At 45.0% G+C, this 134,170-nt stretch overlaps 5 protein-coding genes and 2 long non-coding RNA genes across 13 annotated transcripts; all 7 read left to right on the plus strand.

The window, feature by feature from the left end:
• The first annotated feature begins 479 nt into the window (after nt 1-479).
• LOC118535563 (uncharacterized) lies at nt 480-20,778 on the plus strand. Of its 6 annotated transcripts, none has more exons than XM_078063047.1 (5): nt 480-909; nt 1,944-2,165; nt 2,505-2,631; nt 9,940-10,035; nt 13,683-20,778. In XM_078063047.1, exons 2-5 carry the CDS (start codon nt 2,130-2,132, stop codon nt 15,308-15,310), a joined length of 1,887 nt encoding a protein of 628 aa, XP_077919173.1. In that variant the 5' UTR covers nt 480-909; nt 1,944-2,129; the 3' UTR covers nt 15,311-20,778. The 6 variants fall into 6 exon arrangements, with proteins under 6 accessions (XP_077919173.1, XP_035947791.2, XP_035947790.2 ...); XM_036091897.2 differs by having other exon boundaries at nt 892-909; nt 1,982-2,165; XM_036091898.2 differs by lacking the exon at nt 1,944-2,165.
• Nucleotides 20,779-28,083: 7,305 nt separating this feature from the next.
• AURKC (aurora kinase C) lies at nt 28,084-33,940 on the plus strand. 2 transcript variants are annotated; one of them, XM_036091953.2, is made up of 7 exons: nt 28,084-28,212; nt 28,679-28,926; nt 31,183-31,374; nt 31,703-31,841; nt 32,573-32,721; nt 33,295-33,469; nt 33,646-33,940. In XM_036091953.2, exons 2-7 carry the CDS (start codon nt 28,751-28,753, stop codon nt 33,814-33,816), a joined length of 1,002 nt encoding a protein of 333 aa, XP_035947846.1. In that variant the 5' UTR covers nt 28,084-28,212; nt 28,679-28,750; the 3' UTR covers nt 33,817-33,940. The 2 variants fall into 2 exon arrangements, with proteins under 2 accessions (XP_035947846.1, XP_077919192.1); XM_078063066.1 differs by lacking the exon at nt 28,084-28,212 and having other exon boundaries at nt 28,507-28,926.
• A 4,230-nt stretch (nt 33,941-38,170) lies between these two features.
• LOC118535564 (uncharacterized) lies at nt 38,171-62,733 on the plus strand. Its single transcript, XM_036091901.2, is given in 5 exon segments — nt 38,171-38,252; nt 38,592-38,718; nt 42,761-42,856; nt 50,485-51,915; nt 51,918-62,733. Coding segments are annotated over 5 exon segments (1,803 nt in total). The 5' UTR covers nt 38,171-38,216; the 3' UTR covers nt 52,031-62,733.
• Nucleotides 62,734-76,764: 14,031 nt separating this feature from the next.
• On the plus strand, nt 76,765-94,270 carry LOC118535560 (uncharacterized). Its single transcript, XM_078063045.1, has 4 exons — nt 76,765-77,145; nt 79,423-79,549; nt 84,822-84,917; nt 90,481-94,270. Exons 1-4 carry the CDS (start codon nt 77,113-77,115, stop codon nt 92,319-92,321), a joined length of 2,097 nt encoding a protein of 698 aa, XP_077919171.1. The 5' UTR covers nt 76,765-77,112; the 3' UTR covers nt 92,322-94,270.
• LOC144380255 (uncharacterized) lies at nt 87,043-87,717 on the plus strand. The gene is made up of 2 exons (XR_013444244.1): nt 87,043-87,408; nt 87,523-87,717. It is a non-coding gene; the product is annotated as an uncharacterized LOC144380255 (long non-coding RNA).
• An 11,678-nt stretch (nt 94,271-105,948) lies between the features above and the next one.
• Nucleotides 105,949-109,393, plus strand: LOC118535594 (uncharacterized). The gene is made up of 3 exons (XR_013444241.1): nt 105,949-106,627; nt 108,604-108,725; nt 109,375-109,393. It is a non-coding gene; the product is annotated as an uncharacterized LOC118535594 (long non-coding RNA).
• A 9,844-nt stretch (nt 109,394-119,237) lies between these two features.
• On the plus strand, nt 119,238-127,668 carry ZNF304 (zinc finger protein 304). The gene is made up of 3 exons (XM_078063046.1): nt 119,238-119,665; nt 121,725-121,851; nt 123,678-127,668. Exons 1-3 carry the CDS (start codon nt 119,633-119,635, stop codon nt 125,498-125,500), a joined length of 1,983 nt encoding a protein of 660 aa, XP_077919172.1. The 5' UTR covers nt 119,238-119,632; the 3' UTR covers nt 125,501-127,668.
• Nucleotides 127,669-134,170: the final 6,502 nt, after the last annotated feature.

Below are 134,170 nucleotides of genomic sequence, written 5' to 3' on the forward strand. Positions count from 1 at the left end.
ACTCAGAAATTCATTCATTTTATGAAAAAGGCCTGGACCAAATAAGGCCCAAGAGAGCGTGCGATTTGTGAAAGCGGACTTCCGGTGTCGGTTTTTAAGCTACTTTTGTCTGCTCCCAGAGAAGAGGCTCGGGGGAGGTGGTTCCAAAAAGGGGAAGTCAGCAGGCCGCCTCGGGTCAAGGGCGAGTTCTGTGCCTTGGCGGACGCCTCCACGCTGACTGTCCCTGCCTCCCGAGCCTCAGTTTCCCCAGGGGCAGAAGGAAGGCTCTCGCTCCTGTCCCTTGGTCCTCTCGAGTCGCAAAGAAGCAGGGGGGGTGCTCGGTCGCTGCTGCTCCCTCCTCTCGGAGGAGGACTCCTGCCGAAGCCCCGCCTCGCGCGGTGGGACACCGAGGCGGGAAACCACAGTACCCAGAAGGCATCGGGGGCGGCGCTGGCCGCGGACAGCCCCGGAAAGGGGCGTTCCCTGGGGCTACGTGCGTGGGCGGGACTTCCGGGTGTTTCCCTGCCGTCGCCATTAGCCGCCGCCGTTCGCCCCGGGGCGGCGGTGACTTGCTGAGGGCTGGGCCGGCGCCGCACCTTGGCCCTTTCGTGGGGAACGAGCCGGGAGGGAGGAAAGAACTCACCTTCGCGTTTGTAGGGGCCGTGACCCCCTGGAGCGGGTGTGCCCCCCGGCCGCCCGCCGAGCCGCGGCCTCTGCGGCCGCCCTCATCCCCGCAGTCGCCAAGGGCGGCGCCCCGAGGCGTGTGCCTTTTCCTCGGGGGACGCTGCGGCCGGCCTGCCGCTGTCCGCCGAGGTCGTCGGGGCGCGCAGAGCAGAGGTGTGGCCAGCGGGCTGCGCGGCGCCCGCCGCTGCCAGCCTTGCTCACCCGCAGGGCCCCGTGATGGCGGCGCCGCCGACCGGCCAGGCCCAGGTCAGTGGACGCTGGTTTGGGATTGCTGCTTCTCTGCGAGGGAGCACACGGGCCCTGCAGGGCCGGCAGCTCCGACGTCCGCCGGGCGCGTCTCCGCGGTAGTGTGTGGGGGCGTCCGGCCTGGCGCGCCACCTGGTCGACCCCCAGTTCCGCAAGGTGTTTGGTCTCTGACTTCCACGAGGTGTGGGAAGAATCAGTGATGCTTCCGCCGGGCCTCCCGCCATTCTTACAGTGAACTCCACCCCCACCCTGCCCTGGGGTGGTCCACGCTGCCCCACCTGTCCTCCAACGGGTGACCTTGGGCCCCGGGCGGAGGCGGGGGAGCTTTTCAGACGGAGGTGCATGGACGAAAGCAAAGTGCGCTGGTGGTGTAGGGAGCCCACGAGGGCCTGCGAGGTTGCTGTGGTTCCTCCCGGCTGCTGAGTGCCTTTGGGGGGCGAGGTCCTGGGGTCGTTTGCGGGATGCGCCCCCAGCCCTCAGCCAGCACGCTTGGTGGCTGTTCGTGCTCCCTGGTCCTGAGGTATCCTGGCCTCGGGGATAAAGGTTGTCAGAGCTCAGGAAGGAAAAGGGGCTTATGGTTCACTGTGGCATCTCCCCCTAGTCTGGGAGACCCGTGCGGAACAAATCCGGGCCCTGCCACTTACCCAGGGAGGTGCCACCCCATCAGTGTGCCCTTCCTGTGTGGTTAGTGATGAGGGCACTGCTCCTCGGTCCATGTTCACAGAAGTATTTTGGGGGTGGATGGAAATGTATTTAACAGCAGAAACTGGGTAAGTGCCTCATAGCCTCCTTACTTGTAGTTACTCGGATTGTGGAGGAATGTCCAGTTGGCTCTTTTCAGCACTGTGTTAGAGTAATCTGTCTTAAAATCTCGCTTCTGGTTTGTAAAATGCAAGACTTTGCATGAATTGGTGGAGCTCCCTGAGCCTTTCACTGACGGTGCCATGAAGGTGATGAGATGTCATGGGCTGTGGAAGAAACAATGAAAATCCCAAAGCTCACTGAGCACTGAGTAATTTGTTTAAATCGCACAGCTGTTACTGGTGAAGTGGGAACTATTGTATTGATCCAGAACCCGAGGCTCAGAGAAATGAAGTGATGTCTTCAAGGTAACACAGCTGGCAAGTGTCGGGTTTCAAGAGTTTGGATGCAAGCCGCAGGAGACTGACTTAAGAACTGGGGACTTACAGTCCCTCTCACCAGGATGGGAAGCCCTCAGCATGGGGCAGGCAGCTAGCAGGACCAGTGAGGCTCAGGTACTGCTGTTGTTACCGATGCTGCTATTATCATGCTCACTCATTCCTCCGACGTCCCAGAGCCCTTGCTGTCTGCATCTCCCAGTCCTCGCGTCATTTCCATCGTCCTGTGTGACCTTGCGGTGGCTCCCACGGAGGAAGCTTCTCCCTTACACTACCGTAGTGCATCCGAAGCATTGCCCACCTGCCCCTTGAGCCCAGCACAGAGCTTGGCCCTCAGGAGGTACTTGGTGATTCGAGCCGTGATCACTCTGCATCTTTACCAGGGATGTAGGGATGAGCTCTGATCACATCCAACAGCCCCGAGGCCAACGCTGCTACCTCTGTTTGACTTTCCAGATATCTGTGACCTTCGATGACGTGGCCGTGACTTTTACCCAGGAGGAGTGGGGGCAGCTGGACCCGGCCCAGAGGACCCTGTACCAGGAGGTGATGCTGGAAAACTGTGGCCTTCTGGTGTCTCTGGGTGAGTCCTCCCCACTCCACCATGGGGGGACCTGCCACCTTCTTGTCAGAGCACCCTCTGGCTCCAGGCCTGGCTGGTCAAGAAGGCCTCTGGAGCCCCCCGCTCCACCCGCCCGCCTGCAGCTTCAGTCCTTTTCTAGACTCCTCTCTTTGGGCCTGCTCTCCTGTGTCCGTTTGGGCAAGAAACAGTTCCTCTTTGGCTCCTGGAAAGTAATGGAAGGAAAGGGGGCTGTTCTGCAGAGCCAGAGGGAGGGTTTCCAGCTGGGTCCTGTGAGGGACTGATAGAGGAACTGGGAACCACCACGATTATACCCTGGCTTCTGGTCTCTTGTCCCGGCTTCTCTCTCTGGCTCTCTCTGCTCATGTCACTGAATGAGGCAGAAAGGTTTTTTTCTGCCTCATCAAGTTGTGACAGGACTGGCCACCTGGCTCTGCTCTCTCTGGCCCCCAGATTCCTGGTCTCCGCGTCTTTGCGTGTTTATGTTGTTCCTCTTTGTCTGCTGCTGGGCTGTGTGGGGTGTCCTTGGGGCAGGAATGGCCACCCGAGCCAGTACTTCTCTGGACCTCTCACCCAGTGCCCAGCGCAGACTGGCCTCCGTCCGAGGTTCTTATTACACATTCCAGAGAGGGAGCTGACTGCGTGAGCCTGATTGGCTCAAGTGTCCTTAGCAGGGCTGTGAGTGATGGCATGTTCTCCAAGAAGAGAGTGAGTCAGGCAGGCCCCCGGGAGGCCTTTGCCTTCAGTGCCAGCAGGTATTGTCCCAAACGACATGATCTCGGTTATGGGGCTCCTTTGTGTCTGTGTGCCTTCGAGATTATCACTTGTTTCAAGGGCCAACATCCTCTGCCAGTACAAGAGAGAGGTTAGAGTAATACTTCACAGCAGTTGGGATTTGTACCCCCAGGAGACATTTGGCAGTGTTTGCAGCCACTTGGGGTTGTCTGGCCTTGGGTGTAGGTGGTCCTGGCATCTAGTGGTTAGAGTCCAAAGATGCCGTAAACATCCTTCGATGGACGAGACCGCCCTCCTCAGTGAAGGATTATCCCGCCTGCAGCATCCAGAGTGCCACGGTTGAGAAACACCAGCTTAGATGTTTCTCTGCTTGAGGAGAATGACCACGATGCCATTCAATTTGAGGGAAAGGAGGGCTATAAATCCAGAGCTTAGGATGAGACATGCCTGTTCTTAGAGAACTGGAATTATGTCTGTCAGTGAGAAGAGAAAAGGCAAAATTAGAAAAGTTGGCTAGATTAAATATTTCATAACAAAGTGTTTCAAAATAAAAAGTCCACTCTCTTTTCCTGCTGACCTCATCGGTCACCTTCAGTGCTTTCCCTGAGCTCACTGTGCTCTGGCTGTGCTGGGCTTCTAGTGACTTTCCCACGCGCAGCCCTGCCTCGGGCCTCTGCTTGCTGTTGTGTCTGCCTGGGGAGTGTTCTTGGGCATTTCAGCCTCTCACACGGTCACCCCTTCTGTGCATAATCACTGCCTCGCCAGCTGTGTCCTGACCAGCAGATCTCATGCAGGCCCCTCCCCCACCCCCTCACTTGTCTCATCATCCTGGTTATAACTCTCTATGCCAGTGGTTCTCATCCAGCGATGGTGTCGTCCCCGGAGACGCTGGTCAGTGTCTGGAGATATTTTTGGTTGTCACAGGTGGGGTGGAGGTGGGACAGGCCCCTAGTGGGTGGAGACCTGGAATGCTGCCAACACATCCTTACAATGCCCAGGACAGTTTCCTCCCTGTCTTCCCAATAAAGAATTATCTTGACCTAAATAATCATGCCCATGAACCCAAGTAATTATGCCAGATTGAGAAACCTTGTTTCAGAGAGTGTAGGAATACTTCATCAACGGACATTGAGAGACACCCTGACATAATCGTTTCCTGCCTTCTGATTGTTTTTGATGGCAAGTCTGGATTTAGTGCTGGATCTTAATATACTTTCTTCATTCCCCCCACCCTCCAATTGTTGGTACTTTTCCCTTTAAAACGGAGTAGCCTTGAGTTTATAGCCCTGAGTAGGGAGCATGAGGTCACTGGGACTTAACATCATTTTTATTTCATTGCTGAGTTTTCGTGGTGACCTGCCACCAAAGGAAGTGACTCTAGGTTTCCCATTTACCAGAGTGATGCAAGATTCTTTCTTTGAAGAAAATAAGAAAAATTAAACACGAGTCATGTTAAAAAGCAGTTCATAATCATCAGCACAGATGCCCTGAGCACTGACCAAGCAGGACTGTTCGGGCCTATTCATGCTCCACTCGTTTAAATTCCCACAGCATTCCCCCTCTATTAATTTGTACTTAAAAGATTTTAATTTATAGAGGTGACTTAGTGACAGACGACACAGGGAGGTGCTGTTGTATATTTTACATATCTATATGTGTGTATTTTTGTGTATATATACACATGCATACACTTGTACACACGTGCCTGTGTGTGTTGTAGTTGTGTGTAAAAGAAAAACTTTTCCTCTACTCAGCAACTTCTGATACTAAAATATTGTTTTCACACCATGCAGTTCTGACACTGACTACCTGGAGTTAGCACAGATCCCACAGGTTAAGGGCTCAGTCTCCTAGGGCAGCCCCTTGCCCTCCCACCCATCCACTTCAGATGCCAGTCCCAAGTCCAGGTTGTCACCTGTCCTGATCAACTGGTTGTAAATCAGAGATAGGACCCCTTCCTCAGAGTTGATAATTTGCTAGGGTGGCTCACAGAACTTAGGAAAGCACCTTACTTAGTATTACCTGTTTTAAATTCAGAAACCAGGGCGCCTGGGTGGCTCAGTCGTTAAGCGTCTGCCTTCGGCTCAGGTCATGATCCCAGGGTCCTGGGATCGAGTCCCACATCGGGCTCCCTGCTCAGCAGGGAGCCTGCTTCTCCCTCTCCCACTCCCCCTGCTTGTGTTCCTGCTGTCGCTGTCTCTCTCTCTGTCAAATAAATAAATAAAATCTTTAAAAAAAAATAAAATAAAAAATAAATTCAGAAACCACTAAATGGAAGAGATGCAAACAAGGTACGTAGGACAAGACACTGAGCTTCCATGCCCTCTAGGCTTGCCACCCTTCTAGCACCTCGTTGTGTTAACCAACCTGGAAACTCACTGAACGACTTTAGTTAGGGATTTTGTGAAAGCTTCATTACATAGGCATAATTGATGAAATCAGTGGCCGTTGGTGACTGAACTCAATCTCCAGCCCTTCTTGCCTCCACAGAGGTTAAGGGATGGAACCGAATGTTCCAGTGTTATTTTTTTTTTTTTTTTATATTTTATTTATTATTTGACAGAGAGAGAGACAGCGAGAGAGGGAACACAAGCAGGGGGAGTGGGAGAGGGAGAAGCAGGCTTCCCGCGGAGCAGGGAGACTGTTGCGGGGCTCGATCCCAGGACCCTGGGATCATGACCTGAGCCGAAGGCAGATGCTTAACGACTGAGCCACCCAGGCACCCCGAATGTTCCAGTGTTATAATCACATGATTCGTTACCCTTACCCTTCCTCCTTAGAAGTTTTTTAAAAGTCATCTCAGGAACATAATAGAATTCCTAATAGAAAGCAAAAAAGTTCCTGTGTCTAATTTCTGTCTTAAGAGAGGCAATCTATGGACATTTGCTGGGGTGAAGGTTTTAACATCAGGGGGTGGAGTCGTCTTCATTGTTGAGGTGCTGGTCTGGGACGATGTTGTCTGGGTGTGTGACTGGGGTATCCTTTGCAAGTGAGTGCCCACTCAGGTTGATGGGGTTTTTGCCATGCTTGGTTGAAACAGTGGTGTTAGTGTGGGGTGTAAGTAGGCCAAGAGGCCTTTTATTAAGGCAAGATAGAGACCTATTTAGGGGTTTATTTGTCACACTGGAATTTAAAAGGAGTTGTTTCAAGTGACCATTATGTCTTTTACTTAAACCAGTTACTTGGGGCATGTCTGGGCCATGAAAGCTCTGTTGAATGTCCCTTCCCAGAGCGTACGTAGCATTGCGTAATTTGAGAAGTGAAACGTGTGTCTATTACCAGTATTGTCTGCAACTCTGAAGGGAATAAGGGATGTCCTGGCAGTGCTTTGTATTGTGGCTGTATGTGCAGAGATGTGTGATTTTGACTTCTATTTGGAGTGTCTGTGAGACAAGAGGTTCTGAAGAGTTCTTTACCGCAAAGCAGACCATTTTTAGGCAATGGCCCAGCACTTTATTATGAATGTGGAGATGGGGCCATTTGTTAATCAGGGCATTTGGCGCTAAGATACCCCCCCCCCCCGAAGTTTGGCCAAGTAATGTTTCTTAGGTCCCATTTTTTATTTAGAACATTCTGGCTAAGGGATAGAAAGCAGCAACATTCCACTGAACTCCATCATGTATGATGGATAGCAGTGTCTTTCTAATAGTCCACAAACTCCCGTAACTGTTCACTCTGTTAATCTCAAGGGACTTTCCAGGTAGCCAGAGGGTCTGGGGGAGGGCTGGCCTCGTCCAGCACCGTAGCATCTGGCATGGGACTGAGGACAGGAGAAGCTCCCACCTCCTACAAGTGGAGTTATGCCAGAGGGTCCAGATGGGGTTCCATTCTGTCTTACAGTAAGAGTCCTCAGGAGCTGTGCTGAGCTTGTGCTGTTAACAGTATTTTGAATAGATCTTAGAGTCTTTGTTGGAGGGAATCCTTTGTTGGGCTGGTTTGTAACTAACAGCAGTAGTGAGATTAAATAAAATTTATAAATGAGGAATGTAGTCACCAGCCCCCAAATAATACTAAGTAGTAGTATTAGCTGAAACTGTCCCCACAATGGGACTAAAAGACTGGATTTATGTATCCATATGAATGTGTCGAATGAATTTCCTTGGACGAGGCTGTCATCAGTGTACCGTCATACCAGTGCTACTGGAGAAAGTGGGTGCAGTTAAGCTCTTGTGTGCAGAGGTTGTTTGCAGCGGCCAAGCTGTGGAGCCAGCCTCACAGGCAGCCTGGGAGAGAAGTGTTTACCTTCAGAATAAAGGCAGGCTGGCAGAGAAGCCGTGGAAACAGGCCCTGAACAGAACACGGTCCACCAGATCTGTAAGCCCAAGATCGTCGCCCGGTTGTTGATTGGATAACGTTATTAATTTATTTATATTGGATATTGGGTGTGTGGGTTGTGTGGATCAGCTCTGGCTGCCAGACTGTGTGGCTTAAACAACAGCTTTATTTTCATGGCATTCTGGAGGCTGGAAGTCCCAGACCTGAGGTGCCGGCAGACGGGTTTCTGATGATGAGCTCTTCCTGGCTGCTGCCTTCGTGCTGTGTCCTCACGTGGCCCTGCCTCTGGCTCGGAAAGGCCCCTTCATCCTCCTCTTTAAGGACACCAGTCCTCCCAGATTGGGGCCACATCCCCGCGACCTCATTTAACCTTAATTACCTCCTTACAGGCCCTATCTTCAGATGTGATCACATTGGGAATTTGGGCTAAGTAATGACATTTAGGGGCAGACACACTTGGTCCTTAGCAGGAACCCTAATGGATGGACCACCGCATTAAGATTGTAGTAACCCACCAGGAGGAGCCCTTTATTTTTCCCAGGGTTAAGAACAGATACAACTGGACTGTCAAATGGAGAAGCAGTAGGACAGTCATTCCTTTATTGATTAGCTGTTATATGAAGTTTTACTCCCTGGAGGCCCTTTTCCAGCTTCCATTGGGCCATGTTCACTATGTTAACTGGTGTTTGTGGGTCCCATTTTACCAAGTCAATTTGTGAGCATCCATGCCCAAAATGGGACATTTTAGGACAATGGATACTATGAATAGGGGAAATATAGGCAAGTCTACAGTTAAAGTGAGACATACGTATTTTTCCTCTGTATTTCGTTACTTTTTAAGTTTGGGTAGAGTAATATTTAAATTTAGTGTGATCTCCAGGTATCATTATGATTTGAGCCCTAGTATTAATTAAATGTATGAAGTTTTGTCATTTGGTGCATTTTAGCAAATTCTAAAGTTAACTCAGAACCTATATTGTAGAGTCAGAAAAACCAATCAGTGCCGTGTTATGTTTTGGTGATAAAATTTTTTTGGAGCATAAATTTTGTTATGCTGTGCATAATTATTATATATGACTTATTATATAAGTTTTTGGTATATAAATTTTGCATTTCCAATTGGGTCAAATTATAGACTGTGATTTAGTTATATACCGTGTCTTATTTAGTTATCTTTTATTTTCTCCCTCTGTATCTAGGGGTTTGTTACTATTTTAAATCAATTAATAGTTTAGAATGAGTTATGTTTTCTAGACCTGGTATTTGCTTGGTACATGAGTTTTAAAGCGCACCCCCCTCCTTTTTCTCTTGGGCTTTCAGCTTCCTAAAGCCCCATATAGCTGAAGGGGAGTCTTCCTCCCTTTTCCACTGCCCCATTACTGGGCCCTGTGCTGAGCGTGTAGCAGATATGAGCGAGATTTGCTTAGTGACAACTGATAATCTTGGGGTGTTGTTCAGGATCTGCCAGAGCAGCCTTCTGTGGGTCCTGGTGCCTCTGCCCTTGACTTCTCTATAGAGTCCTGTGTCTTTTTACCCTGCATCTGTGTTTGGCTACATATGACAGAGCAGCTCAGTCTTCACCCTGAAGGAAATTTATTATCTCACGTAATAAGAAGCTCAGAGGTGGGACTGAGTCCCGGGTGGGTGGGTGATAACCCAGCTGTGTGTTTCTTTACTTCCTCTCTGTGGTCTAGGTCTTTTAGGCAGGTTCCCTCACAAAAGTCCCGGGATGCCGCCAGACAACAGGAGCAGCAGATCCCCTCATTCAGCCATCCTGGAATAGAGCTTTCTAAAGTTGCGTACCTCTAACTATTGGTGATTGAGGAATGCCACTTGCAGGTTGGTAGAGACTGGTTTTTCAACCTTCCTTTGAAGCCGGAATCATCTGGAGAGGTTTTAAAATCTACCGATATCCAGGCCTCACCTGCAGAGATTGCGTTTCCATTGGATGTGAACCCGACATCCCAGGAGGTGTTGCTGCACGCGTGGTTGAGACTCACTTACTTGGATGGATTAGGAAACACTTTCTGGAAGGAGGGGGTCATATTCCCTGGGATTCTGTGTGCTGGCAGCCAAAGGGAATAGGTGCTGTCTACACGGCCAGCACTACTGTCTAAAGTCTTTAGATCCCAGCAGTGGTATTTGTGCCTGTTTCCAGGTGACAGGTTAGTATTTTGTTAGTGTGGATGGGAGTAGCTTCATTCCGAGGTCATATCCACATCCTGAAGTCCCAGACTAGATTGAGAGGCTTTCTTTCTTTTCACAGAAACCCTAGTGTCTTCTTTCTTTCTCTGTGAATAGGGTGTCCTGTTCCTAGACCTGAGCTGATCTACCAGCTGGAGCACGGGCAGGAGCTATGGATGGTGAAGAGAGACCTGTCACAAAGTGCCTATCCAGGTAGGAGCCAAGATGTGGGCAGGTGGGAGACCCTGCAGGCTCAAGACCAGGAGGAGACCACTGGCCCTGGTTCCCTGGGGAAGCTTCTTGTCTGGCCTCTCTGGGGGTTTGGAAGCCACGGAGCCCTTTGACCCGAAGTCAGCATGCCTGGCAGGGGACCCAGAATGTTGCTCACTCCTTCTACCTCCCAAGTTACAGTGAATGGTCCTGCCACCCAAGCAGGTTAGAGACTGGGTACAGCCTCAGAGAATTCCTCACATCTCCACCTCCCTCAGTCCCCACATCCGGCCATGCCCCAGTCCTGTGCATTTCACATCTTATACATCTCCTGAATCCCATCACTTGCACCACCTTCCTCAGACCCGTCCCCACGCTCCGTGCACGCCCCCATCATCTTTTCTCTGGGGGACGCTACTAGTCTCCTAACCGGCCTCTGCATCTGCTGGTGCCTGTAGTCAGCTCTGTATCCTGCATGAGCTACCCCAGGAGCTCAGACTTTGTTCCAGGTGGTTACCACTTCCCCAGCTGTGGGTGTCTCAGCATATGACCCCTGAGGTGTCAGCGGGTCTTTGCGTTGAAAGTAAAGTCCGCCTCCTCCATTGCTTGATCCTCGACCCTTCCGCACTCGCTCAGGCTCCGGTGTCCGCAGCTTCCCCTTCCAAGACCTAGCGGGAGAGGTCTTGCCCCTGGCCCTAGCCAGTTCCTGAACCAGAGTCTAGAGCACACCTTTTCAGGAAAATGTTTTCTTCATTCATATTCTGTTGTGTAATGTAACGTCATCCTTTCTCTACTCAACATAAAAATAGGCTCAAATTCCTTCCGTTGAAGAAAATCAATAAAAAGTTCCTGTCTCACATCGTATTCATCCACTCTGTGTACATTGTTATTCACACGTTTTGACTCCTACGTGGTGCTGCCAGGAGCAGTCCTGTCGGTCATCTTGCACATGGTCACGGTGTCTTTGGTGTTTCTTGGAGTGAAATTGCTGGTTTATAGGCTGTGCAGCCTTCCCAGCTTACTGGGTAATTGCCGTTGTGTTAAAGGACATGTGCCAATTTACACTTGCCCCGGGAAAGCGTGGAGGTTCCTTCGACCTATACTTTGCCCAATACTTGATACTCTAAGGCTCCTCAATCGTTGACAAAACTCTGTCCGATATTTGGTACTCTCAAGTATCAAGCTGACAAAACTGTATGTTATGTGGTCTTGGTTTGCTTTTCCCTCATTGCTGAGGAGCTTTAGCACCTGATCATATGATTATTGGTCAGCCTGTATTTTCCCCTTTGAAATGTCATTTCATGATAAATACCTATTTTTCTGTTAATTCATTTGCTTTTGATTTGTAGGGATTCTTTGTACATTCCTTACACTTAACCTTTCATCGATTATAGGTGCTGCAGATATAATTTTCTACTTTTCAATATTGTTTTTTCACTTATTTAAAGTATATTTTACAGAATAGAGGTTCTTATTTTAGTGTAATTTTCTTATATAATTAATGATTTTGTCTTGTATAAAAATCTTTATCCCCCAGCATCAAAAAGATATTTTTGTTTATTTTATCCTAAAAATGTTTAAACTTGGTATTTGACATTTAACTCTCCTTGATCTGAGGTAGGATTTGAAGATGGTGTGAGATAGGAATACAGTTTTTACATTCCCAGGGTGACACCAATTTTTCTAGCTCCACGTACTGTGTTTTCTCTCCTTTTACCACTGAGCTGTTCTGCCTCCTCTGCCATCCACTAGAGCTCCGTGTGTTTGTGTGTGTGTGTTTCCTGAGCGCTCTGTTCTTTTTCTGTTGCCCGTTTGTCTTCTCTCTGTGCCAGTACCACAGTGTCTGAGAGTCTGTAATTCCATCACAGTACTATTATCTGAGACGGTAGGTATCCTTCTCCTTATTCTTGCCTGTTTGATCTTCCCTACAAGTCCTACCATCAGACTCTGAAGTTCCTTGATGACCCAGTTGCCATTTTATAGGGAATTGTACTGAACTTTTTTATTCACTGGGGTAGAATTGTCAGTTTTATATTACTAAGTCCCCCCGCCCCGGGTTTGGTTGAGTAATGATGGACAGACAGGCTTCCCCACTGTGCAGAATTAGAGCGTTCCTGGGAAACTTTTCATTAGCCGAAATGGCATAAAGTGTAGAAGAAATTACCACTGATTTATATGGAAAATTTTTTGACCATTAATGTCTTCAAGTACAGTATTACCATTTTCTCATCTAGATCATGTGTATCTTGCGAGTCTTTTTACCAGACTGCTCCTCGGGCAAACCAGACACAGTATGTCCAGCCCAGTCCTGCTCACCTCCTGCCTTATGAGCCTTGTCCTGGCAGGCCTCACTGTCATCCCTGTCACAACCTTGGGAATCCTGTTTCCTCCTCTCCTACCTTTCCCTGGATCCTCATCAGTACCATCTTCATGCTCTTGGCCCCTTTGTACATTGTCTCCTAAGGCTACTGTGCCCTTTGTACTTTTTCTGTGGTAATTCCTATGATGCCAGTAGGACTCATATCATGGGCACCTCTTACTAGAAAACTCCCTTGGATCTCTTTCTGCACACAGTCAGCCATGCAAACTCAAGGCTAAGAACACAGAGCTCCTAAGACTGCCAAGCCTGCCCAAGTCATCTGAAACCACTGGAAGTTCAGAGATTTCCCAGAACTACCTTCAGGTTCAATGAGTTGATAGAAAGACTCAAAAAACTTCCTAAAAGCTGTTATACTATACTTTCAATCATGTTTGTTACAGACAAAGGTGCAACTTAGAAGAGGGGCCAGAGGTGTTCCAAATACAAAACTCCCGTGTCTTCAGTGACTTGTTACCTCCTGGCATCCTGTGTGATAGTAGGTGCATGGATATTGCCAACCCAGGAAATTGGCCAGAGCCTCAGTATTTTTATTGAGCCTTCATTACATAAGCATGATTGATTGAGTCATTGCCCATGGGACTCAGTCTCTAGCCCATTTTTCCTTTACAGAGGTCCAGCTGATACCTCGTGGCTCAAAGCCTCAGCTTTCTAATTATATGGTTGGTTTTTCTGATGCGGCCAGACCTTACCCTGAGTCATCTCTTTAGTATAAACTAGGGGCCCACGATAAGTTATGTGTTGTCATAAAGTATCAGGTGCATTCCTAGGCACCCACCATGAATGACAAAGACAGGTCTGTCACTCTGGAACTAAACAGCATTGAGAGGTTACTTCCTTGGAGCTGGACAAAGACCAGACTTCTTTTAGGGAAAGTTAATTTTGCATTACACGCTTTCTGTCTTCTATCAGGGCTCCATTAGGTGCCCTTTCCTAGTGCTAGTGCTCTTACAGCAACATCCTCACTTAGAGGGGGCCAAACATACAGCATTCTTACTAGTCTGTCCAGCCGCATCTAGTATGGAACTGTAGTGGTGTCTCCATTCCAGACCTCCGTCCCCTCACCTAACTTCTCCTGGGTCTCCCTTTCAAGGTGTCAACAGTCCAAGGCCCAGGGAAAAAAAAAGAAAATGCAGTCCTGAGATTCAGAGGTAATAAAACCTCACAGACACAGGCATTGTTTTCATCTTCATTTTTTTCACTGAAATGCTGATTTTGTTTTTTCTGTGTTGTCATTACTAACAGGTCTTTTTGTGTATTGGGTTTCTTTCAGGTGACAGGGGAAAACCCAAGACTACAGAACTTTCCCCTTGTGCACCAGCCCTGTCTGAGGGGGCCTTGTTCCAGGAACTAGGACAGGGAGACCCAGGGAATTTCCAGCTGGGCCAAACCAAGGATCAGAGTGGGCCATTAGAAATGCAGGAAGGACACTTGAGACCAGGGTTGGAACCCCAGAGGGAGAAGCTCTCTGAGAAAACAAGCCCTGAACATGATGGTTTAGGGACAGCTGATGGTATATGTTCGCAGATTGCACAGGAGCTGATCCATTCAGGAGGTGCTGCCCATGACCATGACTCGTGTGGATCAGGTAAAGATCCCATGATTCAGGAAGAGGAAAATACCTTTAAGTGCAACGAATGCGGGAAAACTTTTAACAAGAAGCACCTTCTTGCTGGACATGAAAAGATTCACTCTGGAGTGAAGCCCTATGAATGCACCGAGTGTGGGAAAACCTTTATTAAGAGCACACACCTCCTCCAGCACCACATGATCCACACGGGGGAGAGGCCCTACGAGTGCATGGAGTGTGGGAAGGCCTTCAACCGCAAGTCATACCTTACACAGCACCAGCGGATTCACAGTGGAGAGAAGCCTTATAAGTGCAACGAATGTGGGAAGGCCTTCACGCACCGCTCCAATTTCGTCTTGCATAAGAGGAGGCACACTGGAGAGAAATCCTTTGTGTGCAAAGAATGTGGGCAAGTCTTTCGACACAGGCCAGGATTCCTTCGACATCACATCATCCACAGTGGCGAGAATCCTTATGAATGCTTCGAGTGTGGCAAGGTCTTCAAACACAAGTCATACCTCGTGTGGCACCAGCAGACTCACACTGGGGAGAAGCCCTACGAGTGCAGTGAGTGTGGGAAAGCCTTCTGTGAGAGTGCAGCCCTCATTCACCACTACGTCATCCACACTGGGGAGAAGCCCTTTGAGTGCCTAGAGTGTGGGAAGGCCTTCAACCACAGGTCATACCTCAAGAGGCACCAGAGGATTCACACTGGGGAGAAGCCTTTTGTGTGCACTGAATGTGGAAGGGCCTTCACCCACTGCTCTACTTTCATCTTGCATAAAAGGGCCCACACTGGAGAAAAACCTTTTGAGTGCAAAGAATGTGGGAAAGCCTTTAGCACTAGGAAAGACCTCATTCGACACTTCAGCATCCACACTGGGGAGAAGCCCTTTGAGTGCTCAGAGTGTGGGAAGGCCTTCAACCGTCGGTCAGGGCTCACGAGGCACCAGCGGATTCACAGTGGAGAGAAGCCCTATGAATGCATGGAGTGTGGGAAATCCTTTTGCTGGAGCACAAACCTCATTCGACATGCCATTATCCACACTGGAGAGAAGCCCTATAAGTGTAGTGAGTGTGGAAAAGCCTTCAGTCGCAGCTCATCCCTCACTCAGCATCAGAGGATTCATACTGGGAGAAACCCTGTCAGTGTAACAGAAGTGGGAAGACCCTTCACGAGTGGGCAGTCCTCAGTCACCCTCCGAGAACTCCTTTTGGGGAAAGACTTCTTGAATGTAACCACTGAGGAAAACCTTTTGCCAGATAAAACATCTACTGTGGCATCTGATCGGACACACCAAAGAGAAACCCCCCAAGTATCTACGCTGTGAGAAAATCTTCCATCCCAGACCATCAGTAGTCACGTAGAGACGCATTTTAGAGATTGACTGAGCCCAGAGCCTTATTCTGCATCTGAGAATTCATCCGTGAGGGGGAGAGCAGTGTTTATTGTGCACGAAGTAAAACTCAGCTACATGTTTTTCCTTAGTTTACACTGCAGTGTTATCTCAGGAATTTTTATAAAAAGAGGGTGGAGATGTAGAAGAGCAAATGAAATGAAAAACTTTTGAGACTTCTCTGTCCAGCTTACAGCACTTTGTCATGGATTCCTTAGTTTACTTGGGGCCAGGGAGATGTTTCAGAGGCCGTGGGCCTTGACCTGTATGTGTCATGTATCTACATTCATTGCTGTCCAATGTCAGGAGGGTTAGACAGTTGAGGACAGGTTATTAAAGTGATAAATATACACATAAGAACACATTTTATTGTACCAGTTAAGACTCTAAAGCTTACATTTTTAGAAAACTGTTCTTTATTTGGTTTTAAACACCAAACAGACTTTTTCAGACTTGTTCTTGATCCGGTCTATTTACTTAATTTCTGTAGCTATATGGTAAACCTCAAAATTGGGTAAAGTGATTCCTCTGTATTCTTATTTAAATTGATTTAGCTTTCCTAATTCCTTTGACATTTCATATAAATCTTAGGATGCAGAGAAATCTTCCTTGCATTTTTATAGGAATTGGTTGAAATCTGTAGATCTGTTTGTTGAAAAGCAGCATCATGAACACCGTACATGGTATGCCAAGTCAGTTATTTAAGTAATTCTTGATATTTCACTACTGTTTTATAATTTTCAACCTAACAGGTTCTGTACATTTTTGTTAAGAGTTGTATCTAGGGTTTTTTGGGGTTTTTTTTGGAATGATCATAAATGGCATTGATTTTTACAGTTTCATTTTTCCATATGATCTTTAGTAGTATGCAGAAAGATAATTGTTTTTGGAGTGATTTTTTGGTATCCTGCAACCATGGTGAATTCACATTATTTGTAGACATTTCTTTGGGTAGAATCCTCAGGCTTTTCTGCAAAGACATGTCTGCTGCATATAGAGTTTTTTTCTTCTTTCCCATCTGTGTATCTTACTTTATCTCACTGCACTAGTTAGACTTCCAACTTGATGTTGAATAGTAGTAAGAAAGGATGCCCTTGACTGATTCCTCATATTAGGAGGAAAATGTTCAGGTTTTCATCAAGTGTGATTTTAGTTGAAGGTTTTTTGTTTTGTTTTTTAAGTTTTCTTATCAAGTTTAGAAAATTTCCATCTATTCTTAATTTGCTGAGTTTTTTTTTGTTATGAGTGTTAGAGTTTTTCAAATGCTTTGCCTCCATCAGTTGATGTGATCATCTGATTTTTCTTCTATAGCCTGTTGATATAATGTATTACATTGACTAGTTTTGAATATTGAACCAGCCTGGCATCCTTGGAATAAATCCCATTTGGTTGCAGAGTATGAATTTTTTATATATATATAATATATATTAAAACATTCCATTTGATTGTATTTTGTTGAGGTTTTCCTCTAATTTCTTGAATTCAGAATAATTTTGATGTTGGATATATTGGATAGTTTGAAGTTTGTCCTTTTCAAGGAATTGTTCCATTTCATCTAAATTTTCTAATTAGTTTATAGACTTGTTTATTTCCTTATTACTCTTTTAATGGGAGCAGGATCTGTACTTCTATCCCATTTGATTCCTGATTTGGGAAATATGTCCACTATCTTTGTCCATCTTCTTAGGCATTTATCAATTCTGATCATATTGGAAAATCAGTACTTTATTTCATTGATTTTTCTCTATTGCTATTCATAATTTCACTAATTTCCGTTCTGATCTTTTATATCTTCTACTTTGGTTGTATTTTGCTCTTTTTTCTTTTCTAATGTAAGCATTTAGTACTATAAAGTTTTCTCACAGCATGTGACAGCTTCATCCCGTAAGTTTTCATTACAGTTTATTCAGCTCTAATGTTTCTCAGTTTCTTTATAGAGACTTTAATGGGTTCATGGATTATGATTTAGTTTTCTAGTGTTTGGAGTACTTTTGTTATCTTTTGTTACTGATTTCTAGTTTGGTCTGTTTAAATTTATTGAAGTGTTTATGACCCAAGATACAGTCTATTTTATTGAATGTTCTAAAAGGCCTCCTGAAAAGAATGTTGTTCTGCTGTCATTGGGTGGAGTTTCTATAAATGTCCGCACAATCCTCTTGGTTGGTAGTAGTATTCAAATTTTCTATATCCTTACTGACTTTGTTTAGTATTTCTGTCAATTCCAGAGAGAGAGATGATGAAGTCCTGATGTAGAACTGTCCTGAAGTATAACTGTCTGTTCATCTTTTAAATTCTGTCGTTTTCTGGGGCGCCTTGGTGGCTCAGTTGGTTAAGCGTCTGCCTTCGGCTCAGGTCGTGATCCCAGGGTCCTGGGATGGAGCCCCACACCGGGTCTCTGCTCAGCGGGAAGCCTGCTTCTCCCTCTCCCTCTGCCCTGTGCCTGCCACTCTATTTGTGTGCTCTCTTGCTCTCTCAAATAAATAAATAAATAAAATCTTAAAAAAAATTAGATTATCATTTTCTGCTTCAGGTATTTTAAAGTTCTGTTGTCTGGTGCATTCCCATTTAGTATTGGTATGTTATCTTGGTGTGTTGACCCTTTCATTATGTGATGTCCCTTTTTGTCCCTGTTCATTTTCTTGCCTTTGAAGCATACTTTGAGTGATACTTAGTCCCTACTGCATTTTTTTTTTAAGATTTTATTTATTTGAGAGAAAGCACAAGCCGGGTGAAGGGCAGAGGGAGAAGCAGACTCCCTGCTGAACAGGGAGCCTGACGTGGGACTCGATCTTGGACTCTGGGATCATGACCTGAGCTGAAGGCAGACACTTAATAACCGACTGAGCCACCCAGGCGCCCCCCCTACTGCACGTTTTGATTAATGTTTGCATGGTTTATATTTTTCCATAATTTTATTTTCAACTTTATCTGTATCATTACATTTGAAGTAAGTTTCTTGTAACAGCATATAGTTGGGTCTTAACTTTTTGGTGGTAGATTTACATCACTTAGATTGAAAATAATTATTGGTATGTTAGGGCTTAAGTGTACCATTTTTTTTTTTTTTTTTTAATGATTTTATTTATTTATTTGACAGAGAGACACAGTGAGAGAGGGAACACAAGCAGGGGGAGTGGGAGAGGGAGAAGCGGGCTTCCCGCTGAGCAGGGAGCCCGATGCGGGGCTCGATCCCAGGACCCCGGGATCATGACCTGAGCCGAAGGCAGACGCTCAACCGACTGAGCCACCCAGGCGCCCCAAGTGTACCATTTTTTAATTTGTTTTTTGTTTGTGTTCCCTTTATATCGTCCATCTTGTTTTCTGGTTGTTTTTGTTATTTTGCTTTTCTGTTTTGTGTTGTTTTTTTGTTGTTTTTCCCTCCTGTGGGTTACTTCAACATTTTTTAGAATTCCATTTAGTATATCTATAATATTTTTGCGTGTTGTCTTAATTTCTGTATCTAGGTATTATACATACATAAGTTATCACAGTCTAGTATTATCAGCATTTTAGCACTTTGATGTATAGAAACCTTAATTCCATTAGGTTCCTTTACATTTTCCGTTTTAAATATAATTATTCTAAGTATTTTCTCTTTATACACTGAGCACCGATTTGGATGTTATAATTTGTGCCTGGGCTGTGAAAACATTTTTTACAAAACTCACGAAAAGTATGCTGTTTACCTCTGTTACCCATTGCATTGTTCTTTCTCCCTGCTCCCTCCCTCCTCCCTTTCTCCCTTCTTGAAGTCCTAGGCCTTCTGTTAACATTTCCCTTCTGTTTGGCAAATTTACTGTAGCCTTTCTTCTGGGGTGGGTCTGCTGTTGACAAAGGACTTTGTTTTCCTTCATCTAAAAGATTTTCTATGTCCCTTTCATTCCTGACATGTTTTTGTGGGAGAAAAGACTTGGGGTTTACAGTTCTTTTAGTACAAGAAGAACATGTTACTTCCCTGTCTCCTCCGTGGTTTCAGATGAAAAACCTACCGCCATTCAACCATTGTTCCCCTGCCTGTGCTGCATCCTTTCTGTCAAGTGCTTTTAAAGTGTTTTTGTGTATAGAATTCATCAGTTTGATTACGATGTGTCCTGGCATCGAATTTTTGGAGTTCTCCTGTTTAAGTTTGTTCACCTGTTTAAATCTGAAGATACAGGTCCTTTGCCAAATTTGGGGGATTTTCAATAATTATGTCTTCAAATAGCTTTTCAGCCCTACTCTTTCTTTTCTTTCAGGGACTCGAATTAAATGAGTTCTCAGATTTTTTGTTTATCCAGTCTGTTTTCTCTCTGTTACTCAGATTGATCAATTTCCATTGATCTTTTTTTTTTAAGATTTTATTTATTAGCACAAGCAGGGGGAGCAGGAGAGGGAGAAGTAGGCTCCCCATTGAGCAGGGAGCCCAAAGTGGGCCTTGATCCCAGGACCCCGGAATCATGACCTGGGCCACCCATGCACCCCTCCGTTGATCTTTCTTTGTGATCACTGATTCTCTTTTCTCTCATTTCCTCTCCTGCTGAGCTTATTCACTGAGTTTTCATTTTGGCTTCTTTTTTTTTTTAATTTCTCCTTGTTTCTTTTTTACATTTTCTATTTCCTTGCCTAGGTTATAATACCAAAGAAGGACTCTTATAAAACAGGCAAAACTATGTAGTCCAAAGTCAGGATTCTCTGGTGGTTTATCTTGATGCTGGAATAGAAATCCTAAAGTATCTGGAGAAATGGAAGTTCTTTTGTCCACAAATATTTCTAAAAATGGGTCTTAAAACTGAAGGTGATCTGCAGATTACTCAGGGTTCTAGTCTTCAGGGGAGATTTGTGTGTAAAGTTCCCCAGCTCTCTAAGCCTTGTTATAGCCCCAGAGGAGAAGGGGTCACTTCTCTTCAAGGATTACTCTTCTGTGGCTGGACACATACCCCCAACCCCCAATTTGTCTAGGACCTCTTTCCTGTATACCCTCCCTGCTTGGTCTTTAACTTCTCCCTCTTAATCCCCTTCTATCCTCTTAATCTATACAAGTGTTCAAGTCTCTAGTCTCACCCCCAGGCACTTTCTGCCCCACATGCCCAGTGAGCTGTGCCCTGCTCTCTTCTCATAGACATACCCTGGGTAACTGTTCTGTCCACTGTCTGTCCCCACCCCTCATGTCCCTTCACCCCACTGACAACTAAACGGTGGTCTCCACCACTGTCACCTGACTTAAGCAAGTCTCACAAAGTTCCCTCTTGTCCTCCCACCTTCTGCACTGCCCCTCCTCGACACACACAATCTGTTATTGGACCTATTTACTGCTGCCCACCTCTTTGACTTGAAGGTCGTTTCCTGGTTTCTGTGAGTCATGCCCTGCTCCTTCAGAGGATCTGTGTCTTCTTCCATCTATTAAACAGTGGTGCTTCTCAGAATGTCTGTTGCCCTTCCTTTCTCACTTGTGAGGTGTTCCATGAGTGAGTTAATTCCCCCCTCAAGGTATTTTATGCTCAGTGATGTACAGAGTTCCCCAAATCCTTTTCTCCAGGTTGAATGTTTCTCTCTCGTCATCCTTCCACACCTTACCAGTATTCATAGATACTGAGCGCGTCTGCATGTGTCATGTGGTCATGGCCATCACCATGAGGATGCACCCACGTAATAATGAGAGCAAGCAGACATGGTATGCTACCATGTTTCAGTCATTGTTTTGAATGTTTTATACACATCAACTCATCTTTTTGATAACTATGTGGTAGGTAATGTCATCCCTGTTTTACAGATCAGAAAAATAAGGCACAGAGCATCTGTCCAAGGTTTCATAATTGATTAGGAAGTATGGGATTTGGGATTGGAGGTCAGGTAGGCAGGCTGCGGAATCCATGCCCTTCCCACTTTACTGCCTTCCGTAGGGCAGGTCTGTGCAGCCCTTCAGAACAAATCACCATCATTTGTCTGCAAGTTACTTTTCTCATTTGACAACACATCTTGACATCCCTTTAGGTTGGGATAAACCAAGCTCACTCTAACGGCTGCATAATGTGTTGAAACTGCAGAAGGTACAGACAAGGGGTGAGGCGGCTGGGAGGCAGAGGTGGACTAAGGCCTGCATTTGGTTGTTGGCGTTGGTTTGAGGTGCCCACAATCTCAGCGAAGGTCACGGTCTTCTGCCTTGTTGCCCAGGTCAGACACTTTGCAGCCATTTTTCATCATCCCCACTTCCAGCCATTGTCCCATTATGTTCATTTTAACTTTTTCTCCCCTTACAGACTCAGTATATGTGTGTCTTAGTGAATGGCCACTCACAGCAGGGTGTTTTTTATTGTAATGTTGGGTCCCTCACAGAGTGTTACACAAAGCTGTTCATATGGTTGGCCCAGTACATGACGTGTTGACCTCAAAGAGAATCCACACAGGCTTGTATGGCCAGAGAGGTAAAAGTTTAGAAGTCACGATGAACGATTATGTCAGGAATCATCAAGATCATCCCCAGTTTCAGTGATTTACTAGGAAGACTCACAGGACTCCACATTTTGTCATACTCACTGGCTATGATTTATTATAGCAAAAGGATAGAAAGCGAACTCAGCCAAGGGAAGAGGTACAAGGACTGAAGAAGGCCAGACGACATCAGAGACAAGCTTGGAGAGTCCTGTGTCCGGGAAGTCAAGCAGGACATGCTTAATTTGAGCTCCATCAAGGAGTTACGACAATGATTTAAAAAGTCTACTAGGGAAGCTCCCTAGAAACTCTCGGTACCCAGGGTTTTTTGGAGGGGGGGTGGGGCTCTCCTAGCACGCACCAAGTTCTAGGTTTCCAGAAGGATAGTAGGCGTTCAATGTAAGCCCCATTGTTTATACCAGAAACTTGGGCACACTGAGACACTCATGTCCAGGTGTGGGCAAAACCTGCTGACCTCTAAGGTCTCAAACCCCAGCCAAGGGCAAACCTTGCAAGTTCAAAAGATAGGAGTTCTCCAGCCTGCTGTGTTATTTCCTTATACAGATGAAATGGTACTAAAAGGCTGATTAAATTTCTGTAACATAAAGCAAATACAGTTCCTACTGCAACAATTAAAGGAGTCATAACTTTGGAGGCTTCTATGAGCATAACCACTAACCCAAAAACCCCTAAGCCACAGTAGAACTTAGAAACTAGCCAGGATTTAATTTAGTAATGATAAGGTACAGGGAAATCTGGTGAGAAAGGACTTCTTCCAAATACTGATTGTGTGTGTGTACATGTCACTTAGGACTCTCTATATACACACATATGTATATATACACCAGATAGATGTATGTGTATTACGTGTGTGTGTGTGTGTGTGTGTGTGTGTATGGCTTCAAGTGGTCTGACTTGCAAACATCCCTGTTAATACCTTTGTCTATAAAGTGTCAAGGCCAGATTGATGTGTTTTCTATACTACACGTCAGCAATTTCTCATCTCTTTGTTCCTGCTGTTCATACTCTTAGCCTCTGGCTTTAACAAACAGAAAACCAAATATGTGCATCATTCAGTGCACCTAACTTGGGATTAGTGTGTTGTAGGCTTCATCAGCTTGACGGATCTGTCAGAGGGAGTGACTGGGAGGGAGTGGGAGCATTGGGCTCCAGCTGGGAGGGCTCTCTACAGAGACCTGATGCTGGAGGCCTGTGGGAATCTGGCCTCTGGGAGTATGCGCAGCTCCCTCTCTTCTCACACTTGGCCCACAGATGGCCTTTCCTGTCTCAGTTGTGCGATGCGGGGAGGACTCTGAAATGCTCAGTGATGTCATCCTTGAGTTTGGAGGGTTAACGACCTGTAATCAGCTTGCTCACAGGTAGGTTACACGTCTCAAGTGAATGGTCTGAGCTAAATTGTAAATGGGCAACTGGGTTTTGCCTTCCTTAGAGCACTGGAGTGTCAAGAGCATGGGCCCTCTAGTCAGACTGCCTGGTTATACTTCCTGGACTTGTTCTTAGTTGCTGGATGACCTTTTTTTTTTAAGTCCCTGCTTATTCTTCTATTTCTGTGTCAAGCAGGTGTTGTCATGGTGAAGTTTTCCCATGTGGGACCTTGCTGCTGTGCAATCCACTGCCCCCTCCCTGGTCCATCCAAACATCATCTGACACCTCAGCTTCTGCTTTTATCCTCCAGTCGATTCTCCACGCTGAAGCCAGAGATATGGCTCCTATTTGGTCATGGAGGGCTCACCCCGCCCCCTTTCCCTAAAATGTTTCATGACTTCCCTTCACTATTGGGATAAAAACCAAATCCTTAACATGGCCCATCCATGGGGCCTTACCTGGTGTGGGATGTGCCTAATTTACTTCCTTTTCTCTTGCACAACTCTGGTCTCTTTTTTCATTTGCTGTTTCCCTTTCCTTCACTTTCCCACCTGCTGTGGCCTCTTGCCTCCCCACACTGCCTAGTTAGTGCATGCTTAGCCCTCCCATCTCATCTCAAATGGCACGTCCTCAGGGAACCTTTACCAGCACACCATCTAGATCATAACCGTGTGTACATATGGTTCTTTCCTCCCCAAAACCACCTTCCTGCTGGATGGGTTGCTAGGAGGACTCGCTCGACTCAGATAACTGCTGTTATACTCACAGTTACTGTCTGTGACAGCGCAAGGACACAGGTCAAGGTCACCAAAGGGAAAAGGCACACGGTAAAAAGTCCAGGGGAAACTAAGCCAAGCTTCCAGGTGTTCCCTCCCAGTGCAGTCACACAGGGGCTTGCTTAACTCCTTTGGCAAAGACGTGTGACAATATGTTCAAGTATCGCCAATGAGGGAAAGTCACCCAAGCTTCGGTGTCCAGGGTCTCTTCCTGAGGCACGCAGTACCTTCGGGACTGACCGTGGATGCTCGGTGGGATCGCAGAAGGCAGACGTACGGTGTAGCTCAGAGCCTCAGGCGTACAAAACCCACCGTTCTCTGTGAGTCACACTGTTAGCATGAATTACCTGGTCAGACTGACGCAGCGGGGCCTGCGGATACAGGCCTAAAGTCACTCTTACCAGGCCGGATGTTCAAGGACTCAGGTTGTCTTCTTGGAGCTGGTCAGGGGCCAGTCCTTTGGGATGCGTAGCAGTTGAGCAGCCAAAGCCTGTTCAATGAGCACTTTCCTGCACAGTCCACCGTGCTGGCCCTCGGCTTAGGCTCCGTGACAGCAGAACAGTGATACCTGCTGAGCATCTCTATGTAGGAAAGCATTTCTGGGAAGGTGCACTTCAGTATCGTCAGCAATCTGCTTACCATATGAAGGAGGCAGTGTGGGGTATGGGTAGGTTAAAATAACAACAATCCATACTGTGAAACCGTTACATTCATATCCGTATTTCTCTAATTTGATAACTTGTCCCTTCTGATCAACTATTTGTATTTTGTGATAAACCACCGCCCTGTCACTACCTTAATTTAAATCCTCATCCTCACCCATCTGGAAAACAGCCTAACAGATCTTCCCTTTCCTTGCCCCTCCTATAGTTTAATTTCCACGCAATACCCAGACTGATCTTTTAATTCACGAATCAGATTACATTACCATTCAGCTCAAAACCCCCCAGGATGGTTGTCTATTTCACAGTGTACTAACTATATATTTTTAGTTTTCTGTGGTCTGGCATCTAGGGCCTTGCTGACTGGGGAGACACTGCCCCTCCCTGGACTAGGTTAACAACCCTTTCAGGACCTCACTTTTCATATGCAAACTAACCACCTCTCTCTGGCTCCTAAACTCCAGGAGGCAGCATTCCTCTACCCTAAAACTCCAGGGCCAGGTACCAGACAGGGAGTGATCCGTTTGTTCCAAAGTCCCTACATTGTATTCAAACAAGTCAATCCTAAACTGTTTACCTGTCTTGCCTTGCCTTTCCTGCAAAATACACAATAAATGTGCTGGGCCATGCTTTCTCCATCACAGCTGCTGCCTCCCCAGACTGTCTTGTATGGTATGCCTGATAGAATAAGACAGGTAGACTTGAGCTGGAGATAAGGGTGGTGATAAATAGGTTACACATTAGAAGCCTGGGGTCACACATACTGACTGGCTTCCAACACCCCAGGGCTGACAGACCAAGAGCCACAGGTGCAGAACCTGTGCTCTCGTCTCCCACCTCTGCATCGTTACAATAAATTTTCACTGCGGTTTTGTCCCCTCCCCCATGGGGGAAGGTTGCCAAGAGGGTTCTGGTACAAACTGGTAAGGTCAAAAATCCCCTCCTAACCAGTGGGAGGAGTCCCCCAGATGATTGGAAGTAGCCACCATGAGTCCACCCCCTCCATGGATCTCTGTAGCCTCAGGGCAGTTGTCACCTCGGCCTGCCTGCTCTCCCACCTTGACAGTGTACTGTCCTTAATAACTGCTTTGTGCGTGCTACCTTCCTTCTGGCTGTCTATCTAAGAGTGGATCCCCACGTAAATCATGGGGAATCCAAGAGCCAAGATTTCCATTCATACAATGCAGAATCTCCCATCGGTAGCATTCCCTGACTCTTATTTGTGGGGATCTGTGAGCATAAACTTCCTTCGTGACAATCACTTCCAGGTCCGCTGCCTTACGATTAAACAAATAACCGGTACATTTTAGAACACGTTCTGGAGCATATTACAGCCTCCTTACAAAGGCTGACAAGGTTCTACACAATTTGTCTCCATTTATCTAACTCCTCTCGTCCCACTTGAACCCCTGCAGTTGCAGCTCTAGACACACTAGCCTTCTTGCTTTTTCTCAGGCACCCCGTGCTCTCCCACCCCAGGAATGTCTTTCTCAAAAGACCTAGGAGCTATCTCTAGCATCCCTATCTCCCAATTTCTGTGGGAAAGTAGAGGCCTAATTTTGGGGCACCTTGCTCCAAGTCGCAAAACTGAAAATTAAGGGAAACCTCATTTAAAACAGAGCTGGATGGGGCGCCTGGGTGGCTCAGTCATTAAGCATCTGCCTTCGGCTCAGGTCATGACCCCAGGACCTGCTCGGCGGGAAGCCTGCTTCTCCCTCTCCCACTCCCCCTGCTTGTGTTCCCTCTCTCGCTGTGTCTCTCTCTGTCAAATAAATAAATAAAATTTTTAAAAATTAAATAAATAAAAATAAAACAGAGCTGGGAGGCAAGAAGGGAGACCTCTCACACAGCACCACTCCAAGTCAATCTCAGGAAGAACTGTCAATTATAGGCCCCATCAGGGAAATATGCGCGCTGCATTTCCCACCAGATCAACCATCCCTGCGACTCTGCCAATGAGAAACTGTCATCACCTTGAACTGTTGCTCTTCTCCAAAGGATTCTGCTCAAAACAACCGTCCCAACTTTCTCCTCCTCCATAAAATAACTTTCCTCTTTGTTGGATTTGCCTATGGTTTTACCATAGCTTGCATGTCTCTAATTGCAATTCTATGCTATTTCCAAATAAACCCATTTTTGCTGGTAAAATAACTTTTATTTTTAAGGTTAACACTACCTTCTACCCTCAGGTAGTAAGTTTGTTTTCCCTTATAGAAAGCCAATGTAGCAGCAGGTAGGCAGCCCAATTACTAGGTAAATTTAGGATAAACTGCATAACAAGTGGTGCTGTCATGTTTTCTTACTTGAGGACTAATTATTGTCCATGTTGAAAATATGTAATGGGAGGGGCGCCTGGGTGGCTCAGTCGTTAAGCGTCTGCCTTTGGCTCAGGTCATGATCCCAAGGTCCTGGGATCGAGCCCCGCATCGGGCTCCCTGCTCGCCGGGGAGCCTGCTTCTCCCTCTCCCACTCCCCCTGCTTGTGTTCCTTCTCTCGCCCTGTCTCTCTCTGTCAAATAAATAAATAAAAATCTTAAAAAAAAAAAAAAAAAAAGGAGGCTACCTCCGTTTAAAAAAAAAAAAAAGTGTAACGGGAGACACTGAGAAAGCCAGTATCTGCTTGGCTGTATGAAAGGGTATCTTTCTGACTTTGCCATCTCTTAGCGATTATCTGTGATACGGCGTCAAATTCTGGTTTAAGCCTTATTTGTAAAAAAACTTTTTTCTCTACTATCTTTGTGGAGAGGTTTTCTGGGTTGGGAGAAGATTTTTTCTTTCTAAATTCTATTTCTCCAACAATTTATATTGTTACCTGTCTAAAAGAATTCCATTTAAAACTTTTTGAAACTTCTGTATTTGCCAAATAGACATGTGGGTTGATTTTACTATTTGAGACCCCAAATGCAAACTGATTAAAGCGTCTGTGAAAATAAAAGGGAATTTCACTAGAACGGAGTCAGGAGGCCGGGGGTGGGGTAAGCTCTCACATGCTGCCTAGGGATGTCAATCAGACCCCGACAGAAGAATCCTCCACAGGAAAGAATCATCAATGACAGGCCCCAAGGAGAAAAGATGTGCACAGCCTTTCCTACACGCAGCAGACTTCAGCAGACCCCGGAAACAACCGATGGGAAGCTCTTACTCATCTGTTGCTTTTCTCCAATGGCCTTTGCTTCACAACTGCTCCCAAATTTCCTTCTCCATGAAATAGTGTTTGAGGGACTAGCCTATGGTTTTTGCTGTAGCTTCCTTGTCCCTCATTGTAATTCTCTGTTATTTCCAAATAAACCCCTTTTTTTGCTGGTCCAACAAATACACGGAGGCGTCATCGCGCCGGACGCGCCTGCAGTTCCAGGCCGGGGGAGGCCCCGGGGCTGTGCGGCGGAGCGGGGAGCGCGGGAGCTGCAGGACACTCGGCGAGGAGGCAGAGCTCGCGGGCGGCGGGGAGGGGCCCGACCGGGACACGACCTTCCGGCGGCGCGGGACGGCGCGCACGCGGTCTCCGACCTCGCAGGGCACCCCGGCGGCGTCCTGCGGGGGCTGCCTGTTCATTGCCACGTGCGCCATGTCAGCTCATTAGCGGAGTCGCGCGCTCCTGGATCTCTGTAGGTATCGCTCACTGAGACCCGCTCGCATCGCACCCTCTCGGCTGCCCTCCGCTCGTCCTCCCTTCCCTGAGGTTCCCTTCCTTCCCGAAGCCCCAGCTCCTGGCGTCCGCCCCGCCCCGCCCCAGCGACCCGCAGGTGCCTGCGCCCTGCAATCTCATTGGCTAAGCGTGTGCGGAAGCTCCCATTTCTGTCTCTTCTATTGGGCACGCTGCCTGCTCGCTCAGAAGTTCCAACCAATGGGAGTCAATCAGGAACTGCTGGCTCAGCCAATGAGGGCGGCGATAGGATAAAGGCCCCGGCGCAGGCGTGCCGGGATTGCCTCGGTCTCCGCGCGTCCGAGGCTGCGCGCGGCGCGGGAACCTCCCGGGGGCGTCGGTGCGGGCGCTGTCCCGAGGCGGCGAGGCCCAGGTCGGCACCCGAGGAGCGTCACCCTCAGTATCTCCTACCTCCACGCCTTTTCCAGGACATTTCCAAAGGGCCCAGGAAGGCCGTCCTGTCGCCATCGTCTCTTGTCGGGAGCCACCCAAACGCTGCGATGAAGTCGGGCGGCGTTGGGCCCGCCGGTGAAGGCGAGAGGAGCCGGGGCCGGAGAAAAGGTTGCGAAGGGCCGGTGTCCGTTGTTGGGGGTGGAGGGCGCACAGGAGGAAGCGCTGACCTCTGTCTGTCTCAGGTCGCTGCAGCAGGCCACGTGGAGCTCAGCATCCCGCCCGTGTGAGTGTGTCCGGCGCCGTCTCGGGAAGTGGGAGGGGGTGGGGAGAGAGGGGAGGAGCGAGCGGCACGTGTTCCGTGTCGGCCCGGGGACCGAGAGCTGACGACCAGACAGCCTGGCTGTGCTAGAAGGGCAAGGGGCAGAGGTGGGGCCGGGGAGAGGAAGGTGAGCGTTCACGAGGGGCAGAGGTGGGGCCGGGGAGAGGAAGGTGAGCGTTCACGAGGGGCAGAGGTGGGCTAGGGGAGAGGAAGGTGAGCGTTCACGAGGGGCCGAGGTGGGGCCGGGGAGAGGAAGGTGAGCGTTCACGAGGGGCAGAGGTGGGGCCGGGGAGAGGAAGGTGAGCGTTCACGAGGGGCAGAGGTGGGCTAGGGGAGAGGAAGGTGAGCGTTCACGAGGGGCAGAGGTGGGGCCGGGGAGAGGAAGGTGAGCGTTCACGAGGGGCAGAGGTGGGGCCGGGGAGAGGAAGGTGAGCGTTCACGAGGGGCAGAGGTGGGGCCGGGGAGAGGAAGGTGAGCGTTCACGAGGGGCAGAGGTGGGCTAGGGGAGAGGAAGGTGAGCGTTCACGAGGGGCAGAGGTGGGGCCGGGGAGAGGAAGGTGAGCGTTCACGAGGGGCAGAGGTGGGCTAGAGGAGAGGAAGGTGAGCGTTCACGAGGGGCAGAGGTGGGGCCGGGGAGAGGAAGGTGAGCGTTCACGAGGGGCAGAGGTGGGCTAGGGGAGAGGAAGGTGAGCGTTCACGAGGGGCCGAGGTGGGGCTGGGGAGAGGAAGGTGAGCGTTCACGAGGGGCAGAGGTGGGCTAGGGGAGAGGAAGGTGAGCGTTCACGAGGGGCAGAGGTGGGGCCGGGGAGAGGAAGGTGAGCGTTCACGAGGGGCAGAGGTGGGGCCGGGGAGAGGAAGGTGAGCGTTCACGAGGGGCAGAGGTGGGGCCGGGGAGAGGAAGGTGAGCGTTCACGAGGGGCAGAGGTGGGCTAGGGGAGAGGAAGGTGAGCGTTCACGAGGGGCAGAGGTGGGGCCGGGGAGAGGAAGGTGAGCGTTCACGAGGGGCAGAGGTGGGGCCGGGGAGAGGAAGGTGAGCGTTCACGAGGGGCAGAGGTGGGGCCGGGGAGAGGAAGGTGAGCGTTCACGAGGGGCAGAGGTGGGGCCGAGGAGAGGAAGGTGAGCGTTCACAAGGGGCAGAGGTGGGCTAGGGGAGAGGAAGGTGAGCATTCACGAGGGGCAGAGGTGGGCTAGGGGAGAGGAAGGTGAGCATTCACGAGGGGCAGAGGTGGGGCTAGGGGAGAGGAAGGTGAGCGTTCACGAGGGGCAGAGGTGGGGCCGGGGAGAGGAAGGTGAGCGTTCACGAGGGGCCGAGGTGGGGCCGGGGAGAGGAAGGTGAGCGTTCACGAGGGGCCGAGGTGGGGCTGGGGAGAGGAAGGTGAGCGTTCACGAGGGGCCGAGGTGGGCTAGGGGAGAGGAAGGTGAGCGTTCACGAGGGGCAGAGGTGGGCTAGGGGAGAGGAAGGTGAGCGTTCACGAGGGGCAGAGGTGGGCTAGGGGAGAGGAAGGTGAGCGTTCACGAGGGGCAGAGGTGGGCTAGGGGAGAGGAAGGTGAGCGTTCACGAGGGGCCGAGGTGGGCTAGGGGAGAGGAAGGTGAGCGTTCACGAGGGGCAGAGGTGGGCTAGGGGAGAGGAAGGTGAGCGTTCACGAGGGGCAGAGGTGGGGCCGGGGAGAGGAAGGTGAGCGTTCACGAGGGGCCGAGGTGGGCTAGGGGAGAGGAAGGTGAGCGTTCACGAGGGGCAGAGGTGGGCTAGGGGAGAGGAAGGTGAGCGTTCACGAGGGGCAGAGGTGGGGCCGGGGAGAGGAAGGTGAGCGTTCACGAGGGGCAGAGGTGGGGCCGGGGAGAGGAAGGTGAGCGTTCAGGAGGGGCAGAGGTGGGCTAGGGGAGAGGAAGGTGAGCATTCACAAGGGGCAGAGGTGGGGCTGGGGAGAGGAAGGTGAGCATTCACGAGGGGCAGAGGTGGGGCTGGGGAGAGGAAGGTGAGCATTCACAAGGGGCCGAGGTGGGCTAGGGGAGAGGAAGGTGAGCATTCACAAGGGGCAGAGGTGGGCTAGGGGAGAGGAAGGTGAGCATTCACAAGGGGCAGAGGTGGGGCCGGGGAGAGGAAGGTGAGCGTTCACAAGGGGCAGAGGTGGGGCCGGGGAGAGGAAGGTGAGCGTTCACAGTCCGACTGCCCTCCTCCCTCCTCCCAAACGGAGGCTCTCTTGTTCCTTTCCTCTCAGGCGGCGCCTCACAATTGATGACTTTGAAATCGGGCGTCCTCTGGGCAAGGGAAAATTTGGGAATGTGTACCTGGCTCGGCTCAAGGAAAGCCATTTCATCGTGGCCCTGAAAGTCCTCTTCAAGTCCCAGATAGAAAAGGAAGGACTGGAGCACCAGCTGCGCAGGGAGATTGAAATCCAGGCGCATCTACAGTAAGGACAGCCCGTGGAATCCGGCACTGGCTGCTTACTCTTCTGCCTTCTCTTCCATCGCTGGCGTCTGAGCCCAGCATCCCCCCCAAACTACCCTCACGTAGGCCACCCTGAAGATTTTTTTCTGCAGTTCATTCCACTTGCACCATGTAATCGTCCCTGTTGCAGACACCAAAACCCTGATGCCTGCTCCTGTTCTCACACATTCCGGTATCAGGCTGCTGTTACTCTGGTCCCATCACAGTTTGCCCTTTGTGTGACCAGGCACTTGTGATAGCATCAGGAGTTGGGTCTTATGAGTCTGACCCTTCCTCTGTCTCTTCTACAGACACCCCAATATCCTACGTCTCTACAACTATTTCCATGACGCACGCCGCGTGTACCTGATTCTGGAATATGCTCCAAGGGGTGAGCTCTACAAGGAGCTGCAAAAGAGCCACACATTAGATGAACAGCACACAGCCACGGTGAGGCGGGGGCCTGGGGGCTCTGAGGCCCATGAGTTTATTGTGGACTGGTGGGGAGGGGTCACTGCTTGTGGCTGTCATTATTGTCCAGGTTCTTTTTGTTTCTGAATTCTATACCTTTTATATAATGACACATACAGCCCATAACTTCACAGTTTGATACCCTAATTACCCCAGAATATTAATAATTAGTGTAAGCAAGACAATCTAACTCCACTACCTTATGCAGAGAAGCATCTTGAAGGCCTATGAAGGAGTTCACTGAGTAAGTGAGTGGAACTGGCTTATAGGAAGCAAGAGATTTCTAGAGGGCTCCAGATGGGGAATCAGAGCAACAATTATCCCAGCAGAAGCGCTGGGTCAGCTTGCTGTCAGAATGAGTGATCTTGCAATTTTCCTCCTGCTTTTGTATCATTTCTTCAGGCGTCAAATCCTGTGGGAGATCATCTGTTTAGCTCAGCATAGGTCCTGTGTCCAGCTACTTGCTGTTTTAAGGCAAAACGGAGGTTCTGTCCACTTTATCATCCATCCTATAAGACCACATAAAATGGGGAGAGGAATCCCTCCCCCACCAAAAATTGTGGTGCCACTAGGGAAGTAACAGGGTCGGTAAACAGGAAATAAAAGGAAATAAAAAGATTCCACTACAACTATAAAATGCATGAGTATTTTATCTCATATGAAATTGTGACGTGCTTCATTTCCTGATGGCTTTTTCTTTGCTCACTCAGATAATGGAGGAATTGGCAGATGCTCTGACCTACTGCCACGAGAAAAAGGTGATTCACAGGGATATTAAACCAGAGAACCTACTGCTGGGGTTCAGGGGTGAGGTGAAGATTGCAGACTTTGGCTGGTCTGTGCACACCCCATCTCTGAGGTAGGTAAAGTGGTGGTGGTGGCATGGGCCCTGGGTGCCACTTAGGAATGATCCAATTTAATTCATTCCATGTGTAAGACCCAGATACAAACTTGGTTTTGTATTTGAGTATTGCCTTTTTCATATGCATATATTTAATGTGCATTTGTAGATTGAAAGAATGTGGCTCAACCTTATCTTTTATCTTTTGATCTCTGTTAACATGTAACTTTCTCAGTAAGTTTCCATGTAAGTAAGAATCATTGCTCCATAACTCCAGGAATTTTACTTGGTCCCTCTTGATGCACCATCAGTTTCTTCAAAATCTCTATTGATGCCCAAAATATTCTGAAAACATCCTCGATCATGAGCCACATAGCTTTATGAATAATTCCAAAATATGGAATTGGTGGGTTCCAGTATTTGCCTTCCCTAAACCTTGATCCTTATTAAAACTTAGTGTTTCCAAACTCCCATGCTCAGGAGGGGACTGCTCGGACTTTTTAGGGTCTCCCATCTCACTGGAATATAGAAAAGGAGGGTTACCCTTGTTCTTGGCTTCTGCACAGTGCTCTCTTCCCTGCTGTCCTCTAGGAGAAAGACAATGTGTGGGACTCTGGACTACTTGCCCCCAGAAATGATTGAAAGGAGAACATACAATGAGAAGGTTGATCTGTGGTGCATTGGAGTGCTGTGCTATGAGCTGCTGGTGGGAAATCCACCCTTTGAGAGCCCTTCCCATGATGAGACCTACAGACGCATCCTCAAGGTAGGATGGCTACAGTCTGGGCACTCACTAGGGAGCCAGGCCTGCAGAGCCTGGGGTGCACACAAAGGTTGTCCAAAAAGATCCAGAACAGTGCTTTGAAGGGTCTTAAGGAATGGAGAAAGCACGCAGCACAGAAATTAACCATGTTCTTTTTTTTTCTTCTTTGGCCTCATCAGGTAGATGTAAGGTTTCCCCCATCATTACCTTTGGGGGCCCAGGACTTGATCTCCAAGCTTCTCAGATACGAGCCTTCGGAGCGGCTGCCCTTGGCCCAGATCCTGGAGCACCCCTGGGTCCGGGCCCACTCTCAGAGGGTGTTGCCTCCGTCTTTTCAGATGGCTTCTTGAGCCCTGTCTGCACCTGCTTTATTGTTTTTGTCCAGGGAGATCCCCTGGCTCTACTATCTTACCTGTCTTTTGTTTCTTCTAAGATGCAAGATGCTAATTAATAAAAGCTGAATCATTTTGTTCCGGTTCTTTATAGTTATTTGAGTATGTAGTTATGTGACTGGGTAGAATCTTTATTTCTTGTAGAAACTCTTTCCTATGAGAGCGTCCCAAGATGATGTCCCTCCTGGTCCCCAAGGATGGTGACTCTACTCACCTTGAAAACTAGTTACTACTTTGTGCAGACGACCACCCTGGTGGTGTACATCCTACCACCTATCACATTTCTTCTAGACTCAATTTACTATTCCCCACGTTTTCAGGAGTATGCCATTTGCAAACCAGGACTCTGATCAACCCAGAGGTCCACCCTCTTTATACTGACATCCAGCATGTCTCGGAGACAAAATGTTTCACTGCACATCAATGCCACTCAATTCTCAAATTAATTCACTAGCACCTCCGTGGTGTGTCATATTCTGATTGCATCAAATAAGTCATCCCTAATAATAAATGTAACATCGCGTCTTCTGAAATCACATCCTCCACTTTTAGCAATTTAGGGAACTCTCTTCCAACTTTTCCCCGTATCCTGTTACAGCTGCATGTGTCAGCTACTCCCTCCATCCATGATAAGCTGACTGCACCAGAATAAACATCTAGACACAGTTGGGAGCTTAAACATGCTTTCTGCTCATCACAGGCATTGCCTTCACCACTGTCTCCGAACTTAAAAATATTTTATATGGAGTTAATGTTACTCCACCATATTCTACATGGCTTCCACAATGTGAAATTTCCAGCACATGCAAGACCACATCTCTACATGTGACCAGATCCACTAATTAAATGTAAGTAACTCAGCTACTCCACTCTCCGACGGACAGCCCCATTATTGCAGATTTGTCATTTAAATGCTCCAGGACATTGGCTCATGGTTTTTCACCTGCACCTCCAGGGCCCGTATTTCTGTGCTTTCTAGCTTTGTCCTATCAGTGCTCTCGAATCAGTATTTCAATTAAACACCTGGAAATTCCTAATAAACTAACTGGTTTGTACATAGGAACCCTGCAATATTACTCAGTTTGGGTGCTGGATAAACTCACATCACCCGGCACATTTTTGGGGAGGTAGGTAAGCAGAGAAAAGACAACTAGGGCTTCCACGTTGACTATTAGAGGATATATGTCTAAATTATGAAAACTCTCAGACATGCTTTACAATAGGGATTTCAAAGTCCCCAATAGCTACATGGTTTTCCTCACCATTGATTCCGGACATTGTGCCGCCCATGACACAGAATATAAAAATCTTAACTTTGATATCTGACGTACATCCTACCCTCAAACCATTTAATTTAACCGTGTCAACCCCATGTGAAAAGAAGAATGTCTTTTCCAATTTGGTCAAATTACTATGCTCAATGGTGGATCACACTGTCCCTTGTGTGCTAATTAAGCCACATTTCTCCACAACCTCCTTTTATAAAAAGCATCTTCTTCTAGGAAATTAACTGCATCTTAATCCTTGATTCAGTCACTATGCTTTTCTCCACTTTTTAAAATTAAATTTTTTTTTAGTTTTTATTCAAATTCCAGCTAACATACAGTGTAATATTTGTTTCAGGTGTACAATATAGCGTTCAACACTTCCATACATAACCCAGTGCTCATCAGAAGTGCACTCCTTAGTCCCCATCACCTACTGAGCCCATCCCCCCATCCACCTCTCCTCTGGCAACCATCAGTTGTTCTCTATAGTGAAGAGTGTTTCTTAGTTTTCCTCTTTTTCTCCCCCCTATGATTGTTTGTTTTGGTTCTTAAATTCCACATCTGAGTGAAATCATACGGTATTTGTCTTTCTCTGACTTACTTTGCTTAGGATAATACACTCCAGCTCCATCCATGTCGTTACAAACGGCAAAATTTCATTCTTTCTCGTGGCTGAGTAACGTTCCATAAAATAAATCTCTTGGCATTTTCTGCATACTGTTTCCATTTTCATAACCGTATGTATTCTCAGTTCATGAGAAGTGAGATTTTATTCTCTCACTTTCATAGTCATGAGAAGAAAACAAAGTGAGTCACTGATGGTGACTTGTAAGATTTTGCCTAATATAATGCTGAGAGGAATGTCAGCATTGCTAACACGATTTTGTTGGCTTCTTGTCTGCAACTCCCTACTGCCGGGTTGGCTCGGGTTCGCCCCGTCCATTCCCTTCCCCATCCAGTCTCACTCCGTGTTGACCTGAGACAGCAGCGTCCGCTAACACTCCCGAATTTCCGTACCCAGCACGACCCCTCTGCGGCGCTCAGACACAGCTCCAAGTGCCCACGTGAAACAGACTCGAAACTGCCCGTGCTCCACATGGAGCCCCGGCCTCCCCCAGCCGCGCTCAGGGGCGGCCTCCGCACCTCAGGGGCTCGCACAGCGCTCCTCGCGCTCCCGGGGCCCACTCCGCGCGTCAAGGCCCCGCAGCACGTGGCGCTGGACCCCAGGAGGCCCAAGCGGGGCCGCGTGTGCGCGTGCGCCGCGTCGCAGCGGGCTTCCCGCGCCCGGGTCCCGGCGGTCACCTCACGGCTCTTCTCTCCAGGAAGATCGCCAGGAGGTGAGGCGCACGGGGGAAGTCACCAGCCGAGCCAAGAATCCGGTTACGGGACCTGGCACGTGCCCTGGCCCCGGGCGGAAGTCCCGCCTCCTGAGCCTCGACTTACCCGGGCATGAGAGGGACGGCCTCGCCCTTTCTCCTCGGTCCACCTCGCGTTGTGTTCGCTGTGAAGAGGCGGGTCTGACAGCGAGCTCTGGGCCTGATAAGTCTTTTAGGACGAGGAAGACCCGCTCCGGAACACGTTCTTCTGCGGCTCGTTTGTAGAGCAAAGACTACATTGCCCAGAAGGCTGTGCACCGGGCGTCCTCTCGGGTAGGGGCGGGGCTTCCGGTCTCCTGGTGGCGGACGTCACTCGTGTGCGACGGTTCCGTCCACGCCAGCTGTGGGGAGGGGATCGCTGTTCTGTGACCCGCCTCCAGTGAAGCTCTTGGAAAAAAGAGCTGGAAGAAGGCTCCCCCCTCACCTCCGCGCCTTTGAAGGAGCCGTGAGCCCCCCGGTGACCGGGGAGTGCGAAAGTCAGGCGAGGTCACCCGTCCCGGAGTAGGGGAGGGGTGGCGGTCGGCCGAGCCCGCGGGACTCGCCTGTGTCGCTGCCTCTCCGGGCCCCGCTGAGCACAGGGTCCCATGATGGCGGCGGCGTGGATGGACCCTGCGCAGGTGAGTGGACGATGTCTTGGGCATCGCTGCCTCTCCGCTGCGGAGAGGGCTCCCGGGCAGGCTGGAAGGCGAGAGAGGTGCTCGATTTCTCTTTGAGGTGTGTTTGTGTAAGACGAGTGGAGAAGGCTTGTCGCTTTCTTGATCTCCAGCCTTAGAACAGATTATACGGAGAGAGGCTGAGAATACAGATGATCTGACAATTGGCAGACCGTATTTAAAAGGAGAACTCTGACCCGAAACTTGGAGCTACCTGCCCAGGAAACTAATCCCTTATCTGCGGTTAGCACCCCGGGAAACCAGTCCGCTCTGTCCCATTTGGCCGGAAGCCAGATTACTAGCTCTGGTGACAGTCCAGGAAGCTCAACAGTGACTTCTCTAAGAGTCGGCCCCAGATAGCCAGGATTTGATTAGTAACTGATCCTCCCTAATTTTCCCCCCATTTTCAACATAAGGCCGATCAGAAAAAACCTATATCTGCACCCCTAACCAATCATATACGATGCTAGGTGAGTGCATGTCAGTTTTCATAATTTAGACGTATATCACCTGGTGGCCAATGTGGAGGCCCTAGTTGACTTTTCTGTGTTGATCTATCTGCCCAAAATGTGCCTGGTGATGTGAGTTTATCCAGCACCAGAACTGAGTAATATTGCAGGGTTCCTATGTATGAACCAGCTAGTTTATTAGGAATTTCCAGGTGTTTAATTGAAATACTAACTTGAGAGCCCTGATAGAGGGGACAAAGCTAGAAAGCACAGAGATGTGGGCACTGCAAGTGCCCATGAAAAACCATGAGCCAGTGACTTGGAGCATTTAAATGACAGATCTGCAGTAGTGGGGCCGTCTGTCGGAGAGTGGAGTAGCTGAGTTACTTATATGTAATTAGTGGGTTTGGTCACGTGCAGGGATGTGGTCCTGCATGTGTTGGACATTTCACATTGAGGAAACCATAGAATATGATGAAGGGAGTAACGTTAACAAGGCAAACTCCATAATGAAGTGTTTTTTTAAGTCAAAAGACAACATTAGTGGCAACTTAAGATGACTTAAGAACTGGGGACTTACAGTCCCTCTCACCAGGATGGGAAGCCCTCAGCATGGGGCAGGCAGCTAGCAGGACCAGTGAGGCTCAGGTACTGCTGTTGTTACCGATGCTGCTATTATCATGCTCACTCATTCCTCCGACGTCCCAGAGCCCTTGCTGTCTGCATCTCCCAGTCCTCGCGTCATTTCCATCGTCCTGTGTGACCTTGCGGTGGCTCCCACGGAGGAAGCTTCTCCCTTACACTACCGTAGTGCATCCGAAGCATTGCCCACCTGCCCCTTGAGCCCAGCACAGAGCTTGGCCCTCAGGAGGTACTTGGTGATTCGAGCCGTGATCACTCTGCATCTTTACCAGGGATGTAGGGATGAGCTCTGATCACATCCAACAGCCCCGAGGCCAACGCTGCTACCTCTGTTTGACTTTCCAGATATCTGTGACCTTCGATGACGTGGCCGTGACTTTTACCCAGGAGGAGTGGGGGCAGCTGGACCCGGCCCAGAGGACCCTGTACCAGGAGGTGATGCTGGAAAACTGTGGCCTTCTGGTGTCTCTGGGTGAGTCCTCCCCACTCCACCATGGGGGGACCTGCCACCTTCTTGTCAGAGCACCCTCTGGCTCCAGGCCTGGCTGGTCAAGAAGGCCTCTGGAGCCCCCCACTCCACCCGCCCGCCTGCAGCTTCAGTCCTTTTCTAGACTCCTCTCTTTGGGCCTGCTCTCCTGTGTCCGTTTGGGCAAGAAACAGTTCCTCTTTGGCTCCTGGAAAGTAATGGAAGGAAAGGGGGCTGTTCTGCAGAGCCAGAGGGAGGGTTTCCAGCTGGGTCCTGTGAGGGACTGATAGAGGAACTGGGAACCACCACGATTATACCCTGGCTTCTGGTCTCTTGTCCCGGCTTCTCTCTCTGGCTCTCTCTGCTCATGTCACTGAATGAGGCAGAAAGGTTTTTTTCTGCCTCATCAAGTTGTGACAGGACTGGCCACCTGGCCCTGCTCTCTCTGGCCCCCAGATTCCTGGTCTCCGCGTCTTTGCGTGTTTATGTTGTTCCTCTTTCTCTGTCTGCTGCTGGGCTGTGTGGGGTGTCCTTGGGGCAGGAATGGCCACCCGAGCCAGTACTTCTCTGGACCTCTCACCCAGTGCCCAGCGCAGACTGGCCTCCGTCCGAGGTTCTTATTTCACATTCCAGAGAGGGAGCTGACTGCGTGAGCCTGATTGGCTCAAGTGTCCTTAGCAGGGCTGTGAGTGATGGCATGTTCTCCAAGAAGAGAGTGAGTCAGGCAGGCCCCCGGGAGGCCTTTGCCTTCAGTGCCAGCAGGTATTGTCCCAAACGACATGATCTCGGTTATGGGGCTCCTTTGTGTCTGTGTGCCTTCGAGATTATCACTTGTTTCAAGGGCCAACATCCTCTGCCAGTACAAGAGAGAGGTTAGAGTAATACTTCTCAGCAGTTGGGATTTGTACCCCAGGAGACATTTGGCAGTGTTTGCAGCCACTTTGGGTTGTCTGGCCTTGGGTGTAGGTGGTCCTGGCATCTAGTGGTTAGAGTCCAAAGATGCCGTAAACATCCTTCGATGGACGAGACCGCCCTCCTCAGTGAAGGATTATCCCGCCTGCAGCATCCAGAGTGCCACGGTTGAGAAACACCAGCTTAGATGTTTCTCTGCTTGAGGAGAATGACCACGATGCCATTCAATTTGAGGGAAAGGAGGGCTATAAATCCAGAGCTTAGGATGAGACATGCCTGTTCTTAGAGAACTGGAATTATGTCTGTCAGTGAGAAGAGAAAAGGCAAAATTAGAAAAGTTGGCTAGATTAAATATTTCATAACAAAGTGTTTCAAAATAAAAAGTCCACTCTCTTTTCCTGCTGACCTCATCGGTCACCTTCAGTGCTTTCCCTGAGCTCACTGTGCTCTGGCTGTGCTGGGCTTCTAGTGACTTCCCCACGCGCAGCCCTGCCTCGGGCCTCTGCTTGCTATTGTGTCTGCCTGGGGAGTGTTCTTGGGCATTTCAGCCTCTCACACGGTCACCCCTTCTGTGCATAATCACTGCCTCGCCAGCTGTGTCCTGACCAGCAGATCTCATGCAGGCCCCTCCCCCACCCCCTCACTTGTCTCATCATCCTGGTTATAACTCTCTATGCCAGTGGTTCTCATCCAGCGATGGTGTCGTCCCTGGAGACGCTGGTCAGTGTCTGGAGATATTTTTGGTTGTCACAGGTGGGGTGGAGGTGGGACAGGCACCCAGTGGGTGGAGACCTGGAATGCTGCCAACACATCCTTACAATGCCCAGGACAGTTTCCTCCCTGTCTTCCCAACAAAGAATTATCTTGACCTAGGGGCGCCTGGGTGGCTCAGTCATTAAGCGTCTGCCTTCGGCTCCGGTCGTGATCCCAGGGTCGTGGGTTCAAGCCCCCCATCGGGCTCCCTGCTCAGCGGGAAGCCTGCTTCTCCCTCTCCCACTCCCCCTACTTGTGTTCCCTCTCTTGCTGTGTCTCTCTCTGTCAAATAAATAAACAAAATCTTAAAAAATATGTATATATTAAAAAGAATTATCTTGACCTAAATGTCAGTTGTATGGTGGTTGAGATACCCTGTTTTAGAGGGCGCATGGACACTTCATCAGCTGGCATGGAGGGACACCTGACATCATCACTGCATTATTTCTGCTCTTTCTTGTCTCCTGATTGTTGCTGAGGAAATATCTGGGTTTAGCGCTGAATCTTAACACCTCACCCCCTAATTGTTGCTAATTTCCCCTTTCAACAGAGTGAGCATGCAGCCCTGAGTAGGCAGCAGGAGCTCACTGGGAATTAAGATCATTTTGATTTCATTGCTGTGTCTTCAGGGTGACCTGCCATCAAGGCCAGTGATTCCGGTTTCCACTTACTAAAGTGATAATAGATTCCCTTGTTGAAGGAATCTAGGAAAAATAAAAGTGGGTCACTTTTAGGAAAAGTGATTAATAATAGTCACAGCCTGCTCAGGTCCTTGGAGCACTGTCCCAGGCACTCTTCCTGCTCCGCCCATATAATCTCATGGCCTCCCAGTGCTCAGGAAATCAGGAAGTCTCAGCCACTGTAGTGAGTCCCCCATACAGCTTAATTTACTCAGTATGGAACATACTTCATTTTTTTTTTAAGATTTTATTTATTTGACAGAGAGCAAGAGAGGGAACAAGCAGGGGGAGTGGGAGAGGGAGAAGCAGGCTTCCCGCTGAGCAGGAAGCCCGATGCGGGGCTCAATCCCAGGACCCTGAGATCATGACCTGAGCCGAAGGCAGACGCTTAACGCTTAGCCACCCAGGCGCCCCAGAACATACTTTGTTTTATGAAGCTGTTCTCTGGTTTGTTTTTTTCCTTGCAGTAAAAATCCTTTTTATGTTTAATGTTGTTGGCAGTGTGCAGTATTTGATGTTTCTGTAAATGTCTGTCTGGGACCATATCACTGTGTAGGATTCTCAATTTTATTATTTCTTAGTAGTTATGAAATGCTGAAGTCTGGAGTCCCTAAGTCTGTCCCTCCCCAGGCCCCTGTCCTCTGAGGATGAATCTTCATGCTCATGTCCCTACCTCACCACCACCGTCCACTTGGTCTGGGGCTGCTGTCCACACACAAGGGTGTTTGCTGTTTCCTCCTTAGTGTCGTGTTTAGGAGACAGGTCCAGAGCCAGATCCTTGATGTTCAGTCCTGGCTCTGCTCCTTAAAACTGTGGCTACGGGCAAGTTACCGAACCTGTCTGCCTGGGTGTGCTCACTGGTAAATCGGGGTAATATGTACTTTAGTATATACCTCCTGGGACTGTAGCGAGGATAAATGGGTGACTTATGAACAGGACGCAGAACAGTGCGTGGTGTGACCAGGTTATGTGCAGTCTAGCTGCTGAGAATTTCGCTGCCACCACTGTTGTTTCTCTCATCATGATCTTCATCATCCTTATGGATGGTGGGCTCAGCTCCTCTGGAACAATGATGTGTAGTTTTGTGGTAAAACAGCATAGAGAGCTAGACCTGGGTTTGCATTTTGGCTCAGCAGTTCACCAGTTCTTTGCTCTCTGGCAGATCACATTATCTGCCCGAGCCTTGGTTTCTTCATCTACAAAGTGGTGCTGATTGCAGTATGTACTTGCTGAAGGTGCTGTGAGGAAATCCTAAGATAGAATCCTCATTTTGTCTATGGCCCATAGGAAGAACAATACAAAATTGTGCTTAGGATCTAGAAAAAGAGCTAGATCAGTGAAGACAAATACCTTCTTTTGAATGAATAAGTCAGTATTTTAAGGGTGTAAGTTGTAATTTATTTCAATTTTGAAATGATATAATGCATTTAAGTTGCTTGACACAGTCCCTTATGATTATGGTTATTTATGATTACAGTTTGTATTTATATTATGGTATTTATGACTGTATATATTGTTTTTTTACTTACTGTGAGGAAAATAACTCCCTGGCAGTATGGCATGCCTTTCGTTTCTGGGTTTGCATGTTAGCATTTTGTGTGGATGGGAGCAGTTCTTTCCAAGATCTTGTTTACAGACTAGATTGAAGGATTTTATTTTTTTCACAAAATATCCTAGTGTCTTCTTTCTTTTTCTGTGAACAGGGTGTCCTGTTCCTAGACCTGAGCTGATCTACCAGCTGGAGCACGGGCAAGAGCTGTGGACAGTGAAGAGAGACCTGTCTCAAAACACCTATCCAGGTAGGAGCCAAGATGTGGGCAGGTGGGAGACCCTGCAGGCTCGAGACCAGGAGGAGACCACTGGCCCTGGTTCCCTGGGGAAGCTTCTTGTTCTGGCCTCTCTGGGGGTTTGGAAGCCACGGAGCCCTTTGACCCGAAGTCAGCATGCCTGGCAGGGGACCCAGAATGTTGCTCACTCCTTCCACCTCCCAAGTTTCAGTGAATGGTCCTGCCACCCAAACAGGTTAGAGACTGAGTACAGCCTCAGAGAATTCCTCACACCTCCTAACCTCCTAACACCTCCACACCTCCTCACACCTCCACACTTCATAACACACACACAAAAAATAACAGAAGGAATATACAAGGAATCCCTGCAAATCAAAAAGAAAATGCAAACCAGTTAAGAGAAAAATAGGTATTTATCATGAAATGACATTTCAAAGGAGAAAATACAGACTGACCAATAATCATATGGTCAGGTGCTAAAGGTCCTCAGTCCCCACATCCGGCCATGCCCCAGTCCTGTGCATTTCACATCTTGTACATCTCCTGAATCCATCACTTGCACCACCTTCCTCAGACCCGTCCCCACGCTCCGTGCACGCCCCCATCATCTTTTCTCTGGGGGACGCTACTAGTCTCCTAACCGGCCTCTGCATCTGCTGGTGCCTCTAGTCAGCTCTGTATCCTGCATGAGCTACCCCAGGAGCTCAGACTTTGTTCCAGGTGGTTACCACTTCCCCAGCTGTGGGTGTCTCAGCATATGACCCCTGAGGTGTCAGCGGGTCTTTGCGTTGAAAGTAAAGTCCGCCTCCTCCATTGCTTGATCCTCGACCCTTCCGCACTCGTTCAGGCTCCGGTGTCCGCAGCTTCCCCTTCCAAGTCCTAGCGGGAGAGGTCTTGCCCCTGGCCCTAGCCAGTTCCTGAACCAGAGTCTAGAGCACACCTTTTCAGGAAAATGTTTTCTTCATTCATATTCTGTTGTGTAATGTAACGTCATCCTTTCTCTACTCAACATAAAAATAGGCTCAAATTCCTTCCGTAGAAGAAAATCAATAAAAAGTTCCTGTCTCACATCGTATTCATCCACTCTGTGTGCATTGTTATTCACACGTTTTGACTCCTACGTGGTGCTGCCAGGAGCAGGCCTGTGTCGGTCATCTTGCACATGGTCACGGTGTCTTTGGTGTTTCTTGGAGTGAAATTGCTGGTTTATAGGCTGTGCAGCCTTCCCAGCTTACTGGGTAATTGCCGTTGTGTTAAAGGACATGTGCCAATTTACACTTGCCCCGGGAAAGCGTGGAGGTTCCTTCGACCTATACTTTGCCCAATACTTGATACTCTAAGGCTCCTCAATCGTTGACAAAACTCTGTCCGATATTTGGTACTCTCAAGTATCAAGCTGACAAAACTGTATGTTATGTGGTCTTGGTTTGCTTTTCCCTCATTGCTGAGGAGCTTTAGCACCTGATCATATGATTATTGGTCAGCCTGTATTTTCTCCTTTGAAATGTCATTTCATGATAAATACCTATTTTTCTCTTAACTGATTTGCATTTTCTTTTTGATTTGTAGGGATTCTTTGTATATTCCTTCTGTTATTTTTTGTGTGTGTTAAAATATTCATAGCATAAAACTTAACATTTTATCCATTTTTAAGTGTACAGTTGAGTGATATTAAATACATTCATAATGCCGTGCAACTATCACCACCATCCATCTCCAAAGCTCTTCATTGTGTAAGATTGAAACTCTCTACCTATTACACAGTAACCCCCCCATCTCTCTGCCCCACGCCCTGGCAACTGCAATTTTACTTTCTGTGTCTATGATTTTGACTATTCTAAGTACTTCATATTAGTGGAATGATGCAGTATTTGTGTGTGTGTCTTTATGACTGGCTTGTTTCACTTAGCATAATGTCCTCAAGGTTTATCCATGTGGTAGCATGTGTCAAAATTTCCTTCCTTTTTAAGGAGGTTAATATTCCACATATCACACTTTGCTATCCATTCATCCCTCAATGGACACTTGGGTTGCTTCCATGTTTTACCTATTGTGAATAATATTGCTGTGTACAAACATCTTTGAGAACCTGATTTCAGTTCTTTTGGGAATATAACAAGAAATGAATGAAATTACTCGATCATCTCTTAATTCCATTTTTAATTTTTTGAGGAGCTGCCATACTGTTTCAACAGAGACTATATCATTTTACATTCCCACCAACAGCGCACAAGAGTTCCCACTGTTCTACATCCTCCAGTATTTGTTATTTTCTGATCTTTTGATAGCCATCCTAATGGATGTGAGAGGATACCTCATTGTAGTTTTGATTTGCATTTTGCTAATGATCAGTGATGTTGAACACCTTGTGCTTATTGACGATTTGTATGTCATCTTTGGTGAAATGTCTATTCAAGTCTTTTGCCCATTTCTGTATTGTGATTTTTTGTTGTTGAGTTTTAGTTCTCTATATATTCTGGATATTAATCCCTTATCAGATATATGATTTGCAAATATGTTCTCCCATTCTTGGCGTTATTGCCTTGTTCTGTTGATAGTATCTTGATGCATAGTTTTTTAATTTTTATGACTCTAATTTATTTTTTCTTTTGTTGCTGATGGCTTTGGTGTCATATCTAAGAAGTCATTGCCAAATCCAGTGCCATAGAGGTTTTGCTCCGTGTTTTCTTTTTTTTTTTTTTTTAAAGATTTTATTCATTTATTTGACAGAGAGAGACACAGCGAGAGAGGGAACACAAGCAGGGGGATTGGGAGAGGGAGAAGCAGGCCTCCCGCTGAGCAGGAAGCCCGATGTGGGGCTCGATCCCAGGACCCTGGGATCATGACCTGAGCCGAAGGCAGACGCTTAACGTCTGAGCCACCCAGGCGCCCCACTCCGTGTTTTCTAAGAATCTTGTATTTTAGGTCTTACATTTGAGTCTTTGATCCTATTTGAGTTCATTTTTCCATATGATGTTAGATAGATAAGGGTTCAGTTTTATTCTTTGTCATGTAAATACCTAGTTTTCCCGGCACCATTTGTTGTAAACCCTGTCTTTTTCTCCGTTGAATGGTCTCGGCACCCTTGTCAAAAATGATTTGATGATATATGTTAGAGGTCATTGCTGGGTTCTCGATTATATTACCTTGGTCTATATGTCTTGTCTTTATGCCAGTGCCACACTATTTTGATTTCTGTAGTTTCGTTTTGTTTTTTGATTACTGTAGTTTTGTAGTAAGTAAGATGTTTTGGTTATTCAGGGTCCGTTCTGATACCATATGGATGTTACCATGGTTTTTTATATTTCTCCAAAAAATGTCTTTGGGATTTTGATAGGGAGTGCACTGAATCTGTAGAACACTTTAGGTAGTATCAATATCTTAACAATATTAAGAGTTCTAATCCATGACCATGGTATGTGTTTCCATTTATTTACATCTTTAATTTCTTTTAGCAACGTTTTATAGTTTTCGTTGTCTTCGTCTTTTACCTTGTTGTTTAGGTTTAACTCCTAAGTACTTCATTCTTTTTGATGCTGTTATGAATGGACCTGTTTTTGTAATTTCATTTTCAGATTGTTTTTTTAAGATTTTTTTTTTTTAAGATTTTTTATTTATTTGTTTGACAGAGAGAGAGAGACAGCGAGAGAGGGAACACAAGCAGGGAGAGTGGGAGAGGGAGAAGCAGGATCCTGGGATCATGACCTGAGCCGAAGGCAGACACTTAGCCAGCCAAGCGCCCCATATCCTGCTATTTTGTTGAACTCAATTATTCTAACAGTTACTTTGTATGGCATCTTTATATTTTTCTACATATAAGATGATATTATCTGCAAACAAAGATAATTTTACGTTTTCCTTTCCAATTTCAGTGCCTTTTATTTCTCTTTCTTGCCTAATTATTCTGCCTAGAATTTCCAGTGTTATGTTGAATAGAAGTGGTGATAGCATACATTCTTGCCTTGTTCTCGATCTTAGAGGAAAAGCTTTCAGTCTTTCACCATTGAATATCATATTTGCTATGAGTTTTCCATATGCGGCTTTTTTTGTATTGAGAAAGTTTCCTTCTATTCCTAGTTCATTGAGTGTTTTTATCATGAAAGGATGTTGAGTTTTCAAAGGCTTTTTCAGTGTCAATTGAGATAATTGTGTGGGCCTTTCCCTTCATTCTAGTAATGTGGTGTATTACATTTATCAGTTTTTGTATGTCAAACCACCCTTGCATTACAGCAGTAAACCTCACTTGGTCATGGCGTATGATCCTTTTAATATGCTGCAGAATTTGCTGATATTTTGTTGAGGGTTTTTTACATCAATGTTCATAAGGTACATTAGTCTATAGTTTTTTGTAGTGTCTTTGGCTTTGTTATCAGGGTAGTAATGGCCTTAATGATTTAAGGAGTGTTTCCTCCTCTTCAGTATTTTGGAAGAGTTTGAGGATTGGTATTCTTCTTTTAAAACCTTTGGTAGAATTCATAAGTGTAGCTATCAGGGCCAAGGTTTTTCTTTTTTGGGAGATATTTTTACTACTAATTCAATCTCCTTACTAGGTAGAGGTCTATTCAGATTTTATATTTCTTCCTGATTTAGTCTTCATGGCTTTTGTGTTTCTAGGAAGTTGTCCATTTTATCTAGGTTACCCAATTTGTTGGTGTACAGTTGTTTGTAGTACTCTCTTATAATCTTATTTTTATTTCTGCAGAATTGGTAGTAATGTCCCCACTTCCATTTTTGATTTAGTCATTTGAGTCTCCTTTTTCCTTAGTTCATCTAGCTAAAGGTTTGCCTATTTTGTTAATCTTTTCAAAGAACCAACTTTTTGTTTCATTCATTTTTTTTCTATTTTCCTATTCTCTATATCATTTCTTTTTAATCTTTACTATTTCCCTCCTTCCCCTCGCTATGGTTTTAGTGTGTTCTTTTCCTACGTCCTTAAGTTGTCATTAGTTTGTTGATTTGAGATCTCTTTTGTTACTTAACATAACCATTTATAGCTATAAATTTCCCTGTTAATGCTGCTTTCATTGCATCCTGTAAGTTTTAATAGCTTAAGTTTTCATTATCACTAGAAGTGAGTCATACTTTATATGGTATCTTTCTAAATACGTTGAAACTTAATTTGTGGCCTAACATGATCTATCCTGGAAAATGTTCCATGTACACTTGAGAAGAATGTATATGCTATTGTTGGGTAGAGTATTCTGTATACATCTGTTATGTCTAGTTGGTTTATTATGTTAAGTCCTCTGTTTCCTTACTTATATTTTGTCTGGTTGTGCTGTCCATTATTGAGAATGGGGTATTGGAGTTTTCATCTATTACCATAGGATTGTCTCTCTCTTCCTTCATTGTGCCACTTTTTGCTTCATGTATTTTGGTGGTCTGTCATTAAGTACATGTTTACAATTGTTATAGCTTTTTGCTGTATTACACGTTTTATTAAAATATAATGTTCTTGTCTTTTGTAATCTTTTCTGGTTTAAAGTCTATTTTGTTTGACATTAATATAGCCACCCTGGCCTCTTTTGGTTGGTATTTGCATGGAATATCTTTTTCATTTCTTTCACTTTTAATCTGTTTGTGTCTTTGGATCTAAAGTAAGTCTCATAGATGCATATGGTTGGATGATGTGATTTATGGGTTCTGCCAGTCTCTGTTTTTTTAATTTGAGAGTTTAATCCGTTTATATTTAATGTAATTATTGATAGGGAGAAACTTCTTATCATTTTGATATTTGCTTTCTATATGCATTACAGATTTTTTGTTTCTCATTTCATACATTACTGTCTTCTCTTGTGTTTTAGATCACTTACTTTTAAAGATTTTATTTATTTATTTGAGAGAGAACATGAGAGAGGGAAGGGGCAGAGGGAGAAGGAGACTCCCTGCTGAGCAGGGAGCCCAACTTGGGGCTCAATCCCAGGACCCTGGGATCATGACCTGAGCTGAAGGCAAATGTTTAACCAACTGAGCCACCCGGGTGCCCTTTAGTTGACTTTTTGTAATGAAATGTTTAAATTCCTTTCTCATTTCCTTTTGTGTATATTCTATAGCTATTTTATGGTGGTTACCATGGGGATTGTATTTAGCATCTTAAACTTGTAGCATTAATCTTACTTTATACTAGCCTGCCCTCAATAACAAAAAAATTCTCCTTTACACCTCCGTTCTCAACTCCTTTAGTTCATATCACAAAAGTATATTTTTATATATTGTGTGCCCCCAGACTTAAAACTAATGACTCTTTTTTTTTTTTTTAAGAATTTATTTATTTATTTGTGAGAGAGAGAGAGAAACAGCATGAGAGGGGAGAGGGTCAGAGGGAGAAGCAGCCTCCCCGCTGAGCTGGGAGCCTGATGTGGGACTCAATCCCAGGACTCTGGGATCAGGACCTGAGCCGAAGGCAGTTGCTTAACCAACTGAGCCATCCAGGCACCCAAAACTAATGACTCTTTTAAATGCATTAGTCTTTTGAATTATGTAGAAACTACCTGTGGAGTTATAACCTGAAGTTACAGTAACATTAGCTTTTAGATTAGTATAGTTTTTTTTTTTAATTAGTCTTCTAAATCATGTAAAAAACAAAAAGTAGAGTTATAAGCCATTGTTAAAATAGTATTTTTATAATTGTTCATAAATTTGGGACATTTTCAGCCACTTGTTAAAATATTTTCTTTTACCCTTTCTCTTTCTGATAAATCCCACAATGAGTATATTGGTTCTTCTACTGGTGTATCACAGGTCCATTAGGGTATGTTCACTTTTCTTAAATCTCCCCCCTCCCCTGTGGATATAATTTTCATTTTCTGTATTTAAGTATGCTGATTCTTTCTTCATCCTACTGAAATCTTCCTTTGAATCCTTTTAGTGAATTTTTCATTTCAGTTATACTTTTCTTTTTGGTTTCTTTTTAGGTTTCTAGCTTTTTGTTAATATTTCCATTTTGTTTATACGTAGTTTTCTTGACTTTCTCCACATCTTACTTTAGCTCCTTGAGCCTCTTTAATATGGTTGTTGTAAAGTCATGTCCAGTATGTCTGCATCAGGTGTTTTTTGGAACAGTTTTTGGAAGGGTTCCTTACGTGCCCTACCGTATTCTCAGGGACTTGTTACACTTCTGGCATTGATGTATAGCAATACATGTACGAAGTATTGGCAACCTAGGAATTTCACCTAGCTTGAGGGTCCAGAGTTTTATTTACTGTCATTACATAAGCACAGTTGATTGAGTCATTTCCTACATGACTCTGTCCAGAGGCCTAGTTGCTATCTTACAGCTCAAAGCACCAACCCTCTAATTACATGTGGTTGTGCATTGCCCTCAGTCATCTTTTAAGCATGAACTATCAGGGTCCTAAATGAGTTACCTATTTGCATAAATATCCAGTCTGGAATTGACTGTGTCTCCTCTCCTGCACTTTGTCTTCTAACCCAGCCACTCCCCCAGGTCTCCCTTTCATGGTGTCAGTAGTCCTAGGACTCTTGGAAATAAAAGACATTGTTGTCCTGGGATTCAGAGGTAGCAAGACACAGAGACATTATTTTCATCTTCATTTTTTTCTCTTCATTTCACTGAAGTGCTCATTTTTTTCTATGTTGGCATTACCAACAGACCTTTTTGTGTATTGGATTTCTTTCAGGTGACAAAGGAAAACCCAAGATCACAGAATCTACTGCTAGTGAGCCAGCCCTGCCTGAGGGAGTCTCCTTCCAGGAACGACTAACACAAGGAGTTCCAGGGATCTCCCAGGTGGGCCGAACTAAGGATCAGGATGGGTCATTGGAAATGCAAGAAGGACACCTGATACCAGAGATAGACCCCCAGAAGGAGAAACTCCCTGGGAAATCAAGCTCTGAACATGGCAACATAGGGACAGCTGATAATGTGTGTTCAGGGATTGTAGAGGAGCCAGTCCCTTTGGGAAGTGCTGTCCATGACCATGATTCATGTGGGTCAGGTAAAGATTCTGTGATTCAGGAAGAAGAAAATATCTTTAAATGCAATGAATGTGGGAAAGTTTTTAACAAGAAACGCCTCCTTGCTCGACATGAGAGGATTCACTCTGGGGTGAAGCCCTATGAATGTACTGAGTGTGGGAAAACATTTAGTAAAAGCACTTATCTCCTTCAGCACCACATGGTCCACACAGGGGAGAAGCCCTATAAGTGTATGGAGTGTGGGAAGGCCTTCAACCGTAAGTCACACCTTACACAGCACCAGCGGATTCACAGTGGAGAGAAGCCTTATAAGTGCAACGAATGTGGAAAGGCCTTCACCCATCGCTCCACTTTTGTCTTGCATAACAGAAGCCACACTGGAGAAAAACCCTTTGTGTGCAAAGAATGTGGAAAAGCCTTCCGAGATAGGCCAGGTTTCATTCGTCACTACATCATCCACAGTGGCGAGAATCCCTATGAATGCTTTGAGTGTGGCAAGGTATTTAAACACAGGTCATACCTCATGTGGCACCAGCAGACTCACACTGGGGAGAAGCCCTACGAGTGCAGTGAGTGTGGGAAAGCCTTCTGTGAGAGTGCAGCCCTCATTCACCACTACGTCATCCACACTGGGGAGAAGCCCTTTGAGTGCCTAGAGTGTGGGAAGGCCTTCAACCACAGGTCATACCTCAAGAGGCACCAGAGGATTCACACTGGGGAGAAACCCTATGTGTGCAGCGAGTGTGGAAAGGCCTTCACCCACTGCTCTACTTTCATCTTGCATAAAAGGGCCCACACTGGAGAAAAACCTTTTGAGTGCAAAGAATGTGGGAAAGCCTTTAGCAATCGTGCAGACCTCATTCGACACTTCAGCATCCACACTGGAGAGAAGCCGTATGAGTGCATGGAGTGTGGGAAGGCCTTCAACCGCCGTTCAGGGCTCACAAGGCACCAGCGGATTCACAGTGGAGAGAAGCCCTATGAATGCGTCGAGTGTGGGAAAACCTTCTGTTGGAGCACAAACCTCATTCGACACTCTATCATCCACACTGGAGAGAAGCCCTATGAGTGCAGTGAGTGTGGAAAAGCCTTCAGTCGCAGCTCATCCCTCACTCAGCATCAGAGGATTCATACTGGGAGAAACTCTGTCAGTGTAACAGAAGTGGGAAGACCCTTCCCGAGTGGGCAGTCCTCAGTCAACCTCCAAGAGCTCCTATTGGGGAAAGACTTCTTGAATGTAACCACTGAGGAAACATCTTACTCAGAATCTGATCATTCATACCAAAGAGAAACCCCTCAGTTTCCTTCCCTATGAGAAACCCTTTTGTTGCAGGGTATCATTTGTCATCTAAGGAGTCAGACTGGAAATTTACCCAGTCCAGAGCCTTATTCTACATCTGAGAATTCATCCAGGGGAGACCCAGTGGTTATATGCACATAGGAAAATCTCCAGCTACATCTTTTTCCTTAATTTACACTGCAGTATTACCTCAGGAATTTTTTTTTTTAAAGAAAGGAGAGACTTAGAAGAGAAAATGAACTGCAAACACAAACACATTTTCTTTCAGACTTCCTTGCCAAGCCTTTGGCACTTTGTGTTGAATTCCCTAGTTTACTTGGCAGGAGAAGGGTTTTGTTTCAGAGGTAAAGGACCTAGACTTTTATGTGTCTTGTATATATATTCATTACTGTCCAGTATCAAGAGAGTTAATTGAGGGCAGGTTTGGAAACTTCTTTGTTCTAAAACATTGTCTCTGTTCTTAAGGAGCTTCATTTTTGTGAGAAATAAAAAGGCTGGAGCCATCAAACACCTTTATATTTGAGGAGATAAGAATACACATATGAATGGGCACATTTTATTGCACCAGTTAAAACTGTTTAAGGCTTTGATTTTTTTTGAGAAAACGAACCTTCATGTGGTTTTAAGGAGCTGATACTTAGACTTTTTCTTGGTCCTGTACTATTGGTTTACTTGATTGCTGTAATTAGATGGTAAATCTTCTAGTTGTGTAAAATAATTTCTCTCTCTTTATTCTTTTTATTTAAAACTGATTTAACAGTCATTACTTTGAATTTCCACATAAAGTTTTGGAGAAGCTTGTCTATTTTAATGAAAAACTATTGAATTTCGGTAGAAATTGAGTTAAATTGTCAGATCAATTTGTTGAGAATTGGCATCTTTACCGTGTTGAGTCTTCAATTTATGAACACAGTATGTCTCTATGTTTATTTAAGTGTTGCTTGATTTACTTCATCACTGTTTTGTAAATTTCAATAATAGGTCCTGCATGATTTTTATAAGGTTTATATCTAGGTGTTTTTTTTTTCTTTTATTATAAATGGTATTGATTTTTAAACTTTCAATTTCCACACAAGTTTTGATAGTGTGCAGAAATGTAATTAAAATTTGGATTTCATTTTTGTATCCTGCAACCTTGCTGAACTGTAGGCATTTATTTGTTTGATAGAATGCTTGGGGTTAGAAAACATAGAAATATCATCTACAAAAGAGACAGTTTTATTTCTTCCTTTCCATCTGTATACCTAGTATTTTCTTGTCTGCTGTACTAGCTAGGATTTCCAATATGATGTTGAACAGTATTAGTAACTACTTGTCTGGTTTCTGATATTAGGGGGAAGACATTCAGTTTTTCATCAAGTATGATGTTAGTATGAGGTTTTCTTTATAGAAGTTTCTTATCAAGTTTAGAAAGTTTCCCATATTCCTGATTTGCTGTGGTTTTGTTGTTGTTGTTGTTGTTGTTGTTGTTATGAATGGGTGTTGAATTTTATCACATACTTTTTCTCTACCAATTGATATAATCTTGTTTTTTTCTTAGCTTGTTGATATGATGTATTACATTGATTTGAGTTTTGAATGTGGAATCAGCTTTGTGTTCTTGAAATAAGCCCTACTTGGTTTAGAGTATAATTATTTTTATATATTAAATTACAGTATTCAGTATCCTAGTATGTTGTTGAGGAAGTTTTCCTCTAATTTCATGAGTGGTAATGATACATAGTTTTCTTTCTTTCATTCGTTTTTGTTTGTTTTTTGTCTTTTGTTTGTTTCATACTGTCATTGGTTTTGGTGTCTAGGTGATAGTGGCCTCCCAATATATATTGGGAATATGCTTTTATTATGTGGAAAATAGTATATAGAATTGGTTTTATTTTTAATGTTTGGTAGCCAGTGAACCATTTATGCCTGGAGTTTTTTCTTCAGATGCTTTTTAATTATGTATTTATTTTATTTAATATGTATAGAACTGTTCAGAATATCTATTTCATATTGGATGAATTTTCATAGTTGTCCTTTTTTAGGAATTGTTCCATTTCATCTAAATTTTCTTACTTGTTTCAAGTATTCCTTTATTATATTGTTTATGAATGGAAGAATCTGTACTTACATTTCCTCTTAAATTCCTGATATTGGAAATGTGTCAACTCTCTTTTTATCTTTGTTAATCTTCTTAGATATTGATCATTTTTTTGTATCTTTTTAAAGAAGCAGCACTTTATGCCACTGTTTTTTCTCTGTTACCATTTTGTTCCTAATTTCACTGATATCTGTATTGACCTTTATTATATCTGTTCTTCCATCTGCTTTGGTGGTATTTTTCTCTGTAATTTCTTATGATGGATGTTTAGATTATTGATTTGAGATTTTTGCTTTTCTAATGTAAGCATTACATTCTATAAATTTTCCTCACAGCACTTTCCTCACAAGTGGTAATACATTTTAATTACATTTCATTTGGTTCTAAAAATTTCTTTATTCAAGACTTCCTCTCTAATTCATAAATTATTTAGAAGGATATTGTTTAATTTCCTAGTGTTGAGAGTATTTCATGCTTTTTGTTAATGACTTCTAACTTGTTTTATGTTTGATCTGGTTGTTTAAATTTGTTGAGGTTTGCTTTGTGACCCAAAATATGGTCTATCTTGATGAATGTTTATAAGGTTGCTTGAAAAGAATGTGTATTCTACTGTTATTGGATGGAGTTTGTATAAATGTCCCCATGATCCTGTTGGTAGATGATGTTATTCAGATTTTCTTTATCCTTGCTGATTTTCTGTTTAGTATTGCTCTCAATAGCTGAGAGAGAGATTTTGAAGTCCTGCAGTATAATTTGGAATTGTCTGTTTCTCCTTTTAAGTTCTATCAGTTTTTGCTTTGAGTATTTCAAAGCTCTGTTGTAGGTGCATACACATTTAGGATTGCTCTATCACCTTGGTGTGTTGACTTTTCTTATCATTATGTAATGTCCCTTTTTGCCCCTGTAAATTTTCTTTGGGGTATACTTTAACTGATATTAATATAGTCACTATTGCATTTCTTGGGTAAGATTTTGCGGTTTTTGGTTTATATTGTTCCATAATTTTATTTTCGACCTTATGTATATCATTACATTTGAAGGCAGTCCCCAGGAATAGCACATACTCAGGTCATGCTTTGTTTTTATCCATTTTGCTGATTTCTTTTTTAAATTGCTATATTTAGACCATTTAAGTTTAAAATAATTACTGATACGTTAGGGCTTAAGTTTGCCAGTTTATGATTTGGTTTTTCTTTGTTCCCTGTTTTATTTTTCCTCTGTTGTTTTGGGGGTTTTTTGTTTTTTATTTTGTGTTTTGCCTTCCTGTGGGTTACTTTAATTTTTAGAATTCCATTTGATCTATGATATTTTTGAGTTTATCTCTTTGTATTTTAGTAGTTATTTTAGGTATTGTTTTATACACATATAATTTATCACGGCCTATGGTATCAACACCTTAGCACTTTGATATGTAGAAACCTTACTTTCATTGGATCCCTTTACATTCCCCACTCTTTAATATAATTGTGTTAAGTATTTCCTCTTTATACACTGAGCATCATATTGGATAATGATTTTTCCTTCAACTATCAAACAATTTTTACAAAACCCATGAGAAGTGTAGTCTGTTTACCTCTACTTTTATCCATTCCATTGTTCTTTCTTCTTGAAATCTCAAGATTTTTTTGTTAACATTTCCTTTCTTTTTTGCAAACTCCTATACAGATCTTCCTTCACTTATGATGGAGTTACATGTCGATAAACCCATTGAAAGTTGAAAATACCGTAGTCAGAAATGCATTTAGTGCACCTAACCTACTGACCATAGTTTAACCTAGCCTATGTTAAACATACTCAGAACACTTACATTAGTTTACCGTTGGGCAGAGTCATCTAACAGAAAACCTATTTTATCATAAAGTGTTGAATAGCTCATGTAATTTATTGAATATTATACTGAATGTGAAAAACTATGATTGTATGGGTACTTATCATTAACATACACAGCTGGGCCTAAAGAATGTTGGAGGTGGTGAACTAAAATTAATTGCTGGGTAATGGGATGCTACGGTGACAGGTCATCAATTTCTCTTTCTTATGATGAGGCTGAAGAACAGCTGGTAGAAGGCACCAGGGCAGCAACACTTGTTGATGGTTTAGGCAGTAGAGTGTTCTTTAGGAAGATACCAAGTTTTGACTGTGCAGTTTGTTTCTTCTTTTCATTACGTATTTTTCTGTAGCAAGCAAGAGCATCCTGTATCTGCCCATGAGCTCTTGTGAATGTCTTGTAACTGACATCCATTTCTTCTGACATCCAAATGCCATTACTGATAGTAGCAGAGTCCTCTGTTTCCTGTGACCTTTCTTGGTGCTTCATGTGTAACTTCTTCTGCGTCAGCTTCTTCATTTCTTTGTCCTTCCAGTTTGATTAGCTCCTCAATAGAAAGCTTTTCAGCCTCAATGCCAACAAGGTCAGGAACATCCTCATCATTAATGTCCAATTCTGGCTGTTTCCCAAGCACTAATATCTTTCTTTTTACTTAACATTCATCAACAGCAGAATCTTTGTTAAAGCCTCTGAATGTGTTCACATATATCTTCCATCATGCATTGCTATGTGACTTCTCATTGTGTAGTGATATTCTGAAGAGCATTTAGAATGTGAAAATCTTTCTAAAACGTCGAGCATTTGGCTAGATTCAGTCACTTCAGCAGCCTACACAAATGGCATAAATAGTATGCTTTGAACATAGCTGTTACACCTTCGTCCATTGATTGAATGAGTGTAGTTGTGTTTGCTGGCAAATATACAACCTTTACATCAGGATGCATGTCCCTGAAATGCTGTGGATGCCCTAAAGCATTATCTCAGATAAGAAGAATTTTTTTTTTAAGATTTTATTTATTTATTTGACACAGAGCACAAGCAGGGTAGTGGCAGGCAGAGGGAGAAGCAGTCTCCCCACCAAGCAAAGAGTCTGATGTGGGGCTCGATCCCAAGACCCTGGGATCATGACCTGAGCCGAAGGCAGACGCTTAACTGACTGAGCCACCCAGGCGCCCCCAGAAGAATCTTGAGTAGAACATTGTCTTGCCTACAGTAGTCTCTTGCCTGTGGAATAAAACAGTTGGAAAACCAGTCTTTAAACAGTGCTAATGTCATCCAAGTTTTCTTGTTACGGTGATAATAAATGGGAAGCATATACTTGCTCACATTCTTGAATACTGTAGGGTTCTCTGAGTGGTAGAGTAGAAAAGGCTCTCATTTGAACTCTGCAACATTTCCACCCCAAAGCAGCATTATATGTCTTTCAGTGCCTTGACTCCTGGCACTGTCTTGGACTCGACAAATGTATGAATGCACCAGCATACACTTCCAGAACAAGCTTCTTTTATTGTCATTAAATATTTGTTCTGGCAAATATTTCTCATCCACAATTATACTATGCAGCTCCTCCTTCAAAGCTTCAGCACCTTCAGTATTGGCACTTTCTGCCTCACTGCTAGCCTTCACATTGTGGAAATTATGGTGCCTTACGAAGCACTGGAATCACTTATGACTTTCTATAAACATTTGTGTATGTGTAGGATCATCAGCATGCTCTTTTAGTATATTGAAAAGACTTCTTGCCTTAGCCTGGATTGTCAGTGGGCTAAGCAGTATGTGCTTCTGTTATTTGGTCTTCTATCTATGTGACAAGTAATTTCTCCATGTCATCAATTGGCCCATCTCTTTTCTTCATGATGACAGTGGATTTAACCAATACTGACCATTAATATGGTTGATTGTTGATTAAGAATGTCCTAACTCACGTGTGATGGCCATTACTAGCTTGCCACCTTCATGCTAGGTAATTATCTTGAGTTTCTTCTCAAGAGTAATTGACTTTCTCTTTTCACCAGAAGCAGGAGACACAGATGGGTGTTTTGTAGACATGATGGGATGGGAAAACACAAGACGCAATATCCAAAAATGCTGGCAACATAGTACACTGTAGAGTATCAGTAGTTTACCCTTGTGATTGCAGGGCTGACTGGGAGATGTGCTGCCTCTGGCCTCACAAGGGAGTACCACACTCCATATTGCTAGTCTGAGGGAAGAAAATCAAAATTCAGATTTTGAAGTACGGTTTCTGCTGAATGTATATCACTTTCACAGTATCGTAAGGTCAAGAAAAATCCTAAAACCATTCTAAGTCAGGGATCCTCTGTAGTCTTTCTTATGGGGAAGGTCTTCTAGTAACAAATGTTTTTGTTTTCCTTTATCTAAAAATGTAAGTCTCCTTCATTCTAGTAGGATCTTTTTGTGGGATATATTATTTGGGGTCAGCAGTTCTTTCCTTTAGTACTTGAAAAGCATGTCATTTCCTTCTATTCTCCTTGGTTTCAGATGAGAAGTCTGCCATTTAATCCACTTTTTTTCTATCTGTAATTCATCTTTCTGTCAGGCTGTTTTCAGTGTGGTTTTTTATTGTATATAGAGTTCAAAAGTTTGATTATGATATAACCTGGCATGAAATTTGGGGGGTTTATCCTGTTTGGTGTTTGCTTAGTTTTTTGAATCTGTTGGTGTATGCCCTTTGCCAATTTGGAAGATTTTTAGATATTCTTCAATTATTTTTTCAGCCCCATGGTTTCTCCTCTCTTTCAGGACTCCAATAACGTGAGTGGTAGATCTTTCGGTCTTGTCCCGGAGGGTCCTTGGACTCCCACTCCCGCCCAGTACCCCAGTCTGTTTTCTCATTGTTGCTTAGAGTGATTTATTTCCATTGATCTCTCTTTGAGCTCACTGAATCTTTTCTCTCTCGTATCTAATCTATTGAACTCACCCAGTGAGTTTTCATTTTGGTTTTTGAATTTTTCAGTTGTTTAATTTCTATTTGTTTCCTTTATACATCTACTGTTTCGCTGCCTGCTTTGTAGTGCCAAAGAAGGACTCTAAGAAAACAGGCAATACTGTGTAGTCCAAAATCATATATTCTGGTGGTTTATCTTGATGTTGGGATTGAAATCCTGGATTATATGGAGGAATGGAAAGCCTGCAGTCTTCTGTGTTGGTATCCTGTATATTTCTAAGAACAGACATTAGAACTGAGTGTGATCTGCAGGATGTCAAGAGTTTTGTTCTCCAGGAAAGGTTTCTGTGTAAAATTCCCCAGCTCTCTATAACCACCCCCCCACCCTTGCTATTAGAAAGTAGAGCATTTCTGTGAAACCTTTTCTAAGCTGAAATGGCATAAAGCAAAGAAGCAATTACCATTCATTTATATGAAAAAATTTTTTTAGCATTCCCAGACTCAGAAAATAACCTCTCTTAGGCTTTTCTGATACTTTAGGACATCTTGGTAACAGATGCACAAAATAAATCAAGATAAAGCCCAGATGCTCACAGACACAGTTCAAAGCTATGGTGGCTCGATGTTTGGGGTGTTGACTGCCTCTGTAACAGCTTGCTACGAAACAAATGCTGGTACATTTGGTACAAGCGAAAATCCTCAGATATCTTTCGGTTACTGAAAACAAGTACTAATGTAGGTCTTTTATAGAAGCAAAGTGGTATAAGCAAACTTTTGAAAAACAGTAAATACCTGTGTAGCCTCAAAGGAGAAAGAGGTCCCTCCTCTTCAAGGATCACTCTTCCTCTTTGTGGTTGGACACATATCCCCAATCTCTGATTTGTCTAGGACCTCTTTTATACCCCCCACTGCTTGGTCTTTAACTTCTCCCTCTTAATCCCCTTCTATCCTCTTAATCTATACCTGTGTTCAAGTCTCTAGTCTCGCCCCCAGGCACTTTCTGCCCCACATGCCCAGTGAGCTGTGCCCTTCTCTTTTCTCTCATAGACACACCCTGTGTAACTGTTCTGTCCACTGTCTGTCCCCACCCCCTCATGACCCTTCACCCCACTGACAACTAAACGGTGGTCTCCACCACTGTCACCTGACAGGCAAGTCTCACAAAGTTCCCTCTTGTCCTCCCACCCTTCTCCACCGCCCCCCCCAGGTCTGTTATTGGACCTTTTTACTGCTGCCTACCTGTTTGACTTGAAGGTCCTTTCCTGGTTTCTCTGAGTTCATGCCCTACTCCTTCAGAGGATCTGTGTCTTCTTCCATCTGTTAAACAGTGGTGCTTCTCAGAATGTTGCCCTTGCTTTCTCACTTGCGAGGTGTTCCATGAGTGAGTTAATTCCCTGCTCAAGGTATTTTACGCTCAGTGATCTACAGAGTTCCCCAAATTCTTTTTTTTTTTTTTTTAAAGATTTTTATTTATTCATTTGCGAGAGAGACAGAGAGAGAACAAGCAGAGGGAGAGGCAGAGGGAGAGGGAGAAGCAGGCTCCCCGCTGAGCAAGGAGCCCGATGCGGGACTCGATCCCAGGACCCTGGGATCATGACCTGAGCCGAAGGCAGACGCTTAACCATCTGAGCCACCCAGGCACCCGAGTTCCCCAAATTCTTGTCTCCAGGTTGAATGTTTCTCTCTGGTCATCCTTCCACACCTTATCAGTATTCATACATACTGAGCCTGTCTGCATGTGTCATGTGGTCATGGCCATCACCATGAGGATGCACCCACAGTAATAATGAGAGCAAGCAGACATGGTATGTTACCATGTTTCAGTCATTGTTTTGAATTTTTTACACACATCAACTCTTAACCTTTGCAACATGCCTGTGGTAGGTGATGTTATCCCTGTTTTACAGATCAGAAAACTGAGGAACAGAAAGGCTAAGGGATTTACCAAGAGATGTACATTTAACCAAGAAATATGAGATTAGGGATTTGAGGCCAGTTAGGGTAGCTGCAGGATTCATGTCCGTGTCCTTTCCTATATTCCTTCTCATAGGATAAGTCTGTCTTCCTGGTCACCATCATTTTTATTAAAATGGATCAAATTATGCTCATTTAGCTATAATCCCCTTTTCTCATTTGACTCTACACCTTGGCCATTCCTTCAGGTTGAGTGAGATAAACCAAACTTAACTTTTTAACAGCTGCATAATCTGTTACAATGTTGTAGGAATTTATAGAAAATCGCTGGGTTTCAGATGGTAGGGAGGTAGAAGAGGGCTACAGGAGGCATTTGGTTTTACACATCACGTTTGAGGTGCCTGAGAAACATCTCAGTGATCCCACTTGTTGCCCGAGCTGGATACCTTGCAGCCCATTTTTCTTTCATTGTCCCTGCATCCAGTGTATCCTTCTGTTGTCTTTAGCTTTTTATTTTCCTTAGTAGACACTTAATGTGTGTGTGTCTTAGTAAATGGCCACACACAGCAGTATATTTTTATTATAATGTTTGGGTCCCTCACAGAGTGGTTACACAAAGCTGTGTCTGTAGTTGGCACAGTATATAGCATATGTTGACTTCGGAGAGAAACCACACCGGCTCTTATGGCCAGATCTCTAAGACTTAAAAAATCATAATGAATGCTGGTGGAGGTGTGGGGGTATAGCTCAGTGGTAGAACATTTGACTGCATAATGAATGGTGGTATTGAAAGTCCTCAAGACTACCCCAGATTTAATGATTTACTAGGAAGACTCAAAGGACTCAGCATATACTCAACAGCTATGATTTATTTATTATAGCAAAAGGATACAAAGCAAAATCAGCCAAGGGAGAAGGCAGAAGTACTAAAGTTCTTAAAGAGTTCTGTGTCCTTAAGTTGCATCAATGAGTTATGACAGCATCTGTGAAATGTCTACTAGGGAAGCACATTAGAAACTCCATGCCATGGGGCACCTGGGTTGCTCAGTCAGGTAAGCATCTGCTTTCAGTTTAGGTCATGATCCTGGAGTCCCAGGATCGAGCCCTGCATTGGACTGCCTACTCAGTGGGGAATCTGCTTCTCCCTCTTTCTCTGCCTCTCACCCCACTTGAGTCTGCTTCTCCCTCTGCTCTTTACCCAGTTTGTGCTCTCTCTAAAATAAAGAAAATCTTAGAGAGAAAGAAACTCCATGCACAGGGTTATTATTGGGCATGGTTTCTCTAAAATATAACCAAAATTCTAGACCTCCAGAAGGATAGCAGATCACCAGCATAAGCCACATTGTTGACACAAACAATAGGCACACGGAGCCATTTGTCTTTTCTGAGAATTATGGGAAATCTCCTGAAATATAAGGTCCCAAACTCTAGCCAAGGGCAGACTTTGAATCTCAAAGGATAATAGTCTCAGGCCTGTGATGTCAGCTGTTTCTTCACAGTGACTTGAATGGTACTAAAATGTTGAGTAAATTCAAATATCTTTTACAAGCATTAAACAAATACAGTTTGCTGCAGTGAAAAAGTCCTAGCTTTGAGGTCACGGCTTATATACACGTAAACCATTGTAACTAAAACAAGTCACAGTAGATATTCTTACAAAGTAGGGTTTAATTTAGTGGTGACAAAGTACAGAGACTGGTGAGACAGGCTCTTGCCTCTATATAGATAAGGCTTCAGGTGATTTGATTTGCAAATATTCCTTCTTTTGCCTTTATTTCTACAAAGATAAAATGGCCAGGTCAATGCTGTTATTTACATTGCACATATGTCAGTGATTTCTCATTTATTCTTTGTTCCCACTGTTAAAACTTGTAGCCTTTGGCTCCAAAAAGAGAAAATTAAATATGTTGTCATAATAATTTCTGCATCATTATATGTGCATAATTTGGGATTAAAGAATGTGGTGTTGCAGGCATCATCAGCTTGACGGATCTGTCAGAGGGAGTGACTGGGAAGGAGTAGGAGCATTGGGCTCCAGCTGGGAGGGCTCTCTACAGAGACCTGATGCTGGAGGCCTGTGGGAATCTGGCCTCTGGGAGTATGCGCAGCTCCCTCTCTTCTCACACTTGGCCCACAGATGGCCTTTCCTGTCTCAGTTGTGCGATGCGGGGAGGACTCTGAAATGCTCAGTGATGTCATCCTTGAGTTTGGAGGGTTAACGACGTGTAATCGGCTTGCCCACAGGTAGGTTACACGTCTCACAAGTGAATGGTCTGAGCTAAATTGTAAATGGGCAACTGGGTTTTGCCTTCCTTAGAGCACTGGAGTGTCAAGAGCATGGGCCCTCTAGGAGGAGGAGCAAGATGGCGGAGGAATAGGAGACCTAAATTTCGTCTGGTCCCAGGAATTCAGCTAGATAGGTATCAAACCATTCTGAACACCTACAAACTCAACAGGAGATCGAAGAAAAGAATAGCAGCAACTCTCTGAACAGAAAAGCGACCACGTTCTGGAAGCAGGGACCCAGCAAGCGGCAGATCTGGGGAGACTGCCCTTCCTCCCCCAGGAACGGCGCGGAAGCACACTGCAGGAATCTGCTGGGTTTGGAGACTCCAAACGGCGTCGTGTGCCAGAGATAGAAACACTCGGTCACAGGCCGGGTGAGCACTGTGTACGGCCAGAGACCGGAGAGATAGGAGTGATTGACCGCTTTTCTCTGGGGGCTCACTGAAGAGTGGGACCCCGAGTTCTCAGCTCCTCCAGGGAGGAGATTGGGAGGCCGCCATTTTCTTTCTCCTCCTCCAAAGCTGTATGGAAAACTTACAGGGAACAAAAGATACTGAGAGCAAAACTGAACTGATTACCTAGCCCGGCCCCTGGCAAGGGCTGGGCAATTACAGCTTGGGCAAAGACATTTGAGCATCACTGCAACAGGCCCATTCCAGCCAAGACCAAGAGACCAAGTTACTGATCAATGAGAACGGCAGAACTCCAGTACTAGGGGAATACAGCACATAGAATTCATGGCTTTTTTTCCCATGATTCTTTAGTCTTTCAAAGTTAATTTTTTTAATTTTCTTTTTCTATTTTTTTTTAATTTTTCTTTTTCCCTTTTTCAACCAACATCTTATCGATCCCTTTTTTAAAAATCTTTTTTATTTTTCAGTTTTAGAGTCATATTCTATCCCTTCATTGTAGTTAACCTTATTTTTTGCATATATATAAGTTGTTCTGTCTTTAAAATTTTGAGATACAGTTTCTTCTAACAGACCGAAATATACCCTAAATCTCTAGTGTATGCCTTTGTTCTAGTCTCCTGCCTGATCACATTCTCTCCCACCCGCTTTTTTTTAATTTCTCTTCTTTTTCAACCAACTTCTTATCAATTCCTTTTATCAAATCTTTTATAATTTTCATCTTTACAGTCATATTCCATCCCTTCATCGTATTTACCGTTATTTTTGTACATATATGTTTTCCTTTCTTTAAAATTTTGGGAGGCAGTTTCTTCTAACAGACCAAAATATGCCCAAAATCTGGTGTGTGGCAATGATCTCTTCACCAGCCTGATCATATTTGATCATACTCTTTTTTTTCTTTCCCTTTATTTCCCCCCGGTTTCAGGCAGGTCCCTTCTGATTTCTTTAGTGTATATTTTTCTGGGGTCGTTTACCCTGTTAGCATTTTGTTCTCTCATTCATCTATTCTCCTCTGGACAAAATGACAAGATGGAAAGACTCACCTCAAAGAAAAGAACAAGAGGCAGTACCAATTGCCAGGGACCTAATCAATACAGACATTAGTAAGATGTCGGAACTAGAGTTCAGAATGACGATTATATATAAAGATACTAGCTGGGCTTAAAAAAAGCATGGGAGATACTAGAGAAGCCCTTTCTGGAGAAATGAAAGAACTAAAATCTAACCAAGTCGAAATTAAAAAAAAGGCTATTAATGAAGTGCGATCAAAAATGGAGGCTCTAGGGTGCCTGGGTGGCTCAGTCATTAAGCGTCTGCCTTTGGCTCAGGTCATGATCCCAGGGTCCTGGGATCGAGCCCCGCGTCGGGCTCCCTCCTCCGCCAGGAGCCTGCTTCTCCCTCTCCCACTCCCCCTGCTTGTGTTCCCTCTCTCACTGTCTCTCTCTGTCAAATAAATAAAATCTTTAAAAGAAAAAAAAAAAAAAAACGGAGGCTCTAACTGCTAGGATAAATGAGGCAGAAGAGAGAAGTAGTGAGATAGAAGACCAAATGATGGAGAATAAAGAAGCTGAGAAAAAGATAAACAACTACTGGATCACAAGGGCAGAATTTGAGAAATAAGTGATACCATAAGATGAAACAATATTAGAATAATTGGGATCCCAGAAGAAGAAGAAAGAGAGAGAGGGACAGAAGGTATATTGGAGCAAATTATAGCAGAGAACTTCCCTCATTTGGGGAAGGAAACAGGCATCAAAATCCAGGAAGCACAGAGAACCCCGCTCAAAATCAATAAAAATAGGTAACACCCTGACATCTAATACTAAAACTTACAAGTCTCAGAGACAAAGAGGAAATCCTGAAAGCAGCTTGGGAAAAGAGGTCTGTAATGTACAATGTTTGAAACATTAGATTGGAGCAGACCCAGCCACAGAAACCTGGCAGGTCAGAAAGGACTGGCATGATATATTCAGAGCACTAAACGAGAAAAATATGCAGCCAAGAATACTATATCCAGCTAGGCGGTCATTGAAAATAGAAGGAGAGATAAAAAGCTTCCAGGACAAACAAAAACTAAAAGAATTTGCAAACACAAAACCAGCCCTACAAGAAATATTGAAAGGGGTCCTCTAAGCAAAGAGAGAGCCTAAAAGCAACATAGACCAGAAAGGAACACAGACAATATACAGTAACAGTCACCTTACAGGCAATACAATAGCACTAAATTCATATCTTTCAATAGTTACCCTGAATGTAAATGGGCTAAATACCCCAATCAAAAGACACAGGGTATCAGATTGGATAAAAAAAAAAACAAGACCCATCGATATGCTGTCTGCAAGAGACTCATTTTAGACCCAAAGACACCTCCAGATTGAAAGTGAGGGGGTGGAAAACAATTTAGCATGCTAATGGACATCAAAAACAGCTGGGGTGGCAATCCTTATATCAGACAAATTAGATTTTAAACCAAAGACTATAATAAGAGATGAGGAAGGACACTATATCATACTTAAAGGGTCTATCCAACAAGAATATCTAACAGTTGTAAATATCTATGCCCCTAACATGGGAGCAGCTAATTATATAAGCCAATTAATAACAAAAGCAAAGAAACACATCAACAACAATACAGTAATAGTAGGGGACTTTAACACCCCCCTCACTGAAATGGACAGATCGTCTAAGCAAAAGATCAACAAGGAAATAAAGGCTTTAAATGACACACTGGACCAAATGGACTTCACAGATATATTCAGAACATTCCATGTCAAAGCAACACATTCTTCTCTAGTGCCCATGGAACATTCTCCAGAATAGATCACATCCTGGGTCACAAATCAGGTCTCAACCGGTACCAAAAAGATGCCCTGCATATTTTTGGACCACAATGCTTTGAAACTAGAACTCAATCACAAGAGGAAAGTCGGAAAGAACTCAAATACATGGAGGCTAAAGAACATCCTACTAAAGAATGAATGGGTCAACCAGGATATTAAAGATGAATTTAAAAAATTCATGGAAACAAATGAATATGAAAACACAACGGTTCAAAATCTTTGGGATGCAGCAAAGGCGGTCCTAAGAGGAAAGTAACTTTCTCAAGAAACAGGAAAGGTCTCAAATACACAACCTAACCCTACACCTAAAGAAGATGGAGAAAGAACAGCAAATAAAGCCTAAACCCAGCAGGAGAAGAGAAATAATAAAGACTAGAGCAGAAATCAATGAAATAGAAACCAAAAGAACAGTAGAACAGATCAATGAAACTAGGAGCTGGTACTTTGAAAGAATTAATAAGACTGATAAACCTCTGGCCAGACTTATCAAAAAGAAAAGAGAAAGGACCCAAATAAATAAAATCATGAATGAAAGAGGAGAGATCACAACCAACACCGAAGAAATACAAATAATTATAAGAACATATTATGAGCAATTATATGCCAGCAAATTAGATAATCTGGAAGAAATGGATGCATTTCTAGAGATGTATAAACTACCAAAACTGAACCAGGAAGAAATAGAAAACCTGAACAGACCTATAACCACTAAGGAAATTGAAGCAGTAATCAAAAATCTCCCAACAAACAAGAGCCCAGGGCCGGATGGCTTCCCAGAGGAATTCTACCAAACATTTAAAGAAGAATTAATACCTATTCTTCTGAAACTGTTCCAAAAAATAGAAATGGAAGGAAAACTTCCAAACTCATTTTATGAGGCCAGCATTACCTTGGTCCCAAAACCAGACAAAGACCCCATCAAAAAGGAGAATTACAGGCCAATATTTACCTGATGAACATGGATGCAAAAATTCTCACCAAAATACTAGCCAGTAGGATCCAACAGTACATTAAAAGGATTATTCACCACGACCAAGTGGGATTTATTCCTGGGCTGCAAGGTTGGTTCAACATCTGCAAATCAATCAATGTGATACAATACATTAATAAAAGAAAGAACAAGAACCATATGATCCTCTCAATAGATGCAGAAAAAGCATTTGACAAAGTACAGCATCCTTTCTTGATTAAAACTCTTCACAGTGTAGGGATAGAGGGTACATACCTCAATATCATAAAAGCCATCTATGAAAAACCCACGGCGAATATCATTCTCAATAGGGAAAAACTAAGAGCTTTTCCCCTAAGGTCAGGAACACGGCAGGGATGTCCACTATCGCCACTGCTATTTAACATAGTACTAGAAGTCCTAGCCACAGCAATCAGACAACAAAAAGAAATAAAAGGCATCCAAATCGGCAAAGAAGAAGTCAAACTCTCACTCTTTGCAGATGATATGATACTTGATGTGGAAAACCCAAAAGACTCCACCCCAAAACTGCTAGAACTCACACAGGAATTCAGTAAAATGGCAGGATATAAAATCAATGCACAGAAATCAGTTACATTTCATGACACCAACAACAAGACAGAAGAAAGAAATTAAGGACTTGATCCCATTTAAAATTGCACCAAAAACCACAAGATACCTAGGAATAAATCTAACAAAAGAAGCAAAGAATCTGTACTCAGGAAACTATAGAATACTCATGAAAGAAATTGAGGAAGACACAAAGAAATGGGAAAATGTTCCATGCTCATGGATTAGAAGAACAAATATTGTGAAAATGTCTACGCTACCTAGAGCAATCTACACATTTAATGCAATCCCTATCAAAATACCATCAACTTTTTTCAAAGAAATGGAACAAATACTCCTAAAATTTGTATGGAACCAGAAAAGACCCCAAATAGCCAAAGGAATGTTGAAAAAGAAAACCAAAGCTGGTGGCATCACAATTCCGGACTTCCAGCTCTATTACAAAGCTGTCATCATCAAGACAGCATGGTACTGGCACAAAAACAGACACATAGATCAATGGAACAGAATAGAGAACCCAGAAATGGACCCTCAACTCTACGGTCAACTAATCTTTGACAAAGCAGGAAAGAATATCCAATGGAAAAAAGACAGTCTCTTCAACAAATGGTGTTGGGAAAATTGGACAGCCACGTGCAGAAGAATGAAACTGGACCATTTCCTCACACCACACACAAAAATAGACTCAAAATAGATGAAAGACCTAAATGTGAGACAGGAATCCATCAAAATCCTTGAGGAGAACACAGGCAGCAACCTCTTCGACCTCAGCCGCAGCAACTTCTTCCTAGAAACATTGCCAAAGGCAAGGGAAGCAAGGGCAGAAATGAACTATTGGGACTTCATCAAGATAGAAAGCGTTTGCACAGCAAAGGAAACAGTCAACAAAACCAAAAGACAACCGACAGAATGGGAGAAGATAATTGCAAATGACCTATCAGATAAAGGGCTAGTATCCAAAATCTATAAAGAACTTATCAAACTCAACACCCAAAGAACAAATAATCCAATCAAGAAATGGGCAGAAGACATGAACAGACATTTTTCCAAAGAAGACATCCAAATGGCCAACAGACACATGAGAAAGTGCTCAACATCACTCAGCATCAGGGAAATCCAAATCAAAACCTCAATGAGATACCACCTCACACCAGTCAGAATGGCTAAAATTAACAAGTCAGGAAATGACAGATGTTGGTGAGGATGCAGAAAAGGGGAACCCTCCTACATTGTTGGTGGGAATGCAAGCTGGTGCAGCCACTCTGGAAAACAGTATGGAGGTTCCTCAAAAAGTTGAAAATAGAGCTACCCTATGACCCAGCAGTTGCACTACTGGGTATTTACCCCAAAGATACAAATGTAGGGATCCAAAGGGGTACATGTACCCTGATTATTATAGCAGCAATGTCCGTAATAGCCAAACTATGGAAAGAGCCAAGATGTCCATCAACAGAAGAATGGATAAAGAAGATGTGGTATATATATCCAATGGAATATTATGCAGCCATTAAAAAACACAAAATCTTGCCTTTTGCAATGATGTGGATGGAAACAGAGAGTATTATGCTAAGCAAAATAAGTCAATCAGAGAAAGACAAGTATCATGATCTCACTGATATGAGGAATTCTTAATCTCAGGAAACAAACAGGGTTGCTGGAGTGGTGGGGGGTGGGAGGGATGGGGTGGCTGGGTGATAGACATTGGGGAGGGTATGTGCTATGGTGAGCGCTGTGAATTGTGTAAGACTGATGAATCACAGACCTGTACCTCTGAAACAAATAATACATTGTATGTTAAAAAAAGAAGAAGAAGAAGGAGAAGAAGAAAGATAGTAGGAAGGGAAAAATGAAGGGGGGGAAATCAGAGGGGGAGATGAACCGTGACAGACTATGGACTCTGAGAAACAAACTGAGGGTTTTGGAGGGGGCGGGAAGAGCATGGTCAGACTGCCTGGTTATACTTCCTGGACTTGTTCTTAGTTGCTGGGTGACTTTTTTTTTTAAGTCCCTGCTTATTCTTCTATTTCTGTGTCAAGCAGGTGTCATTGTGAAGTTTTCCCATGTGGGACCTTGCTGCTGTGCAATCCACTGCCCCCTCCCTGGTCCATCCAAACATCATCTGACACCTCAGCTTCTGCTTTTATCCTCCAGTCGATTCTCCACGCTGAAGCCAGAGATATGGCTCCTATTTGGTCATGGAGGGCTCACCCCCGCCCCCTTTCCCTAAAATGTTTCATGACTTCCCTTCACTATTGGGATAAAAACCAAATCCTTAACATGGCCCATCCATGGGGCCTTACCTGGTGTGGGATGTGCCTAATTTACTTCCTTTTCTCTTGCACAACTCTGGTCTCTTTTTTCATTTGCTGTTTCCCTTTCCTTCACTTTCCCACCTGCTGTGGCCTCTTGCCTCCCCACACTGCCTAGTTAGTGCATGCTTAGCCCTCCCATCTCATCTCAAATGGCACGTCCTCAGGGAACCTTTACCAGCACACCATCTAGATCATAACCGTGTGTACATATGGTTCTTTCCTCCCCAAAACCACCTTCCTGCTGGATGGGTTGCTAGGAGGACTCGCTCGACTCAGATAACTGCTGTTATACTCACAGTTACTGTCTGTGACAGCGCAAGGACACAGGTCAAGGTCACCAAAGGGAAAAGGCACACGGTAAAAAGTCCAGGGGAAACTAAGCCAAGCTTCCAGGTGTTCCCTCCCAGTGCAGTCACACAGGGGCTTGCTTAACTCCTTTGGCAAAGATGTGTGACAGTATGTTCAAGTATCGCCAATGAGGGAAAGTCACCCAGGCTTCGGTGTCCAGGGTCTCTTCCTGAGGCACGCAGTACCTTCGGGACTGACCGTGGGTACTCGGTGGGATCGCAGAAGGCAGACGTACGGTGTGGCTCAGAGCCTCAGGCGTACAAAACCCACCGTTCTCTGTGAGTCACACTGTTAGCATGAATTACCTGGTCAGACTGACGCAGCAGGGCCTGCAGATACAGGCCTAAAGTCACTCTTACCAGGCCGGATGTTCAAGGACTCAGGTTGTCTTCTTGGAGCTGGTCGGGGGCCAGTCCTTCGGGATGCGTAGCAGTTGAGCAGCCAAAGCCTGTTCAATGAGCACTTTCCTGCACAGTCCACCGTGCTGGCCCTCGGCTTAGGCTCCGTGACAGCAGAACAGTGATACCTGCTGAGCATCTCTATGTAGGAAAGCATTTCTGGGAAGGTGCACTTCAGTATCGCCAGAAATCTGCTTACCATATGAAGGAGGCAGTGTGGGGTATGGGTAGGTTAAAATAACAACAATCCATACTGTGAAACCGTTACATTCATATCCATATTTCTCTGCTAATTTGATAACTTGTCCCTTCTGGTCAACTGTTTGTACTTTGTGATAAACCACCTCCCTGTCACTACCTTAATTTAAGTCAGCCCATCTGGAATGCAGTCAGAACTTTCTAACAGACCTTCCCCCTTTCATGCCCCTTCCATAATCTAACTTCCATCTAGCACCCAGAGTAATCTTTTTGAGACATGAATCAAGTGGCATCACCCCTCTACTTAAAACCCTGCCATAGCTACCTATGTCACAGTGTATTAACTGTATTTTCTTATCTGTATTCTTTTTTTTTAAGATTTATTTATTTATTTATTTATTTATTTATTTGACCGAGAAATAGCAAGAGCAGGAGCACAAGCAGAGGGAGTCGGGGAGGGAGAAGCAAGCTTCCCACTGAACAGGGAGCCCGATGCGGGGCTCGATCCCAGGACCCCGGGATCATGACCTGAGCCGAAGGCAGATGCTTAACGACTGAGCCTCCCAGGTGCCCCTCTTATCTGTATTCTTGATGCTCTGAACTTGGGGCCTTGCTCACTGCAGGGAGGCTCCCAGTTCCTGGGATAACCAGTTCTCAGAGATAGGAAACGACTGATAGGGGACTTGCCTTTCAGATGCAAATTAGACAATCCGAAAACCCTAATGCGAACCACCCCCTTCTTCCTGGCTCTTCCAACTTCAGGAGACAATATTCTGTGCTGATCATCCCAGGTCCTTGTACCAGACAAATAGGGCCTGCCTCTCTCCTAAAGCCTGCCAATAGTATTCAAAATAGCCAATCCTAAGCTGTCTCCCATGCCCTGCCTCGCCTTTCCTGTGTTAAATACAAAAGTTCTGGACCGTTTTTTGTCCTCCACTTTTGCCTCCCGATCCATCCTGATCTTCACATGGCCCTGCATCATGTGCCCTGCATCCTGAGTCTAGAGATCTGTAAGAATAAACTTCATTCATGATAATCATTTCCCCTCCTCAAAATCTGTGCTCAGATGAGTCACCCAGTGGCTGTCTAAGGGAACAGTGTTTCACACAGAAAACACCTAGGAAAGGAAACAAGTGGGAGAGCACTGGGTGCCTGAAGACGGGCAAGAAGGCTAGTGTGGCCAGAGCTGCATCTGTAGGTGTTCAAGTGGAACAAGATGAATCGGAGAGATAAATGGAGACCTTGTGTAATGCCTTGTAGGCCATCAACAGGAGGTTGGAATGTTTCCTGTATGCTCTAAAATGTACCCAGGGGAAAATAAATAAATAAAATGTACCCAGGAATTGGTTGATCTGGTATGACTCATTAGACTTGTCCCAGCCATGTTACTTAGTACTGCAAAACTGCTTTCATTCTACTCTCCCACTATTTCTCATCTGCTCTAATTTTTCCTATCTCCATAGCACTCCCTCCTTTCAACCTATATTGTTTAGGGTTTTCATTGTTCTTGTTTTTAAAGTAGTTGTTAGGATCAAAGATCCTCTAGAACAGGAATGCATTCTTTTTTGGTATATGTATGTCCCCATTGTTTAGCGCACTGCCTGTCAAAAAACTGGCACTCAATAAATATTGATCAAATAAATATCTATAAATATATTTTTATTTATTTATTTATTTATTTTTTAAATGTTTTATTTATTTATTCATGAGAGGCAGAGAGACAGAGAGGCAGAGGCACAGAGAGAAGCAGGCTCCCCGCCTAGCAGGGAGCCCGATGCGGGACTCGATCCCAGGACCCTGGGATCATGACCTGAGCCGAAGGCAGACACTTAACCATCTGAGCCACCCAGGTGCCCTATAAATGTATTTTTAAATCATTATGAGTGACAAAAGAGAAATAGAAGAGTGATATTGGGGTGGAGGACTACTTTAAAACTGAGAGATATGGAGAGACCTCTATGAGGAGAGAATGGTTGACATGAGGAGTCTCATCACCTTGGACCACTTGTCTACAATCTAGGTATGAATGACTCAACACTATATCCTTCACAGAACTTTGCAAATTGCCTTCCCTCAGCTGCTCTAGGAAATACTTGTAGAGTGAATGTTGAGTGGATTTTACCATAAGGCTACTAAATGCTCCCATTGTTAGGACTGTTGGTTGATGATCTACTAGTTCCCTGTCTCTGCTCCCAAAAACTAGCATGTGACTCCATGGGGAACTACAGTCTCTGGGTGACAGTCATTGTTTGGGATTAGGATATGTTTGTGCTCCTGGCTCCATGAGGAACAAGAAAGATTCTACAAGGAATGGAAGAGCTGACTGGAGCTGACACCTGTTAGAGGGTGATTCCCCCCACCAATTGACACTGAACATGAAGCAGGTAACAGAATTCCAGGGTCGTGACCCATTTAACACATTCCTGGCCAGAGAGAATTTGGGAGTTGGTGAGTTTTTCCACCTACAGAGAACTAAAGAGACCACTCATGGGGTTTGAGGAGAGAGTTCCAGAATTATATTGAATTATATTGCTTTTAACAAAGTTCTGGGGCAAATTGCTCCACAGCCTGAACCAAAAATATTCAAGCTTCTTGGGTTCCTATGGTGTTTGATATTTGTTCTGCCACCAGCAAGGTACTCCCAAGTTTGTCTTCCCACGTTCTCTGCTTCCCCCAAGCAAAATTACTGAGCCAGTGCTCTTGACCTGGGAGTGGGGACAATGGCCCACTTCTCTCTGACACCCCCATTTTGGGAGTTGAAGGATCAGTGGGGTGGGTGGAAAGTAGCTTCAAGTCTTTTCAGCTGCCCTCTCCTAGTATGGAAATAATTCCTTTCAGCTGGGGTGAAAATGATAGCGTACCAGTATTCTCAGCAGCATGGTGCCCAAGGTGGAGCCTCCAACCCAGAAGTGGTGACTTGGTGGAAGAAGAAACCTCTGGGACCATACTGGCCAGGAATTTAACCTTAGCAACAAGTAGCTGGGAGCAGGATGAGAAGTGCAGACCTGCCCCTCCTGGGAAGGTAACTCCCACTGGGAGTTGGGAGTGAGGGATCCTTGTGCTCTCATCAGCACCACTGTATAGTGGATTTTCTATCTCGCTGAACTGGGAACGTTGAAGGAGAATGAATGTCTCAGTTCAAATACCACAGACTCATTGTTTTTACAGAATTATAGATCATCTTGAATAAATATTCATTTGTTGTAAATCCTTAGGAACATTTCCACAGACATTAAATCTTGTTTTGTTTTTGCTTGCTTGTTTTATTTTTTATTCTTTTTTAAAGATTTTATTTATTTGACAGAGAGAGACACAGTGAGAGAGGGAACACAAGCAGGGGGAGTGGGAGAGGGAGAAGCAGGCCTCCCGCTGAGCAGGGAGCCCGATGCGGGGCTCGATCCCAGGACCCTGGGATCATGACCCGAGCTGAAGGGAGACGCCTAACGACTGAGCCACCCAGGTGCCCCTGCTTGCTTGTTTTAAAACTTTCTTCACCAGTTTCACTAGGGAATGAGTCCACATTACTAATCTTGTCAAGCTAGAAGTCCCTCCTTGCTCTTTTTAAATTTTTTTTTTTTTTTTTTTTTTTTAAAGATTTTATTTATTTATTTGAGACAGAGAGCACATGAGAGGGGGTAGGGTCAGAGGGAGAAGCAGGCTCCCTGCCGAGCAGGGAGCCCGATGCGGGACTCGATCCAGGGACTCCAGGATCATGACCTGAGCCGAAGGCAGTCGCTTAACCAACTGAGCCACCCAGGCGCCCTAAATTTTTTTTTATTTTTAAACAATTTTAGATTTAGTGTAAAGTGGCAAAGATAGAGTTCCCATGTAACTTCCACCCAGTTTCACCTCATGTTAATATTTTAGATATATGTTACATTTGTCAAATCTAAGGAATTAACATTGATATAATACTGTTTACCTTACAAATGATTTGGATTTTTACTACATTCTTCCCCCCACTAACCTCCTTGTGTTGCAGAATCCCATTCCAGGGCATCAAGTTGCATTTAATCATTTTATCTGTTTAGTTTTCTCTCATCTCTGACAATTGCTGTGTCATATCTTGTTTTTCATGATCCAAACACTTTTGATGAGGACTCATCAGGTATTTTATACAATGTACCTCAATTTGCATCTATCTGATCTTTTTTTTTTTTTTATGAGTGAAGTTGGGTGTTTTGGGGAAGGACATCATAGAATAGTTTTGTATTGTACTTGTGGTACGTGGTGTGAACGTGACATCACCAATGATGCTAGCCTTGATCAGGTGGTAAGGGTGATGTCTGCCAGTTTCCTCTGCTGTCAAGTTACCCTTTCTCTCTTTCCATACTTAGTCTCTAAGTCCACCCAATGAAGGGACTCAAGCTCCACCACCTGAAGTAAGAGTATCTATGTACTACTTGGAATTCTTTAGGAAGATTTCTCTTATCTCCCTCTACGCATTTACATGAGAGCACTATTAATTCTTGTTTTTTAAAAAATTGAATAAATACGAGTACTTACAAGAAATATGCGTGTTGTGAATCCCATTTTATACACATGGGGAGAAAAGAAAGGGGAGGCCTAGTCCTTTGTGATGTGTTTAGTGACAGGACAGCAGGGTCAAATGCACACCGTTTCCATTTTTTTATAACTGTATGTATGCTCAATTCATTGGAAGCTGCATTTTATTTTCTCACCTTGGCCTAAGAGAGAAAAAACAAACCAACCCACAGAAGTAACCGACGATGACTTCTAAGAAATTCTGTAATACATTCTTGAAGGGTTGTCAGCATTGCTAACATGACTGTTGGCTTGTCTGCAACTCCCTACTGCCGGGTTGGCTCGGGTTCGCCCCGTCCATTCCCTTCCCCATCCAGTCTCACTCCGTGTTGACCTGAGACAGCAGCGTCCGCTAACACTCCCGAATTTCCGTACCCAGCACGACCCCTCTGCGGCGCTCAGACACAGCTCCAAGTGCCCACGTGAAACAGACTCGAAACTGCCCGTGCTCCACATGGAGCCCCGGCCTCCCCCAGCCGCGCTCAGGGGCGGCCTCCGCACCTCAGGGGCTCGCACAGCGCTCCTCGCGCTCCCGGGGCCCACTCCGCGCGTCAAGGCCCCGCAGCACGTGGCGCTGGACCCCAGGAGGCCCAAGCGGGGCCGCGTGTGCGCGTGCGCCGCTCGCAGCGGGCTTCCCGCGCCCGGGTCCCGGCGGTCACCTCACGGCTCTTCGCTCCAGGAAGATCGCCAGGAGGTGAGGCGCACGGGGGAAGTCACCAGCCGAGCCAAGAATCCGGTTACGGGACCTGGCACGTGCCCTGGCCCCGGGCGGAAGTCCCGCCTCCTGAGCCTCGACTTACCCAGGCATGAGAGGGACGGCCTCGCCCCCGCCCCTTGATCCCACTCTGAAGAAGCGAGTCTGAGGCTGCTCCCTGGACCTCGCGCACTCTGCCGGAGAAGACACGCTTGGAAAGTGCCCCTCCGCCGATTGTCGGTAAGGAAAAAACCACATTACCCAGAAGGCTGTGCTCCGCGTGTCTGCGCGGGCGCTGGGCCAATGACTGCCCAAGACAGGGGCATTTCCTGCGGCCCGCGCCGGCGGGGGCGGGACTTCCGGACCCTTTGAGGCGTACGTCATCCGCCTGCGCCGGTCGGGCAGTGGGGCTTTGAGCGGCAGGCAGGCTACCTTTCGGAGGCCCGAGCGGAGAAGGTGGTGTGGGCCGTAGGTCCCACCTCCGTATCTTTCTACAAGCCTCACACCGGTCCCTCATCCTCCGTAACGGGTGTCACGTGAGCGCCCGCTGGCGCGCGGCTCGCTATCCCCGCAGCTCTGACGCGACGCCTGGGCCTCGGGCGCATTTCACACTGGGGAAACTCGGGCTCGGAGTGCGACAGTCAGCCGAGGTCACCCCGCTCTGGGCAGCGAGAGGGTGGCAGTCGGCCGCTGCCCCTCCGGGTCCCGCTCTGTGCACAGGGTCCGATGATGGCGGCGGCGTGGATGGACCCGCTGCGGGTGAGTGGACGACGGTCCGAGCCTTGCTTCCGCTCTGCTGCGGAGGGGCTCCCAGGCGGCCTGGAGGGCCAGATGCCATTCGATTCCCTTTTCTCCTTGTCGTTTGTTTACAGCAAGTGGCGCTGGCTTGTCACTTTGTCCGTAGTCCTGCGTCTGTGGCGGGTCCCTGGCAGCTGTTCAGTCAGTGCACAAAGGATGAAAGGTGCTTACTTCCGGGGGCTTCCGTCGCTTAGTGCAGCCCGCTGCCGTGACTTGCAGGTGCCCACCCGGTTCCCCGCCGACCTCCTCTGACCTTGCCTTCTCTCCGGGTGCACCGGCCCGACCGTGCCAAGTTCTCTTGCATCCCCCTAGCCTTTGTCCTCGCGCTGGCCTTTGCCTGGGGTACTGCCCCTGTGACTTTGCAGGGCCTCTCTCACATCCGTCTGGCCTCTGCTCAGATGTCGCTCCCTGGGAGAGACGTTTCCTGGCAGCTCAGGCTAAAATGGCCCCTTCCCTCCTTGCCCATCATCTGGCATTTTTGTGTAGGGAACCTGGCAAAATTAAGTAAGCGTTCGTGGTTGAATTTGTCTAGGATGTTGTGGGAGCAAAGAGAAGACAGTAACAAAAGAACCGTGACAGCTCGCTGTCACGTTCTTGCTGTGGGCTGACAGGCAGGCGTAACGTCACCTCCTTTAACCCTCAGCTCCTCTGAGTTGGGTTGTGTTGTTATCGCTCTTTTGCACAAGAACACCTTGAGGCTCGGAGATTTAGTGTCCAAAGTCACTGCAGCTCTTAAGTAGCAGAAACAACCAGTGTGTTGACCACCAGAGCCTATATTTTTACTCCTTTCTCCACAAAAAGCAGATAGGGATGCCTGGAGGTGACACCTGGAGTCAACTTCGTAAGCCAAGCAGGCTTCCTCACAGGCCTTGGGCATGAGGTGGGGATATGGCGTTTTAGCAAGTGGACGTGTGTGGACAAAAAAAGGTAGATGGGTGGTTTAAGGAGTCCCCAGAGTACCTGTGTGATTTCGTGGTCCCCCGTCCCCATCTGCTGAGACACACCCTAGGAGGGCCGGACTGTGCGGTCATCTGCCGAATGTTCCATCATACTCTCAGCCACGACAGACGCCGTGGCGCAGGCTGGTCTCATGGCCACAGCCTGCGTTGTCCTCAGTAACGTCTGTTTTCTGGGCCTGAGGTATCCTTTCCTCAGGGACATGTGCTGTTGAGACTCAGGTGGGGGGGTTTGAATTCCCTCAGGGTTGCTAAAGGGGTGGGGGAAAGACTCAGGAGGGAAGAAGGAACATTGACTCGTGGTGGATTCTCCTTAGTAGTCGCGGAGGAACAGGAGGCAGTGGGACCCGACGCAGGCCCTGCCGCTTCCCAAGCAGGTGCCACCGCCTCAGGTGATCGTCCTGTGAGGTGGGCGACGATGAGTTCGCTCCTCTGCCCACGTCCACAGAATTGTGTTCAATGGTGGCTGAAATGAGTGTGGCGGAGAAGTTTATCTGAAATGCTGCACATCTTCATTAACTCCTTTGCTAATGGAGGAGGGTCAAGATTATGCCATTGGACTCTAGACCAGAGGGACCTCCGTTCAAATCCTGCTTCTGCGCGTACCGCATGTAAACTGTGGGTGAGCTCCTAGAGTCCCCTGGACCTCCGGGCCCTGACTGACACAAACGTGATAATGATCCTGACCTCACAGGCTGTGGCCAGTCACCCAGTGTTTCTTTTACAAAGATTTTTTTCTTTAATTCTCATAACCATTACTGCTGAGTGAGAATTATTGTATTGATCCAGAAAGTGAGGCTGAGAGAAATGAAGTGAGGCTCCCAAGTTCACACGGCAGGCAGGTGTTGATTCTAGACTTCAGAGCTGGGGACTTTCATTCACATGAGCAAGACAGAGGTCAGCACGAGTCAGGCCTGCAGTGAAGATCAGTGAGTCTTGGCTGCTATTGCTGCAATTATTATTGGTACTGTTTTCATTATCTTTGTTACTCTCTCCCATTTCTGTGGCATCTTAAAGCCCTTACCATTCTGTGCCTCACAGTCCCCACAGGAAGGTCCTGCCCTCACACCATTCTCCATTGGCTCCCACATAGGAGGCTCTGTCTCTTATGAGTTGCTGCTGTAATTAGGACAAAACAGCATCTCTGCCTCCTTGAGTCCAGCACAGAGCTCAGCCCTCAGGGGGTGTTTGGTCACTCTGCCCCCTTGCCATCGAGAGAAATGGGCTCTGATTCCCATCAGTAACCCCAAGACCAACACACTGCCTCTGTTTGACTTTTCAGATGCCTGTGACCTTCGATGATGTGGCCGTGACTTTTACCCAGGAGGAGTGGGGGCAGCTGGACCCGGCCCAGAGGACCCTGTACCAGGAGGTGATGCTGGAGACCTGTGGGCTCCTGGTCTCTCTGGGTAAGGCCTCCCTAACTCTGCGGTGTGGGATACCTGTCACTTCCTTCACTCTGCTCTTTGGCTCCAGGCCTGGCTGCTTGAGAAGGCGGCTGTAGCCTTCCTGTCCTCCTCCCCACTTCAGTCATATTCTGGACTCCTCTCTTCCTTCCTGCTCTCCCGTCTCAAGGAGTGTTAAGTAAGAAACATAGTTTACTTTTCTTTTTTTTTTTTTTAATTTTATTTATTTATTTGACACAGAGAGAGAGATAGCCAGAGAGGGAACACAAGCAGGGGGAGCAGGAGAGGGAGAAGCAGGCTCCTGGCCGAGCAGGGAGCCTGATGTGGGGCTCGATCCCAGGACCCAAGGATCATGACCTGAGCCGAAGGCAGACTGAGCCACCCAGGTGCCCCACATAGTTTACTTTTGGTCACAGCCAAAGGAGAAGGGTGTGTTGGGAGGAAATGGGGTTGTCTCACAAAACCTAAAAGCAGGAATTCCAGCTGGGCCCCTTGAGGGACTGATACAGGAACTTAGAAAAACACAATCCCTGGCTTTTGGAGCTTTTGTCCTGGCTTCTCTCTGTGGGTCTGCTTGTGTCTCTGTCTTTTCACAATGATTTTTTTCTACCACAGCTATTTTGCAGCAGGAAGTGGCCGCCCAGTCCTTGCTGTGTGAAGCCCCATGGTCATTGTCTCTACTTCTTTCTGTATGCTGATACTGTTCCTCTTCACTCGTTTAATTCTTCCAGCATGCCATCCTTGGCAAATAAGAAAAATAGGGCCACTGCAGCGGAGTCCCTCATAAAGCTTAATCTGTTCGATTTATTTTTTTTTAATTTTTTTTTAAAGATTTTATATATTTATTTGCCAGAGAGAGACACAGCGAGAGAGGGAACACAAGCAGGGGGAGTGGGAGAGGGAGAAGCAGGCTTCCCGCTGAGCAGGGAGCCCGATGCAGGGCTCGATCCCAAGACCCTAGGATCATGACCTGAGCCAAAGGCAGACACTTAATGACTGAGCCACCCAGGCGCCCCAATCTGTTCAATTTAAAAGACACGTCTTCATTGTGAAAAGCTCTCCTCTGCATTTTTTGGTGGTTTCTTTTGTGAAATGTTGGCCAGAATAGATGATACTTTCTATTTATGCATGTGTCTCTATTTGACCAAATTACTGAGTGCAGTTCCCAGCTTTTTGTTCTTAGTGGTTCATGAAATGGTGTCTAGTATCACCAAGTCTGCCTCTTCTCTTGACCCCCGTTTCTTGAGGATTGAATCCTCCTGCACACATCCCCCTTCCCCTCTCACTGCTTTAGCCTTTTTGGACTCAGGTTGCTGGCCCCATACAAGAGTGTTTGCTGTTTCCTTTTAACTGTAATGCTTAGGAGACCAGGATCTTTTGTTTCTCCATATAAACTTGAGAATCAGTTTGTTGCTATCCACAAAATGACTTGCCGGGATTTTGACTGGTATTGCATTGAATCTACAGATCAAATAGGGAAGAACTGACATCTTGACAATATTGAGCCTTCCTATCCATGAACATGAAATATCGTTCCATTTATTTTGTTTTTTTGATTTTGTTTATTGAAGTTGTGTAGCTTCCCTCATACAGATCCTATATATATTTTGTTAGATTTATACCTAAGTATTTCATTTGGGGAGTACTAATGTAAATGGTAATGTGTTTTTAATTTTAAATTCTACTTGTTAAGTTCTGGTACATACAAAGGCATTTTGTACATTAAGCTTGTATCCTGCAATCTAGCTATAATTGCTTATTAGTTCCAGAGGTCTTTTGTTGATTCTGTTGGATTTTCCACATAGGTGACCATGTCATCCACAGATAAAGAATTTTATTTCTTCCTTCTTAGTCTATATACCTTTTTCTTGCCATATTACATTAGCTGGTGCTTTCAGTATAATGTTGAAAAATGGTTAGCAAGGACATCCTGCCTTGTTCCTGATCTTAGTGGGAAAGCTCTAAGTTTCTCACCTTAAAGTAGGTTGTTAGCTGTAGGTATTTTTATAGATATTCTTTATCAAGCTGAGGAAATTTCCCTCTATTCCCATTTTGCTAAGAGTTCTTTTCCTTTTTTTTAATGAATGGATGTTGGATTTTATCAATGCTTTTCTGCAGCTATCAATATAAATGTGTGATTTTTCTTTAGCCTGTTGATGTGATGGATTATATTAATTGATTTTTAAATTTTTATCCAGGTTTGTATATCTGGGATAAATCCCACTTGGTTGTGGTATGTAATCTTTTTATACATTGTTGGGTTTGATTAGTTAATATTTTGTGGGGGATTTTTTTACATCTATATTCATGAGAGATACTGTGTATACTTTTCTGTAATGTGTTTGGTTTTGATATTAGAGTTACAGATTTCCTAACTCAAACTTACAGATTGAGTTAGGAAATACCCCTCTGTTTCTGTCTCTGGAAGAGAATGAAGGGACTTGGTATAATTTCTTCAGTGTTTGGTAGAAGTCACCAGTTAACCCAGCTGGGCCTGGTGCTTTGTTTTTTTTGGAAGGTTATTAACTATTGATTTGATTTCCTTAATAGATATAGGCCTATTCAGATTTCTGTTTCTTCTTGTGTGAGTTTTAGCAGATTGTGTCTTTCAAGTAATTGGTTCCTTCATCTCAGTTATCAAATTTGTGAAGATAAAATTGTTAATAGTATTCTGTTAATATTCTTGTAATGTCCGTGGGATCTGTAGTGATGTCCTCTGTTCTATTTCTGGTAGTAGTAATTTGTGTCATTTCTCATTTCTTCTTAGCTTGGCTAGAAGCTTATCAATTTTATTGATCATTTTAGAGAACCAGATTTTGGTTTTGTTGATTTTCTCTATTTTCTGTTTTCAATTTCATTGATTCCTGCTCTAATTCTTATTTCTTTTGTAGTGTTTATTTTGCATTTAATTTATTCTTCTTCTAGTTGCCTAAGGTGGAAATTTATATAATTAACTTCAGATCTTTCTTTTAAAAAATAAGCATTCTGTGTTATAAATTTCCTGCTAAGCATGCTTTGTTTCATCCTATAAATTTCGCTAGGTTGTATTTTTGGTTTTTTAGTTAGTTTGTTGAAAGTTTATTTTTTTATTTTTTAGTAACCTATACACCCAGCGTGGGGCTCGAACTCATGACCCCAAGATCAAGAGTCACATGCTCTTCCAACTGAGCTAGCCAGGTGCCCTGTATTTTTGTTTTCATTAGGTCAAAATATTTTTTACTTTCTTGAGATTGCATCTTAGACCAATGTGTTATTTAAAAGTGTGTTGTTCAGGGGCGCCTGGGTGGCTCAGTTGTTAACCGTCTGCCTTTGGCTCAGGTCATGATCCCAGGGTCCTGGGATCGAGCCCCACATTGGGCTCCCTGCTCAGCGGGAAGCCTGCTTCTCCCTCTCCCACTCCCCCTGCTTATGTTCCCTCTCTTGCTGTGTCTCTCTCTGTCAAATAAATAAAAAAATCTTTAAAAATAAAAATATAAATAAATAAAAGTGTGTTGTTTAATCTTTACCTATTTAGGGATTTTCCAGTTATCTTTATGTTATTAATTTCTAGTTAATTACTTTATTGTCTGAGAGCAGACATTTTGTGATTTCTGTTCTTTTTAAAATTTGTTAAAGTGTGTTTTTATGGCCCAGAATATAATCTATCATGGTAAATGTTCCATGTGAATTTGAGAAGAACATATATTCTGTTTTTAGATGAAGTAGTCTGTAGATGTCTGTTATATCCAATTAATTGATGGTATTGTTGAGTTCAACTATGTCATTACTAGTTTTCTGTGTGTTGGATCTGTACATTTCTGATAGAGGGGTAGTGTGGTTTCCAGCTTTGATAGTGGATTCATCTATTTCTTCTTGTCATTCTATCAGTTTTTGCCTCATATAGTTTGACATTGTGTTGCCAGACACATATAGATTAAGGATTTTTATGTTTTCTTTGCAAATTAACCCATTTATCATTACATAATGCCTTCTTTATCCCTGGTAACTTTCCTTGCTTTGAAGTCTCCTCTGTCTGAAATAACATAGGTATGCTTGCTTTCTTTTGATTAGTATTAACATATTTTATTAACATATTAGTGTATTTTTCTCCATTCATTTATTTTCAACATGTATGTGTCTTATTTATATATTTACAGTGGGTTTCTTATAGACAACCTATAGTTGGGTTTGGTTTTGTTTTTGTTTTTAAGATTTATTTATTTATTTATTTATTTATTTATTTTTTAAGATTTTATTTATTTATTTGACAGCACACAGGCAGGCAGAGCATCAGGCAGAGGGAGAGGGAGAAGCAGACTCCCCGCTGAGCAGGGAGCCCGATGCAGGACTCGATCCCAGGACCCTGGGATCATGACCTGAGCCAAAGGCAGATGCTTAACCGACTGAGCCACCCAGGCGCCCCTATTTATTTGTTTTAGAGAGAGGGAAAGCATGAGTGGGAGGGGCAGAGGGAGAGAAAATTTCAAGCAGACTCTGCACTAAGCATGTGGAACCCGACACGGGGCTCAGTCTCACTACCTGAGCTGAAACCAAGAGTCAGACGCTTAACTGACTGCCACCCAGGCACCCCGGGTCTTGTTTTTTGATCCACTCTGACAACCTCTGTCTTATAATTGGAGTATTTAGAAAAACATTGGTGTTCCAAGTGATGTTGATATAGTGGGATTAATATTTACCGTGTTTGTCACTGTTTCCTATTTGTTGTCCTATTCCTGTTTTTGTCTTCCAGTCTTTTTGCCTGGAATAAACCTTTCTCTTTACTCAGAGTAGCCAACCTTCCTCAGATTGTCGATACTCAGGGATGCCATTTGTGAAATGATGGAAACCAGGGTTTTTTAACCTACCAGGTGGGGTGCCATCACCTGGGGAGTGTTTAAAATCTGATGCCTAGGCTTCACCCCAGAGATTTTATGTAAATTAGTCTGTGGTGGCATTCAGGCTCACCAGGTATGGCTGATGCACAGGGAGGTAGAGGCCCCTGACTGGATTAATTAGAAAGCACATTCAGGAGATAGGTCTGAACAGTGTTGGGATTCTACATGATGGAGATCAAAGGGAATTGGTGCTGTCTCTGGAGCCAACCCTAATGTCTACAGTCTTTGGGGCCCAATAATGATGTTTTATGCATTGGTTTCCAGGTCATATCATTTTGTTTGCATGGATGGGAGCAGCTTCATTCTGAGGCCTTCTCCAAATTCTGAAGTCCCAGTCTAGATTGAGAGGTTTCTTTCTTCTCACCACAATTTCCACATCCTTTTCCTTTCTCCTTGAACAGGCTGTCCTTTGCCCAAACCAGAGCTGTTCTACCCATTGGATCACAGCCCAGAGTTACAGACATTGAAGAGAGGCCTCTCCCCTGACTCCTGCCCAGGTAGGTGCCAACAGCTGGCTGGGTCAGGGTCATGGCAGCTTTCAGACAGCACAGCGATTACTGCCACTGGAATTTGTGGAAGTTTTATTATTGTGGCCTCTCTAGAGTCTTAGGATCCATGGAGCCTTTTAACCTGTGGTCCTTCTGCCCACCCCCTCCAGCCCTATCACAATCTCCAGCGCTCCTGTGGAGGTGTAGGACCTATTAGATAATAAGTTCAGGCTCTCAGTTCCAGCTGCTTGGGCTTAAAAACTAGCTGGGACTCACAGCAGCCTTGTGGCCCTGGGGAAGGTGCATATCTCACTGTGCCTTTATATATAAGTTCAGCCAATGTGAATCTAACTGCTCTAACAGGCATATTCCAGAATCTTGGTGGCTCAGCATATGAAAAGTACTTTTCTCACCCAAGGACCATGTGGGTCAGTGTGGAGCTGTGTACCATGCAGTTATTTGGGGACCCAGGTACCTCCTATCATCAACATGAGACTTGCATGTTGTCCTGGCATCTTCTAGCTGGCAGAGGGGAAACGGGAGAAGAAAGGAAGGTGTAATACCCACTTCCACATACACTATTTCTCCTCACATTCCACTGACAAGACATCTGGCCACACTTAGGCACCTGGGGCTAGGAAATGAGGCTGAGCTGTGTATCCAAGGAGAGGAACAAATGGTTCAGTGAATGTAGTCTGCAACACTCAGTCTGTTCGCAGGTCATTGGGTTGTTTGAGGATGTACCAGATTGTGCATGAAACTGGCTCACACTGGCCCTGACCCATAGTGAGTGAATGGCTCAGCAAAAGTAAGCTGTTAGTGTTACTCAGATCATAATATTAGTCCTAATGAATAATGATAGTATCTCACATTTCCTTCTGCACTGCAAGGAAACAAGCTGTCCTCTGCATCCCACCCTTCCTCACCTTCTCCATCCGCCCAGTCTCCAGGTGCCAGTCAGACACTCAGAAGCACTCCCTTGCTCCATGTCTTCGCACCCCTCCTGTTTGCTTAACCTTCAAGGTAACACTTTGCCTTCTATTCCCCAAATCTGGGTTGCTGAGGCCCTGGGGATGTCAGGTGTGCTGACTGGTGCCACTGCAGAGGCATGCTCTCTCCCCTCTGGTGGTCCCTTGGGCTTTCATCCCAAGTGTGTGTCTGTTCGGCCCCTCAGAGTGTGTTCCAAATCTTCACCCTTGTCACTAGTCTCACATCTGTGGAAAAGTGGAAAAGACACTTCTCGCTCAACATGCCTAAGAGGGAGCTCATGGTTTTGCCTGCTCCTCCCACCTCCCATGCACGTTAGAAGGCCAGATGCAACTTCAGATAACTCCTCAGCACCTCCATCTCTACTAACCCCTACATTCAGACATCCTGTCCGTTTCACATGAACGTCTTCACCACCTCCCCTCCTCCCTGAGACCCATCCCTACACTCCTAAGTCCAGGTTTTCAACTTTTGCCTGGGTGATAGCTGGTCTCCCCACATCTCCTATGTGCCTCTCATCTGCCCTGTCTCCCATACTGGCTCCCCAGCCACTGAGAGCTTGTTCCAGACCTTCACCACATCCCCCAGCCACGGATGTCTTAGCATATTTTCATATCGAAAATAGTCTGTGTTCTGGTGTTGCTTGATCACCAACTGTTACAGATTGATCTGAATCTCTCATATGTGTGGCCTCCCTTCTCACCTCCCCCCAGAGGAGGCCTTGTCCCCTTGTCCCCATGGCAAATTCTCACACTAGAGGCCAGATCACCTCTTTTCAGGGAACTGGCTTCTTGCTTCACTGCTTTTCTGCCTTTTCTGTAACTTTACCCATTCTCTGTTCAACATAAAAATATGCTTGGTTGCATCATACTAGGGGAAAGTAAATGAAAAAGTCATGGCTCTCCAGTGTCTTCACACTGGTATCAACTGCTTTCCCTTTTTAACCTTTTCTATAACGTTTTCTAGGAAAAGTTGTCTCATTGTGTGTTTTTTTTTTTTTAAGATTTTATTTGTTTATTTGAGAGAGAGAGAGAAAGAGAGAGCACGAGCAGGGGGAAAGGGAGAAGCAGACTCCCCACTGAGCAGGGAGCCCAATGCAGGGCCCAATCCCAGGACTCCAGGATCATGACCTGAGCCGAAGGCAGATGCTTAACCAACCGAGCCACCCACACGCCCCAAGTTGTCTCATTCTTGCAAGAGATATCTGTACTTGTGTTCCATTCTTCCATTTACTGTTATTTTCTTGCACTTTTTTTTTATTTTAATTTTAATTTATTTATATTTTAAAAAGATTTTATTTGTCAGAGAGAGCACAAGCAGGGGCACCAGCAGGCAGAGGGCAAAGCAGGCTCCCAGCTGAGCAAGGAGCCCGATGCGGAACTCAATCCCAGGACCTGAGATCATGACCTGAGTCAAAGGCAGAGCTTAACTGACTGAGGCACCCAGGCGTCCCTTCTTGCACTGTTTGAATGAGTTGTAACTCATATGCTCTGTTGTGCAAAAATCTTAAGAGGTCAGCTTGATGAATCTTTGTGTACATAAAAGCCCATATAACCACCACCTATGTTAATATTTGATGTATACCGTGGTGCCCCCTTATCTGTGGTTTTGCTTTCCGTGGTTTTAGTTACCCTTGGTCAGTTATGGTCCAGAAGCAGATGATCGTCCTTCTGATGTATCATTAGAAGGTTACCAGTAGCTTAATACTGTGTCACATGCCTGTGTCATTCTCCTCACTTCATCTCATCGTGTAGGCATTTTATCATCTCACAGCATCACAAGAAGGGTGAGTGCTGTATAATAAAATATTTTGAGAGAGAGACCACGTTTGTGTAACTTTTATTACAGTGTTTGTTATAATTGTTCTATTTTATTATTACTTCTGTTAATCTCTTATGTACCAGATTTATAAATTAAACTTTACTATAGGTTTGTATATATAAAAAACAGAGTATATAGGGTTGGTACTAGCCACAATTCCAGGGACTCACTGGGGGTCTTGGAACAAATCCCTCACAGATAAAGGGGACTACTGTACAACATTTCCAGCACCTCGTCAGGGTCTCATGCCTTCAGAAGCCCCTTCTGCTAGGTAATCCCTCTTGAGACCATCAGCATGAATTTGTTTTGACTGTGGAACCCTACCATATGCTGGGTGTGTATTTGTCTCCTTTTGACCATCGTTATGTCTGTGAGATTCTTTTCATGTGGTTGCATATAGTTGGAGTTCATTCACTCTCAATCTAGCGTAATATCTCATTGTATGAAAAACTGCCATTCATTTATCCATTCCCCTCTTGGCGGGCATTCCTGTTGTTTTCAACTTAATGCTGCTGAGAATATTCTTGTTATGTGTTTTCGTGCAGATAAGCACTGGTTTCTGTTAGGAATAGATTCTGGTATGTTTCCAGGTCAGGTTGGCTTTATTGGAAAAATGCCAAGCAGTTCTGAAGAAGGCTGCTCCCTTTCACATTCCCACCATTCACATGTGAAAGTGGTAACATCATTCTCTCTGTGCTTTGAGGCCCTGTGAGGGGGTTCCTCTGTACCACAGCACTGAAAGTGTTCCTTATACGGTCACTGCTTTGCTCCTAATTTTCAAATATAGCAGTAACCATAGTGATAATGGGTGATGGCCCCCAATTTCCCAAACGATCCTCCAGTGGCTGGCACTGTGCTGACCACTTTATAGGCATTTTCTCATTTAACAACTTCAGGACAGTCGGTGAGGCAGAAACTCAGTCTCTCAGTTTTTCAGACGAGGAAATTGAGATAGGAACAGCTAAGTAATTTGTCCAGTATCAACTCACTTGGTACGGGCAGAATTTGTGCCGAGTGTTCTGGCTCCAGAGCCAACTCTCTTAATCTCCAGCTATGTGAATTCATAATGCAGCAGACTTTTCAGATTGTATCGTGAGCATCCGATCCTCTTGGAGTCTCTGCCCCTAATCTCCCAGGACCTTCCTTGTCTTCTTATTCTGGTGACTGTAATGTTGGCTCATCAGGCATCTCATGGACCATTCTTTTTATTCTTCAATACTCTTTTTTTTTTTTATAAAGATTTTATTTATTTATTTGACACAGAGAGACAGCGAGAGAGGGAACACAAGCAGGGGGAGTGGGAGAGGGAGAAGCAGGCTTCCCGCGGAGCAGGGAGCCCGATGCGGGGCTCGATCCCAGGACCCTGGGATCATGACCTGAGCTGGAGGCAGACGCTTAACGACTGAGCCACCCAGGCTCCCCTTATTCTTCAATATTCTTCAAGGTTAATCCACACATTCTGACAGTGCCAATTTATATGCTTCCTAATTAGGTCCCAGATGTATATTATATGACTAACCCATAATAAAAAATTAGAGCTGACATGTAGTTACATTTTGCTCAGTGTCTGGCCTCATACTGAACACGGTTCACATAGTAAATGTCGTAAATGCAGGATTTCACTTCATTCTCAGAGTCCTACAGGACAGTCTCTGTTTCTAGCTTTATTTTTTAGAAGACAAAATGAGGACTTACGAAATTTGAGTGCCTTGCCAGGTGCCACGGAGCTAATACTAAGTTCTTGTGGGACTTGGGCCTAGGGTTTCTGTGGTCAGAGATCATGATCTTAACCATAATACTGCTGTGACCTCTAACTTTTGTTTAGTGGACCTCAGGTACAGATTTCGATTAATCATAAACCTTGGTTTATGACACATTGTCATCACTGATTCACGAATGACCTTGATTAATTGATGTGTTAACTAAGTTACTTGCTCATTCATTTCTTTTTTGAAAATAATACACTTAACATCACTGACTTCAAGAATGAGAACATTACTCATACCAACTGCCTAGTCAGTCTGGACTGCTGTAACAAGAATGCCACAGACTGGAGGATTAAACAAGAAACGTTGATTTCCCACAGCTCTGGAGGCCGGAAGTGTAGGATCCAGGGGCTGGCAGATCTGGTGTCTGGTGAGGGCCCTCTTCCTGGTTTGCAGATAGGAGTCTCCTCTTCTATCCTCACATGGCACTGAGAAGACGCAAACGCTCTTATGTTTCTTCTTGTGTGGACACTAATCCCATGTCAGGGGCTTGCACTCTTACCGGCCCCATCGTCTGGTGCACTGAAGGTTCCCTGAATCTTGAAAGACTCTACCTTTGTTCATTCCATCAACTAAGGCTGAAATGGCTTTCCTGTTTTCTCTATATGGCAGTTTCTCTCATTCCCTGCCTAGGAACCCTCCCCGACCTCTTTCCAGCTGCTGTGGAGGCTGCGTCAGGTGCCCCTTCGCTGGCCTCTTACAGCACCTGGAGGCATTCTAGCTTTGAGCAAACCCAGCAATGCAGTGTCACTACTCTGTGTACTTGTCCCTAGTTGCCAGACACTCTGTCCCCCATCTGTTCTCTCCCTCTGGGTTTCCCCTCAAAGGTTTCAAGAATTCAGGGTCCAAAAAGAAATTGCAAACTGGATTTCAGAGATTTGAAAACATGGCAGGCACAGAGCCACTGTTTTCGTCTTCTTATTCCCACTGAAATGGCGATTTTGTTTTTCTGTGTTGCCATTTCTAATAAGCCCTTCTGTATATTGTATTCCCTTCAGGTGACAGTACAAAACCCGGGACCACAGAGCTTTCCCTTTCTCACCTTGCCTTATCTGAGGAAGTCTCACCACAGGAACAACTGACTCAGCAAGCTCTGGGGGACTCCCAGCTGGGGCAAGGCAAGAATCAGGATAGGCCATCAGAAATGCTGGAAAGCCAGTTGAAACCAGGGATAGACCCCCAAACGGAGAAGCTCCCTGGGAACATGAAGCCTGAGCATGATGGTTTAGGGACAGGTGATGGTGTACACTCAAGGACTGTACGGGAGCTGATCCCTCCAGGACATGTTCTCCACGAATATGACTCACGGGGACTACTGAAAGATCCCTTGATTCATAAAGGGAAACATCCCTATCAGTGTGAGGAATGCGGCAAAGTGTTTACCAAGAATTGCTTTCTTGTGCGACATGAGCAGATTCACACTGGAGCGAAGCCCTATGAATGCACCGAGTGTGGGAAAACTTTTAGCAAGAGCACACACCTCCTCCAGCACCACATGATCCACACGGGGGAGAGGCCCTATGAGTGCACGGAGTGTGGGAAGGCCTTCAACCGCAGGTCACACCTCACAAGGCACCAGCGGATTCACACTGGAGAGAAGCCTTATAAGTGCAGTGAATGTGGAAAGGCCTTCACCCACCGCTCCAATTTAGTCTTGCATAACAGAAGCCACACTGGAGAAAAACCCTTTGTGTGCAAAGAATGTGGGAAAGCCTTCCGTGATAAGACTGGTTTCCTTCGACACTACATCATCCACACGGGAGAGAAGCCCTTTGAGTGCATAGAGTGTGGGAAGGCCTTCAACCGCAGGTCCCACCTAACGTGGCACCAGCAGATTCACACTGGAGTGAGACCCTTTGAATGCAGTGAATGTGGGAAAGCCTTTTGCGACAGCACGGACCTCATTCAGCACTACGTCATCCACACAGGAGAGAAGCCATACAAGTGCCTCGAGTGTGGGAAGGCCTTCTACCGCCGGTCACACCTCAAGCAGCACCAGAGGAGTCACACTGGGGAAAAACCCTATGTGTGCAGCGAGTGCGGAAGGGCCTTCACCCACTGCTCTACCTTCATCTTGCACAAAAGGGCCCACACTGGAGAAAAACCCTATGAATGCAAAGAATGTGGGAAAGCCTTTAGCAATCGATCAGACCTCATCCGACACTTCAGCATCCACACTGAGGAGAAGCCCTACGAGTGCACGGAGTGTGGGAAGGCCTTCAACCGCCGGTCATACCTCACGAGGCACCAGCGGATTCACAGTGGAGAGAAGCCCTATGAATGCATGGAGTGTGGCAAAGCCTTTTGCCAGAGGGCAAACCTCATTCGACATGCCATTATCCACACTGGGGAGAAGCCCTTTGAGTGCAGTGAGTGCGGAAAGGCCTTCACCTACTGCTACACTTTCATCTTGCATAAAAGGGCTCACATTGGAGAAAAACCTTTTGAGTGCAAAGAATGTGGGAAAGCCTTTAGCACTAGGAAAGACCTCATTCGACACATCAGCATCCACGCTGGAGAGAAGCCGTATGAGTGCATGGAGTGTGGGAAGGCCTTCAACCGCCGTTCAGGGCTCACGAGGCACCAGCGGATTCACAGTGGAGAGAAGCCCTATGAATGCATGGAGTGTGGGAAATCCTTTTGCTGGAGCACAAGCCTCATCCGACACTCCGTTATCCACACTGGAGAGAAGCCCTATGAGTGCAGTGAGTGTGGAAAAGCCTTCAGTCGCAGCTCATCCCTCACTCAGCATCAGAGGATTCATACTGGGAGAAACCCTGTCAGTGTAACAGAAGTGGGAAGACCCTTCACGAGTGGGCAGTCCTCAGTCACCCTCTAAGAGCTCCTATTGGGGAAAGACTTCTTGAATGTAACCACTGAGGAAACATCTTACTCAGAATCTGATCATTCATACCAAAGAGAAACCCCTCAGTTTCCTTCCCTATGAGAAACCCTTTTGTTGTAGGATATCATTTGTCATCTGAGGAGTCAGACTGGAAATTTACCCAGTCCAGAGCCTTATTCTGCATCTGTGAATTCATCCAGGAGTGTGATCCAGTCATTCTCATGAACTTAGCATAACCATCAGCCACATCTTTCTCCTCAGTTTACACTGAAAAATTATCTCAGGGATATTTAAACAAAGGAAGAGGAGACATAAAAGAGAAATTCAAGCATGGTTTCTTTCAGACTTCAGTGGCAAGCCTATGGTAGTTTGTTCCTTATCCTATTTGGGGAAGGGGGGGTGTTTCAGAGATGAGAGAGCCTTGTCCCCTTTATCTTGTGTATACTTCCACTGCTGTCCATTGTCAGGACAGTTGGACATTTAGGGTGTGTCTGAAAACATTTATTGAAAGCCTTTGTTCTACAGCTTCGTCTCTACCCTTGAGTAGCATAAGTCTTAGAAATATGAAGGCTTGAGTTATGAAATACTGTTAAATTTCAGGAGGTAAAGATGTACGTATAAATAGGCCCACTGTACCACACTCTTAAGACTTTGATTTAAACAAAAACAAAATGTTTTTTCATGTGTCTTTAACAACCCACTACTTATACTTGCTCTTGATCTACTTGTTTATTGGTTTTTTTGTGTGATGAGGACAGCAGTGTAGCTACGTGACCTTCCCAGATGAATCTGAATTCTTCCCTCTGATTGCGGTTCCTGAGCTTCTCCAGTCCTCCTTAGGCTTCTCCCAAGTCCACATCAGTTGTTTTCTAGGGGTTGAATTAGAGCCAAAACAAAATCAAATACATAGCTAAATTAGCTTAAGAAAAAATAAACTCAGAAAAGCACAGAGAAGAAATCTCATTTTTAATCTTACAAAAGATCGTGTGAAGATTTGCTATTGAGGAAATTGACTAGAATTTTAACAGATGAAATTGATATGTGCACATGCAGGTATCTGTGAGTTTCACAGTTGTTACCATGGCCTTAGTCCTGGTATAATAAGTAATGAGTAGTACCTTTTATCAGGGTCTTTTGGAATTCCTTCTTTGGTTTTTTTGTTTTGTTTTGTTTTGTTTTTTGAGCTACGCATGATAGTATTACCTCACACTAAGAAATATGCTGTGAAGAAAGATGTAAAAATAATCATGCATTCACGTTAACCCTCCTCAGGGCCTTTTAAATCACCACATATGTACTTTTGTATTGCCATTGTAGGCCAAGCCATTTTTGTTATATTTATTCATGGCATTATTATGAAGGAACCTCTTAATCCTTTTCATGTCATGTAAGAAGTCTTAAGCAAGCTCTCAGTCCTGAATATTTTCTCTTAAAAGTTTTATAGTTTTACCTTTTATGTTTAAATCTCATCTGTGTTCAGTTCATTTTTGAATTACCATGTGAGGTTGAGTTTCTTTCTTGTATTTTTGCCTAAGGATGTTCAGTTGACCAGCACCATTAGTTGAAAACTAGACTACAGTATTATGCCTCCATTGAATTATGTTTACTCCTTAGTCAAAAATCAGTTAGGCATGTTTATGTTGGTCTATTTCTGAGTTCTCTGTATTATCCCATTGATTTGTATGTCCAAACCTGTGCCAGTACCACACTATCTTGATTACTGTAGCTTTCAGTAAATCTTAAAATTGGGTAAAGTGATTACTCACCCTAAATTTTAAAAATTGATTATCTTTCCATATTAATTTTTTTCCCTTAGCTTTCTATATACACTTTGTTGTGTTTTTCTGCATTTATAAAACATCTTGCTGGGATTTTGATAAACATTATATTAGTCTATGGATCATTTTGGTGAGATTTGGCATCTATTATATTGACTCAGTCCATGAATGTGGTATGTCTCTTCATTTATTTAGATCCTTTTTTATTTCGTTAGTGTTTTATAATTTTCCATTTGTAGATTCTGATCATATTTTGTTGGATTTTTATCTAGGCACTTTTTTGGGGGAGTCATATATCATATTGAGTTTTTAATGTCAGTTTGCACATGATCATTACTGTTACAGAGAAATACGATTAGTTTTGATATGTTGACCTTGTTTCCTACAACCTTGCAGAATTCACTTTTTCTAGATTTTTTTTTTTGTGGATTCCTGAGGATTTTCTTCATAAAAAATAATGTTATCAGCAAATAGCAAACATCTTTTGTCTTCTTCCTAATCTGTATCTCTTTCATTCCTCTTTTCTATTTTTATTGTACTAGCTAGAACTTGCAGTGCAATGTTGAATAGAAGTGGTGAAAGAAGACATACTTGCTTTGTTCATAACGTTAAACAGAAAGCATTCAGTGTTGACCATTAAATATGATGATAGCTGTGGGGTTTTTATTTTACTTTTTTTTTATTTTTAACTCCAATGTAGTTAACACACAACATTATATTAGTTTCAGGTGTACAATATAGTGACTCAGCAGTTCCATATATTACTCATTGCTCATCAAAATAAGTGTACTGTTGGGGCGCCTGGGTGGCTCAGTCAGTTAGGTGACTACCTGTGGGTCGGGTCATGTTCCCAAGGTCCTGGGATCAAGCCCTGCATCGGGCTCCCTACTCAGCGGGGAGCCTGCTTCTCTCTCTCCCACTCCCCCTGCTTGTGCTCTCTCTGTGTCAGATAAATAAATAAAATCTTAAAAAAAATAAAAACAGGTAAGTGTATTCTTAATTCCTTTCACCTAATTCACCCATTCCCCCCAATCACCTCCCCTCTGGTAACCATCTGTTTGTTCTCTATAGTTAAGGGTCTGTTTTTTGGTTCGTCTCTCTATATACAGATGTTCTTTATCTAGTTTGGAAAATCACCCTCTTAATTTGCTAAGAGTTTCCATTACGAACGGGTATTGAATTTTGCCAAACGCTTTTTCTTCTTTGGTTGATGTGATCATGTGATTTTTCTTCTGTGGTCTGTTTATATTACGGATTCCTCTGACTGGATTTGAATGCTGAACTGGCCTTGCCTCCCTGCAGTAAACTGCACCAGTCATGGAATATTATTAATAATAGCATTCTATTTGCTAGTATTTTGCTGAGGAACTTAGTGTCTAAAATCATGAGCATATTGGTGTATAGTTTAATTTTTTTGTACTGGTACTGGTGTCTGAGCACTACTTGCTTCCCAGAATGAACTGGGAAGTGTTCCTCTTTTCTTCCTTTCTTTTCCTCTTTTCCTCCCTCCCCCTGAATGGGATTTTGTAGAATTGGTATTATTTCTTATTTAAATATTTGGTAGAATTCTCCAGTGAAATCATTGGGATACTTTTTGTTGTTGTTGTTTTAAAATTTTTATCTATTGGGCGCCTGGGTGGCTCACATGGTTAAGCGTCTGCCTTCGGCTCAGGTCATGATCCCAGCGTCCTGGGATCGAGCCCCACATCGGGCTCCCTGCTCGGCGGGAGGCCTGCTTCTCCCTCTCCCACTCCCTCTGCTTGTGTTCCCTCTCTTGCTGTGTCTCTCTCTGTCAAATAAATAAAATCTTTAAAAAAAAAATTTTTTTTAATCTATTTATTTGACAGAGAGAGAGCGAGAGCAGGAACACAAGCAGGGGGCGTGGGAGAGAGAGAAGCAGGCTTCCCGCGGAGCAGGGAGCCCTATGTGGGGCTGATCATGACCTGAGCTGAAGGCAGACGCTCAACGACTGAGCCACCCAGGCGCCCCTTTCTTTGGGATACTTTTAATCACATATTGATTCAACTTAATTGGTATAGAACTATTCAGAGTATCTATTTTATATTGGGTGGGTTTTGATAGAATGCCCTTCTGGAGGAGTTGTTCCATTTCATCTAAGTCTTCTAATTAAATCGTGGAATTGTTTGAAGCATCCCTTTATTATTCTTTTCATGATAGGAAGATCTGTGTTTATATCTCCTGTTTTATTCCTGATATTGGAAATGCATATCTACTCTTTATTAATCTTCTTAGATTTTTATCAATTTTATTGACTATTTAAAAGAACTAGCTTTTTTTTTTTTTTTAAGATTTTATTTATTTATTTGACAGAGAGAGACACAGCAAGAGAGGGAACACAAGCAGGGGAGTGGGAGAGGGAGAAGCAGGCTTCCCGCTGAGCAGGGAGCCAGATGTGGGGCTCGATCCCAGAACCCTGGGATCACTACCTGAGGCAAAGGCAGACGCCCAACGACTGAGCCATCCAAGCGCCCCGAACTAGCTTTTTATATCATTGATTTTCTCTTTCTATTCTCAATTTCTTCTCTTTATTTCTTTTGCTCTCTCTAGTTTTATATAGTGCTGTGTAGTTTCTTGAGATGGTAGATTAGATTATTAAACTTGAAGGTTTGTTTTTTTTTTCTTTTCTAATATAAGAAGCATTTGGTTCTATGAATTTCCCTCTCAGCACTGTTGAAGTTCCATCCCACAAACTCTGATTTGTTTTGAATTCATTTTCATTCAGTTTAAATATTTCTTGATTCCATTTGAGACTCCCTCTCTGACCCATGGATTATTTAGAAGTGTGCTCCTTGATTTCTAAGTGTTTGGAATATTTCGTTATTTTTCTGTTATTTTTAGTTTCACATGTGGTCCGAGTACATGCTGTGTGTGATTTCAAAGCATTTACATTTGTTGAGGTTTGTTTCATGATCCACAAACAGGTTAGCCATAAGCAGCATTCTTATTGAATGTTCCATGGGTGCTTGAAGAAGATATATAGATGTGTTTGCACGAGTGTCTTTGCAGAAAAGTTCTGCGAAGAGTTCCCGGCGTCCGTGTAAATATTTGCAAACAACCACAGTCACTAGTCATAATTTACTGTTGACTGCATTCTCAATAAAATGAAGGTAGTTAAAGGCTCAGGAAAAAAAAAGATATATATTCTGCTGTTGTTGGAGCGTTCTATAAATGTGAGATTCTGCTGGTTATTGGTGTTATTCAGATTTTCTCTATCCTTGCTGATTTTGTTTCTAGTGTTTCTGTCAATCACTGAACAAAGAGTGTCAAAATCCCCAACTAGAATTGTGGAATTGTCTATTTCTTTCTGTTCTGTTACCTTTTGCTTTGTGTGTTTGAATGTTTTCTTCTTTGGTGCATATACATTTATGATTGCTGGATCTTTTTGGTGTATTGACCCTTTTATCATTATGTAACTAATATCCCTCTTTGTCCCTGTTTATTTTCATGGCTCTGAAGTATACTTTATTTAATATTAATATAGCCACTGCTGGATTTTTATTACTATTTATATGGTTTATCTTTGTCCATCTCTTTTATTTTAACCTACCTATATTGTTACATTTTAGGTAATTTTTTTGTGGGTAGCATATAGAGGGGTCCTGCTTTTTTCCCCTACCATCTGACAGTATGTCTTTTAATTGGTATATTAGACCATTTAAATTTGAAGTAGTTATTGACATGTTGGGACTAAATAATGTCATTTTTCTACTTTGATTTTTAAGTTTTCCTCTTTCTTGTTCCTGTTTTTCTGTTTTGGTTTTTGTGGGAGTGGGGGTAGGGGGTTTCCTTGCCTTTTAGGACCTTGGACATTTTTTAGAATTCAGCTTTGATTCGTGTATAGGGTTTTGGGGGTATATTTCTTTTTTCCTTTCTTTTTCTTTTTAAGTGGCTATTCTAGGTATTAAAATGTAAATGTGCAATTTATCACAGTCTCCTGTCAACAGTGTTTTAGCAATTTAAGTGCAGTGTAGAAACCTTACTTCTATTAGGTCCCTTTACAGTCACTATTGTTTTAATACAATTGTCTTGGATGTTTACTCTTCATATGTTGAAGACCATATCAAATGATGTTATTACTTTTGTTTCAGTTGTCAGACATTTTTAGAAGCTCATGAGAAGAAGGGTAGTCAATTTAACCTGTTTTTTAACCCTTTTCATTGAAATGTCAAGCCTCTTTTTGCTATCCTTTTCTTTCTGTTGGAGAACTTCCTGTAGCCATTCTTTCAGGGTAGGTCTCCTGGTGACAAATGTTCTTTGTTTTCTTTCATCTGAGAATGGCTTTATTTCCTCATCCTTGAAGGAAATTTTGATGCAACATAGGGTTCATGGTTGGCAGTTCTCTCTTAGTACTTGCAAAATGTTACGTCGCTTCCTTCAGGCCTCCGCGGTTTCAGGTGAGAAATCTGCCATTCAAACCATTGTTCCCCTACAGATAATATGTCATTTCCCTCTCGGTGCTTTTCAAATGTTTGTCTTTAGTTTTCAGAAATTTGATTATTCTGAGTCCTGGTGTAGAATTTTTTGCTTATCCTGTTTGGGGTTTGTTTAGGTGTTTGAAACTGCAGGTGTATGCCTTTAGGCAATTCGGGGAAATTTTCCACCTTTATTTCTTCCAGTATTATTTTTAGATCCACCCTCTTTCTCCATTTCTGGGGCTTGAATAACATGTTAGATCTTTTTTTTTAATTGTCCCACATGTCCCTGAGGCTCTGTTCTTTTTACAGTCTTTTTCCAGTCTGTTTTATGTCTCTTCAGATTGAGTAATTTCTATCAACCTGTCTTTGTGGAGGGGGTCAGGGAGTGGAGTGCCAACTACCCTCATTGCTGCTGGATGTGGGTGGACGATAGCTCCTCCCCTGAGCCTTCGCGACACTATCCTGACGTGAAAGCAGAATGCCACCTTGGATCACCTCCTTCTGCCTTGGTACTACGTGAGGGTGGGCATTTAGCTCTCCCACCTGTACAAAGGGAAGGAGCATGTGGGGTTTTTTATCAGGTTGTCCAAATGTGGGGCAGAAGGGAGAGGTGGGATTGAAAGTGGGCAACAATCAGACATCAAAGGTGGAATCAGACTGTTGTCCTTTTGGTTTGCTGGTTGAATAGGAAAAGCCCAGGCCTTTATTACAGATGGAGCACCTTGCTCTTTGCGGGGTGGGCTGCACATGAACTGATGCTACATCACATCTCGTGTGGAGTACACCTGTAGGACACTGGTGTGGAGAAATCCTCTCTTTATATTAGGAGAGGTGGCCTGAGGTAAGGGTATACGTGTACTTTTGTGGCAAATGGCTGGTCCGGTTGTTCAGAAGCACTGAAGAATCAAGACTGGCAGATCACTGATAAGTTTGCATGGAACAGGAGCATGAAGTTATGGAGGGAGTGCAACGTGAATGGATATGTGTGTCCCCCATTAGTGCCTGTAGGCACCCAGTGCAGAGAAGGGAGGGGAGCAGAGTAGTTGAGGTTAGTCAGGCTCAGTCTTCGGCCTTCCCAGTCTTTGTCTCTAGAGCTATAGGTAATACTAGCTATGGTAGCAGAAATGGAGGTTTTAGGTGAGCCTTACATCATGGCATCCCTCTTCCCCCAATTGAAATAGCCACTTCACGTACTGAATGTGTAATGTGCCAGTTACGAAGACCAACACTAAGATCATGATGCAGTACATTCTATAGGAGACCAAACGGCCACTTGGTGGCACATGGTTTGTATCAGATCCGTTCCCTTCTGGAGGGGGAAATGACTCGTCCTTACTGGGATTGATACTATTTCTGGATACGGTCTCAACGTCCCTGCCGGCTGGGCCTCTGAGACACCGTTACCACAGAGCGTACTGACTACGCGATCTGCCAGCACTAGTCGGCCATTGCACTGAAGCTGCGATCACGGTGCAGACGCAAAGGGATTGAGGGCTTGCAAGGCAGTTTCTGTAGCCGGCGCTGTTGATACCCCACGCTCTGTATTACCCACTTTCCCACAAGTCTTATCAGAGGGTCCCCAGCAAGATGGAGCCAGACTTGGGGCGCCTGGGTGGCTCAGTTGGTTAAGCGACTGCCTTCGGCTCAGGTTGTGATCCTGGAGTCCCGGGATCGAGCCCCGCATCGGGCTCCCTGCTCCGCGGGGAAGCCTGCTTCTCCCTCTCCCACTCCCCCTGCTTGTGTTCCCTCTCTCGCTGTGTCTCTCTCTGTCAAATAAATAAATAAAATCTTTAAAAAAAAATAAAAAATGTTTTGAAGCAAAAAAATGTAATTGAAGCATAATTTCCATTCAGGAATTTCACTTTCAAGAATATATCTTGATTGGGGCGCCTGGGTGGCTCAGTTGTTAAGCATCTGCCTTCGGCTCGGGTCATGATCCCAGGGTCCTGGGATCGAGCCCCGTGTCGGGCTCCCTGCTCAGCAGGAAGCCTGCTTCTCCCTCTCCCACTCCCCCTGTTTGTGTTCCCTCTCCCGCTGTGTCTCTGTCAAATAAATAAATAAAAAATCTTAAAAATATATATATATCTTGGGGCGCCTGGGTGGCTCAGTCGTTAAGCGTCTGCCTTCGGCTCGGGTCATGATCCTGGGGTCCTGGGATCGAGCCCCGCATCGGGCTCCCTGCTCGGCGGGAGGCCTGCTTCTCCCTCTCCCACTCCCCCTGCTTGTGTTACCTCCCTGGCTGTCTCTCTCTCTGTCAAATAAATAAATAAAATCTTTAAAAAAATAAATAAATAAAAAATAAACTAATTATCTTATAAAAAAAATATATATATATATCTTGATTAATTTTGAAAAATATATATACAGTTTTGTGACCACTATTACCATCAAGATGTGAAATATTTGTGTCACCCCAAAATCTTCCTTCATGCAGTCAAATTCCTCTCCGAAACCCCAGCCTTAGGAACCACTGACTTATTTTTTCAGAATGTCAAATGAATGGAATCGTTTAATATGTGGTCTTTCTTTTTTTCAGATATTTTCATTTGCATAATGATTTTGAGATTCAGTCATGTTCCTCATCTCTTCCTTTTATATAAAGTCAAGTAGTATTTTAGTTTTTTGTATGTGCTACAATTTGTTCATCCATTAATCAGTTCATGGACAGCATTTCCAAGTTTTTGGCTATTGTGCATAAAACTGCCGTGAGTATTTCAACAGGTATTTGGAAGGAGACATTTTAACTTGTGTAAACATGTAGGAGGAGATTGCTGTGTCCTATAGCATGTGTATCTTTACCTATATAGGAAACTGCCAAATTGCTTTCTAAAGTGGCTGTACCAGTGTGCACTCTCACCAGCAATGCATGGGAGTTCTAGTTGTTATGCATCCTCATCAGTGCTTTGTATTGTCAGTCTTTTTAATTTTAGCGATTCTAGCAGGTGGATAGTTACTGTATTGTAGTTTTAAGTGGCATTGCCAGAATGACTAATGATACTGCGCATCTTTTCATATGTTCATTGGTCATTCATAGGTCTTTGGTTATTTTTCTTTTTTTTTTTTAAGATTTTATTTATTTATTTGACAGAGAGAGACACAGCGAGAGAGGGAACACAAGCAGGGGGAGTGGGAGAGGGAGAAGCAGGCTTCCCGCTGAGCAGGGAGCCCGATGTGGGGCTCGATCCCAGAACCCTGGGATCATGACCTGAGCCGAAGGCAGACGCTTAACGACTGAGCCATCCAGGCACCCCAGTCTTTGGTTATTTCATCAAATTCTTTGCCCATTTAAAATTTTTTTCCTAACATGATTTGTAAGTATTTGTTTAGTTAAGGGCGCAAATAAATAAAATCTTAAAAAAAAATTTTTTAAAACAAAAGTATGCTTTGAATAATAGAGGTGGAGCACTTTAAAGAACCATGGAAGACCCCTTCAATGTAGTAAGAAAACTGAAGTGCAGAGAAGTCCAATAACGAACCCAAGCCCATACTCAAGGGCAGACCCTGTCTATTTCTCCTAACTTGTCTGATTACTGTCCATTATGCTATTTATAAAAGGCCTGCCAAGTTGGCATTGGGAATGTCATTATTTTCAAAAACCATAGTTCAATATTGATTATCTTTGCTTTCTTTAGGCATGGGTTATTTAGTATTTCGGAACTCAATTTTCAAGCATATCTTTAGTTTTTTTTCAGATATTTTGTTACTAATCTCCATCCTAATTGCATTCTTTATTTCATTCTATGCAGTTAAAGAGGGTGTTTTTTAAAATGATTTTATTTGGGGGTGCCTGGGTGGTTCAGTCGTTGAGCGTCTGCCTTCGGCTCAGGTCATGATCCCAGGGTCCTGGGATCAAGCCCCGCATCGGGCTCCCGGCTTCGCGGGAAGCCTGCTTCGCCGGAAGCCTGCTTCGCCCTCTCCCACTCCCCCTGCTTGTGTTCCCTCTCTCGCTGTGTCTCTCTCTGTCAAATAAATAAAAAATCTTAAAAAAAAAAAGAATTGTATACAAATTTTAGGGGCACCTGTGTAGTTCAGTCGGTTAAGCATCTGACTTCGGCTCACAGTCCTGGGATTGAGCCCTGTGTCTGGCTCCATGCTCAGCATGGAGTCTGCTTGTCCATCTCCCTTTCCCTCTCCCCTTCCCCCTCCTTGTGCGCTCTCTCTCTCTCTCAAATAAATAAAATTTTTAAAAATTGTATACAAATTTTACAGGGCCCCTGGGTGGCTCAGATGGTTAAGCATCTGCCTTCAGCTCAGGTCATGATCCCAGAGTCCTGGAATCGAGCCCCGCATCGGGCTCCCTGCTCGGCGGGAAGCCTGCTTTTCCCTCTCCCTCTGCCTGCTGCTTCCCCTGCTTATACACACTCTCTGTCAAAAATAAATAAAATCTAAAAAAAAAATCGTATACAAATTTTAAAGTATGTCTTCCAGTTGTTTTCTTCCTTTTATCTTTTTTTCCAATACAAATACACATTTCTGTGTTTTTGTGTCATAATTATTAGATATAGGAGTGCCTGGGTGACTTAGTTGGTTAAGCGTACAACTCTTGATTTTGGCTTCATGATCTCAGGGTTGAGAGATTGAGCTCAGTGCAGAGTCTGCTTGAAATTCTCTCCTCCCTCTGCCCCACCCCCACCCCCCATCCCCACTCGCTCTGCCTCTCAAATAAATAAATAAAATCTTTAAAAATAATTACAAGAGGTATATTTCTCAAACTTTTATTTCATTTATGTAACATCATATCTTAGAAGTATGACGTATAAACAGAGTATTGTGGGATATCTTTCAACCCACCAAAAATAACTGATTACTAATTCAACCATTTATTCCATATTCATTTCATGTGATGGCTGGGATATTTGGGTTCAAAAGCATCTTCCTATTTTATTCTTATCTTTGCTTCAGTTCTGTTTGTTATACTTTCCTTTAAAAATTTGTATAGAGCGGCGCCTGGGTGGCTCAGTCGTTAGGCGTCTGCCTTCGGCTCAGGTCATGATCCCAGGGTCCTGGGATCGAGCCCCGCATCGGGCTCCCTGCTCGGCGGGAAGCCTGCTTCTCCCTCTCCCACTCCCCCTGCTTGTGTTCCCTCTCTAGCTGTCTCTCTGTCAAATAAATAAAATCGTTTTTAAAAAATTTGTATAGATTATTTGCTTTCCTTTTTTATTATTATGTTATGTTAATCACCATACATTACATCATTAGTTTTTGATGTAGTGTTCCATGATTCATTGTTTGCGTATAACACCCAGTGCTCCATGCAGAACGTGCCCTCTTTAATACCCATCACCAGGCTACATCCCCCCACTCCCTCCCCTCTAGAACCCTCAGTTTGTTTCTCAGAGTCCATACATAGTCTCTCATGGTTCGTCTCCCCTTCCGATTTCCGCCCCCTTCATTCTGCCCCTCCTGCAATCTTCTTTTTTTTTTTTTAACATATAATGTATTATTTGTTTCAGAGGTACAGGTCTGTGATTCAACAGTCTTACACAATTCACAGCGCTCACCATAGCACATACCGTCCCCAATGTCTATCACCCAGCCACCCCATCCCTCCCACCCCCCACCACTTCAGCAACCCTCAGTTTGTTTCCTGAGATTAAGAATTCCTCGTATCAGTGAGGTCATATGATACATGTCTTTCTCTGATTGACTTATTTCGCTCAGCATAATACCCTCTAGTTCCATCCACGTCATTGCAAATGGCAAGATTTCATTCCTTTTGATGGCTGCATAATATTCCATTGTTAGATTATTTATAAGCTTTCTAAACATTGCTTTTAGTTGGGAATGTATATTGTCCTATTTTATTAATGTTTAAGGTAAAAATTATAATACATGTCTGTAACACGACAGAATATAGTATTAATACCTTTACCCTTTTCTTGCACAATATAAGGGGTATTATTGAGGATTGCATGGTAATTCTATCATTCTGCTCAACAAGGAGATATTGTTCATGTGTTATGCAGATAGGGAATAATTGTATTAATCCACAGATGCATCTCTCTCTTGGATCTTCATTCCTTCCATCAGTGCAGACCTTTTGCCTGGGATCACTTTCCTTTAAATATAAACCTCAGGATTCATTTTGTATGGCTTAGTTTTCTATTATATTTTTCATTTTAGGTTTCATATAGTCTTATTTCATGCTCTTTCTTGAAAAATACTATTTTGTGGAGTATAGAAATCTGTGTGGAAGATTATTTTTTTGTCACCTTCACTGTGTCATTCCATATGTTCCTGACCCACCATATACTGGATATGAGAGGAAGCAATTTACTTTGTGTTGATAGTTTCCTAATGTTAAGGAACAGTATTTGAACAACACACTGTAGAGATTGTAACAGTGAGATGGCCTCAGTAATTAGATGGGGTTTGAGTTGGAATAATAAAAAAGTGACAGTGTAGAATGCATAGGAGAAATAATAAAATATATATCTGATGACCATATTGATGGATTATGACATAAGGTGGCTGGATGCTTACTAGTTCCATTTTCTCTGTCTGGACACCTGGGAGGATGGCATGTCTCAGCTCTCCTTACACTTATTTTGGGACCATGTGAATGAGCTGTGGCCAACTGGATATAGGCAGAAGTGATGGTAAAATTGTGCCTTAATTGTTCTCACACTTGTGCACAATTCTGGGAATATCCTCATTGGTTCTAGATTTCACACCGCCCCAGTATTTTGTACTCCTTTGGGGGCTGCAAGTTCAGGTGATGGGCTGACGGTGACAGTGTTTTGATAAGGACAGGGCATGATGACCTAAAGCTTCTGAGCTTCATGATCACGTATTTGTACCTGGGCCTACCTGCCCTAAGCATCAGAAGGGCAGGACAGGGAGACGAAGGTCCTGGTTACTGTGAACTAGATGACAGGTCATGTCACAAAATTGAGACCATGTCAGCTCCACTCTCCACTTAACCCTGACAGCCGCTAGTCATGCTGCTGCCAAGATCTGAATCCTGGGGCCTATAGTAATGCGGCTGTTGGGCAACTTGCCTCCCTGTAGTTTAAGAAGCTCTCCTGCCACGCTGTTTAAGAAATAACTAAATAAGCCAAATAGTTCAAGTCTGTGCTTTTATGTGAAATTTTTAATCGATACCTGTGAGGCTACTTTCTGGTCAAGAAGTCATTGTAGATTGTTTCGATAATGCCAAGGATCCTGCAAAGAGGCGACCCCAGCAGGGTATGTTAATGCCAACGCCTAGTTACCTAAGGAGAACTAACCACGTGACAGGCACTTTTAAATCCCACGAGGGACGTAGCGCCCGCTCTAGTCTCGGTAGAGCCACGGTCCCAGACCCGGGAGCAGCAGCAGCAGGATTCCTTCCTGCAGCGCTGCGCCCCCTGCGCAGTGTCCCGCACACCGGGTCGGGGCGGGCCGCGGAGGTCCCCCGGTGCTGCGCGCCTGGCTTCTGGGGCGGGGCTTCACGCCTCGCCCGCGGGCATTGGGCGCTTTTCTTTTCGGGGAAACCTGGGGCTCTGCTTCCCCGCGCGGTCCGGCGGGCCCTCGTCGTTGCCATGAGGACGGCACTGGCGCACGCGCCTGGGCCGGGCGCGCTCACACTACATTACCCAGAAGCGGGCGCCATGCGCTTCCGGCCCGAGCGACGGGCCGCGGACCGCCCGGGAGGGGCGTTTCCTGCGGCCGGGGCGGGACTTCCGGCCGCGGCGCAGGAGCGCATCCCTCGGTGAGCGGCGGCTGGTCGGGCCGCGACCACGTGGACTGGAGCGCGCACCGGGCCGCGCCGGGCGGGAGACTGACGTGGCGGGGACCGCCTCCGCGCCCTGGGCGAGCCGTGACGCCCCGGCGTCGGCCCCATCGCCCCGAGACCGTGCCCGGCACTGCACCTTGCCCGAGGTCCCCGCGCTCCGTCGCCCAGGCCCCCGAAGGCGGCGGCCGGGGCCTTGTGAGCGTCTCACAGCATCTTATAGCGAGGCTCGGAGCGCGACACGCAGCCGCAGGCGGCCCCGCCCTAGCTGAGCCCTCGGGACCCACCCCGGTCGCCCGCCTCTCGGGCCCTGCGCAGCCCAACCGGACCCCTGGCGTGGCCGCGGCGGCAGCACGGATGAATACGGCGCAGGTGAGTGGAGGGTCCCCCAGCCTCCCCCCCCAGCCCCCGCCACGGATCACCCTCATGGTCACCGCGCCTCCTGACGGCGGATGCTGGTGGTGGGACTGTTACCTCCCATTTTCTTGGCCGTGGAGTCCCTGGGGGAGGTCACTTCTGGCCCAGCATCCTGAGCCCAGGTCAGATGTGATATGGGGATGTTCCCGTTCGGGGCGGCCAGTGGAAGGGCGACCGAGTCACGGGAACAGGCGTGTGCCAACAACACCTGGAGGTGAGGTCGAGTTGGGAGTGAACAGGGTCTCCGCTGCGTCTCGAAGGGAACAGAGAGCAGGGGATGGCAGCCCCGGACGCTGGGCCTCTTCTGAAAGTTTGGAGCTGCGGACGGAGGTGGTTTGACACAGATTTCGTTCCGCAGGCTTCCCCCGGCTGCAGAATGGAGACTGGAAGTGAGGGCGGAGGTAGGGAGCCTCGGGAGGAGTGTGACCTGCGAGCTTTAAGGCCCTAGTACTGGGGCTTGTGGAGGAAGGCTGAGCCCAAGTGTGCTTGTGTCTGGGAGGCATGGTCTGGAGGACAGCGGCAGAACTGGCCAGCGAGAGAGTCTGGTGCCCTTCATGCAGGCCCACAGCTTACACAGTGCTCATCTGCCCGCTGGCCTGGCTCTGGGCCGCACACAGTGATCAGAGACAGGAGAGAGCAGGCACTGGGGTGCCGAGCCTGGCATCTGCTCTGAGGCGGGAGGCTAGGAGGAGAGGGACCAGGGCTGGCTGTGTGAGTGCGTAGACTGGAGACCCCTGTGGCCTGTGGGCTCACCTGTCCCCCGTCGTGACAGGGCTGTGTGACCTTCGAGGATGTGTTCGTGTACTTCTCCCGGGAGGAGTGGGAGCTCCTTGAGGAAGCTCAGAGACTCCTGTACCGTGATGTGATGCTGGAGAACTTTGCACTTGTGTCCTCACTGGGTAAGGCCCTGCTTCAGTTACCTGTCGCTACCTGGCAAATTATCCCGAAGCTTCGTGGGATGAAGACAGACACTTATTATCTCAGTCTCTGTGGGTCAAGAATCAGGCATATCTTACTTGGGTACCTCTAGGCTCAAGGTCTTTCATAACCTTGCTGTCAAGCTGTCCAAGTTTGCTGTCTCATCTGAAGGCTCAACTGGAGGTGAATCTCCTTTCAAGGTCATGCACCTGAGCAGGAGCCTGTTGGACTAATTAGTCGTTTTCTTGCTGGCTTTTGGCCAGAGCCCTCCCTGAGGCTCTTGCCATGTTGTCTTCTCCATAAGCAGATCACAGCAAGGCAGCTGATTTCCACCAGCATGAGCAAGAGACAGCATCCAACGTGGAAGCTGGTATTTTCGTAATTTATTCTCAGAAGTGACATCCTGTCATTTTTGCCATATTCTGCATTTTAAAAAGAAGTTTTAGGTTCAGCCCACATTCAGCTGGAAGGACTTACAAGGACATGGATACCAGAGGATAGGTATGAGTCCCAGTTTCCTGGGCTGCGTTTTGTTCTTCCCCTTTTCTCTCAAAGGGCGGCCGTCGGTCTGACAGTACTGTCGTGGCACGACCCTTTCCTTGGCTTCCTGGAGGAGGTGCTGTGGGTCCTAGGGCTGCACAGTGGGCACTAGCTCCTCCTCTGCAGCAGCCCCAACCTCTCCTCTCCCAGAGCTTTGAAATGAAGGATTTGGGGGTCAGGAGTCTTGGGGTCTGCCCAACAGATCCCAGATGGCCTGGCCACACCTTGACTGGCTGTCTGTCCAAACCCCTGGTCTCTGCCCACATTCTTACCCCTTTTTCTAATTGACTTTTCCTGGGGCCTGACTGTTCCAGGAATTGCAGGCACCGACGTGGTCATTCCTTGTGAAGAACAGTGAGCTGTTCCTGCAAACACTTTTCTAAGATTCTTTTTTAAATATTTAATCTTCTTTTCTGTGGAGAGCATTGCTCTGGGGTGCTGCCAGCCACTCAGCAGCTCTTCTTTCCCCTTAGGACTCGCCGTTTCCAGGTCCCATGTAGTTACCCAAATGGAGCCAGAGGGGAGCCCAGGGTGCCTGAGAAGGTAAACACAGCTCCAGCTACAGCAAAGAAGATCTGGAGGGGGCCTGGCCCTGGTGAGTGGAAGCCATGGGGATGTCGCCTCAGGGCTGGCCTCACGTTACACCAGCAACCCGTGTTGTGTCTCCTGGTGTTCTGATGCTAGTACCCATGGCTGACCTTATCCCCCTTCTCTTTCCCCATTTGGATGCTTTGCCCACTGTCATTTCTACTCTGATCTCAGTTACCTGTTAGTTCTTCCCCTGTGCCCCCCATCTCCATGTCGTTTCTTTTCTTGGTACTCTGCAGCATTGGCTTTCATTTAACATGTCATGAGTTGTGCTCACATCCTTCAATTTTCCTTGAAAACTAAGTATTCCATGCCAGCCAGATTTTCCTGGCCCTGGACAGACCCTTTTGCACAGTACTCACCTATCACGAGGAATGAGGCCTTGCTGGGAGACCATTGGCAGAGGAGTGATTTGGAGACCCTGCCCCTCCTCATACTGTACTCCATCCTTGTACCCTCTCCCTGTGAGGTCTTCTTCATTCTCTGACCTTTAGAGGCCTGCAACGCACAGCTTCCCTTCCTCATCCTGATTCTGGCTCCCATGTTCTGCATGCAGTCCCAAGGACTCGTTCCTGGTTGTATCAGACGGCATGTGTTATGGCCTGCCACTTGCCACCAATTAAACTTGAACTTAACCCGCATTTATCTTCCTTCAGGTTGATGGCATGGAGTGAAGGATGAGGCTGCACCTTCTAAGCAGGGTGTTTCTGTGAGTGTCACAGATGGGAACTCCCAAGGCAGGTCCTTCCACCCGAAAGGTTCATCCCTGTGATATGTGTGACCCAGTCTTGAAAGACATCTTTGCACCTGGCTGACCCACAGGGAACACCATCTGAGCAGCACCCAAACACCATCATGTGAATCACTGTAGGAGAGACTTCTGGTGTAGTATAAACCTTGACCAGATGCAGAAGCCGCAGAGTGGAGACAGTTTCTTCAGAAAGGAAGGGAGCCAGGCCTCATTTGTGAAGATCTGCAGATCCCATGTGTTGGAGAAGCCTTCTGCTTGCAGGGAGGGTGGGAAGAACTTTGTGGTCAGCTCTGGACTTATCCAGCACTAGGCTCCTCAGAGCGGGGAGAAACCACACAGGGGTCCTGAGTGTGGGGAGGCCTTTTGTGTATCAGATTTCCTTCAGGCAAGAAAGCACAACCTGAGACCGTAAAGCCTTCCATTTGTTGGAGGCAGCCTCACTCCAGGGTTGGTTGACTCAGAGCATCTCAAGGGACTCTTGGTTGTGGTGAACCGGCGAACAAGGGCCATTGGAAATGCAGGAAAGGCACCTGACCCTGGGACACTTTCCCACAAGGAGAGTCTTCCCAGGAAGGTGAGCTCTAAGCACATTGGTGTGGGAACAGCTAATCTGCATTCAGGACTTTCATGAGAGTGAGTCTCTCGGGGAGGGGGGTGCTTTCCATGAACCACTCACATGGGCCACAGAAAGCTTCCATGGTCTATGGGCAGAATTTCTACAAGTGGAAGTTTAACAAATGTTGGCGTGGTTGTTCGACATCAGCAGATCATGCTGAGGGAAGCCTGTGACCACAGCGAATGTGAGAAAACCTTTCTTGAGAGGGCAGGATTTACATTGAGCGAAGCCAGGGGAGGATTTACATTGAGTGAAGCCAGGGGAGTACTTCCAGGGAAGGCCTTCAGCTGCAGGTCAGACCTCATGCAGCACCAGCAGATTCACACTGGGAGAGGCCTTGTGAATGCAAGGAATGTGGGAAAGTCTGGGACAGCTCTGCTTTTGTCCAAGATAACTTCCCCCACCCAAGAGAAAGTCTCTTCAAGTACAAAGTATGTGGGTAAACCTTTGGTGACAGCTGTTTTCTCACTCATCACGTAGGGTTTTCCCAGGAGAGGAGGCCTGAGTGCAGTGATGTGGGAAGGCCTTCATTCACCATTTTTATTTCTGGCATTAATAGCATCCACACTGGGGTAAAATCCTTTTGAGTATAAAGATCAGAGAGCCTTTTGTGACCGCTCTTCCCTAACTCTACACGAGGAGTCACGGTGGGAAAACCTTGTGGATACAGTGAATGTGAACACACTTTCAGCCTTCGTTCATCCCTCATGCACCCCCTAAGTGTTCATACTGGGGAGAAACCCTGTGAGTGTAAGAGATGTGGGAAAGCCTTTTGCAAGTGGACTTACCTCAGTCAACACCAGAGAACTCATACTGGGGAGAATGTAACTCCTGAGGAAAATGTTTGCCAGAGGAAACCTCTTGCTCGGCATCTGAGAAATTATACCAAAGACAAACCCTGTAAGTGTCATCATTGAGAGAAAATCTCCTGAAGCAGATCATCACTTACTGTCTTCTAAAGGGTCCTATTGGAAGTTGACTCAGCTTGGACCTTACTCTACAAATGAGAATTCAAAAAGGAGAGGAAACTAGTGGTTTTTGTGCAGTTTCAAAACCTTCAGCTACAGCTCAGTGTTAATATGCGCTGAAAAGCGATCATGGAATATTTTTAAAAAGAAAAGGCATAAGGGAGGAGGAAGAAAAGAAGTCGATGTTAACAGAAAAAGGAATGCATTCATGGTTTCTTTCAGGTTTCCCTGACAAACCCATGACAATTTGTTTTCAGTTGTTTTTGTTTGGGGTGGCAGGTGGGAGCGAAGGGGCCTCATCCCTTCACCTGACTTAATACACACTCATTGCCATTCTGTGACAGGAGAGCTGGACACTTGACAGCATCTAAACAAATATTTATCGAAATCCTTCTTTGTTAAAAAACAGACTCAAGTAGTAAGGGTCATTTAGTGTTTGTGATAAATGTGAAGTCATAATTTATGAAGCATTTAAAAGAAATTAGAACACTAAAAATATTGTCACCTAAAATTATTTCATGTGTAAGGAGCTAAGGACATATATATGAATGGGTACATTTTCTGCACCATTTAAGACCATTTAAGGCTTCAGTTATTTATTCACTTATTTATTCTTCATTGAGATATAATCGACATAGAACATCATGTGAGTTTAAGGTGTACAACATTGATTTGATGAATTTATATTGCAATATGATTGCCATTGTAGCATTAACACCTATATCCTAGTGGTATCCTGTGTTCCTAGTGGTAGGAACAGTTAAGATCTAGTCTCTTGCCAAGTTTAATGTTTGTAATATAGTTTTGTTCCTTGTAATCCCTTTACTGTGTATTAGATCTTCAGAATTTATTTATCTACTAGTTGCAAGTATGTACCCTTAAACAACATCCCCCCACCCAAGCCTTTGGTAACCATCATTCCACTCTCTTATTTGAGTTCAGTTCTTTGTTTTTCTTTTAAGATTCCACATATAAAAATATATAGTATTTGTCTTTCTGTGTTTGACTTATCTCACTTAGCATAATGTCCTTAAGGGCCATCCTTATTGTCGTAAATGACAGCATTTCCTTTTTTCTCATGACTGAATAATATTCCGTTATATATATGCCACATCTTCTTTATCCTTTGATGGACACTTAAGTTGTTACCATATCTTGTCTCTTGTGTACAATGCTACAATAAACATGAGAGTGCAGATATCTCTGAGATCCTGTTTTCATTTCGTTTGGATATGTATATACCCAGAAGTGGGATTATTGGACCATATGGTGGTTTGCTTTTTAATTTTTTTAAGGTTATTTCCTTATTTATTTGAGAGAGAGAGAGTGAGTACAAGCAGGGGGAGCGGAAGGCAGAGGGAGTGGGAGAAGCAGGCTCCCCACTGAGCAGAGAGCTCAGACCTGAACCAAAGGCAGATGCTTAACTGACTGAGCCACCCAGGTACCCCTTATTTATTTTTATTGATTGATTGATTGATTGGTGGGCAGCAAAGCAAGGTTTATTGAGCGATAGCAAAGTGATAGTACAAAGCTCCCAAAGAGGGAGGGGACACCAGAGGGTAGCCCCTATTTTTAGTTTTTTGAAGAACCTCCATACTGTTCTCCAAAATGACTGGACCAGCTAACAGTCCTACCAACAGTGCGCAAATGTTCCCTTTTCTGCACATCTTTGCTGACATTTATCTCTCGTCTTCTTGATACTAGCCATTCTGACAAGTGTGAGGTGATACCTCATTGTGGTTTTCATTTGCATTTCCCTGATGATTAGTGATATTGAGCACCTTTTCCTGTACCTGTTGGCCATTTGGATGTCTTTGGAAAGATGTTTGTATAGTTCCTCTGCCCACGGGTTAATCAGATTGTTTTTTGTTGATGTTGTTATTGAGTTCTTTATAAAATTTTGGATATTAGCCCCTTATCTGGTAACATGGTTTGCAAATATTCTCTCCTATTCCATAGGTTGCCTTTTTATTTTTTTTTTAATTGTTTCTTTTGCAATGCAGAAGATTTTAAGTTTGATATAGTCCCACTTGTTGATTTTTTTGTTTGTTTGTGCCTTTGGTATCATATCCAAAAAATCATCGCCAAAACTGCTGTCTTGGAGCTTCCCTTGTTTTCTTCTAAGAGTTTTATAGCATTGGGTCTATGTTTAAGTCTTTGATCCATTTCAAGTTAATTTTTGTGAGTGGTGTAAGATAGGGATCCGATTTCATTTCTCTGCATGGGATTATCCAGTTTTCCAACACCATTTGTTGGAAAGACTATCTTTTCCCCATTTGATATCCTTGGCTCTCATCAAATACTAGTTGACTGTATATGTGGGGTTTTAATTGTGTCTCTTTATTCTGTTCTGTTGGTCTGTCTATTTTTAGCCAGTACTATACTGTTTGGGTTACTATAGCTTTGTAATATAGTCGAAATCAGGAAATGTGATGCTACCTGTTCTTTCTCATGATTGCTTTGGCTATTAGGGATCTTGCGGTTCCATACAAATTTTAAGATTGTTTCTTCTATTCCTGTGAAAAGTGCCATTGGAATTTTGATAGGGATTGTGTTGAATCTGTAGATAGCTTTGCGTGGCATGGACATTTTAACAGTATTATTTTTTCTAATCTATGAACACAAGATATCCTTCCATTTGTGTCTCATTTCTTCCAACAGAATCTTATATTTTTCATTGCACAGATCTTTCACTTCCTTGGTTAAATTCATTCCTAGGTATTTTGTTGTTTTTGATGTTATTTTGAATGAGATAGGTTTTTTTTTCCCCCCAGATGTTTCATTGTTAGTGTATAGAAATGCAAATGATTTGTGTATATAGATTTCATATCCAGCAACTCTACTGAATTCACTGATTAGATCCAACAGTTTTTATTTTAGTCTTTTGGATTTTCTTTTTCTTTTTTTTTTTCCTTTTTTAAAAACTATTTATTTATTTATTTATTTATTTATTTGTCAGAGGTAGAGAGAGAACACAAGCAGGGGGAGCGGCAGGCAGAGGGAGACGCAGGCTCCCTGCTGAGCAAGGAGCCTGATGTGGGACTCGATCCCAGGACCCTGGGATCATGACCCGAGCTGAAGGCAGATGCTTAACCGACTGAGCCACCCAGATGTCCCTGGATTTTCAATATAAGAATATATCATCTGCAAATAATGACAGTTTTACTTCTTTCTTTTTCATTTGGATACCTTTTAATTTCTTTGTCTTGCCTAATTGCTCCAGCTAGGATGTCAGTACTGTGTTGAGTAAGAGTGCTGAGAGAAATCTTCGATTAAAAAAAAACAAGCCTTTTCTTCATGTCATTTTAAACATCCAGTCTGCTTACTTTTCCTTGATCCAGATCTGCATTTTTCTTTATTTTCTCTGAGGCATGACGGTAATCACGTAGCTGTGTAGTCTTCCTAGGCGAGTCTTAAATCTTTCCTCTGACTGGGTTTTTCACTTTTTAAGGACTTCTCCAAGTCCACCTCAGTAGTTTTCCGGGGTCAGATTAGGGCTAAAACAGTAAACCACACATTCCAGTAAAATTCATGATAATCTCTGGAGAAAAAACAAACAAGGATAAGGAATCTCATTGTTTAATCTTATGAGAATGTGTCAAGTGTTGTTATAAAGAACAGTGACTGGGATTTACCTGAGGGATGAAGCTGAATACGTGCAGGTGCACGTACTTTCACGTTTACCCCCGTGGACTTACTTCCTTTGTGCTCTCATCAGGCAGGGCATTCGGGAATACCTCCTTCCTTTGGGACTGTCTTTGAGGACAAATGCTGAACTATATGAGGTGATCATTGTTCCCTCATGATAAAAAACATTGTGCAATTTTTAATATAAATATAATCATTCTCACTTTGAGCCCTCCTCAGAACCTTGTCAATGACCACAGGCATAGTGTTGCTTCACCATTGTGGGCCGGAACCATTCTGTGGCGCTTTACCACACTTCCTCATTCATGCACTTCTCAATGCGTCAGTAGTCACAGCACTTCTGATTATTAAATGACACCATGTATAGTTTTCTATTACTTGGGAAAGAGAGTTGCCTTCCAAGGGCTCCTTCCTCCTCCATCCTGCCTGCGTAGACCAGTGACTGTAGCTGGATCTATAGCTGAACTCCTGGGTCTATAAGGGTTGAAGAAACGCTCTCTACAGAGAATGTTTCCTTCCCACCTGGGAGCTCTTTGGTACAATGCAGCACATTCAGAAGCCGGGGCCTGTGTTTGTCCCAAAGCAGTTGTGACATGCTGTCCCGCGGATGAAGGACTGAGGTTTGTTCCCTCATCTCCCATTTCTTACCATGCAGCCTTCCCTTACATGTTCAGTCAGAGAGCCCAGCTTTGACACCAAATGTGTCTGGGAACCCTGGAAATACGAGAGAAGGATCGAAATGGGCATGTGAGGACAGGTGTGGAGGGGGCAGAGTGGCCTAAGGGCTAAGAGCCTGGAGTTGCGATTCGTTGGGATTCCAGCCTGTCTGCACCATGCCCATCCCCAGCCACATGACTTTGGTCCTGTCACTTGTCCCTGGAGTTCCATGTTCTTATATAAAATGGGAAGATGGACATTGGACTAAAGCACACAAAGCAGAGCCGACCCTGGAAGGATGCAGGACTCTCAGGCAGGGTTGGAGTTGGAGAGCGTCTGCAAAGTAACAGTGTGTGTCACGACGCAAGACTGAGGAGTGTGGTCTGGTGTGGGAAACCAGAGCCCAGCCACTGTGGCTAAGGTGGGAAGGGTGCAGCTGGGTAGGGCGAGATGAGGAATTGGGTTCTGTGCTCGTTTTGAGATTTCTACCAGACATCCAAGAGGAGGCATTGATATCTAGCTGGATGTGCAAGCCTGGAATTCGGAGAAGTGTTCGGGTTAATGGATAGTTGGCGCCAGTGCCCTCTGGCACCAGAAATGCACCTGATACCTGTAGTGGAACAGAGTGAGGTATATTGGTGCACTGCAGGGGCGATAGCGCACTCTTGGAAATGTGCAACACTCAGTAAAAGGGTGTTGGGATGTCTTCCAGGCTCTGGGCTTGTGCTCAGTGATTTGTAGGAGGGTTTAAGAAAGTGGAGATTTTGGGGGGCGCCCGGGTGGCTCAGTCAGTTGGGTGTCTGCCTTCGGCTCGGGTCATGATCCCAGGGTCCTGGGATTGCGCCCTGCATTGGGCTCCCTGCTCAGCAGGGCGCTTGCTTCTCCCTCCTCCCTCTGCCTGTTGCTCCCCCTGCTTGGGCTCGCTCTCTCTCTTTCTTTCTGTCTCAAACAAATAAATAAAATCTTTTAAAAAATATCCAACAATAGCATGGGTACAAGATACACATCTAAAATATTACAGGGGACACCTCCCTCTGCCCCTCCTCCCCATTTGTTTTCTCTCTCTCTCAAATAAATAAAATCTTAAAAAGAATACATAGGGATATCATTATTTAGCAAAAAAAAAAAAATTTCTGAGATGGCTAATATAAAAATGCTTGATATAATCATGAACTGGTATCTTTATCCTTGTTATTCTGAAACAGTTTCTTTATGTAATTTGAGCCAGTATTACAAATTACATACATATTTTATCTTTTTGGTGATGCTTTCTCCCTTGAAATTATTTTTTTCTGATATAAATACAAGATTCACATGTGTTCATGTGTTATTTTTTAATGATTATAAAAGGTGTGTTTTTCAAGACCTGTTTCAAATATTTCTGTAATGTTTTATTTTTTTAAAGATTTTATTTATTTATTTATTTGACAGAGAGACACAACGAGAGAGAGAACACAAGCAGAGGGAGTGGGAGAGAAGCAGGCTTCCCACTGAGTAGGGAGCCCGATGCGGGGCTCGATCCCAGGACCCTGGGATCATGACCTGAGCCGAAGGCAGACGCTTAACGACTGAGCCACCCGGGCACCGTTGACATCCCTATATATTTAGAGATGTGTTTAATAAAATTCTATAGGTACATTAATAGTTTAAAAGACATCTATTATAGGGGCACCTGGTTGGCTCAGTCGTTGAGCGTCTGCCTTCGGCTCAGGTCATGATCCCAGGTGTGTGGGTCTTGTATCTGGGTGTCCTTCCATGTCTGTGTCTGTCCTGTGGGTGCACGAGTCTTCAGTTGATATAAATATACCAGTACCTCCAACTCTTATGTCTGTGTCTTGGTGGGTATCTGTGTGTGCATCTGCATAGGACTTTGTGTCCTGTATGTGTGTCTCTGAGTGTGTACGTCTGCCAATACATTTTTGGTAGATCTGGGTATGATGGTGATGTAGGGTCTGCTCCCAAACTGTGTATGTTCGTGGTGTGCCTGAGTGTGCTCTGCCTGCATCTGCCTCTGGGTGCCCCTCACCAACTGCCCAAACTGGACCCAGGTCCCTGGTTCTGCCACAGTCCAGTCACCTCTGACTAAGGGGATCTCTGCAGGCTTCACCAGCAGCGGGGCACTCTAGAACAATGTCCCCTCTGGCATATCTGTGCCCTCAGCTTGTCCCAACTCAGAGCTCCTCTCCTCTGGGAGGCCTCTCTGACCAGCCTCTCGGGGGGCCGGTCACCAAGGCCCTGACCTCAGATCTCCGCAGCCTGCACTTCCACTTTCTCCAATGCACAGGATCCTCACATGCTCAGAGCTTTGTGTGTGATGTTCCCTCTTCCTAGAACTCTCTGTGTGGGACTAATTTCCATCTGTATTACAGGTGGAAATTTTCCACAGGAAGGGTCGTAATGGAAAGGGAAAGAGGAGCTCAGAGGGATCCTGAGGGCCGGGTCATGGCGTTAGTAGCTGGTCTGGCACTCAGCTCTAAACTCTGGGATTCTCCTGTCCAACATAAACAAGTTCACAGAACACCAACCTCAGTCAAGGCCACTCAGTGACCATGATAGACTGAGACAAAGACAGAACCATCCCATCATCATGTCAGAGCACAGACAAAACCAAGAACTCTGTGCAAACAATGGAAATGACCAGGTATCAGCCCTCTCCTGGGTGACCTACGTGATAGCTAAGTCATCTCCCAGCTGCTGCTGGAGTGACACTCCCATCCCCTGCCTTGTAGAATAAACATGTGAGAACTTTGTGATGATGAATAATAACAACAGCTTGTATGTATTTAGCACTAGGCCCTGTGTTAAGTATTTATCATCTCATTTCCCATGCAGTAGGTTGTACTATTTTCCCATTTTAGTCATTAAATTTGGGAGGAAGGGGGGCAGTGATGACTTTTCTTTTTTAAGATTTTATTTATTTGAGAGAGAGAGAGAGAGAGAGCACAAGCAGGTGGAGCAGCAGAGGGAGAGGGAGAAGCAGGCTCTCCACCGAGCAGAGAGCTCTCCACCAAGCACTGAGGGAGCCACCCAGGTGCCCTGGTCATGACTCAAGAGAGTTCCAGTTCTCAAGCTTAAGCTAGGGCCCCGCCCCCGGGGCTTACATGGCCGAAGGTGTAGGTTGGGTCAGAGAACTTTGATTTTCAGTAAGTTCACAGGTGATGATGATACTGCCTGTCAGGGGCTTAAATTTGGGAATCAACGAATTAGAGGAACATTTAAGGATACTACAGAAAGGCCCCACCAGCGAGGCATATTCACTATTCAATTTAAATCTCAGTCCCCGCGGCGCCCGGGGGGCTCAGTCGTTGGGCGCGTGAGCCTTTGGCTGGGGTCGTGATCCCGGGGTCTTGGGATCGAGCCCCACCCACATCGGGCTCCCTGCTCAGCGGGAAGCCTGCTTCTCCCTCTCCCACTCCCCCTGCTTGTGTTCCCTCTCTCGCTGTGTCTCTCTGTCAAATAAATAAAATCTTTAAAAATAAATAAATAAATAAATCTCAGTCCCCAAAGCTCAGAGAGGTGAAGCAGCTCCCTCAGGATTAAAGACTGGATCACGTGCTGGAGACCCCTGAGGACGTGGCTTTGTCCCAGGTGACCGCAGAAATACGGGTGCGTCCCCCTTAAGAGGAGCTTTGGCCCTACCGGACCAGATGTCTCCCTTATCTTTCTCCTCCAAACGGCCTCCGCCCCGGGCGGCTGTGCAGTGGCAGGAAAAACCGGAAAGACGCCCCTTGCCTCGTCGATGCAGGGTACCAACTACATTACCCAGAAGCCTGTGCTCGCCGCGTCGGCGTCGTGCCTACGACAGCCCGGAAGAGAGGCGTTTCCCGCCGCCCGGCGAGGCTGGGGAGGGACTTTCGGCGTCGGCGTCGTGACGTCTTTTGCCTGTGCCCGGAGTGTCGGCACCGGCGGCAGAGGCTCTGGGACTGGGGCGGGGCCGCTTCCCCCGTGGCTCTTCGGAACCGAGCAGGGAAGGACGGTAAAACGCGCGCCTTTGTTGCCCTCCATGAGCCCCGTCGTGGGACCGGCTGCCTTGCGCGGAGGTGTCCTCCGGCGCTGCGCCCTTCCCGAGGCCTTCGCATCCGCGCTGTGTCCTCGTACGCCTCCGGCCGCGGCGCCCTAAGCCTGTGCGCGTTTTCACGCGGGGGACACGGGCTCGGAGGGCGGCGGTCGGCCCGAGGTCTCCCCGCCCAGTGGAGCTTTGGGGTTCCGGCTGATCCCGCAGGGCCTGCCCGGTTTGCCCGCTTCTCACGACCCGGTTCTGCTCACAGGATCCCATGGCGGCCCTGGCGCTGATGGATGGGGCTCAGGTGAGCAGAGGGTCCCTCAGGCCCTCCCCGACGCGGATATAGGGGGTGGCGGGTTCGAGGACCTTCCTCACTGAGCCTTCAGCGCTCCCTGCTCTTGAGCGTGAAGGCGGCGGAGGGCGGTCCCTCCCGGCGGATGTGCGGCGAGGCTCCCAGTGCTAGCATCGTTGGGATGCGGTGTGCAAGGGTTTGCAAGGTGCAGGAGCCGGCTGGTACAAATACGTGCGGGGGGAATGAATTAGGAGTGTTCCGGGAACCGAGGGTCCCTGTTACATCTGGCGAGAAGACACAGCAGGTGGTCAGGAGTCAGGCCTGGAACGGCAGCCTGAGGAGCCGGGCTTATGTTCCGGTGGTCGTGGGAGCCATGGAAGATTTGGAACAAAGAAGGGAGATGATCTGACTTAGGTGCCAACAGACCGTCTGGCTGCAGAGTGGAAAGACTGGGGGGCATGGGGCTGGGCAGGGAGACCGGAATGGAGCTTACCTCAATAGGCCAGGTGGATGTTGATGGTGGGTGGACCAGAGTGGTGGCAGTGGAGGTCAGGGAAGTGTATGAGTTTGGTATTTGCTTTTAAAGTAGGGCCCAGTGGGTTTTCTGATGAGACCTAGTGATATTCTAGGACTCTTTAATTTTCTCTCTGTCTGCATTTGAGTCTGGGGACCCTAAATTGGGGGGGGAGGTCATTTCTAGCCCAGCATTCTGAATTCAGGCCAGGAGTTACGTAGAGAGGTTCCTACTTCTGGCAGCCAATAGGATGAAGACTGAAGGGTGTCTTGGGCCCAGGAACAGCCTTGTGTAAATGCTGGGAGGTAAGATTGAAGTGGGTGTCCTCAAGGAACCACAGATCTTAATTGTCTGTTGGGAATAGGGTCAGGAGTCAGACAGGAATGGCAGGCTGAGGAGCTGGGCCGCATTCTGAGGGTGGTGAAAGACATGGGAGATTTGGAGCAGAAGAGAGAGGTGACCTGACTCAGGTTTTAATGGACTCCCTTCGGCTGCTCCCTGGTTGAGAACAGAGCGTTGGGTATGAGTGGGGCACCTACTGCAATAGGCTGTGAGTGTTGATGGTAACTGGCCCAGAGAGGTGGCTGTGGAGGGGAGAGATGTTGGTGGATTTTGTATCTGTTTTTTAAGCAGGGTGACCAGATTTTCTGATGTGAAGGGTGAATGAGAGAAAGGGATGAGTTGTGGGTGACCCTGGGGGTTTTTGTTTGTTTGTTTTTTTGTTTTGTTTTCTTTAGCTGGTTGAGTGATGGAAATGCCATCAACTGAGATAGGGAAGCTGGTAGCAGGAGTAATTTTCTGTGGTTATATTGGGAGGTAGGATTTTCTCATGTTTAGTTTAAGAAGTCCCAGAGACTCCTTAGTTGAAACATCAAGCTGGATATAGGTTTTCAGTTCTGGGAGAGGTGCTGGTTGCGGAAGTTCAAAAGGTGGTGGCCAATACGTGGAATGGGGTGAAGCTGTGCGTTACATTTAGGAGGGAGTATCTCCAGGTCATGGCGGCAATGCAGCTAATAACAAGAAAGTTGAAACTTGGGACTGAGGACTGGGTCTCTTGCTTAGGCGCTGGGTGACAGTGGTGCCTGTCACAGAGATACGTGAGTACTTCCCACACACCGTGTGCAGAGTGGCATGGGGGTGTGTGTGCCCTGTAGGTGCATATGTTGTGGACCAGAAAGTTGTTGTTGGTAATGATGGTTCCAACTGCGCAGAAGGGGTGGTTCAAAGAATGACGTACATGTTGGGAGAAGTGTGAACTGATGGCCTTACGGTTGTGTCTGGGAGGCATGGTCTGGAGGACAGCGGCAGAACTGGCCAGCGAGAGAGTCTGGTGCCCTTCGTGAAGGCCCACAGCTTACACAGTGCTCATCTGCCCGCCGGCCTGGCTCTGGGCCGCACACAGTGATCAGAGACAGGAGAGAGCAGGCACTGGGGTGCCAAGCCTGGCATCTGCTCTGAGGCGGGAGGCTAGGAGGAGAGGGACCAGGGCTGGCTGTGTGAGTGCGTAGACTGGAGACCCCTGTGGCCTGTGGGCTCACCTGTCCCCCGTCGTGACAGGGCTGTGTGACCTTCGAGGATGTGTTCGTGTACTTCTCCCGGGAGGAGTGGGAGCTCCTTGAGGAAGCTCAGAGACTCCTGTACCGTGATGTGATGCTGGAGAACTTTGCACTTGTGGCCTCACTGGGTAAGTCCTTGTTTTATCTATTGGTATATAGCAAATTACCCCACAATTTAGTGGCTTAAGACAGTAACAATTCATTGTTTCAGTGCGTCAGGGACCTGGTCACAGCTAACCTGCGTACTTTTTGCTCGGGCTGCCTCATGAGGTTTCAGTCCAGCTGTCAGCCAGGGCTGTGTTCTCATCTGAAGGCCAGTCTCAGGAAGAATCCACTTACAAACACTCATGTGGTTGTTCACAAGATTTCGTTTCTTGTGGCTTGTTGAACTGTGAGAATAGTTCCTCTCTGGCTGTTGGCCAGCGGCCTCCCTCGGTTCCTTGTCACGTTGGCCTTTCTGTAGTGTACCTCCTCACATGGAGGCTGCCTTCTCTCCAAGGAAGTGAGTGAGAAAATGCCCAGGATGGAATCCGGCCTTTTTCTAACCTGACCTTGAAAGTGACATCCCATTATCCTTAGAAATGGGTCAGGCAGTCCAGCCTACAGAAAGGAAGAGGCTTACACAAGGGCAGGAATACCGGGAGGTAGACAGTCCCAGGGCCATCTTAGAGGCTGCCTTCCACAGGCCCTCACGTTCCCTCCACCGTCCCTTGGGTTTGGTTATTCCCCTGTTTCCTAGAGACAGCTCTTTTTGTCCAGCCAGCTCAGTGACTCTTCTCCCTCCCTTCTTTGGTTCCCAGAGTAGGGAGGGCTGTGGGTACCAGGGCTGGGCTGTGTGCAGTATCCCCTCCCTTCCTGAGCAGTTCCAACACTTTCTGCCCAAAGTCTTGCAGGAATTGGGTTAGGGGTTCAGGGCTTTTCAGTCTGTTCAACAGGTTCAGCATGGCTTGTGTGCTCCTTGGCCAGGTAACTGTCCAGATCCATGGTACCTCGGTGTCCCAGGTTCTGCCCTCATTCTGTAGTTGACATTTCCTGGGGCCTGAGCATGCCAGGAATTACAGCTACTGGTGTGGTCACTGCTCATGGGTGTCTCAGGGCTGTTCTGCTAAATCCTCCTTCGAGGCTCTGTTTTTTAACATTTAATTTTCTTCTCTGTGGGGTGGGACTGCCTGGGCCATTCATCTGCCCTGTTTTCTTGACAACTTCAGATCCCATGTAGTGGCCCAGTTGGAGAGGGGCAGAAAGCCCTGGGTGTCTGACGGGGCAGACCTGACTCCAGCCACAGTGAGAGAGACCCAGAGAGGACCTGGCCCTGCAGAATGGGAGCTGGAGGAGTGGCACGGTAGTGCTGGGTTCAGATCATACTTTCAGCCTACTTTGTGTCCATTGGTGTTTTTTTCTCAAGGCCTATAGCGATACCTCATTTCTGCCTTTCCTTCCCCATTCTTGGCGCTTAGTCCACTTGTAACTTCTCTTCTGTCTTCCATCTCTTGGCTGTTTCCTCCCTTTTCTGGCCTGTGTCTCGTTCATTCTTCTCTGCTCTGCAGTGCTGGCTGCTTTAATGTGCAATGAGTTGTGCACATACCCTTAAATAGTCCTTAAGAACCAGCTACTTACTCGCAGTCAGATTTTCCTGGGCCTGGACACATCCTTCTGCACAGAGCTCAGCTGGCACCAGCAGCCAAGGCCCTACTCCATAGAGGAGTGAGCTGGAAAACTCTTCTCTGTTCCCTATACCATGTACCACCATTGTGTCTACCCATCCTTTCTCCTTACTATGACCTTGAGAGACCTGGGACTGACAGTGGGCCTTTCCTCACCCTGACCCTGCCTCCCTTGTCCCACCAGCAAGCCAGTGCCCTCATTCTTCGGTGTTTCACACACACATATGTGATGGGGCTGCTGCTGTCCGCCAAAATCAACATGTACCTCACCAGCATCTTTTTGCTTTCAGGTTGTTGGCATGAAACAGATAATGAGGAGACTCCTTCTGAGCAGAGCATTTCTGTAGGATTGTCGCAGCTCAGGACTCCTGAGTCAGGTGCAATTATCCAGAAAGCCCACCCATGTGAGGTGTGTGACCCGCTCTTAAAAGACATTTTGCACTTGGCCGAACACCAGGGATCGCACCCCTTGCAGAAACTGTACACACGTGGCCCATGTGGGAGAGGATTCTGGATCAGTGCAAACTCTTACCAGCACCAAAAGCGATATAGTGGAGAGGATCTCTTCAGCGGGGGTGCTAGGGGGGCCTCATATATGAAGAGCTGTGCTGTCCACACGTTAGGGAGACCGTTTACTTGCAGGGAGGAAGGGATGGACTTGCTGGACAGGTCTGGCCTCTTCTTTTGCCAGACCACTGGCAGTGAGATGATTCCATATGAAAGAACTGAGTTCATGGAATCTTTCCCACACAGCGCCAGTCTTGGCCAACACCAGGGAGACCATGATGGACTGGTGCTTTTCAATTGCACTGACAATGGGAAGGGTTTCCTGAATACCTTTACTCTCCTTGGCAACCGGATAAATGATACTGAAGTAAGACCTTTTAGATGCCCACCATGTGGAAGTATGTCCAAGGAGAGATCAGCAGTTACTAATCACAGAAAAGTTCACAGTGGAGAAATATCACATGTGTGTAAAGAGTGTGGAAAGGCCTTCATTCATTTGTCTCACCTAAAAATGCACCAGAAATTTCACACTGGAAAAAGACATTACACATGTAGTGAATGCGGGAAGGCCTTTAGCCGCAAAGACACACTTGTTCAACACCAGAGAGTTCACACTGGAGAAAGGTCTTATGACTGCAGTGAGTGTGGAAAAGCCTACAGCAGAAGTTCCCACCTTGTTCAACACCAGAGAATTCACACTGGCGAAAGGCCTTATAAGTGCAGTGAGTGTGGAAAAGCCTTCAGCCGCAAAGACACTCTCGTGCAGCACCAGAGGTTTCACACTGGAGAAAGGCCTTACGAGTGCAGTGAATGTGGGAAGTTCTTTAGCCAAAGCTCCCACCTTGTTGAGCACTGGAGGATTCACACGGGGGCACGGCCTTATGAGTGCATTGAATGTGGGAAGTTTTTTAGCCATAACTCGAGCCTCATTAAACATCGGAGAGTTCACACAGGAGCAAGGTCGTATGTGTGCAGCAAATGTGGGAAAGCTTTCAGCTGCAAAGACACACTCGTCCAGCACCAGATAATTCACACTGGAGCAAGGCCTTACGAGTGCAGCGAATGTGGGAAAGCCTTTAGTCGTAAAGACACACTTGTGCAGCACCAGAAAATCCACACTGGAGAAAGGCCTTATGAGTGTGGTGAATGTGGGAAATTTTTTAGCCATAGCTCCAACCTTATTGTGCACCAGAGAATTCACACTGGAGCGAAGCCTTATGAGTGCAGTGAATGTGGAAAATGCTTCAGCCACAATTCCAGCCTCATTCTACACCAGAGAGTCCACACCGGAGCGAGGCCTTACGTGTGCAGTGAGTGTGGGAAAGCCTACATCAGTAGCTCCCACCTCGTTCAACACAAGAAGGTTCACACTGGAGCAAGACCTTATGAATGTCGTGAATGTGGGAAATTCTTTAGCCGGAACTCTAGCCTCATCCTACATCAGCGGGTTCACACTGGAGAAAAGCCTTACGTGTGCAGCGAATGTGGGAAAGCCTACAGTAGAAGTTCCCATCTTGTTCGGCATCAGAAGGTTCACACTGGAGAAAAGCCTCATGAACGCAATAGTTTTGATGGTCCTTTAGCTACATCTCTTAAACTTGTTTAGCATCAGAAAGCTCACGCTAGAGAAAGGCCTTATGAATGCAGAAAATGTTCCATCTCTTTGTTCGACCTGATAGGATTCACACCAGAAAAAATCTCTGTGAGTACCCTTTGTGAGGGAACCATCAACCAGCAGGTGAACCTTGTACGTTCATACAGGTATCACGGGGAGATTCCCATAGTAGGTGGGAAGCTTTTATAGGTGCATTGCACTTTCTAAACTATCCAGGGCTCTTGACAGAGTTATATCACTGCCGGTGTCTGTGGCGGAAGCCATCTCATTACTGCCAGCTGTCAGAGGTCCCACAGTGTGTGTCAGTCACTCCAGTGTGCTCGGGGAAGGCAGACCCCTGTGCTCCCCCTCCTGTTCTCTGGAGGGAATCAGGAGTGTTCTGAGCCCAGTGAGATCCTCACTTCCTCCCCCATGACTGGATTCTCAGTGGACATGATCCAGCTCTGGCCAAGAGGATCTGAACTGGAGTCTGCTGGGGATTTCCAGACGAGTTTCTCTTCATAAACAATGTTGACTGTAAACATAATAACCATGAACTCATTTGTCTTCTTCTAAATCACCCATCTTTAGAACTGCTTGCCCCATGCTGCTCCGATTCATGCAGTGACACGGGCCTCCCGTGGCGATCTCTACTGTTGTTCGTGTGGTGGGGTCTAGTCACTGTGTGGAACGGATTAAGCAAAGGTTGGGTTCTTCCACCAACTTCATGTGCCTCAGAAGGGTCAGCAGGATGGCAGAGAACAGATCTCAGTCTAGCTGGCCTAAGTTGCATTGTGCCCAAGGCTCGCTGGAAAAGAGTGAAGAGCTTTGTGTGCCTCATCCTGTGGCCCGGAAGGCAAGAGTTCCTGTGAGCCCAGAGTTCATTTCTGAGGAAGGCATAGTTGGTGTGAAAATCTCCAGTTCTTCTGGAAACATGAATTGGGTCTCTTGTTCCTAGGGAATGTTCCATGTCCCCAGCACTTCTGAGGGGTTTCTGTCTCCTAGATCTGCATAGGAGCCCAGTGCCTGATGTCCAGAATCCCATGGGCAAGTTTCACTGCCTGGAAGGCCCACAGGGCAAGCTGAGGCTCATAACTGGTACAGAAGCACTGAGATAATGGAGTGGGGATGAATGTGGCCAGTGAGAGGATATGTGTCTCTTCTAGCAGAGGCATCTACAAATGTCCAGCTACATCTGGACATGATTTTTGTGGGATGAGAATATAGAAGTTCTCTGGACCTCAGACATCTGGATTTCCTGTGGCCAAGGCCACTGTTACTGTCTAAAGGTTTGTGGGTTCCTGTACCTCCCTGGGCTGTTGATGTTGTGGCCGTAACTACACAGGCAGGGACGTCAGCATGGACAAAAGAGAGATCCAAGGACAGGGCTTCCCTGACCCCGCTAGCATTCCTAGTGACTGAAGTGGACATGGATTTCATTGCTCTCCAGTTTTTGCTGACATTGAGGCAGGGTTCATTCTCCTAAATTGGGAGAGGGATATGGGAGAACCAAAATAGTTGGCAGATGTGACTTTCTAAGAGGGATGGTAAATAGGGACTTTATGGGGAACACTTAGTTCTCAAAAACTTTATTGAGGTATGACTGACATGAAATAAACTGCACATATTAAAGTGTGAAATGTGTTATGTTTCAGCATGTGTATATACCTGTGAAACCATCACCACAATCAAGATAATGAACATATTCAACACAACCAAAAGATTCCATGTGTCCCTTTATAATCCTTTTATCTCAGTCTTTCTAATACCCTTTGCCACAATTCATAAACAACAAGCATTTTCTAGAATTTTATATAGACAGAATCATATGGTATATACATTCGGGGGAGTGGGGACTCTAGCCCTTTTCACTATCCATAACTATTTTGAAATTAATCCATCTTGTTGCATGTATCAGTAGGTTGTTCATTTGTATTGTTGAGTATTACTCCATTATATGCATATATCACAATTGTTTTTTATCCATTAAGCTATTAGTGAATGTTTGGGTTGTTTCCAGTGTGGGGCTGTTACAAATAAAGCTGCTCTGAAGATCTCTGTGCAAGTTATCACTTAATAACATTTCATTATATAAATATGCCACAGTTTGTCTATTCACTACTGAAGGACATCCTGGTTGCTTCCAAGTTTGGCAGTTACGAATAAACCTGCAATATACATTTGTGTGTAGGTTTTGTGTGGATGTAAGTTTTCATCTCTTGGTTCTAGCCAAGGAGTGTGATTTACTGGATCATATAGTAAGAGTATGTTTAGATTTGTAATAAACTGTCTTCTTTTTTTTAAGATTTTATTTATTTGAGAGAGAGAGCGCAAGTGGGGGTAAGGACAGAGGGAGAGGGAGAAGCAGACTCCCCGCTGAGCAGCAAGCCTGACATGGGGCTCAATCCCAGGACCCTGGGATCATGACCTGAGCTGAAGGCAGACGCTTAAACGTCTGAGCCACCCAGGCGCCCCTGTAAGAAACTGTCCTGCAAAGTGGCTGCACCATTTTGCATTCCCACCAGCAGTGAATGAGAGTCTCTGTTGCTCCACATCCTCATCAGCATTTGGTGGTGTCACTGTTTTGGAATTTGGCCATTGTAATAGGTATGTAACGGTATGTTACTGTTGCTTTAATTTGAAATTCCCTAATGACATGATTATCATTTTCATGTTTTTTAACACTATCTTTTGCAGAGCAGAATTTTAATTTTATTTATTATTTTTTTAAGATTTTGTTTATTTCACAGAGAGAGAGAGAGCAGGAACCCAAGCAGGGGGAGTGGGAGAGGGAGAAGCAGGCTTCCTGCGGAGCAGGGAGCCCGATGTGGGGCTCGATCCCAGGACCCTGGGATCATGACCTGAGCCGAAGGCAGACGCTTAACGACTGAGCCACCCAGGCTCCCCCAGAATTTTAATTTTAATCAAGTTGAAATTACCCAGTTTTTCTCAAGGATTGTATTTTTGGTGTTGTATATAAAGCATTGCCAAATCCAAGGTCACCTGCATTTTGTTCAGTGTTATTGTCTAGGTGTTCTGTAGTTTTGTGTCTTGCATTTAGGTCTATTATCCATTTTGAGAAAATATTTGTGCAAGTATAAATTCTATATCTAAATCATTAAAAATTTTATTTATTTGAGAGAGAATTCACAAGCCAGGGGAGAGCAGAGGAAGAGGGAGAAGCGGACTCCCTGATGAGCAGGGAGCCTGATGTGGGGCTCAATCCCAGGACCCCGAGATCATTATCCAAGCCGAAGGCAGACACTTAACCCTTAACCCACTGAGCCGTCCAGGTGCCCCTAGATCATTTTTTTTTTTTTTTTTAAACATGAGGATGCTCAATAGTTCAAGCACCATTTGGTGAAAAGACTATCTCTACTGAATTGCCTTTGTTCCTCTTTCAACAATCAGTTGACTATTTCTGCTGATCTATTTTTAGACGCTGTTCCAATTTTTTTCCAGCTATTGAGATAATCCTGTTGGGTGGGCTTTGGCGGGGGGGGGGTGTTATTTATATGGTATAATCCATTAATTGATATTCAGATGTCAAACTAACCTTGCATTTCCTGGGACAAATACCACTTGGTCATGATGTATGGTCCTTTGTATATGTTGCCAAGTCAGTTTTCTGATACTTTATTAGTGTATTTTGCATCTATATTGATGAGAGAACAGTTCTGTAGATTGCTTGTGCTATCTCTGTGTGTCTTTGCTATCAAAGGAATCCTGACCTCACAGAAAAAGTTGGGAATGTTGCCTCCTTTATTTTCTGGTAGGATGGAAGAGTTTTTGAGTTTTGCAGATTAGTGATATTTCTTTAAAATATTTGCTAGAATTCCTTAGTGAAGGCACTTGACCCTAGAATTTTCTTGTGGGAAGACTTTCAATAAGTTTTCAGTCAAAATTTGCTTAATACAGTACTATGTAGTTTTTCTACTTGTGTCGGTTTTGGATAATTGGTGTCCTTTAAGGAATTTGTCCATTTCAATTGAATTGTCTAATTTGGGGGGACAAAGATTTTTATAATATTCCTTTATGATACTTCTAATTTTTTTAGGGTGAGTAGTGTCCTCATTCCTGCTTGTGTTAATTTGTTTTCTTTGCCTACCTCAAGTTTTGTCAATTTTGTTGATCTTTTGAAAGAACCAATTTTTAATTTCATTGATTTTTTTAGTTGAAGAATAATTGACCTACAATATCGTGTAAGTTTCAGGTGTACAACATACTGATTCAGTATTCATACACATTACAAAATGGTCACCACAAGTCTAGTTACCATATGTCATGATACAATGTTTTTACAATATTACTGACTATATTCCCTGTGCTGTACATTATATCCCTGTGCCTTATTTATTTTACAATGGGAAGATTGTACCTCCTAATCTGCTTTGGCCCTTTCATCTATCCCCATCCCCCTTCCCTTAGCAAACATCATTCTCTATATCTGTGAGTCTGTTTCTGTTTCATTTGTTCATTTGTTTTGCATTTTAGATTCCACATATAAGTGAAGTCATATGGTATTTGTCTTTGGGTGATTTATTTCACTTAGCGTAATACTGTTTAGGTCCATCCATGTCACAAATGGCAAGATTTCATTCTTTTTTATGGCTAATATTCCATTGTATCTATACATAGCTAGATAGATAGAAAGATAGATATTTATAGAGATAACTAGAGAGAGAGAGAGATGTGTAACTCCACACACATACCACATCTTTATCCATTTGCCTATCATTGGACATCCTGGTTGCCTCCATATCTTGGCTATTGTAAATGATGTTGTGATGACATAAGGGTGCATATGTCTTTTTGAATTAGTGCTTTCACTTTCTTCAGATAAATGCCTAGAAGTGGAATTGCAGGATCATATGGTATTTCTATTTATAATTTTTGAAGGAAGTTTCATACTGTTTTCCATTGTGGCTGCACCAATTTACATTCCCACCAACAGTGTACAACTGTTCCCTTTTCTCCACATCCTTGCCAATACTTATTTCTTGTCTTTTTGATAAAAGCTATTCTGACAGGTGTGAGGTGATACCTCATTGTGGTTTAGATTTGCATTTCCCTGAGGCTGATGTTGAACATCTTTTTATGTGCCTGTTGTTCATCTGTAAGTCATCTTTGGAAAAAGGTCTTCAGGTCCTCTGCCTATTTTTAAATCAATTTTTATATTGAATTTATAAGTTCTTCATATATTTTTGATGTTAACCCCTTATCAGATATGTAATTTGTGAAAAGCTTCTCCCATTCATAGGTTGCCTTTTTGTTATTGATAGTTTCCTTTGCTGTGCAAAGCTTTTTAGTTGGTGTCCCATTTGTTTATTTTCGCTTTTGTTGTCCTTACCTGAGGAGACATCCAAAAACATATTGCTAAGACCAATGTCAAAGAACTTACTGCCTATGTTTTCTTCTGGGAATTTTATGCCCATTTTGAGTTTAGTTTTGTATATGGTATAATAAAATGATCCAATTTCATTCTTTTTCATGTAGCTGTCCAGTTTTCCCAACACCATTTATTAAATGGGTGTCTTTTCTTCATTCTATATTCTTGTCTTTTTGTCATAGATTAATTGACCATATAAGTGTAGGTTTATTTATTGGATTTCTATTCTGTTTCGTTGATCTATGTGTCTGTTGTTGTGCCCGTACCATACTATTTTGATTACTAGAGCTTCGTAGTATAGTTTAAAATCTGGGAGCATGGTATCTCCAGCTTTGTTCTTCTTCAAGCTTGTTTTGGCTGTTAGGTCCTTTGTGGTTCCATGCAAATTTTAGGATTATTCTGTGAAAAATACCATTGGTATTTTGATAGGGATTGCACTGAATCTGTAGATTGCTTTGGGTAGTATGGACATTTTAACAATGTTAATTTTTCTAATCCATGAGTGTGAATTATCTTTCCATTTATTTGTGTTTTCTTTAATTTCTTTCATCATTGTCTTGATAGTTGTTAGAGTACAGGATTTTCACCTCCTTGGTTAAATTTATTACTTGGTATTTTATTCTTTTTGATGCAGTTGTAAATGGGATTGTTTTCTTAATTTTTCTTTCCTTTTTTTTAAGATTTTGTTTATTTATTTGACAGAGAGAGACACAGCGAGAGAGGGAACACAAGCAGGGGGAGTGGGAGAGGGAGAAGCAGGCTTCCCGCAGAGCAGGGAGCCCGATGCGGGGCTTGATCCCAGGACCCTGGGATCATGACCTGAGCTGAAGGCAGACGCTTAACAACTGAGCCACCCAGGCGCCCCTTAATTTTTCTTTCTGATAGTTTGTTATTAGTGTATACAAATGCAACAGATTTCTGTATATTGATTATGTATCATGCAAATTTACTGAATTCATTTATTGCAATAGTTTTTGAGTGGAGGTTTTAAGGTTTTCTATATGCAGTTTGTCATCTGTGAATAGTGACAGTTTTACTTTCTTTCCAATTTGCATGTCTCTTATTTCTTTTTCTTGTCCATTTGCTGTGGCTAGGACTTCCAGTACTAATCTAATAGAAGTGGCAAGAGTGGCACCCTTGCCTCGTGCCTGATCTTAGAGCAAAAGCTTTCAACTTTTCACTCTTAAGTACGATGTTAGCTTGGGTTTGTCATATATGGCCTTTATTCTATTGAGGTACATTTCTTCTATATTCACTTTGTTGAGAGTTTTTGTCATAAATGGATGTTGAATTTTGTCAAATGCTTTTTCTGCACCTACTGAGATGATCATATGATTTTTATCCCTCATTTTGTTAATGTGGTGTATCATGTTGATTGATTTGCTGATGTTGAACCATCCTTGCATCCCTGGAATAAATCCCATTTGATCATGGTGTATGATCCTTTTAATGTATTGTTGAACTCAGTTTGCTAATATTTTGTTGAGGTCTTTTGCATGTGTGATCATCAGGAATATTGGCCTGTAATTGTTTTTCTTATAGGGTTTTTGTGTGGTTTAGTTATCAGGGTTTTGTGTGTGTGTCTGTGTGTGTTTCTGTTTTCTAACTTCAGTAAGCTTTTTTTTCTAATCTTTATTATTTTCTTTCTTATCCTTAGTTTGGGATTAGTTTGGTCTCATTTTCTTGTTTTCTTTTTTTTAACATAAAAGTTTAGGTTATTGACATCTTTCTTCTTTTGTAATAAGCTGTTTAAAGCTATACATTTACCTCTAATCATTGTTTACTTGTGTCACATTGATTTTTATACGTAGCATTTTTACTTTTATCAAGCTGAAAATACTTATACTTTAAAAATTTCCCTTGTAGTTTCTCCATTTACTCATAGGATATTTGGTAGTATGTAGTTTAATAAATCTCTATTAAATTTGCAGGGCTGGCATCACAGAGCAGGAGGAATGCTTTTAATCTTTCAGTCAAAGGCCCAAGTGTTATAATTAAGGCTTGAAATGGAGAAAATCTATTTGTTACTTTAAATATATTACATTCTGAGGAACAGACTGAACAAAGCTGTCAGTTTTTAATGTAGGAAGAGTAACCCACTCCATCAGGAGTTGATGAGGATGACCATCGGTTAATTCATCTTGGTTATTAGGTACTTTTTCCTTCCTCAGAGCACCCTCATTGATCTGACTTGAGGTATTTTCTTTGTCTTAGTTTTTGTTTCATAAGATGGGACAATCCTTTTTCCAGTGTTCCTTCTATGTACAGTATCTACAAGTGTCTTTGTCAATAAGTGGTTGATTGGGAAATGGGCTATTAGCTGTTTGACCTGCAGGGACACAATTTACATTGGGTCCTGTCTTGTTTTTATTCTGAAGCCCTCTCAAAATGTACTGCCATGTGCTATAGTTCAGCTAAAGAGACTATTTATTATTCTAATTTCTGTAAGTGCTCATTGAACATTCACAGATCAGTAAAGACACAATAGTACAACTTCCCTATTCCTTTTTGTCTTTCTGGCAACTCTGTAAATATTGTGTTTTCCTCTCCCTATAGGCTGTTACTGCACAATGTTTTTAGGTATTAAAAATAATCACATTTTGGGACCAACCATGAATGAAGCCAAGGTTTCAGCAAGCTACAGTCTCAGCTTCATTCTCTGACTTCTTAGACTCGGTGTCTCTCACTCAGACTTCACTGAGATCTTAACTTTTCCCCCCACTTGTCACACATACATTTCTCTAGAACTATTTTTGCCACTTTCCTTGAAAAACATTTTTAATATCATTCAGTAATATCAATCTCACAAGTGTTTTTCCAGAGATAATCTCAACTCTGTGCATTCACTGTTGCTGCAATTACAGATGAAATGATAATCACTAACGAGCAAAGAGATGAGATTATGGATACTCAATTCTTTATCTCAGGGATAAGATGTCCCTTTGCACACATGGCCAAATTGTGTTGAAGGCATACACTGTTCAGGTAGAAGATGGCACGTGGTAAGTCCTTTTTTCAGATAGGTTTCAGATTCTTAAATGGAACATATTTCAGATATACAGTAATAAATATTATCTGAGTAAAAGTATTGTTCTCTAGGTTGGAACACCATTACTGACCATACAGGCAGGAAGAATGTTTTCTGTGGGAATCAGAGGCGTATCCTCACTCTTTCTAACTACTTCAAGGCCTCCTTACACCCCTCCTTCAAGTCCCCCATCACAGCCCTGTCTGGAGGCCCTTCCCCTTCCCCCTCCCCCCCTTTATATTTTATCTTATTTTTATTTTATCTA

Source organism: Halichoerus grypus, chromosome 15 (assembly GCF_964656455.1).
Source record: "Halichoerus grypus chromosome 15, mHalGry1.hap1.1, whole genome shotgun sequence".
Taxonomy (NCBI): Eukaryota; Metazoa; Chordata; class Mammalia; order Carnivora; family Phocidae; genus Halichoerus; species Halichoerus grypus.

Coding starts and splice junctions, on each gene's coding strand:
- LOC118535560 (XM_078063045.1), top strand. CDS start 77,113: ATGATGGCGGCGGCGTGGATGGACCCGCTGCGG. Junction 79,550..84,821: donor TGGGCTCCTGGTCTCTCTGG/GTAAGGCCTCCC, acceptor CTCCTTGAACAG/GCTGTCCTTTGCCCAAACCA. Junction 84,918..90,480: donor CTCCCCTGACTCCTGCCCAG/GTAGGTGCCAAC, acceptor TATTCCCTTCAG/GTGACAGTACAAAACCCGGG.
- ZNF304 (XM_078063046.1), top strand. CDS start 119,633: ATGGCGGCCCTGGCGCTGATGGATGGGGCTCAG. Junction 119,666..121,724: donor CGCTGATGGATGGGGCTCAG/GTGAGCAGAGGG, acceptor CCGTCGTGACAG/GGCTGTGTGACCTTCGAGGA. Junction 121,852..123,677: donor TGCACTTGTGGCCTCACTGG/GTAAGTCCTTGT, acceptor TTTTGCTTTCAG/GTTGTTGGCATGAAACAGAT.
- LOC118535563 (XM_078063047.1), top strand. CDS start 2,130: ATGGGGCAGGCAGCTAGCAGGACCAGTGAGGCTCAG. Junction 2,632..9,939: donor TGGCCTTCTGGTGTCTCTGG/GTGAGTCCTCCC, acceptor CTCTGTGAATAG/GGTGTCCTGTTCCTAGACCT. Junction 10,036..13,682: donor GTCACAAAGTGCCTATCCAG/GTAGGAGCCAAG, acceptor GGTTTCTTTCAG/GTGACAGGGGAAAACCCAAG.
- AURKC (XM_036091953.2), top strand. CDS start 28,751: ATGAAGTCGGGCGGCGTTGGGCCCGCCGGTGAAGGCGAGAGGAGCCGG. Junction 28,927..31,182: donor GAGCTCAGCATCCCGCCCGT/GTGAGTGTGTCC, acceptor CTTTCCTCTCAG/GCGGCGCCTCACAATTGATG. Junction 31,375..31,702: donor GAAATCCAGGCGCATCTACA/GTAAGGACAGCC, acceptor TCTCTTCTACAG/ACACCCCAATATCCTACGTC.